The sequence below is a fragment of the Acomys minous genome (genome assembly GCF_964271855.1).
Source record: "Acomys minous genome assembly, chromosome: 19".
NCBI lineage: Eukaryota > Metazoa > Chordata > Mammalia > Rodentia > Muridae > Acomys > Acomys minous.
Genome location: NC_140499.1, coordinates 12282219 through 12426397, shown reverse-complemented (window position 1 = coordinate 12426397; position 144179 = coordinate 12282219). Strand labels below are relative to the sequence as shown.

At 45.1% G+C, this 144179-nt stretch overlaps 2 protein-coding genes and 1 long non-coding RNA gene across 7 annotated transcripts; 1 reads left to right on the top strand and 2 right to left on the bottom strand.

Moving 5' to 3' along the window:
* Positions 1-48691: 48691 nt before the first annotated feature.
* Positions 48692-86643, top strand: GNB4 (G protein subunit beta 4). 3 transcript variants are annotated; one of them, XM_084768498.1, is made up of 10 exons: positions 48692-48838; positions 63383-63478; positions 66272-66310; positions 69591-69697; positions 71526-71589; positions 73488-73650; positions 74778-74844; positions 75425-75626; positions 81625-81841; positions 84384-86643. In XM_084768498.1, the coding sequence occupies exons 2-10, from the start codon at positions 63422-63424 to the stop codon at positions 84488-84490; spliced, it is 1023 nt and encodes a 340-aa protein (XP_084624624.1). In that variant the 5' UTR covers positions 48692-48838; positions 63383-63421; the 3' UTR covers positions 84491-86643. The 3 variants fall into 3 exon arrangements, with proteins under 3 accessions (XP_084624624.1, XP_084624625.1, XP_084624626.1); XM_084768499.1 differs by having other exon boundaries at positions 48836-48970; XM_084768500.1 differs by lacking the exon at positions 48692-48838 and adding an exon at positions 48919-49043.
* On the bottom strand, positions 76479-81617 carry LOC311589831. Its single transcript, XR_014776656.1, has 2 exons — positions 81282-81617; positions 76479-77752 (listed from the first exon to the last, which is right to left on the bottom strand). It is a non-coding gene; the product is annotated as an uncharacterized lncRNA (long non-coding RNA).
* Positions 86644-92138: 5495 nt separating the features above from the next.
* MFN1 (mitofusin 1) lies at positions 92139-143454 on the bottom strand. 3 transcript variants are annotated; one of them, XM_084768487.1, is made up of 18 exons: positions 143334-143454; positions 140418-140535; positions 137740-137875; positions 133159-133321; positions 124696-124820; positions 123563-123671; positions 120499-120606; positions 116244-116397; positions 115031-115098; positions 106964-107085; positions 105258-105384; positions 104922-105026; positions 104494-104596; positions 104007-104236; positions 100693-100845; positions 99549-99745; positions 95036-95170; positions 92139-92555 (listed from the first exon to the last, which is right to left on the bottom strand). In XM_084768487.1, the coding sequence occupies exons 2-18, from the start codon at positions 140527-140529 to the stop codon at positions 92477-92479; spliced, it is 2226 nt and encodes a 741-aa protein (XP_084624613.1). In that variant the 5' UTR covers positions 140530-140535; positions 143334-143454; the 3' UTR covers positions 92139-92476. The 3 variants fall into 3 exon arrangements, with proteins under 3 accessions (XP_084624613.1, XP_084624612.1, XP_084624614.1); XM_084768486.1 differs by having other exon boundaries at positions 143220-143408; XM_084768488.1 differs by lacking the exon at positions 143334-143454 and adding an exon at positions 143079-143211.
* Between the last annotated feature and the right edge of the window lie 725 nt (positions 143455-144179).

Genomic DNA, 144179 nt, shown 5'->3' with positions numbered 1-144179 from the left:
ACTGGCTTTCACGTGGTATATGAATGAAGACTGACACTTCACGGTCTAGAAATAGCCCAAGGCAGCTCCAGGCACCCAAACAGCAGCATCTTCTGATAGTCAGTTGTCCGGCTAACTGACCTAAGTGAGCAACGGGGATTCATTAACACACATCTCTTACTGTCAAAATTCAATCAAAAAAGTTCAAAGGATTTGAAAAAGGAGCCCAACCCGATTCTTAGTTTGAAGTGTAATTCTCGCCTCCTCATTTTCCTGTGTCGGCAATTCCACATCCCAGGAAGATGTCATTACTCGATACGTGGCAACGCACTTATTTGCTTAAAGATGAAATTGAAACTCATTTGCACAGTGGATGTGATGCTGGGTTATTCTGCCTCACTCATTGTTCTATTGCTGTGAGGAAATGCCATGCCCAAGGCAACTTAGAAAGGAAACCATGCATTTGGGGGGCTGCTTGCAGTTTCAGAGGGTTAGTCAATTGTCATAGCGGCAGGAAGCATGGGAGCAGGCGGGCAGACATGGTGCCGGAGAAGGAGCTGAGAGCTCACATAGGATCCTCAAATTACAGGCAGAGAGAGCACGGCATTTGGCCTGGTATGGGTTTTTGAAACCTCAAAACAAAGACAATACCTCCTAACCCTTTCCCAAAAGTTCCCCTAACTAAGGATGAGAATTTGAATATATGATCATATTGGGGCTATCCTCGTTCAAACCAACACACTCTCTGAAAAGATGTGTTGAAGAAAAAGCTTTTAAAGTGGAAATCTGTGTTGTGTGCTTTGTGTGTGTGTGGTGTGATGTGTGTTTGTGTGTGTATGTGTGTGTGAGGTATATGTGTATGCATGTTTTGTGTGTTCATTCACACAAGCCCAGAAGGGTATGTCCAAATGTGTGCATTTGTGTCTGTGGAGGTCAGAGGTCAACATCTGTGTTTTCCTCAGTTGCTTTCCACCTTATCTCTTTGAGAGTCTCTCGCTGCGCCGCCACCACCACTCGCTGATTGGCTAGACTGTCTGGCCCGTGAGCTCTGAGGATCAAGACTATGTCCTTCCCCACCTCCACCTTGGTGCTTGGGTTACAAATAGTAGGCCTAAGCCTGGCTTCTGTGTGAGAACTGGTTCTCGTGCTTGTTTGTGCCACGGGCACTTTACGCATTGAGCTATCTCCCCAGGCCCTCAAAGCAGAGATTCTGTAATAATGGGAGGAAAGAAAACGCTCCTGGGCTATGTTGTTCATGATGTCATCTGAGCCACACCACCACCATCTTCTGGAGCTCAGCGGCGCCTGCTTGCAAAGGCTAATCATAGCTGCATGTGTTGACATTCCCTCACAGGAGGAGACGGCAGGAAGGTCACAGGACCCTTCCCAGAGTACCAGGCACCCCTCTAATCCACAGGGCAGGTGGCACACTTCCGTAATCCCAACACATGGGAGGTGGAGGCAGGAGGATCATCAGTATAAAGCCAGCTTCAGCTATGAAGTGAGCTCAAGGCCAGCTTGGGATATCTTCTTTCAAAACAAAAACCAAAAAGAGGTGAAGGCACCAATCCCATTCCTGAGGTTATGCATTCATGACCAAATCACCCCATCTCTTAACCTCCCTTGGCAATGGGGTACCCACTCGTGAACTTAGAAAGAACCCAGATTTTCACACATTGTCTAGCAGTTCCACCTGAGATCACCTGGTTATCTGGGAACAAATGTTGTCTCAGCTAGGTGTACGCCTTCAAAATTAATGTGAACATCTTTAGGACGTTTAAGGTGAAAATTATTATTTTTGTCTTACAGGAAAACAGGTAACATGTATACACACAGATAAGATGCTAAAGGTTTGGGGCAAATCGTTCTACAGAATATGAGTCGGTTTTCAATTCCTGCAACACACTGTGCAATGCCATCTAGCATTTCTTTCCCACTGGTCTCAACACAAGCCCACGCACACCCTTTGAATCAGTTGGCTCTGTCATAACGAAGGTAAACTAAATCTTAAGTAACTTACTGTACATTTTAAGAAATATCATTTGCACTTTGGCATGAGAAAACCACTTAGATTTGTACTTTGGACAAACTATTTAGCCAGCACAGCCCATGTCTCCATTTGTTAAAAAAAAAAAAAGAAAGAAAGAAAGAAAGAAAGAAAGAAAGAAAGAAAGAAAAAAGAGATAGTTTGTGGGAGCTGAGGCTGTCCTCACATCGCCCCTGAGAATTACATGAGATAACGGCTAGAACCTTTTCATGCACTCTTGGGTGAAAATGTTGAATAAATGTTAAGTATTTTTTTTATCACTATTATGTAAGACGGCTTTACCAAGTGTGTTTCTAGATGTCTGGGCACCTCCGTTCCCACTTGTGTGCTGCTCTATTCAAATGTTAGGGTTCGGACCGTGTTCTGGGCACAGAGCCTGTGTCTCTCACCTTTAGCTTCACTCCACGCTTGGCTCATTTGAAGCTTTTCTGGAGCAATGGGGTAAGTTTTCTGGCCAATATCTTGCTTCCTGTCATGAAAGAGAGCCTTCCAGGCAGAGAAAAACTCAGACTCTTCCCTCTGGCATCCTGCTTTTCCCCGCCCCTCCCCCCTTGGGCCCCTCTTCCTGCCAGCGCAAGTCACTGGCTTCCTGTCTCCCGGCATCAAGACTCCCTCAAGAAGAGGCTTGTCCTCGCAGAACTTTAACTATTTCACTCCTAAAGGCCCCTTTTCCAAAGCAGTGCGTTCACTTACACTTTTCTTTCTCTCACTTTGCAGAGCTGTTAGCTACAATCCCCATTGCACCCTATAAAATCCATCCCTACTGGTCAAACAGAAAATTACATTTTTACATTTTTAATTCTGAAAACAGCCCCCACCTGCCCCCCATGCAGCTCAGAACTCTTTATTGGGGGGGGTTCTTCTATATGTAGCACTGGAAGTATCCCCAAATAACTAACAGATGAGAAAGAAGGAGGGAAAGTCATCCTCTGCTCTTTGGAGTTTATAGAACTCAGTTTAGAGTGTCAAAACAGTCTTATCACGGCCACCTGGTTCTGACTTCTGCAATAAAGGTACCAAAGACCTGCTGAGTTAATGAAAGAAAGAAGAGATGTCCAAAAGAGAGGTGTGTGGCATCAGGACGCAGGTGGCCTTGCCTTTCTCTCACCCAGAAACTGTTGGCACCATCACTGTGTGAGGGACACTCAGCCATACAGGCAACTGGAGTCGGAAGGGAGGGAGCCGAGAACCCCTGGACTCTGCAGAGCTTGGAGGCCGAATGCTCACCACGTCACAGTAGCTGAGGTGTCATCGCAGAATTCATTTTCCACTGAAATTGTGAGTCACATCTAAAAATAAAGTCCTCTACAAGTGGCCAGAACGTTTTTCCTTCCTCTTAGAGGGGTGAGTAATGAGGTCAAAAGTCCAAGGACGATAAGTCGACTCCCAGCCTAGGTTTGTGTTTACTACAGCCTCTTCTGATCTGTATGACCTGGAGCCAGTTCTTCTGCCCAGTCTCTGCCTCTTCACAGTGGGTGATGACACCAGGAAATAACCTAGGACTGTGTGCGAATTCACTGAGTCAAGCCACAGACAAGTGCTTGGAGTCCCACATGATACATGGTGCACACCTGCTGTTCGGCTCATTGCTGTGATTTTTGCCTTGGCGCATTCCAGCGAGGCCACGCTAGTGCTAAGTGAGACTTTAGAACAATTTATGGAAGCAAACATTCTGAAACTTTAAGTAAGTGGTGACTTAAGGCTGTCAAATTAAATAACAGCCAAACAGAAGTCGGGCCACTCTTCCTTGCTCAGATGGAGAAGCCAAGAGCCCAGGAGGGGTAAGAACAATTTAATTGTTTTTTTTGTTTTTGTTTTTGTTTTCGAGACAGGGTTTCTCTGTGTAGCCTTGACTGTCCTGGACTCACTTTGTAGTCCAGGCTGGCCTCGAACTCACAGTGTCCAGCCTGCCTCTGCCTCCCAAGTGCTGGGATTAAAGGCGTGCGCCCGGCCAACTTAATTGTTTTAAGATGTGACTTTTTGGGGTTTTGTTGCTGTTGGTTTTTTGAGACAGGGTTTTATGTACTGGCTGTCCTAGAACTCACTTTGTGGACCACGTTGGCCTTGAACTCACAGAGAGCAATGTGCCTCTGCTTCCAGAGTGCTGGGATTATAGGTATGCGCCACCACTGCTTAGCAAAATGTGCCTCGAATAAAGCTTACTTTTAGTAAGAACAATGAAATGATCCAAACCAAATGATAAGTGCTGTGTGCCATGTGAGGGTCACAGTAACAGAACAGGTCAGGTACTGTAACCTACAGAATTTTTATTGTCAGCGTTGTAGAAGCTGAATGTCCCGGATGATAATGTCGGCCTGCTGACCACAGCGGCCTCCTCCTGTGGCCTCTCTCTCACTGTGACCTCAGTGAACTCCGGGAGGCCACCATTTCATTTAAGTTTTTTATAATTTTCTCAAAGTCTCCACCACCAAATGAGAGTTGCAGAAGCTGTCGTGATGGCTCTCAGTGGCTAAGGGCACTGGCTGCTCTTTGAGAGAGGCCTGGTTCAGTGCCCAGCTGAATACACATGGAGACTCACAGCTGTCTACAGTTCCAGTCCCAGGGGAACTGATGCCCTCTTCTAGCCTCCATAGACATGTATGTGGTGTGCATGCAAAAAAATAATAATAATAATACAAAATAAAATAATAATGCAATTTAAAAGATACAGTATTTTTTGGACCATAAGATGCACTTCCCCCACAAAATGGGGGAGGGGGAATTAGGGTGTGCTTTATGGTCCATTTGCTGTTTTTACTGTTTTTCTGTTTTACTGTTTTACTGTTTTCTTAGAAGTGCAAGGTAATCAGCATTGCTGTGTTCCTGGGACTCCTGCCGTGAGGTACATTTTAACTATTTTACTTGTTATACTAGATTACACTAGGCCATTTCCTTGCAAGTATGTAATGTACTTTAGGCATATTGGCCCTTTCCCACTCCTTATACTCACAGGTCCCCTTTACATCCCTAGACACTTCAATTCTGCTGTCCTATCTGCACGCTTACGGTTTCGTGTATCTATATAAACTCCAGGACCCATAATTAAGAGAAAACACGTAATATCTGTCTCTCTGAGACTGACTTCGTAGCTGCCCTCAGAGAAGGTGCCCCTCCGCAGCTGTCACGAAGGCTCCGTCCTTGCTAGCTTCCTCAGAGGCTCCTCTAATTCTTCAGCCCCGTTCTACACTTTGGCCTGAGCTTATTCCCCTTTGCCTTTGCACTACAGTAAGAGATTCTGGTGCCTGACTCTCCCCAGCTGAGCTCCCAAGCACAGCGTGCCTGCCCTTCCCCGCCCCGCGCCGCGCCCCCCCTGCCCCCCCCTCGTTGTCTCTGCTGTACATCAGCCCACTCCTTAGCTCCTCTCTTGACTCACCCTTGTCATCGCCATCTTCCTCCTTAGGACAGTCACTCCAGAAAAAATCGTGAAGAATGAGTAAACACCAGGTCCCCGAGAGGATGGCGAAACGGCTGGATGGTGAAGAGCTTGCCCCTTGCAGAAGAACGGAGTGTGATTCCCACACGCACCTCCGGCAGTAGCATCCAGTTCCTAGAGATCTGATGGTCTGCTCTAGTCTCCATGGGAAACGCGCACGCGCACATGAGCGTGCGCACACACGTGTGCACACAAACATGAATGAACTAAAATTAAGATGTTAAGTGCGGGCTGGAGAGATGGCTCAGAGGTTAAGAGCACTGTCTGTTCTTCCAAAGGTCCTGAGTTCAATTCCCAGCAACCATATGGTGGCTGACAACCATCTATAATGTGATCTGGTGCCCTCTTCTGGCTATATGTAATAAATAAATACATCTTTAAAAAAAAAAAAAGATGTTAAGTGCTGGCACACCAGGACGAAGCAGGTAGAGCTGGAGTCTGGAAGACCTGCAAGAAAGAGCTGCAGGGTTTGGAGGAGACTCAGCTCCAGAGGCTGAATTCTTGCTGAGCATGCATGAAATGTAAAAGGAACTTTTATTCTCGTGATGCACTTGCTGTCCCCGAGGCTTACTGCCCACATCGGCTAGCCTAGGCTTAGTCCTGGAAGCTTCTAGAGCCTCTGCCCCAATCTGATCTGGGCCTAGAATGTTCTCAGCCTCTGAGACTTACTGCTGAAGAAGCTCACCCTTTCTAGTTATTTCTGAGCTCTAGCTGGCTGGTTCAACTTAGCTGTTCTGGCTCAAACTCCTCTCCAAGCTGATTCAAACTGCTCGGCTTCTCACTGAATTGCTCTGCGTTCTAATCTTCTATCTCAATCTCATTCACCTGGGTCTAGTTTGCTTCTTCCTCAGCCTGTCTCTGTAAAACTCTCTAGGTAGAACTGCCTGCCTCCCCCCCCCCCCCTCTCTCTCTCTCATGCTCCCCAAGACGCCTTTCTTTCCTCTCTGTTCTTCTGAGTCCTGGACGTATGGACGTATCCTATTCTGTTCAATATGTCTTTGCTTTGTCACCTTGTCTGCCTCTCAATTAGACATCACTTTCAAACATGGGTGCTTCCTTCTACAAACTAACTTTACCTTCGCTGTTTGGGGTTGAAGGTGTGTGCTAAGGGCATTTGTCTGTATTCTAGCCAAAGTAGCCATGTTGCTGGATTAAGATCCCTCTACAGTGAAACCCTGGCTCCTATCCCCAGCACTGATTCAATGTGAGAGTTAGCCTGTATTCCCAGCACTTGGGAGGCGAAGACAAGAATCAGAAGTTCAAAAGTATCCTCAACTGCAAACCCAGTTTGAGGAAAGCCTGAGCTGTGTTGGTGTAGGAACCAGGCCCGACTGGGCTGCCTGCCTGTCTTGCTGTTTCATGTCCTGTTTCTAGCAGCTTCCATGTCTGTGTTTATCTTGGTTAGCTAGTCATGTTTACTGCTCTGAGAACGCGCCCCTCCCTTCCTCGAGACTTTTCCTCCTGTGTGCAATCACCTCTTGAGGGATTTCACCTGGGAGGAGGATTCCTGTTTTGCTGCCTATAAGAAGGCTCTTTGGAACTCTGGAAAGGGAATAACAAACCACTGCCGCGGCTGCTGCAGCAGCTGCTGCTCTCTTAGCAGGAAGGACCCACTGTGTTAGTGTGTGTGTGTGTGTATGTGTGTGTATGAGTTAAATCCGCAGTCCCTTGCCCTCGACTCGGTACCGCGGTGGCGCGGGCGCCACATATTGGATCCTGTCCCAAAATAATAACAATATCAAATAAGGCACCTCAGTTTTGAAAAGAGGGAGGCAGAAAGAAGGCAATTGGTAACAGAGAGCACAGCTAACCTTAAAATGCACTGACAAGAGGGTGAATGGAAAGAGCTGTGCAGACACTTGCAAAGGCTTAAGCTCAAGGGTTCAATCAACACAAAACAAAACAGCAAGGTTTGTAAACTTGTTTCATCATTAAAGGGGCCATGTGTGTGTGAAGGTCAGAAGTCAATCTCTCCCCCTCCCCTCCTTTTTCAAGTCCAGGATTCTCTGTAGCACAACCCTGACTGTACTAGACTGTCTTTGTAGGGCAAGGGGGCCTTGAACTCACCTGCCCCCCTACTGCTGGAATTAAAAGTGTGCGCCACCATGCCTGGTTTACCTCCTCCCCACACACACACACCAGGGAACCTCCTGTCTCTGCCTCCCTGCCCTGGGACTACAGATGTGCCCCGCCATGCCTGGTTTACCTCTCCCCCACCCCCACCCCCCCCCACACACACCAGGGATCCTCCTGTCTTTGCCTCCCTGCCCTGGTGTGCACTGCTGTGCTGTGTGTTTAGGTAGGTGAGTGGGTGCTAAATGGGTGGGGGGGAGGGGATCAAACCCAGGTCCTCATACTTAAGTAACAAGAATTTTCCTCAATAAGCCATCTCCTCGGCCTGTTCGTTGATCATTTAAAATGCTTGCTCATATAACATATGAAAATAAAAACTTAAAAACAAACAAACAGGGTTCCTCCATGTGTACCTGGCTATCCTGGAACTTGCTTTGTAGATCAGGCTAGCCTTGAACTCACAGAGATCCACCCGCCTTTGCCTTCTGAGTGCTGGGATTAATGCTGCGCTACCATGCCTAACCAGAAAATAAAAACTTTTTAAAAAATGTTGTACATGACAAATGCTTTATACTTTCTTTGCTATTGAAAAGGGCATATATGCAGTAGATTTTGAAACGTGAATCTCACTACACATCAAGCTTGTGACTTACCATCTCTTATTTTAATCATTTAGTCTTTACCACCAGATGCAAAGTCACCCCAGAATTCCAGAAGATGTATAGAAAGAGTAGAGATTGGTTTTGAAATAATAATAATTTTAAATTTTTACATTAAAAAATCTTTCAGTTATAACTAAGTGAAGATAAATATTAGTAGAGTACGTGGTAACATGGTTAAAAAAGAAAAAAGTAAAATCTATTACAGACCATTCCTCAGTCAAGAAAAAGAATTTGCCTGTCTCTTTACGCACATACACAGTTATGAGCATAAATGTGAATCTCACTCACAGACACATATATTACAACTAAAACATTTCACTGAGTATTTATATGCAGAACCTAAGCCACTGCCAGTTTACTTCACTGTGCTTTGAACACAGAAAACACTGGAATCCTGGGAAGGCATGAAGCCTGCTTACCAAGAGTCCACTCCTGCCCTGGAACACAGTGAGTGCTGTCCTCTGGGGGAGAAGGATGCCATTTAAATTCAGGGAACAGATTCTCAACTCTGGCAAGCTATTTTTAGCTAAAACTGTGGTTTAATTTGGAAACTGAGCAGTTAAGGTCTTCCTTTATCCTTTTTTTTTTTTAATTGACTTTTTAGATGGCAGTATGTTTAGATGGCATGTTGAAAAGTCAGTCTCCAAAAGGAGCGTATGAAACATTTTAGAAGAATATATAATTCAAAAGCCGGTCAAAGCAAAGCTCACACTTGGGCTTTGGAAGTTTTATCTGTCTTCAGACTGGTGTTTTTAAATTCGTAGAAGGCACTCTTAAGAGACTGACTCAAGCACAATTCTGGGGCAATGCCAGCCTGGGCAGCTAGCTACCTGAGAGACCGGCAAACTGACATCTTTATAGAACTCAATTGTAACAGCAAGACTCACTTAGCCCAGGCCCGAGACCTGAGTTCAGTCCCTCAGACCTACACGATAGAAGGCGAGAACTGACTCCAGCAAACTGTCCTCTGGATGCAAATATTGGCTAAATAAAAGAGAGGTACTGAGGAGGGCAAAAGCACACATGTGACATGAAAGTAGGAAAGGGGGGCAGTACAAGGGGAGCTTCGGGGACAGAGAAGTGGGGGAGGGGAGGTGGTGATGGGACAGGAAGGAGAATCTGCTAAACTGTTTGGACATTCACTAGTGAAGATGGGGACAACGTGGATGTAAAAACTCTTGGAACTGCAGCACCCAGATGTTGATTTTGAACAAGTCCCAAACATCCGATTTTACCAACACTCAGGAGCCAGTGAAAACCTACTAGCTCAGAGAGGCAGACAGAGCACCCAGCTGACCTTCCTACTCAGCTCACGGCACAGAAGGAAAAAACTCCTGCACACTGTCTTAAAAACCCTTCCTGCTGAGTGCCCCTCCTTTCTACTTCCTATGTGTCCTCTAAACTTCCTCTCATTCTCCAAGGAACTGGTCGCTTGCTCCACCTCTTGACCTATTTATTTAAACCTGTTTACAGAAAGATTAAAGGTGAGTGCTAGGGCTGAGCCACACCACAACTAGAAACAGGTTTCTCCAGTATACAATCTCAGGGTTCACAGTGTGATCAAATATCCCAGAACATCTGTCTTGTCTGTCTGTCCACGGAAGGACAGACAGCTGCAGCTGGTTGACAGAATTTAATCCTGACAGCTGCAGGGATGCAGGTTTTAGGCTGAGCAGTAGCTCCTTTAAGTGCATATTGAATTCCCACACTCTGGATTATCATTCTTAGCCGTTGGACTGAAATGTTAGGACAGTAAGTTAGCATGTGCAACTTAAAGCAAAATAATAAGCAAAAAGGCATAATGATAATCATTTAATACCTTGTAGGATAATTTTTTTAGAACCTAAAAAAACTTATGTTCCGAATTGCGTTTCCTAACATGCTATAAAATGAATTTAAGTTTGGGATTAGAGCGCAGAATTCACAACAATATTTTTAGGTAAATTTTTTGAGATTATAATATAGTTACATCACTTCCTCCTTCCTGTTGCTCCCTTCAACCCCTCTCATGTGCCCACCCATTGCTTTCTTTCAAATACATGGCCTCTTTTCCTTTGATTTTTCTGAGAGAGGTGATAGACAGACAGACAGACAGACAGGTTCCTAACTACATTAAGTACATCCTGCTCAGTCTGTGTAATATTCCTTGTATGTATGCTTTCAGGCCTGATCATTTGGAATCGGATTATTTGCAATTGGGTAACCAATTCTTCCTAGGGAGGCTATCTCCTGCACTCAGCATTTCGGGGTCGCCATAGTTCTTTGTCTAGGGCTGAGAGCCCATAAACCTCCCACCTCCATATTGCGTGTCTAGCGTGGTCTTCCTTGTCCAGCCTGTTTTAGGCAGCCATGTTAGTGAGACTTCCTGACACGATCTCTCAGCACACTTCCTGTTCCTTTGGCTCTTAAAATCTCTCCACCATCTCCTCTTCGATGCTCCCTGAGCCTTGGGTGCAGGAGTTGGGTTAGAGATGTATGGTCTGAGTCTGGGCTACAAAACTCCAAACCTTGATTGGTTGTGGTTTTCTGTAATGGTGTCTGTCTGTTGCAAAGACGGGTTTCCCTTATGAGGGTGAAAGCTACACTTTCCTGTGAGAATAAGGCAAATACTTAGAATGCATTGAGGGGTTAGGCTGGCTTAGTAAAGTGTCAGTTGTAAGACCTCCTTTAAGATCCATGACTTCACTAGATTTGAGTAGTTGGGTAGTTTCCATCACCAGGCATAAAACACTACGACAAAATGCAAGGCACAGAGGAACACGCTTACTTGGCTCACACTTCTGCATCGTAGTCTATCTCAGAAGGAAACCGAGGCAGGGCAGGAGCCATGGAAGGGTGCTACTGCTTACTGGATGCTCCTCGTGGTTTGCTCATCCTGCCTGGACTAACAGCCCAGTCATGGCACCCCCTACAATTGGCTGGGCCCTCCCACAACAATAACGAAACACTAATAAAATGTCCTACAAGCATGCCTGCAGCCCAATCTTTTTTTTTTTTGTTTTGTTTTGTTTTTTTGTTTTTTGGTTTTTTGACACAGGGTTTCTCTGTGTAGCCTTAGCTGTCCTGGACTCACGTTGTAGACCAGGGTGGCCTTGAACTCACAATGATCCACCTGCCTCTACCTCCCAAACGCTGGGATTAAAGGCGTGCACCAATACGCCCAGCTCTGCAGCCCAGTCTTATGAAGGTATTTTCTCAGTTGACTTTTCTTTCCTCTCAAATAACTCCATTTTTTGTCAAGTTAACATTAAAAACTAGTCAGCACATAAATCAAACAACTGCTGATATTAAGTGAAAATTAAAATGATTTAAAAATACATCATTTTTAAAAATAGAAGTGAATTTGCATATGAATCCCATGGATGTACTTGTGTAGTATGTTTCACCGTAGCGGTAGCAAACCTACCTAGGACAATTTGTACAACTATTTTATGTACGGTTATACCTGAAGTTGTGTAAATATTTCTCAGGTCAAAAGAGGTCATAGTGGAAAATGTTTATGCAGCCCTAGTCTAAGGTCCTATTTCTCAAAAAGTGTTCACTCCACTGTGCTTGTAAGTGATATAGTGATGTAGTCATTGCTTCTGGGACAAAATTTTTGACAGAAAAACTTAAACAGTTTTTTTTTTACAGTACTTTTATATTTGGGGGTGGGGAAATGCATGTACGTGGCATGTATGAAGGTCAGAGGACCACTTGAGGAAGTCCTTTCTCTTCTATCACACGGTTCCCAAGGTCCGAATGAGGTCACCCGCCTTGGCAGCAGGTGCCCTTACCCATTGAACTTTTGAGAATAGCTTTAGGACGAAAGTTGCGCTTTCTAAGGTGTCTGTTTATCTTGGAAGAACGGTGGTAGAGCAGAGCAACCTACGTCAGAGAGAAGATCAAGCTGGGACCTCAGTATGACCTTCAAAGGCGGGTCCCCAGTGTCCCACTTCCTGCCCCGCCTCCAAATAACACCAGCAACTGGGAACTAAGCATTTAAAACGGGAGCCAGTGGGGGACAAACCATGGTAAGAACCTGCTCTAGTGAGGGAAATATATTAGCTATTTCCTTATTGCTGTGACAACAGTCAGCAGAAGGGAGGGAGGGAGGGAAGGAGGGAGGGAGGGAGGGAGGGAGGGAGGGAGGGAAGGAGGGAGGGAGGGAGGGAGAAGGAAAGACGGAAAGGAATAAAGGATGGAAGGAAGTGGCTATTTTGGTTCCAGTGTGAGGCTACAATACATCCTATGGGGGCAAAGCATGATTCCAGGAGCCCGGTAGCAGAGAAAGCCACACCCCCAGAGACCCACTTTGTCCAACTGGGCTCGTCCACTTACTAAGGGCTCCAACCTTGCAGAGCAGCGCCTCCAGCTGGACACCGATTGCACAAACATTGGCACCTAGGGGGGAACATTCCTTCAGAAGCTGACATAGTCCCTACCCTTATATCCACAGATGCAGGCACTATCGGACACTAGACACCATGGGGAGTTGCGACAGAGAAGAGCGTGACCTGGGATAAGCTCTGGGCACCAATTCTTCTCAGTGAGACTTGGCTCAGCCAGAGCAGCCAAGAGGGACCTCCTCTGAGTGTGTGGAACCTAAGAAGCCAGGTCGCCATCCAGATCCTGCCGGTCCGGATGCTGCCGCCCAGCTAGGGTCACCCATTTGCCCTCCGTGGCAATAGATCTATCGTAGGTCTGAGTAACTTAGAAGCTGTGAATGAAAAGAACAGCAAAGAGACAAGATTTGCCACCCCTCGGGCTACCCTCTTCTAGTTGCCCAGATCCTTATCTCCTGGGCAACCAGTGCTGGGCTGACGTCAGAGTTAAAAATGGAACGCAGGCTAACATCTGTAGCAGAGATTAAAGAAAAAAAATAGTAATAATTCGGTTTCAGCCTGTGTAGAGCTCACATGAGGGGCACGTGGGCCACGCCTCTGTCAGTAGCGTCTGTGCATGGCAAGGAAAATGTGTGCAGGCTCAACCAGACAGCAGGTGCCGAAGATCGCAGTAGAGATCACTTCATGGTGTCGGGTTTATAAGGCCGTCTCTCCAGAAAAGCCGCTTCTCAATTCTGTAGAGAAGTGTGTTTTTACAAAAAGAGTCTGGGAGTTTGTGGCTCAGTGGTTGGAGTGTTGCCTAACACACACGAAGTCCTAGGTTTGGTCTCCAGCGTCACATGAAAAGGGCATGGTAGTACAGGGCAGGAGTTCAAGGTCCACCTTGGCTCAATAGCAAATTCAAGGCCAGCTTGGGCCACAGCAGACCTCGTCTCAAAAAAGAAGGAAGGAAGGAAAGAAGGAAGGAAGGAAAGAAGGAAGGAAGGAAGGAAGGAAGGAAGGAAGGAAAGAAGGAAAAATGGAGTAACCAGGCTGGGAATGGGAGGCAGGGGCAGGCAGACCTTGGTGAGTCGAGGCCAACCTGGTATACACAGTGAGTTCCAGCAAAGCCAGGGCTATGCAGAGAAACCCTGTCTCAATCAAACAAAAAAGAAACAACACAAAACCTGGAGTGTATTTTCACGTGAAGTGTGAGTAACAAACAGTGTTGTAAGCCAACCCTTCTGAGAGGACAGATTTGATCTCTTGCTAGCTGAGATGTGCTGGTCTTAGAGCTAAGGAAGGGCCCTATGCTGTGAAGGCGGGTGACCGGCAGAAATGCACAGTGAAGGGATTTGCAAGCCACTGAGTGGAAGCGGCGGGGGACAGTGCAAGCATCCTCTGCCCATAGCCATCAGCCCTGAGCCTTGGTGTAGAGTCCCTGTGTGGTGAGAGACGGGAGTCATCTTACAGCTCAGCCATTCTGCCTTTCATTCAGCCCCGCCCCTCCCACCTCCACCCCACCCCCACCCCCTCCCCACCTCCACCCCCATCCCCCCTCTAACCCCCCTCCCCTCCCCCGCTGCTCTTTCCACTATCACTGAAGCAAACTTAAATGTCAGAATTGGTTGATATTTTTACTTAATTATTTACATAATTTACTTTCTCTTTTGGGTAGTTTTACTTCTCTTTCTAAACTAACCAATGGGTATTCTGATCATACAAATTAATTGCTTTTCAAAGTAAACTTTGTTGCAAAAAAAAAAAAAACCAACTTGCAAATAAATAAAACTCCAGACACCAAAATGTACAACACATCTGCACATGGATGGCTTTTGCCTCACTCTTGTCTTCATCAGCTAAGCTGGGATGATGGTGTGGTTTCAGTGTAGTGGTGACCTCAGCGGGGAAGCACAGCGCTGTTGTTTACATTTATACACTGCAGTCGCTCCTGTCTCCAAGCAGCCTTGTGCTCTAGTGGGAAACGGTATTTAAAGGGCACAAACTGGGCTGCCCTTATGCCTAGGCCTTTTCAGTGGGCAAATCTAGAAAATACTGGAAGGTTTTTACATCACATACTCACACTGATACTTCTGATTCAAATTTAACATTAAAGGATCCGTGTGTGCCTGCGCATATGTATGCAGAGAGGGAAACCTTTAGTACCGCAGTTAGCTGCTTTCTCCTGAAGTTATAAAAAGAATCTCAAAATCAAAGTGATGTTACTCTCATTGTTAACAGGGGCCCAGCAGTTAAGAACACTTGCTGCTATTCTACAAGACCTGGGTTTGGTCCCTAGATCCCACATGAGGTAGCTCACAACTGCCTGTAACTCCAGCTCGGTGGGATCCAATGTTGTTTTCTGGTCTGCTCGGGAACTTGTACACGCATGATATGGCCTTTCATGTGTGCACACACTAATAAAAATAAATCTTAAAAAATAATATCTCACACATAAGTCTTAGTATTCCTTTACTACTCTGTGTGCTTAGAATATACTCTGCCCAGAAAGACACCCAGATGGTGCAGTAATAACTTTAAATTATACTTTTTTTCTGTATACTTGCATCACAGTTCCCTATGACCTTGGCAACAATGAAACACTAGCTGTGGTTTAAATGGTTTTCTTCTTTTTTATTAATTCATTCATATTACATCTCAGTTGTTATCCCGTTCCTCGTATCCTCCCATTTTCCCCTTACACCCCTCCCCTATGACTGTGACTAAGGGGGACTTCCTCCCCCTGTATATACTCATAGGGCATCAAGTCCCTTTTTGGTAGCCTGCTATCCTTCCTCTGAGTGCCACCAGACCTCTCCATGCAGGGGATATGGTCAACTATGGGGCACCAGAGTTCATGTGAAAGTCATACCCCACTCTCCACTCAACTGTAGAGAATGTCCTATTCATTGGCTAGGTCTGGGTAGGGATTCAAAGTTTACTGCACGTATTGTCCTTGGTTGGTGCTATAGTTTGAGCAGGACCCCTGGGCCTCAATCTGCCCTCATAATGTTCTTCTTGTAGGTTTCTAGGACGCTCTGGATCCTTCTATTTCCCCATTCTCCTGTACTTCTCTCACCTAGAGTCCCAATAGGATGTCCTCACATCTATCCCACTTTGCTAGTAAGTGGGCTAGTGTCTAGTTATAAGTGAGTATATACCATTTGAGTCTTTCTGCTTCTGGGTGAACTCACTTATTATGATCATTTCTAGCTCAATCCATTTGTCTACAAATTTCGGGAATTCCTTGTTTTTAATAGCTGAGTAGTATTCCATAGTGTAAATGTACCACAGTTTCTTTATCCATTCTTCTACTTAGGGACACTTAGGCTGTTTTCATGTTCTGACTGTTATGAATGAGGTCCTTGTGGTGTGCTGGTGTATCTTCTGGGTATATTCCAAGGAGTGGAATAGCTGGGTCTTGAGGAAGCCCTATTCCCAGTTTTCTGAGAAAGCGCCAGATAGATTTCCAAAGTGGTTGTACTAGTTTGCATTCACTGTGGTTTAAATGTTGAGGGTATTAAACATTTCCTTTTCAAGGTGGCACAACTGGGAAATGAGAAAATGTGTGTGTGTGTGTGTGTGTGTGTGTGTGTGTGTGTGTGCGCGCGCACGCGCATACCTGTTCATATGTGTTCAGCCAGAGGACAATCTTCAGTGTGGTTCCTTAGCAGCCACCATCTTTATTTTGAGGCAAGGTCTCTCTCTCACTTGGGATGCACTAAGTAGTCTACACTGACTATGTAAGAAGCCCCAAATGTTCACTTTCCTCCTCAGAGCTGGGATTCTAAATGTGCAATGATGCCCAGCTTTTTTTTTTTCAACTGATGTGGCTTCAGGGTATTGAATTTAGGTCCTACATGCTATCAAAGCAAGCACTTTACTGACTGAGTCATGTGCTGAGCTCAGAGAATTTTTAAGAGGTAGGGCCCACCAGAAGGTATTCCAGTCTCTGAGGGGCCTGACCTAGAGGAGCCTGACCTAAAGGGGACCCTGTGACTTTGGCCTCTTCCTCTTCTGTGTTTCGCCTCCTGTGAGCCACTTTATTGTGGCATTCACCACCACCAAGCCTTTCCATAGGGCCCTTTAGATTAACTGAATATAATTTTATTTATTTAAAAAATTATTTTACGGGGCTGGAGAGATGGCTCAGAGGTTAAGAGCACTGTCTGCTCTTCCAAAGGTCCTGAGTTCAATTCCCAGCAACCACATGGTAGCTCACAACCATCTATCATGTAATCTGGTGCCCTCTTCTAGCATGCAGGTGTACACGCAGGCAGAACACTGTATATACAATAAATAAATAAATCATTAAAAAATTATTTTATACGTGTATGCATGTGTCTGTGTGACCGCATGTGTGTGCAGGTGTGTTTGCCTGTGTGTCCACACAAGCCCAGAAGAAGGTGTCAGGTGTCCTCTTCCACAGTCCTCCACCCATTCCCCTGAGGCAGGGTCTCCTCCTCAACCTGGGACCCCATCTCATCAGGACCGAAAACCAAGGCTTCTATCTCTACCCCTCAGAGCTACTGAAATAGGTGTTTGAAGGGACCCCCATCTCATTATGAGGGATCTGGGATCCAAATGCCTGTGCTTGTCACTTCGTAGCAATGACTGAGTCGCGTCTCCAGGTCCCTTCTTTTGCTTGGTGGATGCTGGAGGGCAGAAGAGGACATCAGATCCTCTGAAACTGGAGTTCCGGGTGATTTGTGAGCCACTGTGTGGGTGCTGGGAACTGAACCAAGGTCCCCTGCAAAAGCAGGAAGTACTCTTAACCTCTGAACTGTCTCCCTGTTTAAATGTTTAAACAATATGCTGTCATCCCTCCACGTGCCTCGAAACTGTCTATACTATTGTTTTAATGATCTCGTGGTAGTCTACTGTTTTTTTTTTTTTTTTTTTAATAATTTGCTTCCAGGTTTTGGTGTTAAAAACAATGTAGATCATGCCCCCCTCTCCCCAGATTCTTAGCACTGTTGTCAGTGCTGGAAACTTTACCTCTCATCACAAACACTTGGTGTTTTTGTATCGGTATTTAACTTTCTACACACTCGCACCTTAGCTTTGCCTTATATTGTCAGCTATGCTATGATAACAAGTAAAACACAATCTCAGAAGCATCCAGTGTGGGGAACAAAGATTCTCACACCACATAAGAGCCCTGGAGACTCAGAGTAGCAAACTCGAGGCAGTTTGTTTCATGGCTTTACAAAATTGGATGCTAGCCCAGAGCAGCAAGCATGCTGGCGGAGCACAGTGATGTGTGTCTGTCTCTTAACCAACACGGCTGCATGGGTTCATTGCTTCGTTTTACATCTTCTTTATTTTAGAGTTCCCCAAGCCCTTGCTACATCTTCAGGTGTTAGGAAAACTGGACTGGGGTTTGGAGGTTGTAACTATGTGAGCAGACTCTACCAGGGTCCTGCACTTTCTGTTCACCTGTAGCTGATCATACGCCGACTCAGGCACTTCCGGAAATGGACCATGGCTTTTCTTTCTTAGAATAGCAGCAATAAACGGTCTGTTTCTCAGTTATGTTTCATCTTGGTTGTGGGATAGCAATGGTTCTCCACTTTAGGGTCTGGGTGAAGATCAACCTTGTTCAGTAGACGACATCTTTATAAGTTCCAGGCCAGTCTGGGCTACAGAGTGAATTCCAGGACAGCCAGGGTTATACAGAGCAACCCTGTCTCCAAAACCCAAAAAGCACAAAGAAAACAAAAACAAAAACAAAAACAAAGAAACAAACAAAAAAAACAACCTAAGCTGCTGGGCCCTCGAGGTACCCTTGCCAGTAAATTCACTTGCCCCTAACCTGATAGTGGCCAGAATTTAGTTCTGGGGCCACTGGGTGGAAGGAGAGAATTCTTAAGTTGTCACTGCAAAGTATTCTCTAACTGCCATACACATGCTGGGGTGCCCGCATGCACACACATAAATAAACTAAGAGCCAAGCATGATGGTACATACCTTTAATCCCAGAATTCAAGAGGCAGAGGCAGGGGATCTCAGACGAAGAGGCTAGCCTGGTCTACAGAGTGAGTTCCATGACAGCCAGGCCTACACAGAGGGACCCTGGCTAAAAAATTAATTAATTAATTACTATGGACATTTTTGGGGGTTGAAAATCTATGCTTAGTTATGTCAATTCTGACCAAAAAGCAAACATTATAAATTATATTCTTTGGAGATAAGAAGGTAATTGAACCTATTTACCTTTAAAAAAATCTAATTTTTAATTTTTTTTTTACTGCTACTTTATGTTTACTTTTTAAGATCTGTTTTGAGAATTTCAGACATGTGTTTTGATTGTGTTCATCCCCATGTCTCCTAGATCGACCCTCGCCTCCCCTTGCCCTCCAACTTCGTGCTTTGTTTTTTTAGGACATTTTTAAGTATGTGTATTTGAGTGGTAATGTGGCACATGCCACCTCATCAGAAGACGTCACTGGAGCTTAGCGTTTTTTCCAAAAGGAGAGTTTCAAAGACCTCCCGATGGGTGCACTAAAGCCTACCATCACCTGCTCCGTTATCACTCCATTCATTTAATAAATGTGAGGGAGGGAGGAAAGGAGGGAGGGAGGGAGGGAGAGAAGGAGGGAGGGAGGAAGGGAGGGAGGAAGGGAGGGAGGGAAGAAGGGAGGGAGGGAGAGAAGGAGGGAGGGAGGAAGGGAGGGAGGAAAGGCAGGATGAGGGAGGCAGGTGAGCAACTCACCAGCTACAGAATGTCAGAAATACAGTTTAAGGATGATGTGGCCCAGGATAGGACCTTGTATTCTGCTACCGTGTTTTCTTTTCCCCACAGAGGGCTGGGTTAGCTGAGGTGATCCGCTCCGGATGCAGATCTGCCATACAAGCACACAGGAAGCCATAGCAGTGTAGAGTCTGGCTACAGACAGTGGCCTAAGGGGTGAGACTCAGAACCCAGAAGCAGGGGAGGCTGACTTGAAGGTTGGGGGTGGGGCACAGTCGGGATTGGTGTCAGTGCCTCTGCCTTAGATACTGTGCCTACTGCACACAAGGTGGGCTTAGGCTGGAGGGACACCATTGCTCCTTGGGTTTTGACATGTGGGGTACAGAAGCAGCTCAGGGCTCAAGGGGTGGTATAGACAGCATTAGCTGACACTGGAGGTGTGTCAGGGACAAGCACAGGCTTGGTACAGCCCCCTTCTGCGGGACGAGCAGGGTACCATTTCCTCAGGCATAAATAGGTGTTTTCTATACCTTTCTTTTGACTAGCCTCCATTTTTGCAGGTCTGTGGCCTTTCGTTGTTCATTCAGTCACTATTTGGTTCTTTCTATGGGGGAATAAGTGTGGAGACTCCCTGGTCGTCAGTCTTCCTGCTGTTTCTCTGGAACTCCCAGGTTTCTGATGGACACCTGGCTACCCACAAGGACCATGCAGTTTGCAATTTGCCTTGAGACCAAGTATGCAGCAATAACTATGTTCTGGCTGAGATTATGCCAGTAGTTTCTTCAGGGAAAGTCTTCATTTTAAAAAACAGACAAACAAATAAACAACCAGGCAACCAGGCAGCCAGGCGAGGTAGTGCACACCTGTAATCCTAGCACTCGGGGAGGCAGAAGTAGGCATATCTCTGTGAGTTGAGGCCAGACTGGTCTATAAAGGAAGTCCAGGACAGCCAAGGCTATACAGAGAGACCCTGCCACAAAAAAAATCAAACAAACAAACAAAGCCCAACTCTGTTCCCTCCCCCACCCTGCAAAAACAAAAAACAAAAAACAGCCAAAGGGCTGGAGAAATGTCTTGCCCATTGAGGTATTCGCTGCCTTTGCTGAGGGCCAGAGTTCAGTTCAGTTCCCAGCAGGAAAGTCCAGTGGCTCACACGCGCTTGTGACTCCAGTTTCAGGGGGATCCTCAGTCACCTGCAAACACACCCACATACCCACGCACACATACACATGTAAATAAGATAAAATAACTCTCCCTCCGCTGCTTAGTACACGCTTGTACAGAAAGCTTCTCTCTACCTGGAGCCCTGCTCTTCAGAGCGTCCACACGGACTTCTTGCAAGAAAGAAACAGAGCTGTCTTGTTTTGGGGTGGCGGCCATTTGGGGGCCAGCCTGGTGCTGTCCTATAGGCATTGTGATCCTCTACCCCCTGGGTTGCCACCCCCACCTTGCCTCCTTACACCTCCCTCACGGGGCTTCCCTGGTGTATGGCTATGATTTCTGTGTCGTGGGTGCTCCAAATTGGGTGACATCTGTGACAATTCCAGTCTGTTGAGGTAGGCCTTTGTTCTCTTATGAACCATGACAAGTTTTCATTTCTTCTCCTTTGACTAGACTGAAAGTTCTCTGAGCACAGGGGCCTTTTTGTATTTGTCTATAGGTTTTTGTTCGATTCTTTTTTTTTACCTCATCCATTTCACTCTATAAAAAAATTTTTTTTTTTTCTTTTTGAGACAGGGTTTCTCTGTATAGCCTTGGCTGTCCTGGACTCGCTTTGTAGACCAGGCTGGCCTCAAACTCACAGCGATCCGCCTGCCTCTGCCTCCTGAGTGCTGGGATTAAAGGCGGGCGCCACCACCGCCCGGCCCACTCTATAAAATCTTATTGTGCTTTTTTGCTTTGGTTTTGTTTGTGTTTTGGTTCCTCATGTGGCCTAGGTTAGTTGCAAACTCAATATGTAGCCAAGGCTGACCTTGAACTTCTGATCCTCCCAAGGACTGGGATGACAGGTGTGCACCACCACACCTGGTTCACGTCGTCCTGGAGATCAGACTCAGGTCTTCATGGAGACCAGACAAGCACCTCACTACCCAAGCCACATCCCCACACTGCATTTCTTTCCTTACACAGCACTTCTTTCTGTTTTTTAAAAAAATTTTGTTTCAAGAGTGTTTATCCTTACTTCTTAGAGCATTTTTGTAACCACTGTTGTAAAGACTTTACAAGTTAATGCTAATGTATGTGCCATTTTGGTAGTGGCATTTGCTAAATGCCTTTTTCTACAAGAGTTGAGATTTTACTTGTTATTCCAATCCTGTTATTTTGGATTATGCTTTGACATTTTGTTATAAGGCTCTGGGCTATTTTGAAGGGTGTTGAGTATATTTCTTTGAGTAGTGTGTTAGAGTTCCCTAAAGAAATAAAATTGATAAAATGAATATGCATGGTTTCTTAGTCCATTCTTCTACTGAGGGACACTTAGGCTGTTTCCATGTTCTGGCTATTGTGTATAAAGCAGCTATGAACATGGTTGAACATATGTCCCTGTTGTGTTAGGGCATTTTCTGGGTATATTCCAAGGAGTGGGATAGCTGGGTCTTGAGGAAGCCCTATTCCCATTTTTCTGAGAAAACGCCAGATAGCTTTCCAAAGTGGCTGTACTAGTTTGCATTCCCACCAGCAGTGAAGGAATGTTCCTCTCTCTCCACATCCTCGCCAACATGTGGTGTCATTTGAGTTTTTGATCTTAGCCATTCTGATGGGTGTAAGGTGGAATCTCAGTGTCATTTTGATTTGCATTTCTCTGATGCCTAACGAGGATGAGCATTTCTTTAAGTGTTTCTCAGCCATTTGATATTCCTCTGTTGAGAATTCTCTGTTTAGTTCTGAGCCCCATTTCTCAATTGGGTTGTTTGGTTTTGTGGTGTTTAATTTCTTGAGTTCTTTATATATTTTGGATATTAGACCTTTGTCAGATGAAGGGTTGGTGAAGATCTTTTCCCAGTCTGTAGGCTGTCGCTTTGTTCTCTTGACAGTGTCTCCTGCCTTACAGAAGCTTCTCAGCCTCATAAGGTCCCATTTATTAATTGTTGACATTAAGGCCTGGGCTGTTGGTGTACTGTTCAGGAAGTTGTTTCCTGTGCCTATGTGTCCCAGGCTCTTCCCCACTTTTTCCTCTAACTGAGTTAATGTCTCTGGTTTTAAGTTGAGGTCTTTAATCCACTTGGACTTGAGTTTTGTGCATGGTGACAAATAAGGGTCTAATTGCATTTTACTACATGTAGACATCCAGTTAGACCAGCACCATTTGTTGAAGATGCTATCATTTTTCCATTGAATAGATTTGGCTTCTTTGTCAAAAATCAAGTGAGCAAATGTGTGTGGATTCATCTCTGGGTCTTCAATTCGATTCCATTGATCCACCAGCCTATTACTTTGCCAGTACCATGCTGTTTTAATTACTGTTGCTCTGTAGTACAGCTTGAGATCAGGTATGGAGATTCCTCCAGAGAATCTTTTATTGTATAGGATTGTTTTTGCTATTCTGGGTTTTTTATTTCTCCATATGAATTTGAGAATTGATCTTTCAATATCTTCAAAATATTTTGTAGGTATTTTGATAGGGATTGCATTGAATTTGTAAATTGCTTTTGGTAAGATGGCCATTTTTACTATGTTGATTCTCCCGATCCATGAACAAGGTAAATCCCTCTATCTTCTGATGTCATTTTGGTACATTTACACTATGGAGTATTACTCAGCTATTAAAAACAAGGAATTCCCGAAATTTGTGGACAAATGGATTGACCTAGAAATTATCATAATGAGTGAGTTCACCCAGAAGAAAAAAAAGAGACAAACGGTATATACTCACTTATATCAAAACACTAGTCCAAGAGATACATCCCATGAAAAACTTTACTTACCAAGAAAGTGGGTCAGAGGAGAAGACATGTTATTGAGACTTTAGGCGAGAGTAGCATGGAAGAATGGGGAAATAATAGGACCCACAGGGTCCTGGAAACCTACAAGAAGAACTTTATGACAGGCAGATCTGGGTCCTGGGGTCCTCCTCAAACTAAGGCACCAGCCAAGGAGAAATAGGCAGTAAACTTGGAACCCCTACCAAGACCTAGCCGACGAACATGATATTCTCCACTGTTGAGTGGAGAGTGAGATCTGATTCTCACGTGAACTCTGGTGCCCCTTTTCTGACCATGTCCCCTGGATGGGGAGGCCTGGTGGCACTCAGAGGAAGGATAGCAAGTTACCAAGAAGAGACTCGATAATCTTAGAGCATACGTAGGGGGTGGAAGTCTCCCTCAATCACAGACATAGGGGAGGGGAGAAGGGGGGAAGTGGGAGGGAGGGAAGAATGGGAGGAAACAGGGGAAGGGCTAACAATCAAGATGTAATATGAATAAATTAATAAAAAATGGTAAAAAAATGAATATGCATGTAATATATATGTGCATATATTACCATGACCAAGGCAACCTATAGAATAAGAAGTTTATTGGGGCTTACAGTCCCAGAGAGTGAGTCCATGACCATCACGGTGAGATGCATGACAGAAAACAGGCAGCTATGGTGCTGGAGCAGTAGCCAAGAGCTTGCATCCCAATTCACAACAGAAAGCAGAGAGAGACAGAGACAGAGAGAAAGATGAAGAGTGGGAATGATGTGGGTTTTGAACCCTCTCCTAATCCTTCCCAAACAGTTCCACCAAATAAAGGCCAACAATTCAAACATATGAGCCTAGGGAGGCCATTCTCACTTAAATGAGCACTGTGTGTGTGTGGAGGGGGGGGTAGGCGGGGCATTTATTAGAATGGTTTACAGACTACGGTCAGGAGAGTCCAACAACGAATGGAAATGCCAACGATCCAGTAGCTGTTCAGTTCACAAGCCTGGATGTTTTAGCAGGCCCATTCCGACCCTTCAGTGCCAGGGAACTCCTAGAGAGTTGCTAGTCTTTAGTCCACATTGGACTCTGAAGACAGGTGTTCTAATGCTAGCAAAGGGTTGCCTCTTCAACAAGGTAGATGAACTTGCCAGTGAGAGTGAAGGCAAACAGGCAAAAAGCAGAAGCTTTCTTCTTCTAAGCCCTTCTCTGACAACTCCATCAGAAGGTGAGAGCCAGATTTCAGGTAGGTCTGAAATGAGGAAAATCCTTCATAGGCATTCATTCTCAGCTGCTTGCTTTTAGTTGGTTCCAGATATAGTCTAACTGACAACCAGGACTAGCTCGGTGTCACAAAAGCACAATAACCCTGCCTAGCTTCAGGACGCACAATTTTTGATCATGGTGTTACAATAGTCACTATCAGACATGTGGCTGCTCCCTCAGGCTTGAAACCTTCCTACTAGAGGGAACAGGTCATCTCTCAAGACTCACAAAAGTCACAAGAAACTTAGAAGGCCCAGGCAGCTCAAGAAACTTACAAGGCCTTTGACCTTTGTCCTTGAGGTCATGAGTGGCAAATGTCTGCTTGGGGAAAGGAGATGCTTTGGCAGAGCCACTTGCAAGTTGTGCAGAGAATCCAACAATTCTGTGAAGTGTTGTCCACTTGGGGTAGGCTTTCCACTGAGCCTTCTCTGTCCCTGCAAGTCCTCACCTATATTCCAGTAAGGAATCCCAGCTGACTTGGTTCACAAAGCTGCTCTGGGGTGCAGCTGTTTCTCTGTTTCTGCCTTTCTTCCTAGGCTGGATAGAAAGATTCCTTGGGAAAAGGCACACAACAAATGATTGTTCAAATCTGGGTCTTTTCCAGTCTCTTGGCATTCAGAGTCCTAAAGGAGCTATTTGATGAATGAATTTTGCCTAGAGTTATCTTGAGTGGGTGAAACATACTGAATTGTGCTTTCCTCGGTGTGCTCAGTATGGAAATTTAATAACTCATGTTTTCCTTGTATGAGGAACAACATTCCTTTCATAAGAAACAACAACACCTAAAACAGTTGAGTGTCTAGTAAGGTCTCTGGAAGGTATCCTGATGCATAGAAGGTGTAAAGTGCCCAGGCAAAGCAATTAACAAATATGGAAGTGGTACAGTTCTGGGAATCAGGCAAGTCCTAAGTTGGGACCTACATTTCACTAAGTGGAAGACGGGTTGACATTATGGTTACGGATAGAACAATATATGCAAATTTACATGTAAAGTCATATGTAAATTCCTCAGCATATTTAAGTTAGAAAATGAATGTTCATTCTACCTCCTTTTAGAAACCACTATTAGGAGATGGCCAGCTGCAGACATTGCATGCGTCTCTTAGTCTCCTGATGAGAATGGTCCAGCTTGCTTCCTCCTTACACTTTGGCTACCAGGAAGCTCTTACCTAGGTATAGGAAAAATCAATATGCTTATCTGTTGAATTGATAGTTCACAATTTTCTCTATATAATGGTTTTCTAACCTAGGCTGACACTGCACTCACCAAGCTGGCCTTTAAACTTCAATTCTCGTGTTTTCACCTCCCAAGTGCTTGAAGTTTAGGCATATACCACCACACTTAGCTTTACTTTTCACAAAACCTTTTACATGCCCTTGTTTTGTTTTGGGTGAGGCTGTGTATATGATAGTGACTATGGAGGTCAGAGGACAGCTTTCGGAAGTTGTCCTCAGATCCTGCCTCTGGGTTACTGCCTGAGTTCCTGCTCTGAATTCTTTTAGTGATGGACTGTAAAGTGAGAGGTGAAACAAATCCTTATCTCTCCAATTTGCTTTTGGTCTTAGTCTTCATCACTGCAGTAGAAAAGCAAACTAGGACAACAAATAAAGCACCTATTAATACAATCACAATTAAAAGACACAGTAAAAGCCAGGCATAGTGGTACATGCCTTTAATCCCAGCACTCGGGGATTCCACGTGCCATTCCACCACAGAGGTCTCAGGAATCGAACTTGAGTCATCAGGCTTGGCAGCAAGCACCTTACCTTCTGAACCATCTTGTTGGCCCTCCATTTAATCTGTATGATGTTCATGGAAAAATATTTTAAATTTTCTGGACATAGAACATAGCCACTAAAAGTTGATTTGGTATTGTGCCATTAACTTATTTATTTTTGAGGCAGGGTATCTCTGTGTAGCCCTGATCCTCCTGGAACTTCCTGTATAGAGCAGGATGGCCTTGTCTCTGCATCCCAAATGTTGGGATTAACTGCATGTACCTCCATGCTCTGCTTGTACTATGCCTTTTAACTTTTAACGTGTAAAATTGACACAAAGTAAAAAAAGAAAGGAAAGAAACACACACACACACACACACACACACACACACACACACACAAAGCATATTTGTTTCCATTAAAGTTTGTCCACTATTTTCTCAGTTTTTTTTTTTCAAATTAAAGTGAAAACATATCCTTCAGAATCATACCGTCTTATCCACGTTGCTCCTATATGGCCCACTGAAATGCAATATTGGGTGTTTGTGTTTATGTTCCTTAAAGATTTCTCTGATAAAGCAGGTAAAATATTAAAACTGTGCTTGTGTCATCTTCCTTCAGGCTCTTAGCATCATCATCACATTCAACAGTTTCCTCTCTTTGTTAAACCCTGTAGAAACTGGCCTATTAAATATTCTGTATTTGCTTTCCAAGTCTAAAGACATTCATAGTGGGTGCATGTTGCATTAAATGACTCTTATTTAGAATAGTTTTGGTTAGAGTTTGAAATAATGAGGTTTCTCATGCTTGGATGAAAGCTTTTTCTGTCTTTCAAATTTTCCTTAGAAAGAGACGTTTTTTCAATAGATGTGTTTTCTAACCACTGGTCCATTTCTCCAGCTTGATTTGTGCCCAAAATGTTTTAAAATGAGCTTCATGTTTATGTTGTGAGGCCAGACATTATATCTGTTTTCTCCTTGTCCTCCCCCAACCTTTTTCATTTAAAGGCACAAGGTTACCTTTCACAGGATAAGACAACTTACTATTTATGGACAGAAAGACATGGTAAACCTTTGTTTTTCCTACTGATCCAGCCTGGAGCACAGCAGCTTTTGCTCCAGCCTGTGGGCTTCCAAATGGGACTGTTGGAGTTACCGTCTCAGGTCTCCCAATCTGGGGCTTCTGTGTCATTGCATTTTGTCACACCAAGTGAAATAGGATCAAAATCTGTCCTGTGTCACTAGGAACTCAATGGAAATTCCACTAGAATCTCTGACTGCAGAAGATGCCAGGCATGGTGTGGGTTTCGGTGTTGTAGACAGGGGTGTAAATCAGTTAGCATGCATGAAACCCTGGGTTCTGTCCCCACTGTATCAGAAATTGGCTGTGGTATCACATGACTGTATTCTCAGCACTGCAGAGGTGCAGCGGGATTGGAAGTTCAAGATTATCTGCTGGGCGTGGTGGCAGATGCAGGCACCTCTCTGTGAGTTCAAGGCCAGCCTGGTCTACAAAGTGAGTCTAGGACAGCCAAGGCTACACAGAGAACCCCTGTCTTTTTTTTTCTTTCTTTTTTTCTTTTTTAAAGTGTTGATGAGGATTTTTTTCCTTTTTTATTAATTTATTCAGATTACGTCTAAATTTTCATCCCCTTGCTTGTCTCCTCCCATTCCTCCCTCCCTCCCTCTTTCACCCTATTCCCATCCCCTAGGTCTGGGACAGAAGGGGACTTCCTCCTCCACCATATGGTCACACCCTATCAAGTCTCATCTTGGTAGCCTTCCTGTTCTTTCTCTGAGTGCCACCAGGCCTCCCCACCAAGGTGAAGTGGTCAAATATGGGGCACCAGAGTTCATGTCAGAGTTAGTCCCCATTCTCCATATGACTGGATAATATCCTGTCCCTTGGGCAGATCTGTGTAGGGTTCAATATCTAGTGCATATGTTGTCTTTAGTTGGTGCAGTAGTTTGAGCAGACCCTCCTGGGTCCAGATCTGCCCATCATGATGTTCTTCTTGTAGGTTTCTAGGACCCTCTGGATCCTTCTATTTTCCTATTCTCCCATGCTTCTCTCACCTAGAGTCCCAATAGGAGGTCCTCGCACCTATCCCAATCTCTTAGTAAGTGAAGACTTTCAGGAGACATCTCTGTTGGGCTAGTGTCCAGTTATAAGTGAGTATATATATCATGTGATTCTTTCTGAGTCTGGGTTGACCCACTCAATATGATCATTTCTAGTTCCATCCATTTGCCACAAGAGAAACCCTGTCTTGAAAAATAACAAACAAACAAACAAACAAAAGGAAGAAAGAAAGAAAGAAAAAACGTTCAATATTATCCTCAGCTATAGAGTGTTTGAGGTGAGCCACGGTGACAGGAGGCCCTGTGTCCAAAACATATAAGTAAAATTTAAAAAATTATTGTAAGGTTTAATAACAACTGGGAATTGGAAAGGCTGGATCAAGAACCCCTAATGTTACAGTCTTAAAATGGAAAATCAATATCATTATTTTTTGATAGTCATAAGGAGAGGAGAAAATGATTACATGTTCAGAGAGAGGTGTGCATACAGTGCATATGGTGTAATGCAGATGGGAGTTCTAGGTTGCTTACAGGTTGCTAGGAATTTTGTTTGGAAAGATGTGTGCATAAACCAAGCAGATATAGGTTTGTGTTGGTTACTTTCCTATTGCTGTAAAGAGACCATGGCCAGTGCAGCATATAAAAGGAAGCATTTAACGGAAGACTGGCTTACCATCTTAGAGTGTGAGTCCCTGACCATCGTAGTGAAAGTGTCAGGCAGCAGGACACTGGAGCGGTGGTTGAGAGTTTGCAAGTTGAGAGAACATACAAGGCACAGAGAGAGTGTGAGAGCTAACTGGGAATTGTGTGGGGTTTGGAAACCTCAAAGCCCAGGCACTTTCTGTGACACACCTCCTCCAAGAAGGCCACAACTCCCTGTCCTTCGCAAGCAGTTCTGCCAACTGCAGACCAAGCAGTCACACCTATGAGCGTATGGGAGCCTTTTCCTTTCAAACCACCACAAGGTTTCAGGCCACTACATGTTTTATTAGGCAATTGGCTTGTCGGCTGTCCAAGGGTTATTGTCCAAGGACAGGAGTGTGCACATAACCCAAGCCAAATGGTATCCCTGGCAGCCAAACTCTCTCCTATGCTTTTCTGCCTCAAGAGGACCTGAAAATGGCAGAGAAACAGCAAGAAAAAGATAAATGCTGAATGTGTGGTATTTGAGAAATTGTTCCATTGGTAAATGTTTTCTTGTAACAATTTTTATTTCTTTAAAAATCAGTGTTTGAGTCATGGTGTTCTATAACTCAGGTCAGCCTTGAACTTGGTATATAGCCAAGGATGACTTTGACCTCCTGATAGTTTTAACCTCCTCAGTGCTAGGATTACAGGTAAATGCCACCTCGTTCAGCTGTCTTGCTTCTTGACGAAGCATCTTGTCACTGTGGACTCGCAGGTGAAAGCAGATGTCTCTTTGTAGCTGATAATAGAATCTAACAGAAGGCGGGAACCTGCGTGCTGTGATGTACAGGCATGTAAAAGACCATTTGTTTCCCATAGACTTCCTAGGAAAAGACTGAATTCTAGAAATGACATACACTGGTCTAGAAAGACTAGAGAAAGTATGCACAGAGAGTATGGAAAAGAGACAGGCATAAAATGTGTTCACAGCTGTCAGCCTACACATCACTGTTGCTGTCCGCACAAGGGACTCGGCTTCCAGATGTATCAACACCTTTATGCAAACCTTTCCACCAGAGAGGCAACCCTCCATTAAAAGAAGTGTTGACCTGCATAGTTCTTAGGATGCCTTGTGGTTTTGCAAATTGTGTGAGCCTGTGATTTGAGATGATACAACTGAGGGCTGTGGAGCACCTAGGAGTGTCTGAAAATTCTAGCAGTCCTGAGGCCTGCTCTGTAAAATGTGCCTTCGTGATCAGCCTCCCTGCATCCTCACAGGTTCTGCACTTACTATGTCTTTAAGTTTCCTTGGACTAGTTAGTTGCCTGAGAGAACACCTTTTTACACATTAGAAAAATGCTGTGCCCTTAGCTTGGAGAAATGATGTAGATTTTGTTTTCAGTTGTTTATTTCTTCCCAGCCAAGCTCCTTCCACATCAGAGAAACAGGTTGGCTTGTGGTTCTTGGCTTGGTAAGCCAGGACTTCCAGTTCAATAATCGCATTCGGTATTCTCCCAAAGGGTAGAATTATAGTGCAAAACAGACTTGGGTTTCTTTTCAAACATCTGTGACTTGGGGTGAACCTCAGGAAGTTTGAAAAAAAAGAGGATTTCCGTGTTTTCAAAACAGAGAAACAGAAGGGGCAGTGGAATTGTCTTAGAGCTACTGCCTCCCACTCTTACTCATTAGGAGAGTGGAACCCTCGAGATTTCACATGTAAAAGTCCTTTCAAGAGGAGATGGCTGTTGGGTACATAGGACATTTCTATATAATCTTTGGAACTTCCTGTGTCTCAATAATTATTCCAAAATTAAAAGTGTGTTTGGTTTGGTTTGGTTTGGTTCCTTCAGTAGGAGAAGTGGACTTCTGACTTTGGAAAGAGTTACTGCTGTAGTCTAGACTGTACAGAGGGAAGGGAAGTGACGTCTGCAGTCCGATGTCAGCATTCCTCACAACAGATTGTGTGTGCAGAGGTTCCCTTCTTCCAAATCAGCAGCAGTGGGCAGAAGGAGCGATAGCTGTTCCAGCGAATGTTTGTTCTCTTCTGGGCAAAGTAGCACACCTTTAATCCCAGCACTTTGGAGGCAGAGAGAAACGAATTTCTGAGAGATCCAGGCCAGCCAGGTCTACAAGATGAGTTTGAGGCCAGCCAGGGCTACATAGAGAGAGCCTATCTGAAAAAGCCAAAAGAAAGGAGGAGAATACAGTGGAGGTAGAGTAGAGGAGGAGATGGAGGTCAAGGAGGAAGGGAGGAAGAAAAGAAGAAGAAGAAGAAGAAGAAGAAGAAGAAGAAGAAGAAGAAGAAGAAGAAGAAGAAGAAGTGAGCTTCTGTAACTTTCAGGGAATCCAATGTCCTCTTCTGACCTCCACAAGCATTAGTGTGGTATATATATATACATACATGTTAGAAAAAAACACTCATTCTCATAAAAATATTAAAATTTATTTTAAGTATGTTCCTAGTAACAACATGTGACTTAGTGGTAGAGTGCCTCCTGTTATTATTGAGGATCTGAGTTTGAACTCCAGCACTTCAAAAAAAAAAGAGAAGGGCGTCAGGGGTCCAGTGAGGAGAAGGAAGGAAGGAGTGAGTAAGGGACAGAGAGAGGAACAGAGAGAGGGAGGGGGAAAGGAGAGGGAGGGAGGGACGAAGGATGGGAGAGGAATGAAGGGAAGGAGGGAGGGAAGGAGGAAAGGAGGAAGGAAGAAGAGAAGGAAGAAAGGAGGGAGGGAGGGAGGAAGGGAGGGAGGAAGTTCCATCCACTGAGCTGAGCACAGTAACAAGAGTCTCTAATTCCAGCTACTTGAAAGCTGGAGTTGGAAAGATCTTAAGTAAAACTCTAGCCTGAGCTAGAGGGTGAATTCACGTCTAGCCTGCCCTATACAAGGGTCCTCTTTGTGACTTGCTTTTTGTTGTTGTTGTTGTTGTTGTTGTTGTTGTTGTTGTTGTTGTTTTCCTTTCTTTATTAATTTATTCATATTACATCTCAATGGTTATACCTTCCCTTGTATCCTCCCATTCCTCCCTCCCTCCCATTTTCCCCTTACTCCCCTCCCCTATGACTGTGACTGAGGGGGACTTCCTCCCCCTGTATATGCTCATAGGGTATCAAGTCTCTTCTTGGTAGCCTGCTATCCTTCCTCTGAGTGCCACCAGGTCTCCCCATCCAGGGGACATGGTCAAATATGGGGCAGCAGAGTTCGTGTGAAAGTCATACCCCACTCTCCACTCAACTGTGAAGAATGTCCTGTCCATTGGCTAGATCTGGGTAGGGGTTTGAAGTTTACAGCCTGTATTGTCCTTGGCTGGTGCCATAGTTTGAGAGGGACCCCTGGGCCCAAATCTGCCTATCATAATGTTCTTCTTATAGGTTTCTAGGACCCTCTGGATCCTTCTGCTTTGCCATTCTCCCATCTAGAGTCCCAATAGTATGTCCTCCCCTCTGTCCCAGTTTCCGGGTAAGTGAAGGCTTTCATGGGACATGCCCCTTGGGCTAGTATGCTGATATAAATCATAATAGCCAGATCATGGAAACAGCCTAAGTGTCCCTCAGTAGAAGAATGGATAAAGAAACTGTGGTACATTTACACTATGGAATACTACTCAGCTATTAAAAACAAGGATTCCCGAAATTTGTGGACAAATGGATTGAACTAGAAATGATCATAATGAGTGAGTTAACCCAGAAGCAGAAAAAGTCAAATTGTTTTTTGTTTTTTAAGTGTGTGCTCCTGCTCCAGCTCAATACTTGGTCAGTCAGATGCAGTGATCAAAATTTTAAAATACCTACTTGATTTTTTTCTTTTCAATGATAGAAACAACAAATGTTCATTATCAAAACTTGGTAAATATTGAAAGTTATGCATAAACTCCCCACAACTTACAATTCGATAATAGCTATTTTGGACATTTTACTAAATCCTTTCAGTTGCCTCCTGGGAACAAATGGTTCTGTGTATACTTGGATCACGCTTCACTGTTATTTGGTAACTGCACCTTTATACTTAGCATATTGTGCGCTCTTCCAAAATCAAAACACAAGGTTTGTGTGGCTACATATGATTCAATTATGTGGCCACACCACAATCTAGTTAACCATTTCATTACTGTGCTTATAATTTTTTTCAGTCATCAGCCTTTGAGTGGCTCTTCCGTCATTTCTTAAGAATAGGCCCTTAGAATAGGGAGTGATGGCTCCAAAGAACCCAAGTGTGTCTTCCAAGCACCCATGTCACACAGCTATCAATACCTGTAACTCCAGGGGCCTCCAAAGGCACCCACACATATGCAGCATGTATTTACACAGACATATACGCATATACATAAATAAAAATATTTAAGAAAAGTTCTTAGAATGGTGTTACTATGCCATACGGGGTGGAGTGGAGTGGGGAGTGTGTATGCCAATATGGTTGCATGTACAGACTTGTGTATGTGAGCTTACATGTGTAGGCATGTGTGTGCGGACATGAATGTTTACATGTGTGCACACATGTCAGTGTGCATGCATGTGTATGTGTGTGCCCGAATCTCATGCTGAGTATCTTCTTGGCTGCTCCATTTTCATTTATTGAGGCAGAATCTTTTGTTGAAACCCAATTCTTTTGAGTTGGTCAGTTCTTGATAGTTTAGCTAGCCAGCCTGCCCTTGGAGCCCCTGCTCCTTGCTCCACTGGGATTGTACCTGTCTGGATTGTACATGGTTCTGGACACCCAAATTTCAGTCTTCACACCTGCCTAGCAAACATTTCATCACTTTACTGTCTTTCTACCTCCTAAAATACCCATGGCCAAGCTGTTCTGCAGAAAGGCTATAGTAATTAAACAACCACATAAACTTGCGAGTTCAGCCATCAATGGTCTCTCTGTTTGGCCCCTCCAAGTCTGTTTTCACTTGTCCAGTCCTGCTCCTATTTATATCCTGAGCATCTCCCATAAGTCCATGTTTAAAGCCTGGTCTTAGCTCAGAGTTCTTGGGACGCGGACGAGAGGGTGTTGGTGGGAAGTCTTCAGGTCTTGTAAGGGATTGTGGGATTCCAATCTTGCCTCTTTCTCTCGCATTAAGTTTTACTCCGTCGTGTGTTTCTGCAACCGTATGCTGCCCTGCTGCTGGCCCGAAAGCAACCAGGGCAGCTGACCACTAACGAGAGCCTCGGAAACTGTGACGAAGACCAACCTTTTCTCTTGATAAGTTGATAGTTCCAGGCTTTTGTTACAATAACGGGAAGCTGGCTAACACATTGCCACAGCAGGGCCTTTTATGAAACCAAGACCAAGGCTAGAGGAGGCTTGGCACGAGCTATTCATTATAAGCTCCTTGCTCAGAAGACACCATCCCTTTCAGAACTACCTTATATTGGTATATTTTTACATTATCCAAAACCTTATTAAACCATGTTATTACTAGACACTGAAAACACCAACTATCTAAGACTAGGGAAGAAAGCAGGGCATGGGAGGCAAGAGCAACTTCCAGATCTTGGCATCTTCAGGGGAAGAATCTACTCTCTTTTCTCACTTGAAGCTGTGCCTCATACGTCTCACCGTCTTTCAGTGCCAGTACAAAGTAGTCTGAGATGCTGCTTCCATAAGTGGTAGTCCAGGCCTTTCTGGTTTCTGTTCAATTAAATATTTCTTTTGGGTCTTGTGGGACGGCTCGGGAGATGAAGATACTGCTTGTCAAGTCTGAAGGCCTAAGTTTGACCTCTGGAACCCACATGATGGAAAGAGAGAACAGATTCCCAGAAACTGTCCTCTGATCTCCATATGTGTGTTGGGGCATATCATGCTCCAACACATACATACACACACATATGAAAATGAATGTAATAATAAATATTTTATTTTCCCTTTTTCCTATTTGTATTCCTTCATATTTGATCTGTTTTTTTCCACGTTTATTGATGTGTAACTGATGGATAAAATTGCATGTATTTAAGGTACACCAAGTTATGCTTTGATATATGTATATATTGTGTAATAATGAAACAAGCTAGTTAACACATCTTCCGAGTGTGTGTGTGTGTGTGTTAATAAAGTGTGCTGGAAAAAAATAAAAATAAAGTGTGCTGAGAATAGATCTGGAATATTCTTTCTCTTTTATGAGCACACACAGGTGCGCGCGCGCGCGCACACACACACACACACACACACACACACACACACACACACACGAGGTAGGGTCTGTCTTGAGCTCAGAGTTCCCTGATTCAGCTAGTCCTGAGAGGCAGCTTGCTCTGTGGACCTCTGTCTCCTCATCCTGAGTGCCGGGCTTACAAATCGCTGCCAGTCCCATCTGGCGGGTCCAGCTGAGGGTCTGAACTCTGAGCCTCAGCAAACGCTTTGCTCAGTGAGCCGTCTTCCCAGCCCCAGGAACCCACAAATCCCCACAGGAGAAATAAGAAAGTCCAGAAAGGCAGGTTTCTGCTGCAAACCTACACAGTTCCTAAATAGCAGAGGTGGGGTTCAAACAGAGGTGGGGTGCAAGCGTCTGCTGTAGCTTCGTTGTCCTCGTTTTTTCCAAGCTTACTGTTTTTCTTATCTGCAGATCTAGGACATAGAACAAGCACACAGATTGTTATGATTCCCGCTGAAGCAGACAGTAGTGACGTCTCCACTCTGTCCGGAGAAGAGATATTCTAAAGAGACACTTGCACCCCGCCCCCTTCAGTTCTTAGAATTTTAAAACAATGAACTCCAGAGAATTAAAATCTCCTCAGGAACCCCAGGCTAGAGGAAGGAAAAGGCTGAAGCAAGGTGCCAGTCGTAGGAGGGGCTTTCCTCCAAGAAAAAGACTCCACAGTTCTGGAACACTTGCTGGAGCTGAGGCTGTGATGGGTCCCTGCAGGGTGAGAGCACACCTTTCCTGGGACTGTTTATCTGTAAATACCTCTTGGCCTCATTTCAAACCTCCAGCAAAGCCACGTTTTTTAAAAATCCAAATCTTCAAGTACTTTTCTACTTGATGGCATTTGGCATTTTCTACATTTTGATGACATGAAATTCTTCCACCTGTTGAAGTTATTTGCACGAGTGTCTATTTAAAAAAAAAAAAAAACTCAGCCGGGCGTGGTGGTGCACGCCTTTAATCCCAGCACTCGGGAGGCAGAGGCAGGCGGATCGCTGTGAGTTCAAGGCCAGCCTGGTCTACAAAGTGAGTCCAGGACAGTCAAGGCTACACAGAAAAACCCTGTCTCGAAAAACCAAAAAAAAAAAAAAACAAAACAAAAAAAAAAACCTCATCGTGTGATATGGGAGAAGACGTAGCTTTCCCGGCCCATCTTTGCATCTCTGACAACAGGGGAACTCTCAGACTTTCCCTGCCCAATCTGTAGGACACACTACTCTTATAGTTATTTTTCTACAATTCAGTTTTGAAAAGTCACTCCTGGCTACGAACCTATACTATTTTGAGTTGTTTCTGCATCGCCTGGCACACAGAGCCTCTGTGATCTGGTTTTTGGCTTTGGTACGATAGTGTACTCCACTGAAGTCATCTCTGCTACCTCTGGGAAGCTGTCCTGGGTTTCCCACTTGTTTTTGTTCACACAATCCATCATGTCTCAAATCTAGTCCAGAAAGATGCTGAGCACATCCTGCTTCTGATGGTGGCAGCACTTGTCTATGTCTCTTCTCCAAAGACATCTCTGGGGCACTGACAGTAGGTTGAGGTTTGAAATGAGGCCAAGAGGTATTTACAGATAAACAGTCCCAGGAAAGGTGTGCTCTCACCCTGCAGGGACCCATCACAGCCTCAGCTCCAGCAAGTGTTCCAGAACTGTGGAGTCTTTTCTTGGAGGCAAGCCCCTCCCACGACTGGCACCTAGCTTCAGCCTTTTCCTTCCTCTAGCCTGGGGTTCCTGAGGAGATTTTAATTCTCTGGAGTTCAGTTGTTGTTGTTGCTTGGTGTTTGTTGTTGTAGTTGTTGTTGTTTTTTCAAGTCAACATTTCTCTGTGTAGCTTGGCTGCCCTATCCTTGCTTTGTAGACCAGGCTTCAAATATCTGTGTTTTATTTGGCATAAAATAGATTTATTAGGCAACCATTGTCAATATGGGAAATTTTAAAGCTAAGTCTGACTTTATGGGAAAGGATTAAATCTGGGACATTAGAGTTTCCTTGAAATTTGTATTTCAACACATTTGTGAGCCCAAAGAATGAGTTCCCTGTTCTTCCCCAAACCTGTTCCTTACAAATAGTAACAGCTAAAGCCATTTATGAAATAATACATCGTGTAACCAGGTGTCGAGTGCATGCCATTGATCCCAGCACTGAGGGCGCAGAGGCAGGCAGCCCTCTGTGAGCTCCAGGCTAGCCAGGGCTATATACTAAGAACCTCTCTTAACTAATAAGGATAATCATTACGCGGAAATGCTAAAAGGCAAGAGTTTGGTTTTTTAAATGCAAGAAAGAACAGTCTACAGTAAGTTTTATTTTTAGAGTTACTGTCTTTTCAGCCAAACAGAGATGAGGCAGTTAGTTACTCATTAGATAACAAGGGCTTTTTGTTTCCTCCTTCAATTCTCTTCTGAGCTAATACATCTCCGACTCACTGTCACTCAAACAGGAACCTGCTTGCAGGGACTTATGCAGCTGCCCCTGGCTCAGTCTCTGTGAAAAAGATATTTATCCCGGTGTCCTCGAAGGGTAAAAATGTAAATACTAGATAATTGAATTCTGGTCTTGATTACAAATAAGTCAAATTTTATTAAGATTGCTAAGAGGACCAGAATTGTCTTGGGGTGGTGGAATGCAATTTAGAGAACTGAAGTGATCGGCTCTTGTTTTGTTTTGTTTTGTTTTTTGTTTTTTGTTTTTTGAAAACCTACAAATTTCAGAAACATGGATTCATTTGCAATGGAGTGCGTAGAGTTCTCAGAGAGGAGGGACCAGGGCAGGACCACGAAGGAGCACCACGGTGCGGATGCAGGATGAAGCACTGGTGGCGCAAAGCTTCCAACCTAGGATGTTGGTGCACAGAAGGGACAAGGGCTCAAGGCTTTTCCAGTGAAAGATCAACAAGGGAATTGAGTGATAGCTAGAGTGGGGTGAATGAGATGGGGAGAGACTGAGTGACCCATAGTAAAAATAACTGTGTTACTAGTGGGGTGTAGGCTCCTAAGAGCTGGAATGCATGGTCCAGAAACTTCTGGGTCCATATATCAGCCCCACCACGCACCCCTTAGATGACTGACACGTGTAGGATGCTCTGCTGTGCTAGTCACGTGCTGAAAAGCTTTAGCATATCAAGCACACGCCTTTTAGGTTGTGTAGTCAACTTGGAAGGACTAAATGAATATGTAGGGTCAAGAAGGGATATGGGGGTGAAGACACCCTTAGTCCCGTCTCAGGACCTTCAGCAGGATGCTCAGTTCTGTGAGCCTGTCTCTCTTCCTCTGGATACCAGGGATAACTAAACCCCTGATGAATCTGCTGAAGACCATAACTGAGGTAATAATGGCAGGCCCTTGCTCTTATATACTCACATATAAACAGATTTTTATATATAAACATTTTATATAATATAGAAACATTTTAAATGTTGAACAGATTGAAGGAGGGATTCCAAAAAAATCTTAGTCCTTATCAGAGTCTCTGTTTGTAGTAGACAGTGGTTGACAAAAACAAAACAAAACAAAACAAAACAAAAAAACCACACACACACACACACACACACACACACACACACACACAACTGATCAAGTGCAGAAAATAAGACTGTAGAACACTGTTGTGTGACAAAACTTTTCCTGGGAAACACTACACACAGGTCTACTCACCCCATACAGGAACCCCAAGACAGATCAAATATGGATGCCACCAAAATCCAACTTGATGAAGCAATTAGTTTTATTGGGGTTAATTACGTGAATATAGGTATGGTTACTTATGGCAACAGAAATGACTCAAAGACAGCTGCATCACCAGAGTCCACATCGGCATGGGCGACAGCTCACAAAGCTGGGAACCTGGAGCAGACTACATAGGCTGAAGACGGATCAACTTGTTGGAGAGTGTGTTTTCCTGGTACCTGTTAGTCTAACCCTCGCTCACACAGGTCAGCTGGTCTGTTCTTCTTCCAGGCAGCTTGTCTGATCCTAGAGTTTGTTTTCTTTGCAGCTTTGCTTGTCCGAGAGTGACAGCAGCCTTTATTGCTTTCTCTGGAAGAGAGAGGGCTAGTGAATCTGGCCAGTTTCAGGGACTTCCTGAAGCTATTTTGGGTCCTTTACCTTCTGTCTTAAGATGCTTTCCTGGGAGATGGGATGTTTCAATCTTGGAGGAAACCACTATCCAAGTGCTCAGCCTCAAATTGGAAACCTGTATCATACCCTCTCCCCCAAGGCGAAAGGAATGTCATGAAAGAGAGGCAAGAATAAGAGGTTGAGGAAGACATAACAGGTCTACTGTCTTCACAAACTCTCAGAAACTGTTGCCACTTTCATAAGACCTGCAGGAGATCACGTCAGTCAAAGTACTAGCATTAAGGGGAACAGGCTCAGTGAGTTGACATGCCCGAGGAGCTACTGACACTTGATGTTTGGGGGGGGCATGGGGGGGCAGTCAGTCTTCTTTAAGAGTATGGCCTCTAGTAGGTCGGTTATGCTCCAGGAGATGGTCCCATACCCATGTATATCTGGACAGGGTTGACTGGACTCAATGGGCTATTTTTTTTAAAGGACATGAAGTTATGGTGGAGGGGAGATGAATCTGGGAAGAGATAAGGGGAGGAGAGGTAGTGAATATGGTCAAATACATTGTATGCATGCATTACATTCTCAAAAAAATTAATAAAATATTATATTGAAAAATAAGCTTTAAAGGAGTTCTGCTTAAAAGAAAATTGTTTCTTGATTTTTTTTTCCTGTTCTAGAGTATTTCAGATACTTGTTTTCTGATATTTGGCTTTCATAATTGATTCTGTGCCCCTCCCCCCCCTTTAAAGAAAAGAGAAACCAGTTCCCATTTAACCCATTATCACCTGCTAGTACAGATCAGCTTCCCAAAGAGCACTTAGAAACAGGAGACACCACGCCCATGAAAGCATTCCGGAAGCCTGAGATCAGGGACCACTGGTCCCTGGGGAGAGCGCATTTCCCCAAAGCTACTGTTATTTGAATGGACTTGCCTTCCACTCCTCACACCACATAATGGACTCAAAAATTTGAAGACAGACCAGTTCTCTGTGTTCACTCAGAGTGATGTAATGCATGAAAACCATGCCAAGACTTTGAACATGTGCCGTGCTTTTACCCCTGCTTGACTACCTCACCCAGGATACGATTCTGTTCCTAGAGCATTCAGACAAAACCAAGTGTGTTTGTTTGTTTGTTTCATCTGAACTTCCTTGTTCCTAAATGGCTGTGAGGTTATGCTTCTGTCTAAGAACACTTTAAACACCTATACATGAATGAATGGATGGATGCATTATATACCCTTAGTCTACGCTCACTCACTGACTCACTTATGAAGAAAACCTTGAAGGCTGGAGGTGCTGGGGTAAGACTGATAAATGTTTAAGAACGGAGCAAAGCCCCAACACTGCGATTTTGATATCAAAGAATCATACAATTATAAACCTAAGCCATATGAGAATGTTATACCCAGGTACTAAAAGGGGGCATAAAATGGCGAAAAGATTTTCAGAGTGTGCTTCCCGTACATCATGCACTTGTCCCACGTGGAGTCCACGATTATCACTATAATGTCACTTTAAATGAGCTTTTGGAAACGTAATTTGAATGCTATGTTATTCTTGTGTTGCTCTGATTAAATAGACCGGCAGAAATAAACTTAGGAGTGAAAAGGCTTATTTTGGCTTACAGTTCTAAAGGGGTACGGTCCGTCCTAGACGGAAGATGTGGCAGCAGAAACAGAGAGCTGGCTGGTCACGTTGCGGTCACCACACGGGGAGGAGAGAGAGGAAGAACTGGGCTGTAGAGCCTGACGGACTTCCTCTGCCAAGGCTCCCTCTCCTGAGGGCTCCACAGTCTCCCAAACTGCGTCACCAGCTGGGGCCAGGCACCGCAAACAGTGAGCTTGTGGGAACTTTTCATATTCAAAACACAACAGGTCTCCTGGTCCATCTAGAGAAAATGGACAAGGAAGTCTGAGCTTCCGGCCTTTTTCTGTTAGATACTTTCTAGGAGCAAAATGGCCATTCAAAAATCATTCTTCTGGTTTTTAAAGTCCGACTGTCTTATCACTTATTTTCATGTGTATGTGTGTGCCTGAGTGCTTTTGTGTATCCGACCAGTATGCAGCCTTCGGTGGCCAGAAGAAAGCCTCCAAGGAACTAAAATTGAGGTGATTGTGAAACACCTTGTGGGTGCTGGGAATTAAACCCAGGTCTTTTGCAAGAGCAGCCAGCGCAGTTAACTGCTCAAGCCGTCTTTCTGGTCATCAAAACGTATTTTAATTTTAGGCTTGTGTTCTAAAGGTCATGTTTGGTCGTTTTTGCTGTCTGAGATGGAGGATGATGTTTTTAACGAAGAAATAAAACCAGCTGTTCCACGGGCCTCCTCTCCATCCTGCCATGCCCCTAACCTGCAATGCAAAGCTCAGCTTCCATCAGGAAACTACTGTTATTCTATCATCATTCCTTCTCAGCTTTCGTCGCTGGAGGGAAGTGACACATTGATGACAGCTATCAGAGCTCTTTCTGCTTTATTGGAAAATGACTTGAAAAATTACCATATCATTAAGCTCTTAAAAGGTTTCAAAACCCTCTCACTAAACTGCTCAGACAGGTGTGAAAGAACTTGTCCTGCAGCTTGGCTCTGGGTTCAGGAACTGAGTAGAGAAGGTGGGGGGAGGGGGAAGGTGGGGGGGGGGTCAGGGCGCGCGGGGTGGGGGTGGGGGGCGGGGCGTCCCTCCAGCTGGACGCGGTGGAGTGGAAGTCCCCGCCTTGGGTCTTATACTTTGTGCCAGCAAAACAGACTCTGTTTCCCAGCGGCTACTACCTGCCTATCAGGGAGCATTCACAGCCTGGGGACGCGTGTCTAAGATAAAGGGTGGTGGTTCACAGCGGCCTCTCGGTACACAGGGGGCAGGATAGTGTTGAGTTTGTTGTTCTTGAGAGTGCTAGAAGGAAGGACGGCGGGAGGAGCCAGTTTGAGGAGCAGTCTCATCAGGGCCAGGATGAGAACCATCAGGAAGCAGTCAGGAAGTACATCTGGGAGCTGAGCGAGCTGGAGAGTGATGCTACAGGGCCTTACTGAGCGCACGCTGAGATCAGTCGATGTTTGGAAAACATCTATTGTGGTTTTGCTTGACCTGCTCTCTGAGACAACCCAGTGCTGCCTGCCTGTAAGTGGCACCGACTCCAGGGAGCTAGGCCTTCCGGCATCAGTCATCCATCAACAAAATGTCTTCAGGCTTGCCTGTGGCCAATCTGATGGAAGTACCGTATCAACTGAGGTTCCTCTTCCAAGGTAACTCAAGCTTGTGCCGAGTTGACTAAATAAATAAATAGAACTAGGACACTGACCCTGCCCCCAAACCAACTTATGGAAGAAAAAGTTTATTTTATCTTACAGCTTCTAGGGGACAATTGAGGGAAATCGGGGCAGGAACTAGAGGCAGGAACCAAAGCAGAGGTCATGGAGAAAGCTACGTATTGCTTAACTTCCTGTGGCTTGCTCTGCTTGTTTTCCTCCACACCCCAGGACCACCTGGCCCAGACATGGCACCGCCCACAGTGGGCGGGACCCTTCACACCAATCATTAATCAAGAAAATGCCTCCCAGACATCTCCACGCCCTAGGTGATGAACTTCACAACTGAGGCAACCCCCTTCCCGGGTGACTCGAGTCATGCTCATAAAACCGAACCTGCAAAGTCTCAACAACAACAACAACAACAAAACCAAATAAGAAAAACATGACATTTTCTACTGTTAGAAATAATTGAATTGACCGAACAAGTTATCAAAAATACAACCTGGCTTTGAGGAAGAAAGGAAAAAGTAAGCTAAAGTCTTCGTTATGAAATTGAGAGTTGGTGGACAGGCTTATGAAGCCTGTACTGTTATTGTTGGTGGTTTGGGTTCCTGTTGTTGCCATTGCTGTTGTTTTTAAAAGACATTTTCACTGTGCAACTACACTGACCTCCGGCTTTCAACCATTCTGTCTTGGTCTCTAGTGTGCTGGTACTGCAGGAGTGTATGACCATGCCTAGGCAAGAAGGATGCATTTAGGGAGATGTCTGTAAGAGGATATGCTAGCCTTCCTGGTCTCCTGGGAGGGGTTATTTATTATTATGTATACAGTGCTCTACCTGCATGTACACCTGCAGACCAGAAGAGGGCATCATATCATATTATAGATGGCTGTGAGCCACCATGTGGTAGCTGGGAATTGAACTTAGGACCGCTGGAAGAGCAGTCAGTGCTCTTAACCTCTGAGCCATCTCTCCAGCTCCTACAGGTCCCTATTTCATGAGGACATCTGTGCTCCCATCCCTCAAATCTGACCTGGCTAGACCAAGAGCACATGGGAAACACAGCTGTGCTGTGTGGCTGTCGCTGTGCTACAGTGCACTTCCTCCTTGGTCTCCAGAACACCTGCTCGCAGAACTTAGCCTGCGCAGAAGGCACAATTCATGAAAAGACTTGTGAGAAGACAAAAATGAGCCTTTTGCCCATACACATGGCTGATCTTCAAGTCGACTGGTAGCCCCAATTTGCAATCACCATGACAGAGTCATGGCTACTAACAGTGTAGCTGACAATGCAAAAAGTAAAGGATGCTCCTACGAAGCCACCAAGCCCAGCACAAAGACAGTTAGGAGCAAAATAGGTGACGACTGCTGTGCCTAGCATGTTGTGTGACACCCCCACCACAGGCACAGGAGCAGGCACACACACACACACACACACACACACACACACACACACACACACACACTCATACACACACTGCTTGTTTGACTCCATTGTTTCAGGGTGGCTTTTATGGAGCAAAAAAGAACTAATCAGATGATTTTTACATGCCAGCACAAATGGGTCAGAGTGGCTTCCTAAAACATGCTATTCAGAAGTCTTCTTAGTTTGAGCAGGACCCCTGGGCCCAAACTAAGAGGACTTTTCAATAGCATGTTTTAGGAAGCCACTCTGACCCGTTTGTGCTGCTGAGTAAAAATCATCTGATTAGTTCTTTTTATGGCACCAGCCAAGGACAATACATGCAGTAAACTTTGAACCCCTACCCAGGTCTACCCAATGGACAGGACATTCTCCACAGTTGAGTGGAGAGTGGGGTATGACTTTCACATGAACTCTGGAGCCCCACATTTGACCACATCCCCTGGATGGGGAGGCCTGGTGGCACTCAGAGGAAGGATAGCAGGCTACCAAGAAGAGACTTGATACCCTATGAGCATATACAGGGGGAGGAAGTCCCCCTCAGTCACAGTCATAGGGGAGGGGAGTAAGGGGAAAATGGGAGGGAGGGAGGAATATGAGGATACAAGGGATGGGATAACAATTGAGATGTAATATAAATAAGTTAATAAAATATATTTTAAAAAAGAAAAGAAAAGTCTTCTTAGGATAGGGCAATGTAATCAGTGAGTATCCAACTGATCAGCAGTGCCAGAGGTATTTCCCAACTATGTTAGCATTCAGTACCTAATTTTCTATGATAAGGTAGACCCAATGCAGACTATGTGATCCCAGGGAGGATATATCTATCTATCTATTTATTTATAGCCATCTATCTGTCTATCTATCTATCATCTGTCTATCTATCTATAACTCACTACAACATGTCTTACACTAAGCCTTTGATATACTGTGTTATTGAATACCTATTAAACTCTAGAGGGCTACTCCATTCACATGGCTAGCCCCCTCCCCAAATAATTATAACAGAGACCTGTAGATTTATTTAAGCAGTTTTAACTCAGTAACTGGGCAGGTAGGATTTAAACTAATTTTCTAAGCTAGTCTGGCTACTTACAGCTGCATTTCCAAGTTACTTGCCAATAAGTCATCCTGTCAGGGCTGGATCTGCTCCGTGAGGCCTTATCCTCTTTCTCCATCTTCTTCCTTCTCCCCTCTCCCCTGCTGCTTCCTCCTCCTTGTGGTCCATACCCCCCCATACATGTGCCCCCCCCACGCATGCATACACACACACACACACACACACACACACACACACACACACACACGGTCTAGGAAGCAAAGCTCCGCCTACCTCCATTCTGCCCAGCTACAGGCTCCAGCATTTATCAGCCAATCAGTGATAATAAGGGAGCAGAGTTACACAGCATCACTCTCTGTGTGACAGAATGTGCCCCTCTGGACAGCAACTAGATCTTGGGGGCCAGTATCTAGCATTTGAATACACAGCAGCCCCAGACCAGCCCCCAACAGTATGCAGTTTGTGTTCTTTGCACTGTGTCAAGTCCCTTTCCAGCAGGAAGTACTCCAAGATAAAGGACAAGTAATGAGCAACACACTTCTACTCCCCCTCCCATGCCTGAGGCAGACATTGTCAGCACTGTGCAGCAGCGCTCTCCTAAGCTCTCTGAGCTGAGGAAGCCGAGTTTCAGATTGTTCTTCCTGAGGGAAGTGGGCTAGGAGCTGTAACGGACTCGCATCAGGAGTGGTGTGCTAACCTGGAACTGGAGGATGGGTTGATGTTCGTACAGCATTTGGCCTGACGATCAGAAACCATTCAGGTCTGAAGGAGCAGTACTGAAAATTGTTCACTTTGCTGGCTCTGTCTTTCATAGCACACTTAGCAAATTAACAACAAAAAAACCCGAAGCATTTCTAGAGTATGGTTTGAAAGCTGAGAGTACAAGCCTGTGGCTCTGTAGACGTGAGAGCCACTCACTGTGAAGAGAACTCAAATATACACAATCAGGATCAAGGGTACAAAGTCTCCGAACTTGGCCAGAGGGACACAAATGTCTGTGCCAGTCGCCATAACCAAACCCCCAGAAGACCGATTCCTTCCCCTGAGCATGAATCTGAGAGGCTCTGAGCAGGTTAGGAAGGAGAAACATAGCAAGCAGCATGTCTGCATTTGTTTCCTTGTCTAGAGAGTCCTTAGCAGACACAAGCCCTCCTGCTGGACATCGTCCGGGATTCTGTCCCCAGGCTGTCCTTGTGTTGGGTTAATAAAGGAGGATTTGAGAATATGGACCTAGTGAGTTAGTGAGTCAGTAATCTAAAGGCCTGCTGTGCATCATCAGGGTCAGTCCTGAGTGGCAATCGTCACATGGCCAGTAGCACCAAGCACGAGCTGCGTGCTCCTGTGTGTGTGTGTGTGTGTGCGTGTGTGTGTGTGTGTGTGTGTGTGTGTATGTCCTTAGCTGTCTCTTTGTTTCTCTCTTGCTCTCAGTATCTGACTCTGTCTCTGTGTCTCTGAGTTTCTCTCTCCCAGTTCCCAGTTTCTCTCCTCCTCCTTCTTCTTCTTTTTTCCTCTTCTCTCCATTCTTTACCCCTCACCACACACCCACGCATGCACATGCACAGGTTTCCTTATCCTTGGAAACACCAGGAGCTGTGAGGATGCATCCATTCACTGCCTTGTTCTTGCTCTTGGGAAGTTGCTTCTGGGAATGAAAATCTCACCTATTCTAGGACACACAGTACAGGCTTGCTCTTGAAAGTATTCTTTTCAGAAAACTAAACGACAGGTGACACACAGATTTATCACATTATAAGAAGTGGGCTTGTTTGGATGATTAATATTTCTTTTTAGGACTTGGACTCCAGCTAATATTTCTGTCCACATCAAATTTTCACAAAGCATCAGCGATTGTCTACTTTTTTCAGGCTCTATGGTTTGTGTTTTGGAGCTGTTGACAGATGTTTTCCCTTGATCGTCTCTAGAACAGTGTTAGTACCCCAGTGCTCCCCACTGTTGTGGGATCCACTTAGATCCAACATAACTCAAACACCAGGCCAATGCAGATGACAAGTTACAGTAATCAAGCTGCTATTGAGCGACATATTTAAAGGATGAAACCATAAAGCGAGGGGGAGTGGGGTGGGCTGTAGCATTGTCTAAACACGTTTTGACATAAGGCGTTTCCATCACTCAGGATGGGAGTAGGTTCCCGGGCCTGGGAACATGAGCCTAGTTTGACCCTGCCAGGAAGATGGAGAAGTTGTTCTGGAAATGGCTGCACTCAGACAACTGTCTCCTTCCAACTGAAGCTGTTCAGCTACCAGGACGTCCCCAGCGGTCCTCAGGCCTGGGACCTTAAACTTGGTGTCTCCCTAGGATTAAATGGAGTCTGAGAACGAGATGGTAGGACTTGGAATAATTTTTTCTGCTCGCTCCCAACACCACTGCTTCCCCAAGAAGTTTGTCTCTCAAAAGAGAGCTGAAAGCAGGGCATTTCTCAGACTGCTGCAATCTGGTAAGAGCTGGTGCACAGGAGGAAAAGGGAGGGCGTCCTGAGGAGGAAACAGGCACTGAAGTCGTCTAGTCAGGTGCCATGTCACAGGACTCCACAGGACAAACCGAATCTTAGCTGGCCTCAGTCTGCTTACCTGTGAAATGGGATAAACGACAAAGAGGCAGGCTGAGGTGGGCGGCTGTGGACATAAGAGCACTCCCCAAGCTTCCTCTCTTTGTTCCCAACAAAACAGCTCAGGACTTATTAGGAAACCTGGCCATCAACAATTAGGCTGCTCTGGCTTCAGCCAACCTCCCTGACACTCTGATGTGTAGGTCCAGCACTCCTTCATTTTCTTCTTCACAGAGAAAAAGCACCCAGCATTAGGAAAAGCAAAACTTGGGAGGGGGACCGTTTCATCACCCTGCTACCTCCCGCTTGCACATCTGTGGTGATGTGGCTTTTACACAGAGCAGCCACATTTTCTCCCCAGTCACACGCAGGGCGCTGTGTTCGGCCTCCTTGCCTGTAATGTATGTATATAGCAGGTATGACTGGTTTTTACTCCAGGTGATGCTGGGGAGCAACTGATGAGGAACAGGATGGAAGGCCGCCGCTGCGGGGTGCCAAGCTCTCCTGATAAACCTTTAAAGCCTTCTCCGGGCTCTGCAATCCTGTTACCCAGCGCTGTTTCTTTAAATTGTTTGACGTCAGAGAGGGAATGCTATAGCAACAGTCTGTCAAAGTGGTATTAACTCCAAAGAAAGATGGGGGTGGGGAGAGGAGCAAGGCCCCTGCAGAAGAAGCAAATTGGAGGGAGACATTTATTTTGTGACAGTTTCGATATAAAAAAAACACCAGAGAAATGCGAACAATGTCGCTTGAGGTGCCCTGGTGTTTAGGGAACAGAGACTTGGCAGGGGGCTGGGAAGGCCTTCCTGTCATCAGTGACTGCAGAGAGCAACTTCCAAGGCAGGCTCTGTGCAAGCCCTGGTTTGCTCGTGATTGTTTTCAGCAAACTTGGGGTGGGGGTGGGGTATCACTAGCTTTATGTTCCCAGTGAACCTCGAGCCTCAACCGACGGGTGCTTGGCTGGACTCACATCAGATTTCAGAGCTCCATAATTGGAGGCGGCATCCGCGGCTCTCCTGGCTCAACCTTGCAGCCCGCTGGGGCACAGCAGCCCTGGCCAGACCTATCCTGGGAGAAGTCGGGCACATAGCTTAGACGGAGCGTCCAGAGGCACACAGATAAATCGAAACTGCCTGGGCTGCTCTTTCGGTTTCCCAAACCCAGCATAAGCAGCACACTGTGCCAGCGCCCACGGTGCACCCCGACCCTGGCCACGCGCGCCCCCGCCAGTCATCCGCGCCCCTGGCCCTGCGCGCGCCCACCAGCCACCATCCAGGCTCAGAGAGCTCTGGGTTCTAGGAGCCCCTCGAGCGCCCCCCGCCCCGACCGGGCTCGCTCCTGCCAGCCCCCACCCAAACCCAGTGCGCTGCTGCCTCGGCGCGTTCCCAGACCCTCTCCCCGGCCTCGCGCGCCCCCGCCCCGCGCGCGGCGCCCGGGTCCCCGCCCCGTCCGGCGTGCAAGGCTCTGGGTGTGGTCGCGGTCTCCTGCAGCGGAGCCTGCTCGCGGTTCGCGCCCCGCAGCCGATCGCCCCAGCAGCAGCGTGGTGGTGGCGGTCGGGCTCCAGGTAGGTGGCAACTCCGGGGGACCGGAAGAGGGGGCTCCGAGCGGACGCGGTCAACCTGGCGCCGGAGTTGGTGGAGACGCGGACTCCTGTGCGCTCGGCGAGGCCCGGGACGGCCCGAGGGCGCGGCTCCCGGTGAGCCCAGATGGTTGTAGATGCAAGGCAGCGCGGAGCCCACCAAGTTCTCCATGGGCTGCCGGAATCTCAGGTTTTTGTTTGTTTGTTTAGGATTGATACTAAGCTTGGTTATTTTTAAGGGGGGGCGGGGTGATAACGGATTTTTGTAGGTCTGCAAGTTTAGAACACGAGAAAGCGTTTTCTGGTCTTCTCCCCGCCTCTCTTTCTGCTTCAGAACACAAGTGATCACCCTGTACTCTAGGTGACATGTATTGCTGTCTATTAAGGGAAGACTGCATTTTTTCAAAGTTGTTCCCAGCTGTGCTGGGTGATTTTGTTTTCTCTGCTCCTCTCCTACCCTTTCCTGCTCTCTTTGGTTAAAGGGATAAAAAGATGTAGCCTGGTGTGGCCCCGCACCCTTCCTGGGAGTTAAGACTGAAATCGAACTGTAAGCCCCTTTCAGTACCGCGAACTGAGACGGTGACCTTTCCTATTTTTCAGTTCATGTGAACGTGAGGCTGACACATGGTCATATGAGAGGGAGGGAGAGCTTCTACAGGGGTCGGACCGGACTGTGTGATATTTGCTGTCTGCCAGCGTTCATTGCCGGCTCTGAAAGTTTACTGCATGTTTTAATATTTTTGATTAGGAACATTGAAAGAGTTTTCACTTTTGCATTTGGCTTTGCTGGTGAATTTAAAACCGAAATAGAAACTTTAAAAATATCACCTAGTGAAGATTGCCAGACCCCTTGTGTCTACAGGTCATTACACCATGGCGGGGATTCTGTGTGCTCTGGTTTGCCTAACTGCATGCCTTAAGCCCGTGATCATTAGACAGGAAGCAATTTTGACTTGTTGCTCTTTTATGAATAAACATGTCAGCGTGTGTTTTTATACTTTAAAAATAGATCCGGGGACACTTTCAAAACTCAGAGTGGGAGCTAAGTGTTGGGCATTTTTCTGCCATTACCAAATACTGCAGGAGGTTGGGTGGGTTCCTGGTCTCCTTCAGGCCTGTTATTTAAGTTGGGTGGCCCGGTCATTAGTCTCTTTGCCTCGCTGACTAGTTTAATCTGCCTTGTTAAGAGGTTGTTTACTGCAGCTGTGTCCTGCACCAGGGGGCAGTGAGCTGGACTATTGTGTCATCTCTCAGTCACTCCTCAAAGGACACATTATACCTTCCTCAGGCGAGGATGCTAAATGACTCACTGTGGTCTTGTAGCTGTTAACTCAAGTTGAGTTCAGGACAAGATCGCTCTGTCGATGGAGTGCAAGCTTTTCCCTCTTGGGCACATTCAGTTAGTCCTGGGCTCAGGGAGTGATCCTAGACTGTCGCTCGCTGATGTATAGGTGAAATTTCCTAACATGTCAGAAGCCTGTGCTGGTTTCTCCGGTGTGACTGGTACCAATTGCTGATGTTGCTTTGTGCAGCCAAGCACTAGACATCTTCTCTCCCCTATCCCCGGAGCAGTGCCCCCTTTCCTGGGGGCACAGTTACTCCATCAGCCTGAAGTAAGTAGTGAGGACTTAACTGCCCCAACCAACAAGTACCTACCTCTATGTTATCATGAGCTCCAGAGAAGCAACTGTGGCCACTTTGTAAGGGGGAAACCAGGACAGCAAGCAGCTCCAGGCTTTGTGGGGCTCTCCTGTGATCCCAGCTCCAACAGATGAGGCAGGAGGGTGGGGGGAAGCAATCTAACCTGGGCTACATAGCAAGCCCCTGTCTCCCAACAATAACCAGCTTTGTAACACGGTTAGAATTCTTTGATGTCCCTTGAGTGTCAAGCAGGAGGCCTTCTCAGAGCTGCCACTATCCCCTTTCCCTGAAGCTGCTATACATGTTTCTTTGGTCCCTTATGTTGTCGTGTAGATATTTCATTGTACGCACTGTAAAACAGATTTTTCTCAATACATTTTTCTTCCTCTGTTATTGCCCTTTCCACCTCCCCCAGCTCACTCTCACTGCTCTCTTTCTTTTCCCCAAGACAGGGTTTCTCTGTGTACAATGTTGGCTGCCCTGGCACTCCCTCTGTAGACCAAGTTGGCCTGGAAATCACACAGATCCACCTGCCTCTGCCTCCTGAGTGCTGGGGTTAAAGGCATGCGCCATCACTGCCTGGCTCTTTTTAAAAGTCACACTTTAAATGACGCGTTTCTGGGCACATGCTGCCAGTGCTTAGGGAGGTCCGAGACTTCAGATCCCCCTGAAGGTAGAGTTATGACAAGCCTTTGTGAGCCTCCGTGAAAGCAGTATGCTCTCTTAACAGCTAAGCTGGTTCCTCCATGCAGTACAACCTTATTTGCATCATCCCTGAGAAAGACTTAATCTTGCTTGTCAAGTGGGCACACCTGGGTAGAGGAGCCTGAAGAATTGTTTTTATCAGACTGGCTTTTGGGCTTGTCTGTGCGATGTTTTCTTGATTGGTAATCTCGCTGTAGGAGGGCCCAGCCCATTGACCATAGGCACTTATGCCAGGCTGTGTAAGACGTAGCTGAAAGGGAGCCCGGGGGGCAAGCCGCTGTCCTCTTTGCTTTTGCTTTCACTTCCAGCTTGAGTCCTTCCGAGTTCCCACGGTGACATACTGTGACCTGGATGAGTAAGCCAAATAAACCGTTTCTTCCCCCAGGTTGCTTTGGGTCAGTGTTTTAGCAGAGCAACAGACAAGCAAACTAGGATAGCCTATAAAAAACAAAAAAGCAAAAACCGGTGTGTGTGTGTGTGTGTGTGTGTGTGTGTGTGTATGTGTGTACGTACATGCTCGTATGCAAGTGTGAACGTGCAAGCATGTATGTGCATGCATGTGTGAGTGATTATGAGCCTGTGCCTACCTGGCACAGGACAGCTTGCAGGAGTCATTCTTTTCCTTTGGTCCTGGGCTTTGAACTTGGGTCTCGGGACTTGTTGATGAGCGTCCTTCTCTAAGGAGTCATCCCACTGGCCCTAAAAAGTCTAGTTTTTTGAGGAAGCAAAAATAAATGCAAGACAGATAACCACCAGCTGTTGTCACCTCAGAAGTGGGTAGGAACAGTGACCTGGATGGGTGGGAGATGGCGCCACCTTGAGTCCTGTCTTAAGAGTCTCTGGTTTCAGAAACTTGTCGATCTGGTTCTTGTTATGAGCTTAAGGTGGGGAGGCGAGGGGGTGAAAAGATGCTCAGCAGGTAAAACCACTGGCTGCTGCTCTTGTAGAGGACCTCGATTTGGTTCCCAGCACCCAGGTGATAAGTCATAACCATCTGTAACAACAGTCCCAGGGGGTCCAACACCTTCTGACCTCCTCCGGCACCAGGTACACATGTTTGCATACCCACACACAGACATGAACACACACACACACAAGCAAGCAAGCTAGGGGTTGGGGGTGGGGCTTTAGGATAGCTTTCTTTTTTAAACTCCACACTAAAGTACAAACAGCAAATAACCGAACATCAGAAGAGGGGAAAAAAATGAATCTAGGTAGGGTTTGAACACAGGACTGACCGTTGTTAGTCTCAATATAAAATGAACGAGGGGAAGAAAGGTTTGAACTCTGCCGGTAGCTCTTACTTACTGTGTAGCAGTACAGCAGCCCGGGCCATCTTATGTGCGTTGTCACATTGAAAAGCTGGTGTGGGGGGTCTGAATCAGAATGGCCCCCATAGGCTCATATACTTGAATGCTTGGTCCCCTGTTGGTGAAACTATTTTGGAAGGATTAAGAGATGTTGCCTTGTTGGAGGACATGTGTCACCTGGGGGGTGGGGGTGGGGGACTTTCAGGTTTCACCAGCCCATGTCAGGCCCAGTCTCTCCCCCCCCCTCTCTCCCCCTCCCTCTCTCTCCCCCCCTCCTGCCTGCTGATAGGATTTAAACATCTCATCGTTGTTCCAGCCCTGTGCTTGCCAGTTTCCCACCATGATGGTCATGGGCCAGCCTTCTAAAACTGAAAGCCATCCCCCAGTGAATGCTTTCTTTTACAAGAGTTGCCTTGGTCATGGTGTCTCTTTACAGCAACAGCGTGGTGACAAAGACAATGAGTAAATTTATTCATATTTTAGGATTTAGATAGAGTTTTTAATTCTGAGAGACAAAAATAAAATAAAATAAGAGCTGGGCGTGGAGGTCAGTTAGTAGAGTTCTTTCCTAGCATGCCAAAACCCTGGCTTCCACCCCCTGCACCTTAGACCCAGGTGCAGTGGTACATGCTCACAACCCCAGACCCTTGAAGGTGGTTCAGAGGATCAGGAATTCAAGATCACCCCTGGCTGCATTGCAAGTTTTAGGCCGTGCTGGGTTACTTGAGAACCTACCAGAAAGGAAGGGAGGAAAGAAACAAGAGAGGCCAGTGAAAAGTGTCCGGCATTAGTTTGGGACTAGTGGCATCCATGCAAGCCTGTGATGAAAAGACATAAACACACTGCACACATAAATACACACATACTTGGGCATGGACATGTTGCGTACACGCAGCAGATGTGCATCCATTTCCTAGCCCTGGCTGGTGAGGGGGACACTGAGGTAGCTCTGAGAGCTGGCCCAGGGAAGCCATGGGTGAGCCTTCCCTTTGTCCTGCAAAGGAAGAGAACATTGGAAACAGTGGTGGGAAGTTTCAGGACACAGCCTGACCCCCTCTGAACTGCCCCGTCGAGAAGAACCCAAGCACCAAACTGAGCAATGGCAGCCCATAAAAGAGAAAGAAAGAAAGAAAAGGAAAAAGAAACCTCCAAGTGCATGAGGGGTCTACACCACCCGATAGCAGGGCCCCCCCTGCACCCCTCTCACGTTCTGGTCCTCTCTTCCCTGCTCACACTTCCCTCACATCACAGTTTCTTCCTGTCGATCCAGCAAACAAGCTTGGTTTGCCTTTCGATCTTTTCCTCTTCCTTCTGCCTGATGCATGTGGCCAGCGGTTCTCCCATCCCCAACTGCACCCCAGCCCCATTGTTTCTCTGGAGACAGAGTCTCACTGTGTGGTGCAGGCTGGCTTCTTACTGTGGCGGTCCTGACTCAGTGCTGGAATTAGAGGTGTGTGCATCGTGCCTGGCTTGCTTTTTTCCTTTTTAAGACATGCGACATGCCTCTTTTTTTTTTTTTTTTTAAATTTCATTCAACTTAGAGTAATTTATTTTAAAATAGCTGCCCTAATCAGCTGTGGTCTGACTTGAGTGCTTTTCTACATAGCTCTTGTCTGCGGTTAACACGGCACTTCGCTTTAGGTTTGTTTTCTTTTCTTTTCTTTTTTTTCTTGGTTTTTTTGAGACAGGGTTTCTCTGTGTAGCCTTGGCTGTCCTAGACTCCGTTTGTAGTCCAGGCTGGCCTTGAACTCCCAGAGAGCCGCCTGCCTCTGCCTCCCTAGTGCTGGGATTAAAGGCGTGCGCCACCATGCCCGGCTTTTTTTTTTTTTTTTTTTTTTTTTTTTTTTTTTTTAGTTTTTTAGGTTTGTTTTCTAAACAGATGAGGAGACTCTGGCTTAGTTGCATCTCCTGTTGCCATGACAAAATAGTGTAACAAAAGGAGTGTAAGAGGTAAGAGCGCTATTTCCACTCACAGTTCAAGGAACTGTCCATTGTAGGAGCCGCAGTAGCAGGAGCCTGAGGCAGCTGGCCGCACTGCAGGAAGCAATGGCTGCACGCATGCTTGTCACCGCTAGCCTTGCTTCCTCCGCGCTATAGGCCGGGGTCCCAGTGAGGAAAAATGGTGCCACCCACGGTGCGTGGATTCTCCCACCTCAGTTGACGCCATCAGGATAATCCCCACAGACATGCCCAGTGCCATCTCCGTGGTTCTGGAATCTGTCAGGTTAACTGCACTGCCGTAGCATCATGACAACGAGAATCTTGGGGTTTCACTATTGCACCTCCAGAGCCTGGAATAGTCCTGGTCGTGGTTGGTGCGCAGGTGCCGGGATGGATGTGTCTGTCCGCATGAGTGTAGGCACTGCTGTTTTCCTGCGCTTGCCTCTGAGGAATGCTATCTGAGATGGACCAGGCACAGCACAGGCTCCTCCAGCACTGCTCGGTAAAGCTGCATAGCTTCTGTGGAGGCCAGGCTTAGCCTTCCACAGCCACCTTTCTCTTGACTGCCCTCTGGTGGACGTAACACTAACAGGCAGCGGTGAGTTGATAGTTGATCAGTCAGAAAGAAAACTCAGCCAGGTGTGGTGGTGCAGGCTTTTAATCCCAGCCCTCGGGAGGCAGAGGCAGGTGGATCACTGTGAGTTCAAGGCCAGCCTAATCTACAAAGTGAGTCCAGGACAGCCAGGGCTACACAGAGAAACCCTGTCTCAAAAAAACAAAAACAAAACAAAAAAAAACACCCCACAAACAAAAAAAGCAGAGGGGAACTCAGGTCACAAATTGGGTGAGTCCCTTAAAAATACAAAAACAAAACAAAACAAAACAAAACCCCCCACTAAACCTGGTAGAGTGCCTGTCTACTGTGTACAGATCCCTGGGTTGCTCCTCACTGTTGCATTGCCCTGTGATCCTGGCACAAGGTAGAGGGGGTCAGAAGTTCAAAATCACACTTGGCTATCCAATAAGCTTGCAGCCAGTGAGCAAGACAACACAAGACCCTGGTTCAAGAAAAGTCAATTTGGAAATTTCGATTTTATAGACCAGGTGTGGTACTTAGGAGGCAGAGGTGGGTAGAACTCTGTGAATGCGAGGCGATTCTGGGTTAGTTACAGGGTGAGCCCCTGTCTCAAGAAGGAAAGAAAAAGAAATAAAATATAAATGAAGAAAAATTAATTTTAGCCAAGCCTCCACATTAAGTCCTGATGAGAAAGATGGAAAGAAAATGAACAGTGGTTAGATTGTAGACATAAGTAGCTTCGCACGGAGGAGATGGCAGTGGGGGTGGCGGTGTCCAGACACGACTGAGGCCATGCTCTTCATCGAGACATGCCTACATTTTCATGCTGGTGTTCAGGGTCAGGGGTTAAGGGTCAGGGGTCACGGGTGCAGGGCTGTTTCCGTTGGTACACCACTTATGAACAAACATGCTTGGTGGGTTCCCAGGAAGTGTTCCCCCCTGCACCATTTCCCAGCATGCATTCCGGAGCGCTTTCCTGCCAGATGCTCACAGGACACGCCCTTTGTCCTGCTTTGAAGCAATACTCACATCGAATGAATCCCCCTCCATTACTGGGGATCAAACCCAGGGCCTAGAACAAGGACCACACGTTCAGCTCGAGAGAAATCAACAGATCCTATCAGAAATTGGTCCCTGTATCAGACAGCAAGTCATGACTGAGTCCTTAGGATATTTTATATATTTGTATTTTTATTACATTTGTTTTTGTGTGCCTGTATGTTTGCATGAAGGCAGGCACATACCACAGTACGGACAGGGGTCCTTAAACAGCCTATAGGTTTGTTTAGGTTCCTTCTGCCGTGTGAGTCCCAGAGGTCAAACTCAGGCTTGGTAGTAAATGTCCTTACTCTCCAAGCCGTCTTTCCAGGCTGTGAATTATGCATGTGTATGCAAACATGCACACACACACACTCACACACACACCAGGCTGGTCTTGAACTCACAGAACCCTCTCTGGGTCTGTCTCTTGAGTGCTGCAATTAAAGGCGTACACCACCATGCCTGGCAATTTTTAACACTTTTAAGTGCCAATTTATTAATGAATGGCTTGACTTAGGACTTGTCCCCTCCCAACTTTTTAAAAATTATTTATTTAATTTCATTTATGTGCACAGGTGTGAGGGTGTTGGATCCCCTGGAACTGGAGTTACAGACAGTTGTGAGCTGCCATGTGGTTTTTGGGAATCGGACTCAGGTCCTCTGGAAGACCAGCCAATGCTCTTAACCACTAAGCCATCTCTCCAGCCCCCCTCCCAACTTTTAAAAAAATTTTTATTTTATTAATTTATTCTGATTACAACTCAATTGTTGTCCCATCACTTGTATCCTCCCATTCCTCCCTCCCTCCTGCTTTCACCCTCTTCCCCTCCCCTAGGTCTAAGACCAAGGAGGACCTCCTCCCCCACTATATGGTCATAGGCTATCAAGTCTCATCTTGGTAGCCTGCTTATTCTTTCTTGGCGTGTCACCAGGCCTCCCCACCAAGGGGGCGGGGGAGGTGGTCAAATATGGGGCACCAGAGTTCATGTCAGAGTCAGTCCCTGCTCTCCACATAACTGTGGAGAATGTCCTGTCCATTGGGTAGATCAGAGTAGGGGTTCGATGTTTACTACTTGTATTGTCCTTGGTTAGTGCAATAGTTTGAGCAGAACCCCTTGGGCCCCGATCCACCTGTCACAATGTTCTTCTTGTAGGTTTCTAGGACCCTCTGGGTCCTTCTATTTCTCCATCTCCTATATTTCTCTTACCTAGAGTCTCAGTAGGATGTCCTCACATCTATCCCAATCTCCTGGTAAGTGAAGACATTCATGGAACATGCCTTTTGGGCTTGTGCCCTATTATAAGTGAGTATATACCATGTGAGTCTTTCTGCTTTTGGGTTAACTCACTCAGTATGACCATTTCTGGTTCCATCCATTTGTCCACAAATTTCAGGATTTCCTTGTTTTTAATAGCTGAGTAATATTCCGTAGTGTAAATGTACCACAGTTTCTTTATCCATTCTTCAACTGAGGGACATTTAGGCTGTTTCCAGGTTCTAGCTATTATGAATAAGGCTGCTATGAACATGGTTGATCATACGTTGTGTGGAGGAGCATCTTTAGGGTATATTCCAAGGAGTGGAGTAGCTGGGTCTTGAGGAAGCCCTATTCCCAGTTTTCTGAGGTAGTGCCGGATAGATTTCCAAAGTGATTGTACAAGTTTGCATTCCCACCAGCAATGAAGGAGTGTTCCTCTTTCTCCACATCCTTGCCAGCATGTGATGTCACTTGAGTTTTTTATCTTAGCCATTCTGATGGGTATAAGATGGAATCTCAGAGTCATTTTGATTTGCATCTCCCTGGTGACTAAAGATGTTGAGCATTTCTTTAAGTGTTTCTCAGCCATTCGATATTCTTCTGTTGAGAATTCTCTGTTTAGTTCTGAGCCCCATTTCTCAACTGGGTTATTTGGTGGTGTTTAATTTCTTGAGTTCTTTATATATTTTGGATATTAGACCTTTGTCAGATGTAGGGTTGGTGAAGATCTTTTCCCAGTCTGTAGGCTGTCGCTTTGTTCTCTTGACAGTGTCTCCTGCCTTACAGAAGCTTTTCAGCCTCATGAGATCCCATTTATTAATTTTTGACCTTAAGGCCTGGGCTGTTGGTGTTCTGTTCAGGAAGTTGTCTCCTGTGCCAATGTGTTCCAGGCTCTTCCCCACTTTTTCTTCTAACTGATTTAGTGTGCCTGGTTTTATGTTGAGGTCTTTAATCCACTTGGACTTGAGTTTTGTGCATGGTGCCAAATATGGGTCTACTTGCATTTTACTACATGTAGACATCCAGTTAGACCAGCACCGTTTGTTGAAGATGCTATCCTTTTTCCATTGAATAGATTTGGCTTCTTTGTCAAAAATCAGGTGACCATATGTGTGTGGGTTCATTTCTGGGTCTTCGATTCAATTCCATTGATCAACCACCCTATTGCAGTGCCAGCACCATGCAGTTTTAATTACTGTTGCTCTATAGTATAGCTTGAGATTGGGTATGGAGATTCCTCTGAAGGATCTTTTATTGTATAGGATTGTTTTCCCTCCAAACTTTTATGAAGATGATTCCTTTGTATGGTGCGGTGCATGCACTTTGATTGCCTAAGCCATCTCCCCGGGCCCTTCCCCTAAGTTGTATGAGCTCCTTGTTAAAACATTTTGCCTAGGATTGGGTGTGAATTTTGGACTTCCACCGTTTGGTAACATGAAATTAGAACCCAGGCCGGCAGCTGGAGCTGGGTGAAGCTCTGTTTTCTAATTGGCATGTACCACAATTAATCAGGGTAACTAAGGTTTAGAGTGGCCAGTTTTTATTCTAGAATTTTATTTTATTTATTTATTTATTTTTGGTTTTTCAAGACAGGGTCTCTCTGTGTTAGCCTTGGCTGTCCTGTATTCGCTTTGTAGACCAGGCTGGCCTCGAACTCACAGTGATCCGCCTGCCTCTGCCTCCTGAGTGCTGGGATTAAAGGCGAGCGCCACCACGCTCAGCTATTCTAGAATTTTATAAATTGAATAATACATGGTAAAGCCATGCATAGTAGGACATACCTGGGAACTTAGCAGTCAGGAGGCTTAAGGCTAGCCTGGGCTACATAGCAAGTCCTACCTTTAAATAAGTAAGCAGAACCTGCTAGACAGTTATTTCAGGAAACTGAGGCTTGTCAACAGAGGTCCCTAGTGTGCACTGCCCTGCCTGGTGTTGCTCTGAGGACTGTCCACTGTGGTTCGCTTCTATTTCTACTGCAGCAAAAGAGAGTTTGTTTCTGACTGTGTGGGCTGCTGGCCCAGGTCCCCCTGGGTATTTGGAGGCAGTGTAGGCACTTGTCATCCTGGTGCTAGGGAGGAGCCAGGAGGCTCCCTGGGGCTCACCAGCCTGGTAGCCTAACTGAGTAGGCAAGGTCCAGGTTCCGTGAAAGACCCTGTCTCAAAAGAGAAGGTGGGGCGTGCCTGAGGAAGACACCAGAGGCCAACCCCAGGCACGTGCACACCTGCGCACACAGGAGAACACTGACACACTCATACCACACACACAATAGCTAATTAGTATCATTCAGGCCTTGTGGAAGCGTTTGCATCTGTGTGGAATCTCCGTAGCTGAGGCCTTGCAGACAGACAGACAGGCTCTTCACTCACACAGCAGCAGTCCCGTGCAGGCTGCAGAATGCCTCACTGTGGTGAGAGTTCTGGGGGTGTCTTAAGACACGTTGTGAGGCGGCCATCTGAATTACCCAGCAGCGGCGGTTTTGCCTGTTAACCAATGTATGTGGTTCAGCGGCTCATCGGCATCCTCTGATCCTTGTTCCTGGCACAGCCCATCGTTTGAAAGATGCCCGGTAGGAGCCTTCGCAGTGCTCTCAGTGGTGAGGGTTGTTTAAAAGGCATCAGGCGAATCGGATACTCCTGCTGAAGCACTTAGTCAAGTTGAAGCAATCGAAAGAGCCCTACGCTTACCAATACTTCCTAACAAGATAGGGATCTCTAATTGCGTTATTGACGTCAGGACCATGTCTACGATCAGTTGTGATGCACGGCTTCGGTTTGAGCTGCAGCAGAACCGCAGTTCTGGTGCTTTTAAAGAGGGATGTTGGGGGCTGGAGAGAGCGCTCAGAGTTTAAAATGCTTGCCACATAAGCCAGTGGTCAAATCCACAGATCCCACAAACACACAGCGGGGGACGAGGCAGCCTCAGAGGCATAGCCAGGGCATCCTCGGAATAGCCTGGCTGCCAAGACCACCATATCAGCCAGCTCTGGGCTTGATTGAGAGACCCTGCCTCAGTGAAACATGTTGAACAGCAGATAGGGATACTTCCCACACACATGAAAACACGCACATATATATCCTACACATGAAAAGAAAGAAACAGGAATGTATGGGTGTCTCTAATACATTGTGAGTGTGTGTGTGTGTGTGTGGAGGACAGCTGCAGAGGGCGTTCTGCAGCCTTACTGGTGGCAGCCCATGTGGACCACATATCAGGCTGCCATCACTCTCCATAAGTATTGCACATTCCCCAAATCTTTGCCTTCCTGTGTCTCTATTATAGCATCAACCTCACTCCCTCATGTCCATCACATGTCCCATTTTCTTGAAAAGTGACTGGTGGGGGCGGGTCCAGCCCATTGTGGGGGGTGCCATCCCTGGGCTGCTAGCCCAGGGTCTAGAAGAAAGAAACTGAGCAAGCCATGAGGAGCAAGGCAGAAACAGCACCCCCGCCATAGCCTCTGTACCAACTCCTGCCTGTTTGAGTTCCTGTCCTGACTCCCTTCAGTAAAGAACAGTGATGTGGACATGTAAGACAAATTAAGTTGCCCCTAAGTTGCTTTGGTCATGATGTTTTATCATAGCAATAATAACGCTAAGGCAGCCAGGTTGTCCTCTGGCGTGTGTGTGTTGGGGGGGGGGGGATGGGGGAGATGGGGGGGAGGTGAGAATTCAGCTTCATTTTCAGAGTGGAAATCACTGCAGGACTTAATACAGAAGATGAAGTTATGTTCTAAATGTGTGTGCTGTAGACACGACTGTGGAAAGGTCAAGGGCAGAAGAAAGAGGTCAGGTGAGAGAGGATGGTGACTTGACCAAATCAATCGCGGTAGAGGCAGGCAGATGCCATCAGCTCCGGGGTTAACTGACAGGATTGCTGGTGGGAGAGATGGGAAGGTCTGAGAGAAATGGAAATGATTGATTCCCAGGGCTTTGTTGTTTTGTTGTCGTTGTTTTGAACTCAGACAGTTGCAGCAATAGAATTACCATTACTGAAGCACAGGAGAGTCAGGGTGTGTTGGAGGTCAGCTTTGGAATATTACATTTGAGTTGCATGTAAATCATCCAAGCTGGGTGTGGTGGCCCACACCTCTTGTCTTGGCTACTTTTCCATTGCTGTGAAAAGACATCATGACCAAGGCAATTTATAAAAGAAAACATTTAACCAGGGGCTTGCCTACAGTTTCAGAGGGCGATTCTAGGGCCATCATGGTAGGAAGCCTGGTAGCAGGCAAGTGGGCAGGCACTGGAGCACCAGCTGAGAGCTCACATCCTGAACCTCAAATTGTAGGCAGAGAACAGAGACTGAGCCTTTGAAACGTCAAAGCCGGTGACACTCATCATCCAGCAAGGCCACGCCTCCTAATCCTTCCCAAACAGTTCCACTAACTGGGGACCAAACATTCAAATATCTGAGCCCATGTGGGCCAGTCTCATCCTCATCCTCATCCCTGATAGCCTGGCACTTGGAAGCTGGAAGCAGAAGGATCCATTCAAACCAGCTTCAGGTTGAGCATAGAATATGCCTTAATCTCAGCACTTGTGGGTGGGTGAAGTTGGGTGGATCTCTGAGTTCAAGGCCAGCCTGGTCTATATAGCAAGGCCCTGTCTCAAAAAAAAAAAAAAAAAACCAAAAAAACATTACAAGCCAACTTCTCCCTGGACCTGTCTATTATTAGTTCCCTATGGTTTGGTCTTAAGCACCCCATCTGTCTCAAGAGCTCTCCCTTGTCTTCTGATCATTGTTGATCTAAAATGAGTGACAAAACCTTCTGGATATAGTGAGGTTTACAGCACCAGATGTATAAAATGGTGGTTTGGGCACCCGAGGTATAAAGTAAGATCATGGCTACTCCAAGGGATGGTTGAGGAGAAAGTTTGTATTGTTTATATGAGGGAGACTCTAACCAGAGGCTTCTGTAAGGGTTCAAAGCAGGGAAAGAAATCAGCAGACTAAATGGCCAGTGGACTGAACTGGGCCATGAGAGGAGAGAGAAGGGCAGGGGATGAGAGAAGGAAAAGACGAGAAAGCAAAGAGGAGAGGACCAAGAGAGATGGGCCAAAAGGACCAGGATAGCTCGTGGCCAAAATGGCAAGGTTGTGTAGGAATGAGCAGCCAGGGGAAGGGAGGCCCATGGGCTGGAGACATTTAGGGTAGGGGTGAGGTGAGAAGAGCAGAGCAGATGCACAGGTCCTGGGTGAGCCTGGAGGCCAGCGTGTGCTCTGGTAAGCTATTGGGCACCACAGATTGCCATTATCCCGACTTTCTTCTGGGCGGAGACTCCATAACACAGGGCTTTTCTAGAATATCAAGTTGTAGGTATCTAGGATACCATGTGCGCATCTGAGGGTGTTGAGATAAGAGCAGCGGGAAAGGGCGATGGCGCACACCTTCATCCCAGCACTCAGGAGAGGGAGGCAGGTGAATCCAGACCAGCCTGGTCTATCTGTAGAGTGAGCTCCAGGATAGCCTGGTCTATATATGAGTGAGTTCCAGGACAGCCAGGGCTACACAGAGACCTTGTCTCAAAAGGAAAAGAAAAGGGAGAAAAAAGAAGAGGAAAAAGGAGGTAGGAAACAGAAGAGGGATGTCTACCTGAGCTGTTGCACACCCGGCAGTGTCAGGAGCGCGCGCTGACTGTGAGTGGGGAACTGACTGCATGTGCATAGCTTACTTGGGATGCTGCAGAAAATCCTGACTACTCCCTCATGGGCATATGTGTGTGCAGGCTCCCCTTCCTAGAGAGTTCGTTTCTGAATGTTCCTTCATAGGTATGCATGGGTGTGAACAGGCGCCTCCTTCCCGGAAGGTTTGGCAGAAATGACTCCATGTTGGTATTGACATAAAATTCCCCTGTAAATGATCTAGATGCTTGCTTGTTTAAGCAGTTCTGAGTTCCAGTAATCTTAGTTGTTCCCTGTTTTCCTCTGAAGACAACAGTCAGACCCATGGTACACAGACACATTCAGGCAGAACACTTTAGTTGAAAAGCCGTGGACCAGGGTATTCCATGGAGATTAAAGTACAAATGAAAATTGACCCTCTTCCCCTCCTTTAGTTCTTCACTTGGGACTCCTGAGGGAACAGGCCACAAAGGATGAGCGAACTGGAACAGCTGAGGCAGGAGGCCGAACAGCTGCGGAATCAGATCCAGGTAGGACACGCATTAAAGCTTCCATGAGTCCGAAGTGGTTGGCCTGAGCTAGGTGGAGTGGCACACACCTTGTCACCTCAGCGCTCGGGAGGTCGAGACGGGAGGCTCTGGAGCCCAGGGACATCCTTTGTTACGTAGCAGGCTCAAACACCAGCCTGTCTCAGGGCAACAGTAGGCAAACGGTCACCTTGTTTTTATTATGCTTCTAGAGACTTTGCCAAAAATCATTCCCACGCTGTAAATGGCACCTGACACTGAAACATGCATACTATGCATAGGGCTGGCTGGCTCAGGGGTGACGTGCCTGTCACCAAGCCTGCTGACCTGAGTTCTAGCAGCCGGACCCACACGGTGGAAGGAGAGACCGGACTCCTGAAACCATCCACCTACCTCCACATCTGTGCTGGGGTGAATGTGCCCCCTACCCGCCCCCCCCCCCCCCGCACACACAACATAAAACTTTAAATGTAATAAGACTGTTCAATCTAGCTGGGAGACAAGTGTAATGAATTCTCACCTAGGAAGAGACTGGTGAGAGACAAGGGATTTGGGGGGACAGTACAATCAAAGCCTTTATCTGCACCGACGAAAACTGCAGCGAAGCCCATTGTTAGCATATGCCAGTGGAAAATATTTTTAAATTCTCTTCCTCACACACTGAGAGTCGTAGATTTTTGGTGGGATACGTGGAGCAGATATTATAACATGAGGAAATAACAGTATTAGGTTGTAAAACAATAACAGTGAAAGACGATTCCTGGCATCCATATAGATGAGAGCTCACAGCCAGCTGTAGCTCCATTTACAGGGGGGTCGGGTGCCCTGTTTCCCTCTGAAGACAACAGTCAGACCCATGGTACACAGACACATTCAGGCAGAACGCTTACATAAAACAAATAAAATTTACAGCACATCTACGATGTAGAATTCTTGGATGTATCAACCTGCTGGAACTTCATGTTCTCAGATCAGGAAATAGCTACCATGACCCACACCGCCTGGGCATTGACTTAACTGGGTGACAGACACACTCACAGAAAATGCTGGGATCAGACGGGCTATGTGCTGCCCTGGAGGCACACCAGCAGCAGTCTGGAAACTTAGCTACTTCTTTAATAGCACCAGTGAGGAAAGAGGTGGTCGCTACCTCAGTAGGAGGTTCTCTGTAGGGGAGACAGCTCAGGCTTAGTCACCAGGAGAGGAAGCTGGAGTTGGTAGTTTTTACACACACCGGTTTTAGGTAAAGGTCAGCCATTTGTCAGTACCCACATTCAGACCAGGGGAAAGGCTGTAGCAGTGCTCTGAGCTTGACCCAGGAAAGGCCTTGTCACTCTCATGTGCCTGAGGCACTGCTGTCCTTGACCTGGTCATGTTCATGCCAACGATACACGTTCACTCGGGACGCCATCCATCCCCGTGGCTAAATATGTCATCATAGGTCAACAACAAAGGGGAAAAACCCATCAAGGGGCTTGAAAAATGGCTCAGTGGTTAAGAGCACTTGCTGTTCTTGCAGAGAGCCCAAGTTCAATTCTCAGCGCTCACATCAGGAGACTCACAGCTCACATATAACTACAGCTCTATGGATTTAACACCCTGTCCTGGCCTCTGCAGACAACTCACACACGCGCACACACACACACCAAATTTAAAAAATAAAAATATTTTTAAATATTTTTAAAACTGTATCAAGAAAAGAAACACAGCTGTGATGTAATCAAAGAAAGTGTTTGAAGATCGTACATCTTGTAAGGGTCAAGTATCCAATATGTGAAGAACTACTATGTCTGTACAGTAAAAGACAACATGAGCTAAAAGTTGACAAGAGCTTTGAATAGGAACACACACACATATGGGCACACTAACAAACACAAACACACACAAACCAAACAAACAAACAAAAAAACCAGACACAAACACAGATGTACATCAACCAGGTAAATGCACAGATTTATACTCACATATAGACTTACACACAAAAAGACACACATGTATACCACATACACATGGATAGAAACACACACACACACATCTATCCTGTACAGGAAGTGCGTGGAAAGATTCTTAATATAAATCCAAGCCCCCGTGAGATACTTCACAGGTAACTAAGATGGCCGTAACTACAAGCACAGGCCATGGTAAGAGTTGGCAGTGACACAAAGATGCTGAGAACTGGGGCCCTGGACATTGCTGGTAGGAATGTAAAACAGTGCAGAGTGCAGCGGCTCTGAACAGCATCAGGTAGAATTCCCAAAGGATTGGAAGACCCAGGGCATAGCAGCATGCTTTGTAATAATGGAAATTGGAAACAATCTATGCTGAAGAGTGGTTCAGCAGCACTGCCAACCCCAAAATGGAGACACTCTGCTTGATGCAGTAACGTGGCTGAACCTCGAAAGCGTGCAAAGCGGAAGAAGCCGTGTGCTATGTGGCTTGGTTTACACAGGCTTCTGATGGGCAAGTCCACCCAGAAGAGAGAGCGTCGGGGAAGGGGAAGCTGAGGCGTGCAGAGAGAGAGGGAGGATCAGGAAGATGGAGTTTCTTTGGGCACAGATAGACAAGGAAGACTTGTCCTAGACTGCATCCCGGTGTGATGACGTATTATTCTGAAAGAACTGATGCATCAACAAGTTCTGTGCCTTGAAATGGCTCCTTTTATGTTAGCTAAAGTTTATTTCAGAACATTTTAAGAATAAAATAATGTGGTGCAGTAAAGGTTGACTTCAAAAAAAAAATGCCTGTTTCATTTGAGGTTCCCCCATCTTAACATGTCACCACCTTTCTTTGCTCTAGGATGCTCGGAAGGCCTGCAATGATGCGACGCTGGTGCAGGTAAAGTGTCCCCCAGGATGTCAGCAGTTCACGTTAGGTATCACAGTACGGGTGACAGCCAGATGCAGTTACTAAAAGTGCTGCCCATAAATACACCGCTGAACTCTTAAGTCTGCAGGACCGCAGGACCATAGGCGCCGTGGAGACATGCAGAACCATCTAACTCACACTTAAAAGCTCTTTTTAAATCTTTTTGGTGTACACTGATTAAGCTTTTTTTTTTAATGGCAAATTTTAGAAAGGTTTTGTGTAGGCATAGGTTATTGTGTAGTTTAAATTCTGATTTCTGTCTCAATGTTGTGTAAACAGTGCTCCCCAATTGTCCCCTGGTATGCCACTAGAGCAGCTTACAGCCAATTGCTGAGCAGGAGAGAGAATAGGCCTGGACTTCCTGCCGGGCAGGGGAGGAGGGAGCAAGATATTCAGCCATGGGAGAGGTGTGAGAGACATCTAGAGCTGAGAAAAGCTCCAAAGTGCAAGTGTTGCTGGGATATTTGCTGGGAGTAAGACAAATAATGTAGAGGGTTAAAAAATGACTAAAACTGCTCAAGATGGTCTTGTAAGCTTTATGAACAAATAAAGAGTCAATAACTGTGTGATAGCTGAGTTAAGAAATAAGCTAAGAGAAACAAACATGTTTATAAAAATAACTTCAACAGTTTTGTTAGGTAAGTACTGTTCAGTTTATTAAGGAAATATGTTTTGTGCTATAAATGTATAAAACTAGCTTTCTTTACTTCTTATTTATTTTTTAATTATTTTTTTCTTGCATAGCTAGGTCTGACCTTTATTTTTTTATTTTTTTCCCGCCTTTTTTTATGTTTTAGAAAAGTCATAATTTTATTTATGACTCCAAAAGGTACCTACTCACTGGCCCCTTGAACTCAGTGTCAAGCATTTCTGCTCTAATCTGAATGCCCTGCATCATCTTTCCCTACACACATTGAACAGTGTTGGAAGCCACAGTTGGTGTCCCTTGATCAGACATCTGTGCCTTGGTTTTCGTGACTCAGTGCCCTGAGCTCCCTTTCCATTCAGACTGGCAGCAGGGACACAGACAGCGTCCAGATAGACTGTTGCTATAAAGAAAAAAAAAATCCCAGTCGTTCAATTTTACCAATAAAGATTCAAGAGGCAAATGCTGGGGTGAAAACTTGCCAGCTCAGAGAGGCAGAGAAAGCACCCAGCTGATTTTCCTACTCTGCTGATGTCCCAGAAGAAAAAGGCAAAATCTAAAACCCAAAGAAGGCCAAAATCCTAAGGCCAAAAAATGTGCTAGCTCACAGGCAGCCTAAAGCTCCCTCTTCTTCAAAATCCCTGTCTTCAAAATCTCTCCTTTCTACTTAATCCCCGGCAGCTGGTTTCTTGCTCCACCTCTTGACCTAGGGTTAACTTTATTAAATCCTGTGTACAGAAAGCTCTTTGATTAAAAGTGTGAGCTACGACTGAGCCACACCATAATGACCTTTTACAATAAACAGAACGTTCTTGTGTTGGATGACTAATATTTAGTATTAATTTATTATTTAAATAAATCTATGGTTACTCCTTAACCAGATTTACACTCAAATAACCACACAGAGAGACTAGGATCTACTTAATTAGCCTCTAGAACAACGTTGTGCAATAATTCCTCTATCCTAAGCCTCCAAGCTAATATAGCTTCCTTCCATTCTGATTTCCCACATTATACTTGCTCTTTTCTCATCTCCTAGGTCCAGCCCGTTCTTCCTGGTGCTTCCTGGTCCTCTCCTCATGGCTCTATCCTCTCCTTCCTGCTTTTTCTCCTCCCCGCACTGGACCAGGATGTCCCACCCTAGTCTCTGTTATTGCCCAGCGTTGGCTAGTTGGCTTTTATTGGCAACACAGGGAACAAATGGTGGCATATTTACACAAAATTGAGACAGGAGATACTTAGAATAAACATCACAAGGCAGTGTCCAGATTGAAGCTGGATAGTGAGGGTAGAGAAATAAGCATTTGAATGAACAAGCATAAACTGTACAAAGACCACAAAGAACATTATGCCAACATTCTTGGATTAAAGGTGTATGTTAGGGGGCTGGAGAGATGGCTCAGCGCTTAAGAGCACTGGCCACTCTTCCAGAGGTCCTGAGTTCAATTCCCAGCAACCACATGGTGCCTCATAACCATCTATAATGTGATCTGATGCCCTCTTCTGGCCTGCAGGTGTACATGCAGATAGAGTACTCATTACATTAAATAAATAAATCTTTAAAAAAAAAAAAGGTGTATGTTAGGGCTGAACCACACCAAACAAGAAACAGGTTTCTATAGTTCACACTCTCAGGGTTCACAGTGGGATCAAATATCCTGAAACAGTGGACAGACTGCTGAGTCACAGCAGACCATCGCTGGCTGCCTCAAAGCCGGACTTCTCCACGAGCTCAAGCTGCCTTTCTCCCCCCTCCCCCCTCTTAACAGTTTGTAAATTTTTGTTGAATTTGTATGTATGGGTATTTAGCCTACAGGTACATATGTGCACTGTGTGCCTGTCTGGTGCCCTCAGAGGCCAGAGGAAAGAGTCAGATGCCCTGGAACTGGATAGCTGGGAGCTGCCATGTGGGTGCTGGGAACTGAACCTGGGTCCACTGGGAGACCAGTCAGAGCTCCTCTTTTTTAAATAATTTTATTTACTTACACTTTTTGTTTGTCTGTTTTAATGTATGAGTGCTCTGTCTGCATGTACACGTGTATGCCAGAAGAGAAGATCAGATCCCTTTATAGATGGTTGTGAGCCACTGTGTGGTTGCTGGGAATTGAACTCAGGACTTCAGGAAGAGCAGCCAGTGCTCTTAACTGCTGAGCAGCCATCTCTCCAGTTCCATGACTTTCTTAGAGATAATTATAAATGTTTTCTTGCCGGGCATGGTGGCGCATGCCTTTAATCCCAGCACTCGGGAGGCAGAGGCAGGTGGATCACTGTGAGTTTGAGGCCATCCTGGTCTACAAAAGCAAGTCTAGGACAGCCAGGACTGTTACACAGAGAAACCCTGTCTTGAAAAACAAAACCAGGAGCTGTCCTTGTTGGTCTTGTCCAAGCAGCTCCCCAGTCACCTTCTTTCCTTCCTTCCCTGTTCTCTTTCTTACAGCAGCACACAGGGTGACTGTGTTGATCACAGTTGCCATGACCTGAACTCACAGCATTTCTGTCGCACTCTTTGTACTAAGTCAGCTTCAATTACTGTGACTTCATTTCTGCTTTTTTATCTACTAACATGTCTAAGGCAAAGACTAATGTCATTGTCACTTTCTAAAGATTACATCTAATATGGACTCCGTGGGCAGAATACAAATGCGAACAAGGCGCACGCTGCGCGGCCACCTAGCGAAGATCTACGCCATGCACTGGGGGTATGATTCCAGGTAAGTGGCGTCATTTCTAAACCCCCACAGAAATTTGGTTTTTGGTTTGTCTTGGTTTTTAATCCCATAAAGAGCCCTTGTTTGCATTTCCTTTGCTCAAATGCAAACCTCATTTGTGAAGTTTTGTAAAAAAACACATCAATTATGAAGTGCGCCTTGCACATTCATTGGCACTCCAGACATTTAGAGGGTTGTCTCAGCCTTGGACCAAAGCCAGAGGCTCCTACTTGCCGAGTAAATGATGCTCAGTCACCACATGTTCAGCCTTGAAGTTTACAAAAAGAGTTTGAGGGCCCAAAAGATGGCTTCTTGGATAAAGGTGTTTGCCGGGCACACCTGTGCCCCCCAAATAAACATACACAGTAATAGAATGCCAATAAACACTTTAAAAGTTTCTAATATAAAAAATAAATGCCCTTCTCAAAAAGATCTTTGTCTAGTGACCTGTGGACACTATGTAGAGGATTTCTTGCTTTGTTCTAGAATTAATATGCCTCCCAATGACAAAATCATTCCACACACTTAGAGCTTAATAAAGGAAGAAAGCTCTCTGATATAACACACGTCCTGTGGAGTGTCCAAAGTGGAGCTGGCCTTGGACAGAAGATTCTACTAAGTTATATGTACCTTAGGCTTGTGTATACCACATATGACACCATCCTTAAATCTCTCTCAGACCACAAGTTTGGCCATTTAGGCAGGTGAGAGATTTACACAACAAAGAGTTTGCATATTGCCAGAATTATTTTAAGTATGCCAGCATATGCTTTTTTCAAATAGTTGTTACCAGGGTCATCTTGCCCACTTGGCAGAATTATGATTTTTTTTTTCCTCAAGGGAACTGCAGCTTTCTGGTTTATGCCAGGACTTGACTGTGGTTGTGACCCTGCACCGTCCCATGCTGCCTGTTAGAGGACTGTTGTTTGATGTGCAGTGGCCTCGTGGCTGGTTGTAAAACAGGGTTGTGTCCTTTGTTTCAGGAATGGAGCCTAGGAGTTGGCCATCCTGGAGAAAAACCCTTACTAGGGTGTTCACTCATCTCTCACTGGGCTGGGCCGCACACCAGTTACTGTTGGGGTGTTTTTGGAGGAGCATTCCTTGGACTAAATTATCCTCTCTATGAATTTAATGTCTTCAAGGCAGATTAGTAAACCGTTTATAACAGCAGTTTGTTTTGTTTTGTTGTTTTTTTGAGACCTTTGCCTGCAGGGAAGAAAACAGAGTGGTTTGGGTAATTGTATTTCCTGTGTATCTTTTACATTTTGTCTGTGGTAAAAAGGCAAAGTTTCAGAGTAAAAAGCCAGCGAGAAGATAAATAAGTCGATAAATGAGACAGGGTTTCTCTATGTAGCACTAGCTGTCCTGGAACTCACTCTGTAGACCAGGCTGGCCTGGAACTCACAGAGATGCACCTGCCTCTACCTCTGAAGTGCTGGGATTAAAGGCGTGCGCCACCAAAGTGTTCGGTATGAAACATATTGTCTTTAAACGTTGGAAGAACAGTTTTAATATACAAGTTTTATTAGAAAACGTGGCCAGGTGTGGTGGCGCACGCCTTTAATCCCAGCACTCGGGAGGCAGAGGCAGTTGGATCGCTGTGAGTTCGAGGCCAGCCTGGTCTACAAAGTGAGTCCAAGACAGCCAAGGTTACACAGAGAAACCCTGTTTCGAAAAACCAAAAAGAAAAAAAAAAAAAAAAGAAAACCTGTTTTCTCTTCTGAAGTGTCCTTCAAAGATAAAATGCACAACTAAGTACTAAGTACTAAGTGACTGTCTTTCCCCTCAGGGTCACGTCAAGTGTCAGATTGTTCTTGTGTTTCCCCTCTAGGCTCCTGGTCAGCGCTTCCCAAGATGGAAAGCTAATTATTTGGGACAGCTACACGACAAACAAGGTAGACTTTCCTCATCTTTCTCTTAAAGGCTCTTGTATTTGTTTACCTCCCAGCAGTTCTCCCTTACTCAGGGCCCTTTCTGAGAGGCGTTTATTCCAGCTTCACACCAGTTCCTGTGACGCGTTTGCTTTTCATGTCAAGCTCTTCTTGTTCCTGGGGACAAGCTACAAGAACAGTTTCAGTGTGTGTTTGAGAGTCAGTCAGCCTCCCTCTCTCCTTCCCTCCTCCTCCCTTTCCTTTCTTCCTCAGGCTCATATTTAGCCCAGGCTAGCCGTGAGCTTACTAGGTAGCTGAGGCTGGCCCTCAGCTCCTGCCTCTGCCTCCACTCTGCTGAGTTTACAGACACCTAAAACCACACCTGTCTTTTGAGGATTGTCGGGTTTTTTGTTTTTGTTTTTGTAAGATTTATTTTTATTTATTATGTATACATTGTTCTGCCTGCAGGTCAGAAGAGGGCACCAGATCCCATTACAGATGGTTGTGAGCCACCATGTAGCTGCTGGGAATTGAACTTTAGGACCCCTGGAAGAGCAGTCAGTGCTCCTAATCTCTGAGCCATCTCCCCAGCCTGAGGCCTGTCACTTGTATATAAATATGAGCTTTCAATTTTTTCCAACTCCTGGAATGAAATAGTACTGACGTTTTTGTTTCTATGATAGATGGCTACTGGAAAGGTTTTCCTTGGCTCAGCCTGGAGACTGCTCTGGTTTTCTGGATGACTTAGAAGTTAGACAGGTTACATTTGTTTAGATCTCCTAGTGAAAATCTTTGAGGGGGCATATTTTACAAATCAAATGCTCTTGCGCCATGTGTACACTAGCAGTAATTGACTAAGCAATCGAAGCAGGGTTTTGGGGAGATGAACAATAACTTAGCCTTTCTCCTGAGGTGCCAGGGCTTAGACTTAGGATCTGACCTGAGAGAGTAGGTGCTATGGCCCTGGGTTGCACACTCAGCCTGGTTCAGACTTTAAAGGTAACTATATATGCGATCTAACAGTGTTTGGGTCCCAGTCTCATTCAGAGCCATTTTCCTAAAACAAAAAACCAAATATGCTGTTATGACATTAGTTTAGGTCAAGAGGAAGCCTAGTAGTCCACAGCATGCGTGCACACTGTATGGGCTTGGCCTCGGTAAATCAAGCATCTTCAGCTTTTCCACATGGCCTGCTTAGAGGTTTAGCTAGACCATTGCATCCCCCCTTTGAGATCCTGGACCGTGTGCCTGTTAATCCAGGGGCACTCCTGCAGGCGCCAGTCAAGTTGTCTCTTCTACTTCTCAGTCCCCTGGCTTTCAGGGTTCAGGGGTCAGGTGTAGGAGATTCCTCTTGGGGGTGTTACTGAGCCAGTGATTTTGCTAAAAGCTTCCTTCGTATTTTACATCTAGTTCAGGAGGCAGAGGCAGGCAGATCTCTTACACAAGTGAATTCCGGATAGTGTCTCAAAAAAAAAATCAAAACTGGTAAATCTTTTATTAAATATATATTTTTTTAATTTTTTATTTAAAAAAATTGAGAGTGGGGTGTCACTGGAGAGAGCCCTCACATGCTTAAGAGCTCCTGCTGCTCTTGCAGAGACCCAAGTTTGCTTCCTAAAACCTCTCTCATGGGGCTCACAACTCCCTCTAGCTCCAGCTCCAGGGAGGGGCCTGAGGCTCTGGGGGCACCTGCACTAAGTGCACATTGTCACACACACAGAGACACAGAAAGGGACATCCTGTGTGCCTGTGGTGTTTCCAGGTCCCAGGTGCCCTTTCCCGGGCTCAGATGTGTTTTCTCAGCCGCGCCTAATTTCTACCAATGCTTGCCTCATCAGAAGCAGGTTTAGGCATGAATTGACCGCCCTCGAAGGCCTTCCCCATAACTGTCCCCGTGCCTCTGTGCACTGCTTGTGTGGTAGATGCACGCCATTCCGCTGAGGTCCTCCTGGGTGATGACCTGCGCCTATGCCCCGTCCGGGAACTACGTGGCCTGTGGAGGCTTGGACAACATCTGCTCCATATATAACCTGAAGACCCGAGAGGGCAATGTGCGCGTGAGCAGAGAGCTGCCGGGGCACACAGGTGAGCGATTTAACCTCGCAGCGTCCTCAGCCTTCCCCCTTCCTGACAGCTGACCAGGGAGGGATTCCTGGCTGATCATGTTCAGGTGGCCCAAGGAAGAGACAAGCAGAAATCACTGTGACTTAAAAACCAGTAACTCATAGCGTCCGTGATGATGGTCAGTTTGTTGCTTTAGTTTGGTGCTAGGGATTGCAATTGGGGCCTTGAACTCACTGAATATGCATTCCCCCATGGATTTTTTTCTCTCTCTCAAATATAGCTTTATTGCTTATAAACATACACATTTGCTTCCGCCCCACCCCCACCCCAAAATCTAAAGAATCATATTTTAGAAAGCAAATGCAGCGTTCTGTACTTTGTACCACCCTGGAACAGGGTTTGGGATTGGATAGTCTGTGCTAGTGCAGTCATTTACGTCAGCAGATGTGCTGTCACTGTGCAGCAGTACTTACCCCCCAGGCCCGGTGAGTTACTTAGCAAGTCTCTGTCACTCACTCCCTTCCTGTGTGTGATCTGGGCACTGCCAGTTGAGCACAGTTTTCAGCCTTAGAATGGGTTTCCCTGCCATTTGCGGACTCTGGGATGCTGGTGTTGAATCATGGAGATGCAGCATTTCCCATAAAGCCTTCAGTCTCTTTAGGGTCTTCTCCATGGCCTGCTCTGCCATGCCTTAGAGGAACTGGTTAAGGTGGCCTCTCTCAGGTGGGTCCAACCTGCAGCCTCCAGAATGCATGGAGCCCTGGAGAACTAGGAACAAAGCCCAGCGCATCATAAATGTGCTGAGAAGAAAAACCTCATTTTGTCACAGTTTTTAAAAATCCAGTTGTATGGTTGGTTCTTAAGTATGAATTTTATAGACCACCATGATGTGTCACCGTGTTGCAGTTAAACACACGGGGCTGCTGATAGGCTGCCGTGCTTGACACAAGTCACTGGAGTGCCCAGTGTGATACAGTAACCTCAGGGGAGGCTGGGAAATTTTAGTGGCAGACAGCAAGGAGTTGGGATTATTAAAGCAGAGCTTTGTGCCCCACTAGTGAGGCACTGTTGCCTGGAGTTAGGGTTCTTGTCCCATTTCTGTGTCACTGGATCAGAGATGACCTGACACTTGCTGCTCTCTGCTGCAGGCTACCTGTCCTGCTGCCGGTTCTTAGATGACGGACAAATCATTACAAGTTCAGGAGACACGACATGGTATGTTTATTCAAAAGAAGCCTGGCTTAGTGGGTACAGACACTGGGGAGGGGTAAGCTCATTAGTGTCCGCTTGTGTTTCCTCACAGACACTGGGGGGCGTGGCCTTTTGTGTCTGCTTGTGCTTCCTCACAGACCCTGGGGGGCGTGGCCTTTTGTGTCTGCTTGTTTCCTCACAGGCCCTGGGGGCGTGGCCTTTGTGTCTGCTTGTTTCCTCACAGACCCTGGGGGCGTGGCCTTTGTGTCTGCTTGTGTTTCCTCACAGACCCTGGGGGGCGTGGCCTTTGTGTCTGCTTGTGTTTCCTCACAGACCCTGGGGGGCATGGCCTTTTGTGTCTGCTTGTGTTTCCTCACAGACCCTGGGGGGCGTGGCCTTTTGTGTCTGCTTGTGCTTCCTCACAGACCCTGGGGGGCGTGGCCTTTTGTGTCTGCTTGTTTCCTCACAGACACTGGGGGCGTGGCCTTTTGTGTCTGCTTGTGCTTCCTCACAGACCCTGGGGGGCGTGGCCTTTTGTGTCTGCTTGTGTTTCCTCACAGACACTGGGGGCGTGGCCTTTTGTATCTCTTGTGTTTATTCACAGTGCTTTGTGGGACATCGAGACCGGGCAGCAGACTACAACCTTCACAGGACACTCGGGCGACGTGATGAGCCTGTCCCTGAGTCCTGACTTGAAGACCTTTGTTTCTGGTGCTTGTGATGCGTCTTCAAAACTGTGGGATGTCCGAGACGGGATGTGTAGACAGTCTTTCACGGGACACATCTCAGACATCAATGCTGTCAGTGTAAGTGAAGAATGCTTGCTTGTTTGTTTCGGGAACAGGACCTTATGTAGCCCAGGCTGCCCTATGTAGCTGAGGGTAACTTGGACCTCCTGATCTTGCTACGTCCACTTCTCAAAAACTTACTGTGTTTAAAGTGCTGGATTACTTTCATTGATTTTTACAACCAGTGTGCTCTTACAACAGCAAATAACAGACCTTGCTTTTTAAATTCAAATCCTTACACTTGAGCGCTTATCCTTGGACAGGATGCAAGCTTCATGCCCACAGTGAGGAGGGACAGGGTGTCATTAGTGGGCAGGTAGCCTGCTAGGTGCTCACTGTGTGCTTAGATGAGAAAGCATCCTGTATCTCAGGGAACCCCACAGGCATGCAGTAAAAAAGAGGGTGCTGCTTTCCGCAGAGAGTTGAACCCCTGCCCCCCGTGAATGCTAGACAGGTGTTTATGGCTTGTTTGTGGATTTGCTTACTGTTAGTATGTTAAGTTTGCGTGTGAGTGACGTGGGGTGCATGTGCAGGGGTATGGGGTAGGTGGTACGTGCAGAGGCACTGCTCCACTATAGTTCCTAAGCCAGGCCGCGCCGAACTGAAGCTTGGCTTCTTGGCTGAGCTGCTTCATCAGCAACTTCTCAGATCATCTGCCCGCCTCTGCCCACCATGCTGGGGTTGTAAGGCCCACTCAGCCATGCTCAGCTTCTCACACTGGAACTGGGGGTTCAAACGCAATGTCCTCATCTCGTCATGTATACAAAGAAAGCACTCTCTCGCCGTGTTGTATGATGGGGTGGCGGGGTACCATGGCAGGGTCTGGGCCAGGGTCTACTCCCTGAGGTATTACATGCCGTGCACATGATCTGGTATAAAGGAGGTTTATTGTGGGAGATGGGAGGGGCCGTGAGGAAGGGATAGAGTGAGTGGGCCATGAGGGCAGGTAGAGAAAGGGAGCAGCCATGACAGGGGGAGTTGGGTAGGAGAGAGGGGGGAGGGAGAAGGCGAGAACAGAGAGATTGAGAGAGCCGGGCTGGTGGGCGGGTCCTTTTCTCCCTGCACATACCTGGCATGCCTGGCACATCGCTAGGACCCTGAAGGCAGGCCAGCTGAATCGCATGCACACTAACACCCAGCCCCACAATCGGGACTCTATAAGGACTGGTGCTGTTTTCATACTCAGCTTTGTCTGTCTGTGGAGACAAGACATTAAGTACCGTCTCTGTGAAGCTGTTACTACACACTAAGGCTCCCTTTTGAAGTGAAATCATTGAAAGAAAAGTATTGTATAAGAAGGCTAGGCCGGGGCTGGAGAGATGGCTCAGTGGTTAAGAGCACTGCCTGCTCTTCCAAAGGACCCAGGTTCAATTCCCAGCACCCACATGGCAGCTCACAACTGTCTGTAACTCCAAGATCTGACACTTTCACACCAGTGCACATAGATTAAAACTAAATAAAATGTTAAAAAAAAAAAAAAGGCTAGGCCATGGTGCCAAAGCCTTGGTCCCAACACTTTAGAGACAGAGGCAGGGGAATTGTTGCAAATTTGATGCCTTCTGTCTTCAAAAAACCAAGAGTGGGGCCAGTACTCCGGAGGTAGAGGAGGGCAGATCTCTTGAGTTCAAGGCCAGCCTGGTCTACAGAGCAAATTCTAGGCCAGCCAGAGCTGCAGAGAAACCGTGTCTTGAAATACAAAGGAAAGAAAGAAAGAAAGAAAGAAAGAAAAGAAAAGAAAAACAAAAACAAGAGTGAGTCCTGAAAGATTTGATAACAGAAGGCAGTGTCCAGACACAGGAGCAGAGGGAAGTAGTCAGTGAGAGTTTGGAGAAGCCTTTGAAGTTCACAGTAAGCCCACATAGTAGGAAGGAAGAACTTAGTCAGTGGTCCTGGGTCCTGGAGGCTTCCGGGACTCTATGGGGAAAGTTCTTCCTGTTTGGAGTGGAGAAGCCATGACCACTGAGAGTAGCTTCAGCCATTTCCAGGAACCTGTGAGCCCAGTGGAGCTGCTGTCCTGCAGCCCCCACCCCCTGCCTGTGGGGCTGCTAAACAGTGGGAGACTGTCTCCTGTGCTTACTAGCAGGATGGAAACAACACTGCCCCACCATGGAAATCCTCTTCACACTTCCCGTGGCTAGTCAGAGCTGAAACAGAAAAAAGGTGTGTTAGGAAGCTGAAAAAAATATTGCCACTACATTTAGTAGTTAGAAATACATTTAATTGAACCAGTTATATCCGTCAGCTTATGACAGTATTGAATTATTAGTTAATTTTTTTGACTTTTTGAATAATTAAGTAGTAATTAATCTTTACACCTAGCAGTGCAGCTGAGTGGTCCAGCAGTTGCGTAGCATGCATGAAGACCATGCCTAATCCCCTACACAGAAAAAGAACACACAGTTGCTGCCAGGAATTTAGTGAATGGCATAGCAGAACATCACTAGAAAAAGTAACAACTGGGCAACTGCTTGAGTACTAAGAAAATCAAGTTGAAGCCCTACTTTGAAGGCTGTTTATCAAATAATTACAGATTATTCACTAAAAGTAATGACTTGGGAGGCAAGGCAGGGGGATCGCTGTGAGTTCGAGGCCAGGCTGATCTACAAAGCGAGTCCAGGACGGCCAAGATAACATAGAGAAACCCTGTCTCAAAAAGCCACAAAACAAAACAAAAAAAGTAATGAAGGAAGCTGGGAGGATGACTCAGTTGGTATTCACTGTGCAAGTGTGAGGACGTGACTTTGATCCACAGAACTCAAAAGTAAAAGATTCCTGGTGGCACTCAGAGGAAGGACAGCAGGTTACCAGGAAGAGACTTGATACCCTATGAGCATATACAGGGGGAGGTAATCCCCCTCAGGAACAGTCATAGGGGAGGGGAATAAGGGGAAAATGGGAGGGAGGGAAGAATGGGAGGACACAAGGGATGGGATAACCATTGAGATGTAACAAGAATAAATTAATAAAGGAAAAAAAAATTCCCAGCGCTGCAGGGCAAGAGACGGTACTGGGGCTTGCTCTGCAGAGCCAGGTTCAGTGAGAGACCTTGTCTATAAGCAACAGCAAACACGCAATAGAGAGCGATTGGAGAAGATACGTGATGCTGCCCTCTGGCCTCATGGAGTGCACTCACAGGTACAGGCATGTAAGTAATGAAAGAGAGCTGGGTGTGGTGGCTGGAATCTCAGTGCTCAGGAGGTAGAGGCAGGAGGATCACAGGTTCAAGGCCAGGCTCAGCTACTCAGTGAGTTCAGGGCTAGCCTGGAATACAGGAGCTCCTGTCTCAAAAATGAGCAAAAAAGGTAATGAAGGAAATCTAGCGGCGAAGGCTAAGCACACATGACTCCGTAGAACCTTAAAACTTCTGCATACTTTTCTGAAGTAAGCAGGGTTAATGATAAAACTGTCAAGTCACATTTGTAGCAAATAAAACCAATTTACAGCCATTTTGTTCCTAACACCCATGATTCAGTTGCAGAAAACATAAACATCACGACAGAGCAGTTCCCAGAAGGTGGAAATGTGCTTTTCCTCTGTGGAAAGGCATGTTGACTAAAGCTAAACCAACAAAACCACTACTCATGCACCTGTCATGCCTGCGTCTCTACCGATCACTTCATCTCCAGTATAAGTGGACGTTGTCTATTTTCCCTTTTGGGGGCCTATGTAGATATGTACAATGTGTGTGTGCATGTCTGTGCATGTTTAAACACCTGTGTGTGTAAGCCAGAGGCTGATGTTGGGTGTCCTCTTCACCTTAGGCCCTGGGGCAGGGTCTCTCAGTTGAGCCAAGAGGTCCTCTGTACTTGTCTAGCTAGCTTGCTTCGGAAACCCCATCCCTGCTACCCAAATGCTGAAGTATAGGCAGGCCTCCACACATGGTGGCATTTACATGGGTGCTGGGGCAGGCCTCCACACATGGTGGCATTTGCATGGGTGCTGGGGCAGGCCTCCACACATGGTGGCATTTGCATGGGTGCTGGGGCAGGCCTCCACACATGGTGGCATTTGCATGGGTGCTGGGGCAGGCCTCCACACATGGTGGCATTTACATGGGTGCAGGGGCAGGCCTCCACACATGGTGGCATTTGCATGGGTGCTGGGGCAGGCCTCCACACATGGTGGCATTTACATGGGTGTTGGGGCAGGCCTCCACACATGGGGGCATTTACATGGGTGCTGGGGCAGGCCTCCACACATGGTGGCATTTACATGGGTGCTGGGGCAGGCCTCCACACATGGTGGCATTTGCATGGGTGCTGGGGCAGGCCTCCACACATGGTGCATTTACATGGGTGCTGGGGCAGGCCTCCACACATGGTGGCATTTGCATGGGTGCTGGGGCAGGCCTCCACACATGGGGGCATTTACATGGGTGCTGGGGCAGGCCTCCACACATGGTGCATTTACATGGGTGCTGGGGCAGGCCTCCACACATGACTGGCATTTAAATGGGTGCTGGGGCAGGCCTCCACACATGGTGGCATTTGCATGGGTGCTGGGGCAGACCTCCACACATGGTGCATTTACATGGGTGCTGGGGCAGGCCTCCACACATGACTGGCATTTACATGGGTGCTGGGGCAGGCCTCCACACATGACTGGCATTTACATGGGTGCTGGGGCAGGCCTCCACACATGGTGGCATTTACATGGGTGCAGGAGCAGGCCTCCACACATGGTGGCATTTACATGGGTGCTGGGGCAGGCCTCCACACATGGGGGCATTTACATGGGTGCTGGGGCAGGCCTCCACACATGGTGCATTTACATGGGTGCTGGGGCAGGCCTCCACACATGGTACATTTACATGGGTGCTAGGGCAGGCCTCCACACATGACTGGCATTTACATGGGTGCTGGGGCAGGCCTCCACACATGACTGGCATTTACATGGGTGCAGGGGCAGGCCTCCACACATGACTGGCATTTACATGGGTGCAGGGGCAGGCCTCCACACATGACTGGCATTTACATGGGTGCAGGGGCAGGCCTCCACACATGACTGGCATTTACATGGGTGCTGGGACAGGCCTCCACACATGGTGCATTTACATGGGTGCTGGGGCAGGCCTCCACACATGGTGGCATTTACTGGGGTGCTGAGCTCCATACTCATAGGTACACAATGAGTACCCTTTCTGCTGAGTCATCTCCGCAGCCCCAATGTGCTGTATTTTCTAAAAATCTTTTCAATTTATTTTTCATAATAGGATTCACAAACATCTATAAATAGTAATACTTGACTTACTTACGATCAACATGGGGCTTTCTGGCCTGCTCTGTTTCTGACTTGTATGTAGGAGCCTCTTCTTTAGCATGCTGGTGGCTCCTGATCTTGGCAGGCCACTGCGCTGATACTAATCTTAGTGTGGACATGCACCCCATGCCTGCTGCCACAGCGCAGTGCAGCCCACCGCTCCTGACTCCTAAGTGACTGGCACATAGTAACACTAGGCTGGAATGTTTTCATCAGACAGGTTGCGGACCATGGGCAGTGTTAAGAACACTGTGTGCTGAACAATGGGCCATGCATTTTGCATTGCATATGCTCTTCATGCCTAATTCGTAAACTAAAATTAATTAAAGCTCAGAAGATAGATAGATAGATAGATAGATAGATAGATAGATAGATAGATGTATGTCAGTCTTAGGCAAGGTGTGTGGCTCATACCTGTAATCCCAGCACTTAGAAGGCTGAAGCAGGAACATTGTGAGTTCTGGGCTAGCCTGGGCTACATGATGAGACCCGGTCTTTTGTAAAAAGAAACAAACTCAGCAGTCACTGACGTGGAAAGAAGCAAAGTTCAACTTTAAGCGTGCCTCATCTCACCTCCCACTCCAGGTGCTCCATAGTCTCAGTATGAGTCTATTCTGGTGTGGATGTGCCTCACGATACCTGCAGTGCCAGGTGCTCTGTCTCCATGGTCTAGCCTGGTGTAGATGTGCCTTGCCACACCTTCAGCGCCAGATGCTCTGCCTCCATGTTTTTTGTGTTCTCTTGTTTTTCTTTCTAGTTCTTCCCGAGTGGCTATGCCTTCGCCACGGGCTCTGATGATGCCACTTGCCGACTCTTTGATCTCCGTGCAGACCAGGAGCTACTGCTGTATTCTCACGACAATATCATCTGTGGCATCACTTCGGTGGCCTTCTCAAAGAGCGGGCGCCTCCTGCTGGCTGGCTATGATGACTTCAACTGCAGTGTGTGGGACGCCCTGAAAGGAGGTCGGGCAGGTTAGTGCTGCAGCCAAGGCAGGCTCTGTCCTCAGGAAGCATGAAGAGACTCCCGCCAGATACTGAGGCCTCCTGGGCATCTTGGAGCTTTCAAGATGGCAGCTGGGTGGCTCTCCTTCATATTCTTCATTACCTTTGATGGTAATTGGAGCACATGTCCTATTAGGGCAGGGTGTGGTGGCACACGCTTTTAATCCCAGCACTCAGGAGGCAGAGGTAGGTGGATCACTGTGAGTTTGAGACTAGCTTGGTCTACAAAGTGAGTTCAGGACAGCCAGGGCTACACAGAGAAACCCTGTCTCAAAAACAACAAAAACAAAGAACAGGAAAAAAGAAAAAGAATGACATTAGGGCCCATAATGATAAATTTAGGCCTCAAGAACTGTTAATATAAATCGGTGCTGCCTTTCACAAATCGATTTTCTTCTTCTCACGTCCCAGTTTGTTTTGTTATTTATTATTCTGAGACAAGCCCTTACGCTATTCAGTGCCTGGAGCTCACTGTTAAACCCAAGCTGGCCTTGTGCCATATCACCCCACCTCAACCTTCCAAACGTTGGGATTGCGCGTGAATGGCACTGTCATGCCAGGCTAAGCCATTGTTCTGTAGCCAATAGGAAGCAAGGTTTCTGCTGTGGCTCCTCCTCTTGAGGCTGCCCCTGAGGACAGGACAGGCTGTCTTCCAGACCTCCCCTGGGGCCTTCCACTGCAGGTCCCAGTTAAAAGGCAACACAGCAACCACACTGGGGCTGGAATTAAATGGGGTGGTTTTTAAATTTTAACTAAAAACAAGTTAAAATTATACTCTAGGAATCAAATGGCTCGAGGTGGGTTTTTATTGTAACACAGCAAACCTAGTTTCTGCACCCCAGGGTAAACTGGTAGGGTGCAGCGGTGTACACCTGTAACCCTAACACGTGGGAGAGAGGCAGGAGGCCAGCCTGGGGCAATCCCATCTCAAAATACCACTTTAAATAGTATGCCTGTGTTACTGCCATTTTTTTGTAACATACATACCTCTGCCCTGAAACTTCTGCCCTGCGTTCCACACTACTTCCAAGACGGATTCAAGAGGAAAGCCAGGATCACAACTTAGCACATCAGCTCTAGTCTCCGTTCTCACCAATCTCAACTGACTTCCTCCCAGCCGTGAGATGTGTTAGCAGCCCTAGTGAGTAAATCTCTAGCTGGCATAGGATGGCTGGTCACGTGACTGGTATCATGGAAGAAGAGCAGACTAGGGCGGGGGCTGTCACCTCTCCTGGCCACTTGCTGACACAGTCCTATGTTGACATCCTGGTCCCTGTTTAGTGCTAGATCCCTGTTTCTACTGCTTACACCCCTGTTGCTGTCTTGTGTCTCTTTTGCTCAGTCCCCACCTTTAGAACCCCTCAGAGTTGTTAGGCTCTGCACACGCAGGCTCTTAGCACCGCCAGGGAATAATGTTCTGCAACCTGTTATCAAACTGCAGAGTTCAGAGTTTGAAAATAACCTGTTGCCCAGTGCCAGTGGCTCCGTAAGGTACTTTGTATTTGGCTGTTAACTCAAGTTGCTTAAGTTACGCTTAAGTTTCAGGCTTGCTTTGCTGATCGCTGTCTTCAAAGCTGGTTCCGCAGAATGACTTGCTTTTAAGGCAAATCCAGAGTTGGATGCAGCTCCCTCAGTCTTCTCCCGGGGAATGGGAAGGCGACCCACTGTGCTTTCTTGTTACTTTTTAGTTCAACCCATGATGGTAAATTTGTTAAACATTGCCAGACTGGAGACAGTATAGAGAGTGGAAATGTTTAAAGAGAGATGTTAAATTAATGTATTCTCATTTCCGTTTTAATATTGCATTTTTCACTCCCTCAAATCTTAGAGCTGTTCATTATGTTCTGTGTAGTGAACAGGGTGGGTGAGTCTCAAGTCACTGCAAAACAAACAACTCATGAGCTGGATGGCTGCACACTGTTATAACCAATGTTTGTGTTTGGTGGTGAACAAAAAGAACCGTATGATTTTGGTAATAAGAGGAAGGCAACTGTCTTGTTCTTGTGGGTAAAAGTATACTGCATTGAACTTTTATTCAAAAACTTGTTTTTAACAAAAGTATCACAGCTCAATAGCAAAACTAGAATATCACAAAATTACAAAAGATGTGGAATTTGCCTTAGAAAGAAAAATTACAAAGCACCAGGTACAATGGCACACACTCACCATCTCTACACTGGCGAGGTAGAAGCAGTATAGGGATTTGAAGATTGTTTTTGGCTGGTACCAAGGTCAATATCTGCCAGGGCTTTGTGAGACCCTGTTCAGTTTTCTTTTCTTTCTTTCTTTTTCTTTTTTTTAAGATTATGACTTTTCAATTTTTAAAAACACAAATTGATGTTCATGTCAAAAATCAAGTAACCCATGGTGTATTTTGTTGATATGCCTTACATAGCCTAGCAGCAGTCTCCCCAAAATGCTGTGCGTTTTTCAATTACCAACTGCATTGTAATGTACAACTTTTGCAGTTCTAAAACTCCAGTTTTAACTCTGTATTGACCTTTCTTTGTAGGTGTCCTTGCTGGTCATGACAACCGTGTTAGCTGCTTAGGTGTGACTGACGACGGCATGGCTGTGGCCACTGGCTCCTGGGACAGTTTTCTTAGAGTCTGGAATTAATCGTGTCATCTTCTCTGGTCGCCAATGGTATATGGAGAAATCCATGCTACAGCCTATAGCTGTGAGAAAAAACTCTGCCTTCTATTTGCAGATGAAGATTTTTCTATTGATGAGTATATACAAAAAGCAGCGTTCAATAAACTGTAGTTTATTGAAACTGTTGTAACAAAAATGGTAGTAAAAGAAACAATCAAGACTAAGAGGTCCCTTGCCGAGGTCAAAGGTCAGGGTATTAACTGAGCAGTGTGGTGACTTTAACCCTGACCGATTCTTGCTTGTGCTAATTAATTTTCTGTAGATAAGAGTGCACACTCTATAGCAGACGACCATTGTGTTTGCATTTTGTTAGAGACTACCCTTGAACTTTGTATATACAGGAAATGTCACGTTTTTCCAAGTGTTGTCATGGAAGAGGCAGGGCCTGTGATGAGGAGGTGGTGCTGCAGATACATGTGCTGTCTGAAGAAGTCCCTTTGGAGTCTGACATCACATTTGAACCTGAGAGCCCCTACCGGCTTCGTGATTAGGAGAGCTGATAGGTGAGGGGGCGCTGAGGGAGCTGGTTTTGGCCATGCTAGGAATTTAGTAAGTGGTCATTTTCAGTCCTTTGCGGGGACAGGTGGCGTGAAGGCCCAGGGTAAACACTTCACTTTTGACAGAGGGGACAGGCTGAAGAAATGTCATTACAGCTTCTTGTATTAGTAAGCAGCAGACATGGGTATTGGATTTTTGGTATTCTAAAAGGCTGAGCCCTTTGAACCGTTGCACCTCACTGTTGATTTCATTCTGAAACCAAGTATAGAATGTACTAGTATTTCAAAGTTCGATAAACCCTGACTTGTCCGTGCATCTGAAGACTCTTGTCCAGTGTTCTCTGTAATAGGTAGGACACTGTCCTACCTTTAACATTTCTGAGAAATGTGAACTCATCCACTGAGCTGGCACTACTTATATTAGATGGCTTTATGAATTCTAGGTATGTAATTAATGTAAGCAGGTACAAATGCGTTTCCCTGTGGGGGTGCTGCAGAAGGAACTCAGGCCTTGAGCTACCAGGCAAGTGCTCTGCTGACTTACACCCTAGCTCCTCAGATGGAAGCGCTCTGCTGCCATGCAGTGCTGCCCTCGGTAGCATGGCAGACTTGTTTCTAAGTAGCTTACTGCAAAGCATGTCTAGAGCTGAGCAACCCTCGAGCCTACACCATTGTCTCAAAGGGTTCAGCTGGCAGCAAGCTACGCCAACTGCTCAGTAAAGTGTCTATCACTGAGCTGCCCTGCTTCCAAACTGAGTAGGCACCTCTCCTCTTCAGTTTTCTCTTGCAAATTTAAATGACTGACAATAGCAGACTTAAGTCTTGCTGGGTGCTGCCTCCTTGGGTTGTTTGGATGTATACAGTGATATGTACACTGCTGTTTAGCAGTTTCGGTGTCAAAGTTGATCGCCTGTGACTGTAACCCAAACTGTAGAGTTTTCATCTTTGTGCCGTGAACGTGCCCATGCATGTGACAGCTGTGACAAATCAGCATCAGTTTTGTTTAGATCAGTTGATCTTAAGACAATACAGTGGACAGAGCCACAACCCATACCGCTCCAGGTTTGGACCTGGCTGGGCCAGAAAGGGGATGAAAAACAGACACACAGACACAGGGAAGTGGAGGCCGGGTAGACTGGGCCCCCTGATGGAGAAACTGCAGCACCCAGGAAGCGCAGGGAGTTTGTGCCAGAGCAGCACAGAGAAGTGGTGGTATTGCAAACAGATAAACCAGGAGGCAGGGTTTATGGTACACAGCTGGATGGAGGTTAGCTAATGCCTGCAAGAGCAGTCCCTGTAGGGAAAGCAGGGCAGGCGTCAAGGCTGTAAATATTAGGGGTAGGGGAGCTAAGGAGGACATTTTCTACACATACTGGCAACACTCATACTGAAACCAGGCACGGGACCTCAGCACACGTTCACTCAGGGCTTCCTCAGTTCTCTACAGGATAGAGGTGAACTGAGACAGTATTGAGGAGGAACAGGCCATCAGTAATGGCAAATGTGAGGGCATACTTTAATCCTTAATTTCTGGGATCCCTTTGCTCTTGTCTGTGAAATAGGTTACTTCATAAAGCATGGCACTCTCAAATAGGGTACAATTTATTTAAAAAAAGAAAACCTGACAGTTCTGGGATGCAATCTAGCCTCCCTTAGGTGCTAGATTCCCTGGGATGCAATCTACCCAGGGCTACGTCTGCAGCCTGCCCCACGCTAGCCAGAGCTGAGGCACATTAGAGGATAAGCATCACTCCCCCCAAAAGGGTATGTGTATAAGTTTGCGGTGTAGCTTAGAATCCATCTCAAAACCCCATTCAAAACAGTAGTTGTATCATATATAAGAAATAGATAATGGGGCTGGGGGCTAACCTGGGGTAAAGTGCTTGACACACAAGGCCCTGGTTTCAGTCCTCAGCTATTGGGGGGTTACTTGTGGCCAGTCAAAAGTCATCCTAAGAGAATTCTATGGTCCTGATGATTCTGAGTGTTATTTAGGGCTGGAGAGTTGGCTCGGCTTAGCTGTTAAAGAGAACTTATTACTCTTGCAGAGAACCTGGGTTGGATGGAGTCCCAGCACCCGCATGGCAGCTCAAACATCTGTTGACTCCAGTCCCAGGGGATATGACTTCATCAGACACCAGGCACATACATACATGCACGCAAAACATTCATACACATAAAATGTATTTAAAGGAATGTTCGTTCATGTTAAAGCTTGTGTAGAATAGAACTTAAAAGGTCTCCCTTAGTATGTAGCCGGAGAGGAACCATGGTGAGCATGTGGTTAGCTGTACACAGCACCAACCGCTGACACGGTGTTGACCTTACTCAGGTTGCTCTCTATTGGCTGGTGCCTTTAGGTTTCCCTACAGTTTCTGTTGTAGCTAAATACAGTAGCTTGCCTGAGACTTCCTGAAATTAGCCCACATGATGTGCCTTAGCAGGTTGATAAACAGCATGCATAACATCAAACAAAAGTCATCTGAGATGGGTAAGATTCTTAGCATTTTGCTGTGGCTCCCGCCTTGGCCTCTAGCTGGGTCCACAGGCATGTGCCACTGTGCCACTCACCCCAGGTGTACTGTGAAGGCACATGTTCTTTCCTAAAACACTGTGGCCACCATGTGGTTGAGTAAACACCTCAAAGTGCTGTTCTGCCAGGACATCTCTGTCTACCTGGAGATGGACAAGCTCCAGTTTTGGCAGCTGTGCTTTCAGACTAAATATTCCAGGTCCCCTTCCGTGGTGACACACATGTACTGTACTGAATTCCAGATTTGCCAGCAAGGTGTTGGGACCTGGCACTTGAGGACTAAGTAGTAAGTACCAAGCTGATAGGGTCCTGCCATGTTAAGCTATTAAAAGAGGAATGAAGTTGTGTGGTGGCGCGTGCTGGTAACCCTCACTCGGGAGGCAGCCGGCCAGGGCTGTCGCATGGAGACCTCATCCTGGGGGCTGGAGGGGTGACTCAGTACTTAAACCTGCTTGCTGTTCTCGCAGAGGCCTTGGGTTTAGTTCTCAGTTCTGGTTGCTAGCTGCCTGTAACTTCAATAGATCCAGAGTCTTCCTCTGGCCTCCTCAGGCACCTGCACACACATACATAGTTTCTAAATATTGCCCCCCCCCTTTTTTTAAGGAAAAGAAACTATCTTAAAAATAAAACCATAAAAAGTATCATCTTATTGCTGAGAGTACTCTCCAGTCCTTTGGATCTTAGATTTAGTAGTAAAAGAAGATTTTCTTTAGAAGAGAAACCATTCAGGGAAGGTATGTGGCTATGAATGGCTCGTATTTTGAGCTGTAACACACACTTGTGCTTTGTTACTGACTAGCTTAGAAAAAAACTGAATAAGCAATCCCCCAGATGGAGCTGTCATTTCAATAAGGAACATCTTTCAGGATACACAGATGATGGCAGGCTTGTACAGATACTTAGGTCCTGTGTTCAGATGCCTCTTCTCTGGCCAGTATTAGCTCCTGTTAGAAATTTAAAAGCCACCCACAGGTGAGTCTTTTATAGAGAGAGGCTGTCTTAAATTGTACCTTGCGGAATGTGAAACACACAGCGGGCTCGCTTCTGCTGTTCCTTGGTCACAACAGGTGCTCCCAGGATGTCTAAGGCAGCATTGGTAGCCATAGACAGATGGAACACCTTGTATTTTGGAAATGTTTTCCACATTGACAAAATTTTCTAAAAGTTTCTTTCCTTTCGTAAACCCAGTGGCTGATTTTGTAAAACAGGCATAACAATGTAGCATTATGAGAAAAAAACAAAAAACAAACCTTGTTTCAACTAGTATGGACTGTATCCAGCAAAATTCTCCAGGCCCAGCCCTTTAGCTAGGGCTTCTCTGTCCTTACACAACGGTGCTCCCGCCTATCCCTTTCTTACGGAAGCGGCTTCTCTTTGCACATGTGCATTGTCTCGCCGAAGGCATGAAGTAGCCCATACCTCAAGTGTGTCTTGAAGCTGGTTTGAGTAGTTTCATCTAAGGCATCAAGGAAGTGCTTTTCTTCTCCTAAAATAATTATCAACACATGAAGCCAACTGACTGTGAATGCCAGCCATGTTTAAAGCTTAACCACACAAGCAGAGGACTTGTGCCACGATTCATCAGTGTTCTGAAATATGACAGCGATTGACTCCTTTTGTTTGTACAGTTGCTTGTGAAATGCTGTTGCAGTGAGCTGATACTGTAATCAATAAAGTGCTTTTCACCATCATTCACTGTAACTTTCCTTTCGAGGGGGACCCAAGGTTTCTCTGTATAGCCCTTGCTGTCCTACACTTGCTTTGTAGACCAGGCTGGCCTCAAACTCACAGTGCTCTGCCTGCCTCTGCCTCTGCTGAGATTAAAGGCCTGCACCACCACACCCAGGTGTACCTTTTTTTTTTTTTTTAAAGATTTATTACATATAAACTAATCTGCATGTGTGCCTACACACCAGAAGAGGGCACCAGATCTCATTATAGATGGTTATGAGCCACCATGTGGTTGCTGGGAATTGAACTCAAAAAACTTCTGGAAGAGTAGTCAGTGCTTTTAACCACTGAGTCATCTCTCCAGCCCCATTGTACCTTGTTTTAAGTCAAATTTTAGTAAGACTTTTAAAATTATGCCCTAGAACTAAACTCAAGTCCAGTACTTTCACGATCAGCTCTACTTCCTTGTTTAAATACTGGTCTTTTTCCCACACATAAAAAAGGCAGTAAGGGAGAGACAAAATGTTAGTTTATTGTTAAAGGGCACAAGCAGGTCATGCCCTCCCTTAGTGGGGCACAGGAACCAAGTCTGTAATCCTAGTACTTGGGAGTTAGGGGCAGGAAGATTCCAAGTTTAAGGCCAGTTTGGACTACATGTTAAGACCCTGTCTCAAAAGAAACAAAATCCAAGCTTCACCTGTAGCTCCCTTAGGATAATTTGTTTGTATTTTTTAAATAGTCAAGTCTGCTTATGGTAGAGTTTAAATACTTGTATTGTCCCATTACAATTTTAAGATTAACAAGGAGAGGTATTCTAGGACCTAGGAGGCAAAGACAGGAGGATCTCTTGAGTTTGACGCCACCTTGGTCTACAGAACAAGTTCCAGGACAGCCAGGGCTACACAGAGGAACCCTGTCTTGAAAAAAAACAAGGGTGAATAAAATGTATGTGTTAGTTCTATCTGTTCAGGGAACCTGCTGGCTTAGTACTTTTAAGCTGCACACCTATGCATGGAAAACGTCTTAAACTGTGCCTGACAGTGGTGAGCCAGGTATCTTACGCTTTCTGTGACTGGCCAGTGGAACTCAATGACAGTAAAGCAGTAATCAGAGCCTCAAATGGGAGAGCTTACATGACTACCATGAAAATGATTAGGGCGGGGGGAGAGTTGAAACCACAAAGTCTAACTATGAGATAAATGGTACATTTATCAACTAACAGGTTAATAGGTTTATTTTCATCTTGCAAGCTTGCATACTTATAAAAATGTTTTGTAAAAAGTTTAAGAGCATACAAAGTTTATAAATAAAACTGTAAACAGCCACAGTAAGTCATCAAGTATGTGTGTAGTAACTGAGCAGGAACAGTCATGATTACCATCTGTGTGATGCACAAGCTTAGCCACAGCTGCACTTCAACATTACAGTCCCAGCACCGTGTCTTTATAACTTCATCAGCTGGAACTACACTCTTAACTAATGGTGGAAAGCATTCTGTCCTATGAACACTGGGTCCCAGCCTTAAGAGTACACTGGGACAGCCTGCAGGGCTTCTTGAAACTTGCTGCAGACCCCAAACTACCTTTAGGTTGAGGCTTGAGAATCTGCACTCCTTACAAATTTAAAAGTAATGTTGATAAGCTACTACACTGTAGCTTGCTAATTATGTGACCAGAAGTTCAAGTGCTCTGTGTAACTCTGTAACCTAGGTTAGCAGACCTCAATTGTAGATAGTGGTTTTTCATGTTATTTTCACCTAATCACACTCAGTTGCCTGTACCATTTGGGGGGTTAAAAATCAGCAATAAAAAGGTGGTCACATGGATTTAAATGTTAATACTGTAGCCCACACCCAATCTGCATAAAAACTTAAGTAATTCTGTAACATTTCTATGCCCTAAATAATGATATATAGTATTGTAATAGTATTTAAATATCTTAAAAATAACAGGTGCACACCTTTAATCCCAGCACTTGGGAGTCAGAGGCAGGTGGATCTCTGTGAGTTCCAGGGTGGCCAAGACTACACAGACCCTGTCTTTAAAAAACATAACAAAAAGAGGTACATATACTATGAAAGTAGTGCTGAGGGTTCAAGGAGGAAAAGGCCCCAATCAGAGAGGCATTGAGAATTTGCTGGGTCTCTTTCCCCCATCTCCCCAGTGTGGCTGTATTGAATAGTCAATACTCTTCTGTTTTCAGCCTGAAATGCTAGCTTCAACAGCCCAGTGAAACGCAGTGATGTGGGATGGCACTGCTGAGTCCAGGAAACGATGGCAGGTTAGCACTTTCCTTTTCATAGTCAGGTCAGAAAAGCATGCCTTGCATGTCAAGTATTTCTGTACACACTGTCAAGCAGCTTTTAATACAGAGACAGATATAATACCTGAACAATAAACATTTCTCTAACCTAGAGTTATAATTTTTAATGGAGCCCAAGGAAATTCATGTAATTAAAGTCAAAACTTCCAGGGGGACAAGCCCAGTGTGTCAGAGACTGCAGCTGAGGATGCATTTGTCACAGTCACGTCTCCATGGTTACTTCACCGCACTCCACATGCAGCCCTGGACCCTCCTCTGGCCATTCTTACCCTTCAGACCTTCCACTTCACACTTAGGCAGAACCGCTCTCCTTGCTGGACTCAAGCCTGAAAATGTGCCTAAAGAGACAGAGCGGGAACCCAGACCCAGATTCTCCATGCATGACTATAATGACAAGCCTTTCTACTATTTCACATCAGTTTTAATGGGAAGAAAAGAAAGAGTAAAAACTGCTTAGTTGTGGTTACATCCTTGCTGTGAGGGCGAAGTGATTGTAGGACCCCTGGAGCAGCCCACACTCCCTGGTTTGAACAAAGCTTATAAACAAGCCCACTATATTCCCGTTAGAGAAGGCATCAAGAGCCAGTGCTGAGAAAGGATGAAAAGATCTCTATTTCCTGGATGCCAGGAAGCAGCTGCTCAGAATCACGACAGAAAGCCCTGGGTAAGAGCTGAAGGATCCACCTTCAGGGGCTGCACAGTCCGGCCCACTGTTTCCAAAGGAACTCATCATTCATCCCTAACTAAGGCGAGTGACACGTCACAGCACTTCCGAAGGGCAACCCCCAGACAGCTCGTTACCACAATCTCTGCAAGGCATGGACACTCAGAGTTAGTAATTCGTACTGAGGTGATTTCATAAAAATAACTCTCCCCATGTTCCATGTCCGCTTCCTCCCACAGTGCCGTCATCACAGCAGCCTGTTGTTAGGATTCTTCATTGCTCGAATGTAGAAACTGCTTCGAAAAATTCTCCAGCTCACTTTCAAGTTGAACGGCTTTATTTCTAATTAAAAGACAATGAATAAAAACCAACCTAATTATGCTAACGGTTGATGAGAAAAATACATTCTATCCAGACTTAGAAACAGCCCTCTACGCAGCTGTGGCTGCCCTTTCTGAGATTCACACATGGTGTTACCGTCTGTGCTCCTGTCATGCCCGCACTATCTAAACAGCCTAACATAGCGCTTAAACAGAGTCACACCTTAAGTCACGGTGATGACTGTCTTTGAAACTGACTTTAAGAGAAGTGTAAAGCACTGAATAATGCAACACTACATGCAAGGAAGCTGGTAAGGACCACATTAGAATTATGCTTGATGGAATTGAACTGCCTACGAGAGCAAGGCCTGACTGAACTGCCAGCCGCAGATGTACGTAGTGTACTTTCATACCATGCTAGGGATGTACTCAGAGAAGAGACTCTTATTTGGAGAGAAAAGGGGGTTGTTTTGGTGTCCCTGAACATGTGACTGAGGTCACAGAAGTGAAATGAACATAAGCCACACATGCCCTTGACTATGAGGCAACACGCCTGAAACCCTGGGCAGGAGGGCTGAGCCTAAGTGCTAATTATGATTCCAAACAGCCCTGCCTTGGAAGGCTAGAGTAGCTTCTAAGATGAGCATCAGACAACACTGCTTGATTGCACTGAGTCTTACAGCATACACTTACACACATGGGGGCTGCAGGATCTGTGCCACAGCCTACGGTTTCTAGGTTGGAACCCTGCTTGGCATGGGATTGCTATCCGCAGTTTTCACAGAGTGGAAGTCATGAACACAAACAGGTGCTATGCCACACGGCACTCTTGTGAACGCTCTATCACTAACAGGTCATGAGGACAGCCCTGAATCAGCAGTGCAGCCCCAAGGCATGCGGGCCAGCTCCTAGCGGTGACACTTCTTCCAGAGGATCTGTAACACTCTGCAGCAGAGTGGAAGTCCTTTCTGTCAGGACACCTGAGCTGTCACTGCTTCAAAGCAAGTGTCCTTAGGCCTCAGAAAGATTACCAGCTAGTTTGGGGGCTTTCTGTTTGCTTAAGTCAGGCCTCATGTAGTCTAGGCTGGCCCTGAACTTGCTATGTATCTGAGGATGACTTTGAACCTGCCTCTGCCTCCTAACTGCTGGGCACCCACGTGTGTGCCACAATGCCCAAGTGTCATTCTTTTTTGTTTGTTTGTTTGTTTTTGTTTTTCAAGACAGGTTTCTCTGTGTAGCCTTGGCTGTCCTGGACTCAGTTGTAGACCAGGCTGGCCTTGAACTCACAGCAATTCACCTGCCCCTGCATCGTGAGTGCTGGGATTAAAGGCGTACGCCACCACGCCCGGCTGCAAGGGTCATTCCTAATGATTGCACTTCTGTTCTAAAAGAGAGCTATCCTAGCCTATACAATCTCTTTTAATTCAGATGAGCTCTCCTGCTGCAACTGGCTTTCACTGAAGTTCCAAAGCATAAGGAATTAAATATGGATGGTCATTTTCTTTCTTAAATGATTTATTTTTACTGTGAATGCTATGTCTACACCTATGTGTATATACACCATTTGCATGCCTGGTGATAACAGAAGCCAGAGGAGGGCACAGAATCTCTTGGAACTGGAGTTACAGGTAGCTGCTGGGTGTCCTTTGCTGTATAGATGCTTTTCGGGTTTTTGTTTTTATTTGTAATAACTTATCTTTATTTTTCATTTTATGTGCACTGGTGGTTCCTGCATGTATGTTTGTGTGAGAGGGTCCAAACCCCTGGAATTGGAGTGACAGACAATTTTGAACTGCCATGGAAGTGCTGGATTGAACCTGGGTCCTCTGGGAGAGCAGCCAGTGCCCATAACCACTGAGCCAGCTCTCTAGCCCGAGGCTTTTCAGTTTTTTGAGGTCCATATGGGTATTGGGAACCAAACCCAAGTAGGGTCCTCTGCAAAAGAAGCAAATGCTCTTAAATGCGGAGCCATCTCTCCAGCCCCAGACACTGAATTTCTTAACGCAACACATAAAGTTAACTTAAAAGTTCTACTACAAAGCCATTAGAGACTTTATATATTTGCTTTTTGTATGTGAGATAAAATCAGATATTCAAATCGGGTGTGGTGGTGCACGCCTTTAATCCTAGCCCTCGAGAGGCAGAGGCAAGTGGATGGCTGTGAGTTCAAGGCCAGCCTGGTCTACAAAAGCGAGTCCAAGACAGCCAAGGCTACACAGAAAACCCCTGTCTCACCAAAAAAAAAAAAAAAGATATTTGTGTTATTGAGGGTGAGAAACTTTACCTTAAGCCGGGAGGTGGTGGCATACACTTTAATCACAGCACTTGAGAGGCAGTGGCAGGTGGATCTCTGTAAGTTCGAGGGTCTAGCATGGTTTACAAAGTGAAATCTAGGACAATCAGGACTACACAGAGAAACCCTATCACAAGAAACAAAACAAACAAACAAACAAACAACAACAACAACAACAAAACAACAAGAGAACCAACAGAAAGGTTTACCTTAAAAGCTTTGAGTTGTTTTGTATTTTCTCCAGTTGATCTATTTCTTTGGACAATCTAGCAATTTCCTCTTCCAGGTGTTTCTGAGTCACATCGACTTGTTGGCACAGTCGAGCAAAAGTGGTAGCCATTTCTCTAAAAGAAAAAATTTATGAATGTCTTCTAAAACAAACATATATTAAGGAGAAAAACTGTTTTTGTTTGTTTTTCAAGACAGGATTTCTCTGTGCAGCCCTGGCTGTCCTGGAACTCAGAATAGGCTGGCCTTAATTAAGCTCAGAGATCTGCCTGCCTCTGCCTCCTGAGTTCTGGGATTAACAGTGTGCACCACTACACCCAGCTAAAGAGAAAAAACATTAATAGTAGCTAAGTCGTGAGAGCAGCCCAGGCAGGCGCTTGCAAACCACCTGGCCTTAAGACGACATGCTCACAAGACTGAGCTACTGCTGCCACAGGGCTGTGAATACAAATGAGCTGTGAGCACACGGGAGAAAGAATACTACAACTGCTAGAAGAAAATAAGGCAGCACCCTAGAAGACGGGTGCAGGAGAGGACTTTGTGAGCAGAACTCCATTAGCTCAGGACAAATGGAACCTCATAAAACTGAAGAGCCTCCATACTGCAAAGGACACGTCAACTGAGTGAAGAGACTCTGGAGTGTGACAGGATCTTTTCCACCTATGAATTTCACAGAGGATTCATATCCAGAATTTAGACTCAAAAGACAATGAATCAAGGAAACAAACCACCCAATTAAAAAATAGGCTTTAGATTTGAACATAGCCCTCAAAAGAAGAAAAATGGCTTTTAAAAAATCTCAAAAAATAATCTATATCCTTAGCAATCAGAGAAATGCAAATCAGAACTCCTTTGAGGTTTCATCTCATCTAAGTCAGATTAGCTGAAACCAAGAAAACGACGGAAATCAAATGCTGGTGACAATATGGTAAAAGAAAGACTTCGTCCATTGTAGGGAGGACTGCAAACTGGTGCAGCCACCATAGAAATTACTGTGGAAAATTCTCAAAAGCTAAAAGTCGATGTACCATATGACCCAACTCTACCACTCCTCAGCAAATGCCCAAAGGGCTCAACCTGCTCCACAGCCACTTGCTCAGCCTCCATGTTCACTGGCACTCTATTCACAACCGCGGGAAACGGTCCTTCAACCAATGAACAGACAGAGAGTGAAAATGTGGCACATACACACTATGGAATACTGCTCTGCTGTAAAGAAAAACGGAATCATGAACTTTTCAGGTAAATGGAACTAGAAAAGATGACATTGAAGAAGGTAACCTACACCCAGAAAGACAAACACTACATGCTCTCTTTCTCCTTCTCTCTTCTTTTGATTTTTTGGCTTTTTTGTTTTGTTTTTGAGACAAGGTTTCTCTGTGTAGCCCAGGCTGGCCTGGAACTCAGGGACCCGCCTGCCTCTGCCACACGAGTGCTGGGATTAAAGGCGTGCGCCACCCGCTCCTAGCTACATGTTCTCTCTTGTTTAGGGATCCTTATCACACACATGCACATGCTTGTTTAAATGAACACACACAGTTTAAATGAGGTTGTGCTGTTAGCTTAATGATATGGCTTAAATTATGTTTATTATTAGGCTTACAATTATTACAGTGGTATATTATTTACCTGCTTTCACAATCAATAAAGACACAGACACCTGTTGTATCTTGTAGACTAAGCCTTATTTTACCCAGGCAGATATTAACCCCCTAGGCTACTTTCCAATATCTCTCATTCTTCATCCCCAGCCATCTGTTCTAGTAATTTCTATCTGGGCCATCCATAATCCCAAAATACTTGCTAAGGTTGTTCATCTGGGCCACTTCTTTCATGTGGAACTTTAGAGTTCCTCCTCTGGGCCCACATGGCTCTTTCCCGTCCCATGGGGTTCTCCTCCACCTCCCTCCTCAGTATCTGTCTGCTCTTCTTTCCCAAGATTCTTCTCTCCTCAGAGCCCTGGAACCTTCGCTCCTCCCCTTCCTTCTGCCTTGCCCAGGTGTAGGCCGGTTATTCAGCCAATCAGGGAAGGAAGGTTCAGGGCAGCAACTAGATTGGGAGCCAGTAATTAGCATCAAAATACTAAGTACCAGACCAACATCCAACAGAAGTTTTACCATTTGGGGTGGTAATACTCCCCACATCAGACATAAGAGCAGCTAACAAAACTCCCAGTGCCAGGAATGGAAAACCTTCCCTTGAGTTGCTAGGTAGTGGAGTCCAAGAGTTTTCCCAAAACAGCATAAGCTGTGGCTGTTGCCCTTGGTTGCTTCCCAGAACATGAAGGTAAGTCAGTAACTACTGCTGAGGACACCACACGTGGGACATAAGACTTGGTGGAACTGACCAGAACTGACATGCAAGAAGCACAAGCTCTAAGGGCATCCAAAGGAGCCACACACGCACAGGGAGAAAGGCAATCAACAACTGTGTAGGGCTTTAAAGCCTTAAGGGCCACAACAATGACCCACCCATTGAGATACCCCCAATGCGGTTAAGAGTGGCACTTACATTCTTGTTTTGGCTTTGTGTCTCAAACAGTTTTATGTGTTAATACCTGCCTCCTGTCTAAACCATTCTATATACTACACCACTACAACGTGATTGGTTTGAGAGCTAAATGACTGATGACATCACTCCTGAAACTGCCAACTATTCAGACTCTAATCCCTGTACATTTACAGCCCTGTCCTAGAAATCAAATATCCCTCTAAGACTCACTGTCCCACTAGAGTTTCTTTCTTCATGTTCTCAAACACACTGCTTTTCTCCCCGCTCCTTTTGTTTTAGTTTTAGTTTTGTTTTTGAGACAGGGTTTCTCTGTGTAGTCTTGGCTGTCCTGGACTCACTTTGTAGACCAGGCTGGCCTCGAACTCGCAGCGATCCCCAACCTGCCTCTGCCTCCTGAGTGCTGGGATTAAAGGTGTGCGCCACCACACCCAGCCCTCTCCTCAGTCTTATTGTGCATGTTTAAACCTCATATGGCACCTGCTCCCACAAAGCCTTTATTAAAGGCTATTCTCTGTGAGCTTTACCTGCTGGAGCCCACGTGTCACCACTTGACCCTTCCCTTCCATTCACTTTGCTTTGTCCTTCTGTGCGTGAACTTCTTTAGGGTGAGATCCTCTGGGGCTGTTTAACTCTGCTTCAAATGCATTTAAATACAGAAAACTGTAGCATGGCTTAAGGGGAATTCAATACATTTTAACAAATATGTAACTGTTATAAAAGCAGAAACTGGAGGTTTGGAGACATGGCTCTGGGGTTAAGACACTTGTAGCTCTTGGAGAAGCCCTGGGTTTGGTTGCTGGCACCCACATGGCAGCTCACAACCATCTGTAACTCCAGCTCCAGGGGATCTGGTGCTGTCTGCTGACCTCCACAGACACTAGGCACACACGTGGCACACAGACATGCCACAGCACAGTCCGCGGATGGAGATGCGGGAGCAGAACTCTGAGTGCTTGGGAGAAACCTCCAAGAAACAAGACAAGAGTCTTGTGACCTCAGTTTCTTCAAAACCATGAAATTGTTCTTAGAATGTGTTTTTATGCTTCTCCTAGGGGTAGCAGATAGGAAATAGCTTACTTCTGGTTAGTCATTACAACTGGCTATTGTTATTTGTTTAGGTGCCTCTATAGGAAAACATGTTTCTGCTTTGTGTGGCTTTCCTGCCACATGCAGCTTGTCCTTGTGACTGTGCACTTTACTGCTGTGACTCCTCTTAACCCTCAGAGTACAAACTGTCTGATGCTCTGAATAAAGTTGGCTATTGCATGAGACAATAGTTCACCTCATTATTGGCTCCATTCTCCCAGGTCCCACAGCCTCTAGAGCAATAAACAGATATATAGGCAGGCAAAAAATTCAAACCCATAAAATAAATCTAAGGAATAAAATGTTTTTATGACAGGTATGGTAGTGTTCAACTGTAATCTCAGTGCTCAGGAAGCAGAGACAGGAAGATCTCTGTGAGTTCAAGGCCAACTTAAACCTGTAAGAAAATTCTCTTGAAATCTGAAAGCCAGTACTGTTGCACATCTCAAGTTTACTATAATAGGAAAAAGCACACTCTACTCATCATAAAGTCATCAGGGCAAAGCGGACCCAGGAGGCTTAAGCAGGAGGACTGTCATGAGTTAGAGGCCAGCCTGGGCTACAGTGAGACCCTGTCTTAACAAAACAAAACCATCAGAAATCTGTCCACAATTGAGCCCACTTAATAAATTCTAAAAATTCTAAAACTCCTTCATGCTGAAGGAACCACCTGATCCTAATAGGGCCATAATTTAGGTAACTATTAGTTAAAAGCCCTCCTGCCTTCTAACGGGTTCCTATACACCAACCTCCAAATCTTCAAACCTAATCTACCAGAGACGTAGGAGAGGAGTGGCGAGGGGAGGAGGCAGAGGGGAGCGCCTCTGTCGTGGTGGTGAGTGAACGTGTGTCCATGAACTTCAGTGGACTCTATGCGAGATGCATGCTCCCACTTACTGCTGTACTTGGTGACTGCAGTTTGCACTTGTGAAGCTCACAATCATCTGCAGCTTTTCAGTTGCATAGTTTACAAACTGCTGCTTGAATGCTCTCTCCTTTGCACGGGTGGTCCAGGTCAGCCTTTCGTAGAGGTACAAAGCTCCGTACATACTTAAGGAAACAGAGATGAGTTTCCAGCCCACCGTTTTCCAAATCTGCAAGATAAAGTCACAGCTCACTGTGAGGAAGAAACATGCAGGGCGGGTACACAGTGACAGGTATTATGACTCCCATGATTCATGTTCTAAAAATTTATATACCTTCTTCATAAAGAAATCTGGTGGAAGCTGGCTGTGGGGACACATGTCTTTAATCCCAGCACTCAGGAGGCAGAGGCAGGCGGATCTCAGTGAGTTTGAGACCAGCCTGGACTACAAAGCAAACACAGGACATCCAAGGCTACACAAAGAAGCTCTGTCTCAAAAAACCAGAGAGAGAGAGAGAGAGAGAGAGAGAGAGAGAGAGAGAGAGAGACAGGGAGGGAGGGAGGGAGGGAGGGAGGGAGGGAGGGAGGGAGAATGAATTAGAAAGGGTTAAGTTGCCAAGTAGGTGCTGGGAACTGAATAGGGTCCTCTGGAAAATCAGTCAGTGCTCTTAACTGTCTCTCTAGCCCCAACTTGGTATTATTTCAAAAAGAATAGCGTACTTGAACTTGAATGTTTCAAACTTCAGCTCCCACTGGTATTCAAAGACCGCCACACAGGGCATCTTGTCTGGTGTCAAGGGTCAAACCCAAGCCTCACAGAAGAAAGGCAAGCTCCCTAACAACTAGGATTGAGATTGTATCCCCATTGGCTCTTCTTGTTTTGTCAATATATAACTATCACTTATCTGTGTGTGATGAGAAAATGGGTCATTTTATTAAAAGCCTGATAAGGCTAGGAATGTCAGTGGTGCAGTGCCTACTTGGCACGTGAACAACTCAGGAAAACAAACAAGCAGCAAACAGAAACCAAGTGGATAGCTGATAGGACCTCCATCCTAAAATTGTGTGCGTGGGCGTGTGTTGTTAAAGATAAGTTAAAGCTGTAAAACCTCACGTCAGATGCTTGGTGGTTCCTGAGAACATGATCATAACTTTATTGAAAGTAGTGTTTCTTACCACTCCCCCAACAACTATGATGCCCATGGAGGTCCTGGAGGTGAGCGACGCCAGTCCTGTGATCAGGGTGATCATGAGCTCTTCCTGGGCTGCATTATCTGGTGTTGCTGGGTTAGGAGGAGCAGTAGGAGTTGAAGCTAAAGATCTAGGAAGCTGATGAATGTAGGAGAAAAAGACAAAAAACAAAACAGTTACATTTACAAAGCTGTTTGTTTATAAAAATTAAAGCAAATTATGGGGCAAAAGATTCCAAATAATGACCACAACACAAATGCATGAAGAAAATAAAAACAGACTAAAAGCTCCTTTTTTCCAGCCTCAGCTATCAGACTGCTGAGGTTACAAATGTGCATCTTCATAAGAATTCTATGATATGTACTAACAATACATTTAATAGTAAATCAATAGAAATTGAAACTTTTTTTAGATTAGCTTTTGTGTGTGTGTATACATGCATGCAAGTAGCACTGATCCCCCAGAACTGGAGTAACAGGCAACTGTGAGCTGCCATGTGAATGCTCAAAACTCTGGAAAAGTAGTAGCACTCTTAACGAATGAGCCGTCTCTCCAGGTAATTCCACCTCCCAAGAAATAAAACTATGTTTAAGAGTTGAAGATGCAACACAGTAGTAGACTGTGTGCTTAGCATATGTAATACCTTGGCTTGAATTTCTATTGTTAAACAAACATTAAATCAAAAGCATAATCATTAGGACAAGCAAAAAGCCTGAGTAAGTTAAACTTGAAAATTAAAACCTGGGGCCAGTGAGATGGTTCTGTAGGTAAAGTGCTTTTAGCCAAGTCTGGCCATCTGAATTTGAGCCTCAGAACCCACATAGTAGAAGGAGAGAACCAATATTCCAAGTTACCCCCTGCTCTCCACACTCATATGGCATGTCTGATACTCTCCAAGACAAACAAAATGTGATGAAACATTTAAGAAATAAAAAACCGGGTTGGAGAGATGGCTCAGAGGTTAAGAGCACTGTCTGCTCTTCTAGAGGTCCTGAGTTCAATTCCCAGCAACCACATGGTGGCTCACAACCATCTATAATGAGATATGGTGCCCTCTTCTGGCCTGCAGGTGTACATGCAGGCACAATACTGTATGCATAATAAATAAATCTTAGAAGAAGAAGAAGAAGAAGGAGGAGGAGGAGGAGGAGGAGGAGGAGGAGGAAGAGGAGGAGGAAGAGAAATAAAAAAACTTAAGCCAGGTGGTGGCACATGCCTTTAATCCCAGAACTAGGGGGCTGGAGGTGGGGAGTAGGACCAGAGACCAGAGACAGGCAGATCTCAATGAGTTCGGGCTAGCCTGGTCTACAGAGTGATTCCAGGACAGCAAAGGCTACACAGCTGTCTCAAACAAAACAAAACAAAACAAAAGCAACAACAACAACAAAACAAAACAAAAAAACAGTAATAAAAAATAAAAACCTTGGGGCTGGAGAGATGGCTCAGAGGATAAGAACACTGGCTGCTCTTCCAAAGGTCCTGAGTTCAATTCCCAACAACCACATGGTAGCTCACAACCATCTATAATGAAATCTGGTGCCATGCCATCTGCTGGCATGCAGACATACACCCTGGAAGAATACTGTATCATAATAAATAAATGAATAAATAAATAAATAATAAAAAATTTTCATCTGGGTGTGGTGACTCATAGCTGCAGTTCTAGCATTTGAAAAGTTAAGGCAGGAAGACTGTGATAACAAGGCCACTCTGGCCTACACAGGCAAGCCTAGATTATTCTGAGACCTTGTCAAAAAAAAAAAAAATCTATCACCACAACAAGTCAACCTTTTACATTTCGGCCACCACCTGTCTGTAAATTTGCATGCAGAAAAAAGAAAGAATCCCTAAAACTTAATAGTAGCCAACTTGTACAACAAAAAATGAATAAACATATTTTTCAAAATAAGAACACAAGCCAGGTGTGGTGGCGCACGCCTGTAATCACAGTGCTCAAGGAGGCAGAGGGAGGAGGATCTCTGTGAGTTCGAGGCCAGCCTGGTCTACAATGGGAATCTAGGACAGCCAAAGCTATACAGAGAAATCCTGTCTCGAAAACTCAAAACAAAACAAAAACCATCCTTTGAACCCATAATGTACATATGAAATTTTAAAAGATAATACTTCTGCTTTGAACTCATAATGAACATATAGATAAAACCACTGCTTTAAACTTATAATGAGCAAAAGTAACTAGTTATAGTTCTAATGAAAGACATCAATAGTCTTACTGTAACTCCCTTTTTGTGTAATGACTGTACCTTTTTTGAAATGAAGTAATTTTTTCATATGTAGAGAATCATTGTCTTATATGGTATGAAAGCCCAAGATAGAAATACACTTGTTGAAGTCCCCTGCTTCATGCAAAAATGTGTCCATCTGTCTGTCTGTCATATATGTCTTCATGAAAGCTCTGTGGGAGCTCCCTATGGGCGTGTGAATGTATGGTTTCTCTTTCTTCTTGCCGCGACCATCATGGTTTTTATTTATATGTAAGTGGGTGCGTCAGTGTGAGTATGTGACAGGTGTGTGCAGGTGCCTGTGAAGGCCAGAAGGCCAAACCCTCTGAAGCTGCAGTTACAGGTGGTTGTGAAACACCCGAGGCGGATGCTGACAAGTTACTCGGGTCCTCTGCCAGTGTAAGATGTGATTTTAACTGCTCAGCCACCTCTCTAGCATCTAGGATTGTTTTATAGTCCACAAATTTCCTCAAAAATTATAAAGTAACAAAATTTAAAGCCCATCTAATTTATTTTTTAAAAAAAATACAAATTTGAGCTGGCCGTGGTGGCACAAGCGTTTAATCCCAGCACTCAAGGAAGCAGAAGCAGGGAGATAGATCTCTGTGAGTTCAAGGCCAGCCTAGTCTAGAACTTGAGACCAAGACAGCCAAGGCTACAGAGAAACCCTGTCTTGACAAAACTGAAAGAAAAGAAAATACAAGTATGAGCCATAAAGACAGTACAGAGGGTAAAGGCACTTCCTGCAAAGCCTGATGACCTGAGTTCAAGCCCCAGAAGCCACGTGGTAGAAGCAGAAAACTGATTCCTAGGACACTCTGATCTTCACATGTGGCACATACATGCAGAGGAACACACACGAACAGAAAATAGTCTCAAAACTGAACATAGAACCATCTAGAGCATTTACAGTATTAACGGGCAAACAAAACCACCTCAGGAGAGGCTTTATGAGCCAGACATGAGGACATAAATGGGCAGGTTCAAGGAAGCCAGCTACGTTAGAGAACTCTGCACAATCAACCTGAGATGTCCCCCTGGCACAATCAAGACACGCACCTGAAAGACAGGCTCTGACAGCCCGAGCAGCACCCTCTGCGCATTCGTGGAGCCCAGGAATCGATGCACAAGGGAAGCCCAGCCCAGGGAAAATCGAAACACAATGTCCTCTTGAAAGTCTGAGCACAGCTTGTGGCAGTTGAGATCATAGCTGAGATCAAACTTTTTGCAAGGGATTAGTGTATGAAGGTTATTCTGTATGCCAGCTGGAAGTAACGGCTTCAAGTTTTCTGGAAAAAAAGATTAATTGTTTTTAACAAATAGTAGCTGCGTGCAAGGGTGCGTGCCTTTAATTCCAGGACTCAAGAGGCAGAAGCAGGCGGATGGGGAGTGGGAGGGAAGCAGTATAATGTTTTGCCTTCCAAGCAGTTTATTCAAATGCCAACAGCCCTTTATTAAAGAAGCGGGGAGAGAGGCAAAGGAGGAGGGAGGGAGGGAGGGAGGGAGGGAGGCAGGCTCCATGTGACCCTGCAGACTTGAACATTACCGATAATTTCCTGCTGAGATTGAAGCATGGAGGCATTGACTTCATTGGTGCACCGATCAGCCAAATTTCTTCCCATACCATCTTCTATGTGCTTATTTAATTCCTGTCAATGAGTGTAAACGTGCCTGTTATTTTTCCCATAGAAAGTATGTAGATTTTACAGACTGCTGAAATGGTCTCTTTTGGGTGGGTGCTGGCAACTGAACCTTGAGCGCCACACTTGCTAAGCACATGCCTGACCACTGAGCTCCAGCCCCAGTCACTCTGCAACTTTACATGCGACACAGTTTGCATCTGCTACCAGAGCACGGGATCGGTCCTCATCCATACTGACTGCCAAGGATGCACTGAATGGCCAGTAAATACTCCCACAGAGAACAGAGCAAGAAAGCTGCCTCGGAATGAACGGGTCAACAACTTTAACTTACACTCTTATATACTTTCAGTACACTGGGGGTAGGATGGAACTCAGAACAAAACTCATCAACCAAAACAGACAGTCGACAAATTTCATCTGTCATTGCACAAGAAACCTGAAAACATTAAAAAACTCAGAGTTAAACATTAAAGAAATTCATAGCCAGCCAGGGATGCAAAGCAAAACACCCCCTCAAATGCACAAACAAGGTAAAAATTAAAAACGATTACCAACTACTCAGAATATAAAACCAAGGGACATATATTCATTAAGGTGAGAGACAGACGGCACGTTAGCACTAACACACACTGCTACTTCCAGATCCAGTGAGCAGGCCTCCTCCTACCTTGTTTGCTACCTCCTCGGTGACCTCCTTGATTTTCTTCTTAACATCCAGTGTTAAAAGGTTCATCTGGTTTCGGATAAAGTCCAGTCTATCGATTTGGTCTTCCCTCTCTTCCATTGAATAAACCCTATTTTATTATGAACAGTGATCAATATCTGGGGCATGTTAAAGTCCTAACGAAATTAATTAAGCTTCATCCATTTCTATTTGGAACTATTACTCAGCATGCCATAAGAAAAAAGAAATCTTGTATTCAAAGTCTGAAAGGACTACAATTGCATTTCACTTGGCAAGTCCTTCATGTAGACAGTTTAATATGGATGACCTTGACTCTCCCACATTACCTGCACTCTTCAAAAAGCCAGTAAGAATCCTAAGTCTCCACACAGAACAATTAAAGCAGAAACTCAACGGCAGCTCAGTTAATAAACAAGTGGAACAAACAGTACAGTGGGTGCCAGAGGCTCCTTCTGTATCTATGCACTCTGTAAAGAGTAGGCACAAAAGAGATGGTGCGGCCCACAAAGCCTAGAGTGTCCACTATCTCACTCCCTCTGGAAGGCCTGTGGACCCCTAGATGACAGGGAAACTAGAACCTGAAAAAGCAGCAGCATTAGTCTCTAGGTCATTGATTTCAAATCACAGAGCTGTGCCATGTTTGATTCAATGTCCTAAGTTCTAAAAGATGAAGTTGGTTGATGACACTCTGCAGGGTGGGAGGTGTTCTCAGAAAAATACATACTTTCAAAACTTCAATTCTGAGGGCTAGGGCAGTAGCCCAGTGGCTTGCAAACCAACCAATCACCCTTCAGCTTTAGCCAGGATTAGTGGGTAAAGCTTGTAATCCCTGTGTTTGGGAGGCCAGGGCATGAGAAGTGCCATGAGTTTTAGCCTAGACTCTATTTCAAAAACATTCCTCAATTTTACCCCATCTTGACTGAATCTTTGATGTTTTCTACACTTCCTTGAACTCAACTAAGCTTACTAAGATTCCACGAGGCCTGATATCATTATATTTGTCACATCTAACAACATTTTGTTCCTGAGTGTACCAAGTTTTTTTTTAAGATTTATTTATTTATTATGTATACAGTGTTCTGCCTGCGTATGTGCCTGCTCACCAGAAGAGGGCACCAGATCTCATTATATATGAGCCACCATGTGGTTGCTGGGAAGTGAACTCAGGACCCTTGGAAGAATAGCCAGTGCTCTTAACCTCTGAGCCATCTCTCAAGCCCCAAGTGTGTCAAGTTTTATACCTTTTTTTTTTTTTTTGAACACATTAATCCTATTATGGCTGGGATGAGAGGTGTGTGCTGTCTAGGAAAGCTATACAGTTTCAGTACCTTTACATACTATTCCAAGTCTACAGAAGAAGGGCTGTGAGTTCTGAGTGTAAATAGAGCATCACCTGGTCTGGAATCCTTCTTGTGACTCTGCTTGAAGCCGGGTCTTCCTCTGCCATAAAGACACTCTAAAGCTACTCACACTTTAAAGTCATAATTCATACACAGCCGTCCAGGGAAGGTCACAGAAGTAATAAATAATCATCTTCCAACAGTCATTTAAAAATACACAAGCAGACACTAGTAAAATCACACAACTGGTCTTAGTGCCAAAGCATTCCTCACACCGTTTCAAACCTCAGCCTTAAAGGTCGGGCAAAATGAAAGTAACATTTTGGTCATAACAAAGGAGATGCCTACCTCTTCTCTGCTGCTGCCACGTTTACTGAGTCCAGTATGTTTTTCACAGTGTCTAGTATCTGTTTAGCTCTGATAGTGTGCTGTTCAAACTTTGTTTTCACTGCTGACTGCGAGATACACTCCTGCGAGGGGCCCAAGCCATAACACATTACTGTAATTCCATCCCAACATTTTCAGGAATTCAAACACAAAAACTTGCTGGCTTAACTTAAACCAAAACCAAAAGAAACACAAAAGAAAAAAATTGAGTAATGAAACACAACTTAAAATTACAGAGATTAAGCAAACTCAAAAGTAAGAAGAGTGAAACAGCAAGTTTATATTTTGTGCATCCTCACACAGTAATGTGCAGCGGGCTGACTCCATAACGAACGGAAAAAGAACAGTTGGCACTCTTCTGAGGGTCGTGGCACACCCATGGGAACTGCCTGTCTGCCATTTGTCTTGTTTTAACTATTTTTGTTTGTAATATAATCAAGTAAAGTGTGAGTTTTAGAATTCTTTGCAGTGCTTTAGAACTCTTACTTTAAAATAACTTAGAATCTAAGAATTAATATATGAGCAGTTAAAATTGTCATTAACCACTTAAGTATTTTAAATTACATATTGAGAACCACACACAGCTATTTCAAAGAGCAGAAAGCCCAGCACAGAGCACAGGCCTGAAGGACACTCAGCTGGACTGTCTCGCCCCCAAGGGAGCTGCAGCTTAAGCTAATCAGTGTCTCCTGAAAAGTGGACTTTCCTAGCCCTTTCTCCCTCTTTTTCTTTTTAGTTTGTTTTGTTCTAGTATGTGTTTTTGGTTTTTTTGAAGTAGATTTCACTCTGTAACCCACACTGACCTCTGACCTCCAACTCACAGCAAACCTCCAGCCTCAGCTTCCTAAGTGCTGTGATTATAGGTATGAACCACTATTTCTGGTTTCCCGTGCTTGTTTTTAGATACAGATTTTATATATAACCCAGGCTCCTAGAACTTTAAGTAGCTCAGGCTGGCCCAAATGTTAGGTATGTGTCATTACACCCAGGAGTGTGTTTTTTTTTTCTTCTTTGTTTTTGTCGAGACAGGGTTTCTCTGTGTGGCCTTGGCTGTCCTAGACTCACTTTGTAGAATAAGCTGGCCTCAAACTCACAGCGATCTGCCTGCCTCAGCCTCCTGAGTGCTGGGATTAAAGGCATGTGCCACCATGCCCAGCGCGTTTTTTTTTTTTTAACTAGAATGTCAGAAACTTATCATATACACTGATGGACTTGTCTGATTAATAAATTTTGTTTCAATTTTTCACATTTAATATGTCATACAATTTTTATGATTCATCATCAAAAGTTCATAAAATTGTTGAACTGATCTCATTTCATTTTTATCTCCAAAAAAGTAAAATTCTACATTGATATAACCTTTGAAAACTCAAACTACGGGCCTGGAGAGATAATTCAGAGGTTAAGCACACTGACTGCTCTTCCGGAGGTCCCGAGTTCAATTCCCAGCATCCACATGGTGGCTCACAGCCATTTATAATGTGATCTGGCATGATATACATGCAGACAGAGCACTGTATACAAAATAAATAAATAAGAAAACTCAAACTACTTAGAAAAAAAAAGAACATATGGTCTTGGAACAAGCTAGGCCATGTGGCATCAGCAAATACAATTAGGAAATCTTTTGGTTTTCTATTTCTTTTCTTTTTTTTTCCTGTTTTGTTTTTCTAGACAAGGTTTCTCAGTGTGGCCTTGGCTGTCCTTGACTCACTTTGTAGACCAGGCTGGCCTCAAATTCACAGTGATCTGCCTGCCTCTGCCTCCGAGTGCTGGGATTACAGGCGTGCACCATCACGCCCAGTGGTTTTCTATTTCTATGGTCATTTTTTTTATTTGGGTCATACAATCCTCCCATGCTGCTATTAATCCATCATTTTGAATATACACACACACACACACACACACACACACACACACACACACACACACACACAAACACACACACACGTTACTACAATCTGTGGTAATCACTTCCTGAAGCTCACTACTGTTCTTGTGATGAATGAGCAGTTTTCAAGCTTCTTTAAACACTGTTTATTCAATACTCTAGTTCTGTGTTCACTACACTGAAATCACCTGAATCCTACATGTTCATTGAATGTACTATTCACAACCTGTGTTAAGTCTCTCAAAATTACCTCTGTGCCTCACTCAGAAAAAAACCAAGATCTTTCGCTCTGTAGCTCTTTCCTCAATACTTTGTTTGAGATAGGGAAAACAGAGTAATTCCTTCCTTTAGGCAATTCATTTAGTCAACAGCTTGTAATGACAGCCCACTCTTCCCCAATTCGGTTGGTTGTATTTTGTCATGGATCTCGCTTAAGCGTCACTCATTCTTACTAAGCGTCCAGTGACAGCCGGGTGCCCTATTTCTACTCTGTGAGTCTACAGCAAAGACTCTCCTGGACCCTCTACCCAGCTCTAAGCTACTGATCCTTTTGTTGTTGTTGTTTTGTTTTTTGTTTGTTTGTTTTTTGAGACAGGTTCTCTCTGTGTAGCCTTAGCTGTTCTGGACTCACTTGTAGACCAGGCTGGCCTCGAACTCACAGAGATCCGCCTGCCTCCGCCTCCCGAGTGCTGGGATTAAAGGCGTGTGCTACCACCACCCGGCTTAAGCTACTGATCCTTAAATGATCAGGCTCAGCTTTGATTTTGTTTTAAATCACTGCCATGTAAATGTGCCAAATCAATTCCCACAAAAGCAAAACAAAAGCATGAGAGTAATCTTAAGAGACGCTCCTCGATGAAGCAGATCTAGATGTCAGCAATGAAGACCCAGCGCACACAAGACAGCACAGTGTTAGAGCTGGACTAGACGGAGTGAAGAGGACTCCACGCTGCCAGGCAAGGGCGCCTGACTCAAGTCACCCAAGGTGAGCAAACACAAGGGGAAAGGCAGCCTCTTCCTCGGCTTCTAAAGGAGCACACCGGGAACTCCTTACACACTCCTGAATGAACAAACATTGTGGTAGGAGTGCACAGGTGCACACTGCAAGTTACTTCATCAGGAACTCTGCAACTTTGCAAGAAGTTAAAAAAAAATACTGACCAAAAGCATCACACAATGTGAGCCAGGCAAGAAGGAAAGCCACAAATTGCTTAGACTGATGGATAAAGTGAGCTATATCAGAAAATGAGTTAAGACAAAAGAGGAATGAACTTATTGGCATTATAAAAGTATTTTTGAAATCTTAAAAAAAAAATACTGACCAACTGCTCGGCTCCATCTTGTCAGAATATCCTATAGACTTTCAAATTTAAAAACTGAGAACCAAATTATAAGCACAGATCAATTAGTTTTCTGATTCTTATTAATACCTAAAGAAATCAGCTTATTAATAATATATAATTACAAACACCCAAGAATGCCATTTCAGTATGTTTTAAATTGAAAGTGAAAAGAAAGAATGAACTTACCTCTTACCTAGATGTGCCATACATGTAGATACGCACATATTTTTATATATACATGCACACACATTGTTTATTTTTTAAAAAGCAGTTTCACTAAATTGTCCAGGATAGACCTGAAGTCATGGGTTCAAGGATCCTCCTGACTCAGCCTCCAGCCATGCACTTAGCTTTCTTCTTGTATATTAAAAGTCAAACCTCTATGATCTCACTACCAAACACCAGGCTTGGCGTCACACCGGTAGTCTCCAGTACTTAGAGGCTATGGTGGGAAGATCAGTCAGACCCAGGAGTTCAAGGCTGGCTTACCATAGATAGTGCGACTCAAAATAAAAAACAAAACACATCAACACTTGTCTTTTGAAAAAGGAGACATTCAAGGCCAGCCTGGTCTACATAACAAGTTCCAGGCCAGTCATTACAAACCAATTTTATTTGCAATCCTTACCACTGGGGCAACACTACTGCCTAACACATCCTACATCCTAAGTTACCCAGCCTCACAGGAATGTCCTTTAAAGCCATGCACTGACACTTACACATCTTCCCTCACGCACCAAACCTATGAAGAATAGGTACTGGTGAAGAGCCTGTGCAACGAAATATGTCCTCGTAGTAAGACCACCCCAATGCAGGATTAAAAAGTAAAGCTTTTGTTCCAGTTGGCTCCCAAGCCTTGATTAACTCAAGCTTCAGCTAGGTGCGGTGGCGCACGCCTTTAATCCCAGCACTCGGGAGGCAGGCAGATCATGGTGCGTTCCAGGCCAGCCTGGCCTACAAAGCGAGTCCGGTATAGCCAGGGCTACACAGAGAAACCCTGTCTTGAAAAACCGAAATTAAAAAATAAAATATATTTAGCTCATGAATAAAATGAAACATATGGCAAAGATCAAATTGCTTATGATGGTGATTTAGCAGGTAAGAGCACATACTGCTCTTACAGAGGATCCAGGTTTGAATCCCATGATTCATGTGAGATGGCTCACAGGCACCTGTACCTTCAGCTTCAGGGAGCTCTCACACTTCTGTCCTCTTTGTGCACCTGGAGTAACATACCCACTCATCACCAATTAAAAATAATCTTTAGGGGGAAAAAATCTATAAAAGATGGTAAATTTGCCAGGCAGTGGTGGCGCACGCCTTTAATCCCAGCACTCGGGAGGCAGAGGCAGGCGGATTGCTGTGAGTTCGAGGCCAGTCTGGTTTACAAAGCGAATCCAGGACAGTCAAGGCTAACACAGAGAAACTCTGTCTTGAAAAAACAAAATAAATAAAAAAATAAAAATTTTTAAAAAGATGGTAAATTTAGCCGGGCATGGTGGCGCACGCCTTTAATCCCAGCACTCAGGAGGCAGAGGCAGGCAGATCGCTGTGCGTTTGAGACCAGCCTGGTCTACAAAGCAAGTCCAGAAAAGCCAGGCTACACAGAGAAACCCTGTGTCAAAAAAACAAAAAAAACCTACAACTTACAGTTTCACACTTTTTTTTTTTTTTTATTTAATGAGACGGGGTTTCTCTGTACAGCCCTGGCTGTCCTGGACTATCTTTGTAGACCAGGCTGGTCTCAAACTCAGAGATTCACCTGCCTCTGCCTCCCGAATACTGAGATTAAAGGTATATGCCATCACTGCCTAGCTCTTTAAAAGTTAATTAGTTTTTAAAAACTAAAACTTAATCTCACCGCTCAGGAGGCAAAGGCCGGCAGGTTTCGGTGATTTTGAGGCTAGCCTGGTCTACAGTGAGTTTCAAGCCAACTAGGGCTACATAATGAGATCCTGTCTCAAAAGAAAAAAAAATTAAAGTGAAGAATAAAAACAGTAAAACTAAACTAGGTACTGAACCCACGGAATATACCCAAAGATAAATCCACAATCATAAGCCTTTTCTTAAAAAGCAGAGGGAAGATCAGCTCAACTAACAAAGACCTTACAGAATAGACTTCATAGTGATAGTTATCAACTGATAATTAACCAAAACACAGGGCTCAGGTTTTGAAAAAAAATCAAAGCAATTATAGTCATTGGCAAACCAACAAATGTAACTTTATGCTACTGAATTTTAGGCTCTCTGAAATTAATCAATTTCTAAGAAATCTTAAGTTACCAAAACTGATTTAAAAAGAAAGCTTGGGCTGGAGAGCATCCGTGCTTAAGTACAATGCTCTTGCAGGTGACTCATGCTTGGTTCTCAGTGCCCAGGTGAGGCAGCAGACAGCCAACTGTAACACAGCTCCAGGCTGTGACACCACCTCTGGCCTCCAATGACAACCCCCAAACATACTCATATATATCCGCCCCCCACCTTACCTCCCCTCTCTCAAATAAAGTCTTTTTCCCCAAAGTTCTGAGAAAAAACTGACAATTCAATCCAAACCACTAAGAAATGATCTTGTCTTTCTCCATAAGGTATGCAGAGATAAAAAAAATTTAATAAACTGATCATGTCACATAATTATGAGTCTCCTTTAATAACAACAGGTTTTAGTTTATTTTCTTTGTGGTTTTGTGAAACAAGATCTTGTATTTAGTCTAGGCTCACGTCCAATTTGCAAGCTCCTTGCCTTGCCTCCTACATGCTGGGATTACAGGCATGCACCACCATGCCCAGCTGTAACCAGAGCTTTAACCTATAAACCCTGACATATCACACAATCTTACCTAACACAACAGCTCATGAACAAATTTTCCATACATAGCATATAGACTCCCAAATGAAAGTCATAAATCTTAAACAGGGAAGGAGTTATGATTTAAAGAGAAACCAGAGTACCCTATCACAACTTCTAAAAATGAACTGCCCAAGTTTCTTCTAAAATTACTTTAGGTCTAGGCATGGTGGCACACACCTATAATGCCAGCACTTGGGGGTCAGGGAGAACTGTGAGTTGGAGGCCAGGCTAGCCTACTTAGGAAGAGTTCCAGAACAAACTGAGCTATATAGCAAAACCCAGTCTCAAGAAAACAGCAGCAATGACAAAAACAAGCCTAGCAAGACAGCTTAGCAGGTAATGTGCTTGACATGAAAGCCGGACAACTGAATCCAATCATGTGAGCCCAAGTTGTCCTCTGATTGACACATATACCTACACTCACAGGAATATATCTCTGTTTGTCTGTCCGTCCATCCGTCCCTCCCTCCCTTCCACTCTCTCTCTCCCCACGCGCGCGCGCGCACACACACACACACACACACACACACACACACACACACAGGGAAGGAGGGAAGGAGGAAGAGAGATACTAATAAAATAACTTCTAAAACAGGCACACGGATGGAGCTCAATGGTAGAACCACTGCCTAGCACAGCACTACAAACTGTGTGTGGATATACACAGATATATGGTTATTCCTAAGTCAGATTGCGGATTACAGTTTGGGGGCTTTGGATACACACACACACACACACACACACACACACACACACACACACACACTCCTAAGCCAAGCTTAGATCAACAGGAACAATATCTCTGGAAACCTGTGTTTTCCAAGGCACCCCATCCCGTGTTCTGTTGATCAGCCAGGTCTGATATCCAGTGCTCTACAGCACAAGATCTATGTTTTTCAGTCCAATCTAATCTAGAAGCTATTTTAGGAAATCAAAATGTGTACCATGAGCTAATAATGAAGAGACACAGGTGTATAGCAGAACAGTGTTTGACTTGGTGGGAAGGGGGCTAGTGTAACTCTACATATTCCACACGGATGAAGTAACTGATAAGATCAGATTCACAGATTTTTCAGCAAAAGAGGAAGAGACAATGGTCTTTGAGATGCTAAGATTGATGCATCCCATGGCTTGGCCTGAAAAGAGACCTGTTGCTATGCAGGGGTCCTTAACAAAAGCAGGTGACTCTGATTCCTTTTAAACACTTCATCTTCATAAGCCACCAAATTAAACATTAGGGAAAAATAAGCAAATTATTAATTTAAAAGGTTCAGCCTGAGCTGGGCATGGTGGCACACACCTTTAATCCCAGCAGAGGGAGAGGCAGGCAGATCTCTGTGAGTTTGAGGCCACCCTGGTCTACAAAGCGAGTCCAAGACAGTCAAAGCTACACAGAGAAACTCTGTCTCAAAAAAACAAAAACCAAAAAACAAAACAAAAACAAAATGCCAACATCCAAAGAATATTTCATTTGAACATAGGTTGAGTTTTAAATTTAGGGGGGATGAAATGCCTATAACCCAAGATCAATTTCCCTCTGTGCTGGCTAGTACTGTTTGTCGTCTTGACACAATTCAAGGTCATCTCGGAGGAAGGAAATTCAATTCAGTTTTGAATTGCCACCAGGCAACCATCATCTACTCCAACAGCAATGACTGTTTGTTCCTGCTCCACATGTATGAAGACAAGGAATGCCATTCATTGCACAACACAAGCAAAACTAGACCGCTTTTTCATTTATAAACATATAAGCAAAACACAGCTTCTCAATTCTTACAGGTCATTCTTTCTGCGGGGGCTTCTTCTCTTCATATTTTTCTTGTTTCACTTGCTGTTGTCAGGACTACATTTAATAACAGCAGAGGTTATTGACAAAGGTAGACAGTGGCGACGATGGTACTCTCTGACCAGTGCTATGAATAAGCCAGTAGTAATTAAATTCCTACCTCAAACGTTTGTTCAAAATTCTGAAACTCCTGTAATCTTGCCTGAAATCCTTCTGCAAGTGCCCCACCTGTAACACGGGCAAAAGGTTTGATTTTATTTTTGTTTTGCTTTTGTGAGACAAGGTCTTACATGCAGCCCATGCTACTTTACCTTGCATCATCACACCTGCCTCAGGCAAAGAGTTTTTAATCTGGTATAATAAACTCCCTCTACCCATGGCACAGATGTTCCAAGACTTTTCATGGCTGCTGGAAAATGCAGAATATAAAAGCCTAGATTATGCTATGTGTATTAGTTTACTTTCTATTGCTGTGATAAAATACCATAACCAAACACAACAACTTGGAGAGCAAACTTGGCTTACTTGTTGCCATCATAGTCCATCTTAAAGTTAAGTCAAGGCAGGAACCAAAACAGCTGCCACAGAAGAATATTGTTGACTGGCTTGCTCTCCAGGGCTTGTTCAACTTGCTTTCCTATACCACGCAGGTTACCTGGCCACGGTGGCAGTACCCACAGTGGGCTGGCCCTCTGACATTAATCACTAATCAAGAAAGTGTACCGCAGACTTGCCCACAGGCCAATCTGATAGAGGCATTCCTTCAACTCAAATATCCTCTTCCCAAAGGATCCTAGCTTGTGTCAAATTGACAGAAATCGAACCAGGACACTATGTTTTACCTTCTATATACATACATAAAGTCAATGCCCTCTTTATAAGGGCCTTTATGTACGTACTGAGTGTATCTTTGAAGTTAGAGGTATATTGACATATTAGCACAAATTTATTTTGCATCTTCAGTTTGACAGATTTGTTCTTTCTGTAGAATCTAACGATCTTTATTTTATCAAGCATTTCACCTTTGTGACCTCCACTGGGTGACTAAATTGCCTGCACCAGTAGGCACTCTCCACGTGAGCTGTTCTTCAATACAATAAGGGTCCTACAGCACAGCCGTGCAGTTACACGCCAGCTAATAAGACAGTTGTTCTGAAATTACTGAACAAAAGGAAGACTCTTGGGATGGTGCATTCATATCACACTACTCCTAACAGTGTGATTAACAGGTGCCATATAATCGTACTGTAACCCAGTTGAGCACACATCACTGAAGCTACAGGTAAGCAGGGGACAAGATTAGAGTTTCACCTGCTACTATTCTGTTATAATCTAAATCTACACTCAAGAAGGAAACAGCGATTACTACATACCGCCTTCTGGCATCCCCTGGGCTTTATGCTTCCTGGAGTTGAGAACTTCCTTGGCTGAAACAAAAAAGATCCGATTCCGAGCTTCCAAAGGACTCACAACTTTGAGCTCTTCTACCAAAAAGTGAAGGCATCTTTCCATGTGCTGTCTGCGCACCTGCAAGTAGGACAGGCATTTTAACAATTTAAACAAAACAGAAATAATAATCAACCACCACGGGCCTATATTACACCATACTAAATAGTGACTATGGTGCTTTGCATGAGAAATGTCTGCTACAGGCTTGGGATTTTAAATACTTGATACGCAGTTAGTGACACTGTTCAGGGAGGCTTAGGAGTTTTGGCTTTGCCAGAGCAAGTGTCATAGTGGGTGGGCTTTGAGAACTGAAGGCCTCTCCCACTCCCTATTTGCTCTCTGCTTCATCCTGCAGTTCAAAACCAAAGCCCTCAGCTTTGGCTCCAGCTGCCATGCCTGTAACTTGCCTCCCTACCATGACAGACTTTCATCCCTCTGGAACCAGAAGCCCAAATAAACTTTCTTCTATAAGCTGCTGTGGTCATATTCATACAGTGATATGTATTAGCCATTCCTATATCCTTAATAAATGCAGGAAATTTCAGCAAATGGAGCCTGATCCTTGGTGGCAGGAAATCTCTACTTAATAATCTCCCTTTTGAACATCAAATACTACCCAACCATTACAAAACATCATAAACAAGTACTAATGCCTATCTAAGTGCATGGGAAAACTTAATAAATGTTATTTATATATATATATTTTTTTTTTTTTTTTTGGTTTTTTTTTTTTTTTTTTTTTTTTTTTTTTTGGTTTTTCGAGACAGAGTCTCTCTGTGTAGCCTTGACTGTCCTGGACTCACTTTGTAGACCAGGCTGGCCTCAAACTCATAGCGATCCACCTGCCTCTGCCTCCCAAGTGCTGGGATTAAAGGCGTGCGCCACCACGCCCGGCCCAATAAATGTTATATTAAGAGTATAAGAATGCTGGACAGTGGTGGTGCATGCCTTTAATACAAGCACTCGGGAGGCAGAGGCAGAGGCAGGCAAATCACTGTAAGATCGAGGCCAGCCTGGTCTACGAAGTGAGTCCAGGACAGCCACTACACAGAGAAACTCTGTCTCAAAAAAACAAAAACAAAAAACAAACAAAATGTCAAAAGAACACGGAAACTGGAGCTGGAATGTAGCTCAGTTAGTAGAATGTTTGCCTGGCACACATGCAGCCACTACTGAAGAGGATCTGGTGGGCCATGCAAATGATGGATCACAGCACTCAGAAGGCTGACAGCTCAGAGTCCAAGGCCAGCTTAGACACCAGGGGCACACCGTCTCACAACAGAAACAAAAGAAAAAGAAAATTAAGCTAAAGAGAAATGCCAAGCTAATCAACTATTCTGTGAGGCTCTCCTAATTCTGCAATTCCTTTAAGAGTAATGCCACAGGGGCTGGAAACATAGCACAGCAGTTAAGAGCACAGGCTGCTCTTCCAGAGGACCTGGATTCAATTCCTATCACCCACATAGCAGCATATACCTGTCTGAAACTCCAGTTCCAGGAACAATGTTTCATCTTATATACCACACAACTAAAATCAGAAACACATAGAAAAAAAATTAAATAACACTACTTATATGCCGTGACAGTTAATACTGACTAGACGGAGAAGGACCTAGAAAACTAGGAGCATTTCTCTGGTGTGCCTGTGAGGTCCTTTCTTTGGAGTGGAAAGTCAGGAAGGGCAGGCCTGCACATCGCCCCACCCCCTGCTCTGGGCTACTTTGCAATGAGCTGCTCTTTCTGTGAGTCACACTCGCACCATGAATTGGAGGCTTGGACAGTCTCAACTTCATTGTAATAATAAAAAATTGACCAACACATACATCAACTGCTTTTGGGTGTTTATTTTATGTTCATTTTTTGAGACAGAATCTCACTGTACAGCCTTGGCTAGCCTAGAACTCACTATTCTGACCAGGCTGCCTCTGTCTAGAGCAGTGGATCTCAACCTGTACTGATACTCTTTTGGGATCACATATCAGATATCCTGCATATCGTATATTTATATTACAATTCATAACAATAGCAAAATTACAGTTATGAAGTAGTATCAAAATAATTTTATGGTGGGGAATGTCTCAGCTTAGGTTTTATTGCCGTGAAGAGACACCATGCCCAAGGTAACTCTTAAGACACTTAACGGGGGCTGGCTTAGTTTCAGGGGTTCAGGCCACTGTCATCATGGCGGGAAGCATGGCGGTGTGCAGCAGACATGGTGCTGCAGAAGAAGCTGAGAGTAAGGCAGCCAGGAGGAGACTGACTTACACTGGGCAGAGCTGGAGCATATATATGAGACCTCAAAGCCCGCACCCACAGTGACACAGTTCCTCCAACAAGGCCACACCTACAATAACAAAGCCACACCTCCTATGGGACAAGCATTCAAACACATGAGTGTATGGATCAAGCTATTCAAACCATCAAAGGGGGCACCACAACACGAAGAACTGTATTAAAGGGCTGCACCATTAGGAAAATGGAGAACCACTGCTCTCGGGTGTTGGGTTCAAAAGATATGCACTAGCACACATGGCTCTTCAAACACCAGGTTCTTTCTAAAAGTGCATGGAGAATACAGCTCAGTCTGCAGAATGCCTACCTAGCAGGCAAGGCTCAGTCCCATGCACCATATACACACACCTGTGATCCCAGCACTAAGGAGGGTTAGCTAGGAGGATCAAGAGTTAAAAGCAGGTGGCGCACGCCTTTAATTCCAGCACTCAGGAGGCAGATGCAGACAGATCGCCGTGAGTTCAAGGCCAGCCTGGTCTACAGAGTGTGTCCAGGACAGCCAAGATAACACAGAGAAACCCTGTCTTTAAAAAACTTGAGAGAGAGAGAGAGAGAGAGAGAGAGAGTGAGAGAGAGTGTTGAAGGCAAATCTCAGTTAGTTTGAGGCCAGTTTGTGCTACAAGAGACTCCATATCAAAAGCAAAGCAAAAAGACAAAACAAAAAGTAGTCAAAGGGCCCACGAAGCTCTGGGTGTGAGGTATGCTTAGTTGTTTTATTCACATTCTAGGCAGGTATGTGAAATCTGTGAAAAGCCATTAAGCCAACCACTAAAGATTCAGGCAGGCACTTTTTCTGTTAGACATTTTATATGTTAATAAAAGTTAAACACGGGGCTGACTGAGAATATAGCTGCTCTCCCAGAGGACGTAAGTCCAATGTCCAACAGCCACATGAGAGCTCACAACCATCTATAACTCCAGTTTATAGGGCGTCCACTACCCTATTCTAGTCTCCTTGGCATCAGGCATGTGAGCGGTGCATACATGCAGGCAAAACATGTACATATGAAAAGAGCACAGCATGAGGCTAGAGAGATGGCTCAGAGGTTAAGAGTAGCGGTTGCTCTTTCACTGGTCCTGGGTTCAATTCCCAGCAACCACATGGTGGCTCATAATTATCTGCAATGAGATTTAGAGCCTTCTTCTGGCCCACAGGCATACATATGCAGGTATAAATAATAAATAAATAAGTCTTCTCTTTAAAAAAGAGAGCCGGGCATGGTGGCGCATGCCTGTAATCCTAGCACTCGAGAGGCAGAGACAGGCAGATCGCTGTGAGTTCAACGTCCACTTGGTCTACAAAGTGAGTCCAGAACAGCCAAGGCTACACAGAGAAACTCTGTCTTGGAAAAGAGGGGGGTGAGGGGAAAGAGAGAGAGAAGCTGGGCGTGGTGGTGCACACCTGTGATCTCAGCACTCAGGAGGCAGATACAGATGGATTGCTGTGAGTTCAAAGCTAGCCTGGTCTAATAAGTAGTCCAGGACAGCCAAGGCTACACAGAAAAACCCTGTCTCAAAAAAAGAGGGGGAGAAAAGTAAAACAAAAAGACGTTTCAAGTTCTGAAATGAACAGTAGCTTAATATTTCAGATACCTATCACAAACCCTTATACATTTTCTAAAATCATACTCTTATTTTTTTTCTTTTAGTGTTTTTCAGACAGAGACTAACATAGCTCAGGCTGGTCTCAAACTACTGCTTATTACATAGCTCGTGCTGGTTTTGAACTCCTCATCCTTTTGCCTACACCTTGAGTCTGGGACTAGGCCCAGCTATAGTCCTACTATTCTCACAATCAGAGAAGAACTTCTCACAACTTCCTCTTAGGTGTATTGTTCTCTCAGATAACTGTACATGACTGCAGTTCAAACAAAGGGGAAAACTTACATCCTCCATGTACTCTGGCTCTGAGGCAGAAGCATCCCAGCGATTGTTCAGAATGAAAATGTTTGGCTTTGACAGTCGTTCATTTACCTTATGGAAAAAATGTTTCTCCTGAAAAATAACAAGAACAACACTTTAAGAAATATTTTCTATTTACATTATAGTCGAAACCTTTTACTTAAAAGTCTGAACCATTTCACGTACAGTGATTAGCATCTGAGATAAAGGATCCTAAGACCCCTGTGAGCACTCACCTTTCCCTCAGAAACGGAAACATTAGGCCAGTGGGAAGGGTTTCCTGCTCTTGCCAGGTCTCTCTTGAAATTCAACTAATAACTGGGCGTGGTGGCGCATGCCTTTAATCCCAGCACTCGGGAGGCAGAGGCAGGTGGATCGCTGAGAGTTCGAGGCCAGCCTGGTCTACAAAGCAAGTCCAGGACAGCCAAGGCTACACAGAGAGACCCTGTCTCAAAAAAAAAAAAAAAGAAAAGAAAAGAAAAGAAATTCAACTAATACTTATCAATCTGTAAGTGTGGACGTGTAAGAATGACTATTTGACAACAAATGCAGCTGTTAAACGTCACTTCAAATCATTTTTAAGAGTTAACTAAGTTGCTGGTTGTAGTAGTGGAACACCTTTAATCCAAGGTAGAGATAAACAGCTCTCTGTGAGTTTGAGGCCAGCCTGATTCTACACAGTTAGCTTCAGATAAGCCAGAGCTACATAATGAGACCCTGTCCCAAAAAAAAGGTAGCAAGTACACAAGAGGCAGAGGCAGGTGGGTGGCTGTGAGTTCAAGGCCAGCCTAGTCTACAACTCGAGTCCAGGATAGCCAAAGCTACAAAAAGAAACCCTGTCTCAAAAAACCAAAAGCCAAAAGATAAAAAATAAAGAAGGAACTACATAGTTTAGCAATGTAAGACACCTGTACGAACTCTAGTAACAGAGCGAATATTCTATAAACTACCTCTTGGCCTTTTGGCAACGTTCAAGTGAAGAACACTATATAAATACTGTAAAATAAGTGTTGGGTCTATTCAGAGCAAGGAGATATCCTAACTAGTTGAAAATAGAAAAAGCTCCACAAAGGAAGTAATTGGTGAAAGTGATGGGTTTGGACATATTGTTAACAGGGCCTCACACAGTCCAAACTGGCCCTGAACTCACTACGCAACAAAGATGGCCTAAAGTATCTGATTCTCCTGCCTCAATACCCAAATGTGGAGATTCAGATATATGTGACTACACCCAGTTCAGAAGTGGATTAACTGCAAGTAAAAAAAAAAAACAACAGCATCAAGGGCTGGAGAGATGGCTCAGTGGTTAAGAACACCGTCTGTTCTTCCAAAGGTCCCAAGCTCAATTCCCAGCAACCACATGGTGGCTCACAGCCATCTATAACGTGATCTAATGCCCTCTTCTGTCATGTAGGCATACATGCAGGCAGAGTGCTGTATACATAATAAATAAATAAAATAAACCTAAAAAAAAAATAGCATCAATAGGACTGATGCTGTAGCTCAGAGACAGTGTTTGTCTAACATGTGCACAGTCTTAAGTTTGGTTCCTACCATCAAAGAGAGAAAACAAATGAGAATAAAATAGCATAAACAAAGGCACCAAAGTCAGAATAAAGCCGAGAAGTCTGGTCATCTGTGAGGACTGGAGGAAGCCCTGAGGGAGTGAATTCCCTGGTGAGTGTGTGAGGTTTGGCATGGACCTCAGACACAGAGGAAAATAGAAAAGAATCCTCCAGGATAGGCTCAGGAAAATGGCAAAGCCTTTCTATGTTTACGTGGGGATGTCAACGGTGTGTGCGGAAATGTCCACCAAGGCTGTCTCCCTGCGCCCCCAAGATATTTACAACATGAAAACTGCTCCCCTATAGAGACTGCTGCTCCTGACCCTGTTTCCTTGTTCAGCTGTGTAGGATACCTCTGCCCTTATCTGTCTGCAATAGCCCCACCTCTTTACTCAGCTGTATGCAATAGCCCTGCCTCTCTGTTGCACATATTAATTAACACACTGAGCACTCATGGGGCTGTGGTTTCTCCATCAGAGAAGCCAGTTCCCCAATCCCAGCCTTCCTGTGCTCACATGTCTGCCCTTTCTTTCTTTCACTTTGTCACTCCTAGTCATGTCCATCCCTAAAAGCAGTGCAAAGACTTGTCACTCAGCCATCTCCCAATGGATGGTAGTCCTCTACAATGTCTCAAACACTCAGGCAGTTTCTCACAAAACAAGCTTACAAGCCATTACCAACATTAGAACACAAGCCTGGTGTTTGTGATACTAAGACCCTAAAAACAAAGCAGGTGCTGGGCGGTGGTGGCACACTCCTTTAATCGCAGCACTTGGGAGGCAGAGGCAGGTGGATCACTGTGAGTTTGAGGCCAGCCTGTTCTACAAAGTGAGTCCAGGACAGCCAAGGCTATACAGAGAAACCCTGTCTCGAAAAACCAAAGCAAACAAACAAACAAACAAAAAACCCCAAAGTAGGCCTTATTGGTAACACCTTGGTTACAATGGTGCTCAGCTACTCACTCGTTTTTGGTGAATAATGATTTAATCCCATGTTACTGTTTTGCATAGGAGACATCTACACTCTCAAAGTTCACTTGGCCTGAACCTGGTCACTCTGGATAAAGAACCTTCCACTCATGCCATACACAGAGAAGCTTTGAGCCTATAGTGCATCAAGCTGGAAAGGGATGAGAACTTGAAGAGAAAAGGCTCTGCCTGATGCATGCTGGAGGGGGGTGGTTTAGATTCTATTAAAGGCTCATAGGTAAACACCTTAACAACCTTAGCATCTGTGCTCTTCCAGCAAACAGAGAGTGGGTGCCAGTATCACGCTTGTATCACCTTAAACCCATAAACTTCGTAGACACTAAATCCATAGAGCCCTAGATTGCTACTGCAAGCAGCTAGCACTATAGCAGGTCAGCACCAGCTCTGGTCCCAGGAAGTACAGGCCTTCAGTTTCTAGTTTACCACGGGAACTTCCCTCCCTTTACAGAACTCAGCTGGATGCCACCCAAGCACAGCAGTAAGAATAAATCATACCGTGTTCATCAGTGTTGATTCTGAGTTTGCAACCAAAACAAAGACATCAGCATCAAGGCAAAACTTATCAATCCAGGTGTCCAGCTCTGTAGTGACATCTGTTCCTGGGCTAATGGGAAGGAAGCAAACACTGCATCATAAAATGCTCATTAAAGCAAAATGTAGTTATAGATTCAAAACCAAGACAAACAAATAAAAATCCCTTTCTATCCTCTGAGGTCCAAAAGGAAGAAATTTTCTCAGTTATCATTCTGATGTCTAGAAATCTTTAATGTTTTTGACAAGATGAGCAACATACATCAATACTTCAATCTTTTATGCTAAAAAAGGAAAAGAAATATCAATGATAAAACAGATTAGGTAAATAGCATTAAATTGTTCCAATCAGGTAGAGATGAAAATGCCTAGAAGCACACCTTTAAAAAAACAAGCCAAGCCAAGCCAGGCGTAGTGGCACACACCTTTAATCCTAGCACTCGAGAGGCAGAGGCAGGCGGATCGATGTGAGTTTGGTCTACAAAGTGAGTCCAGGACAGCCAAGACTAACACAGAGAGACCCTGTCTTGAAAAAACAAACAAACAAAAACCGAAAAAATAAAACAAACAAACAAAAAACAAACAAGCCAGGTGGTGGTGGTGCACACTTTTAATCCCAGCACTTGGGAGGCAGAGGCAGGTGGATCACTTTGAGTTCGAGGCCAGCCTGGTCTACAAAGAGAGTCCAGGACAGCCGAGGCTACACAGAGATACCCTGTCTCAAAAAAAAAATAATTAATAATAATAATAATAACAACAACAACAATAAAAGCAATGGAAAAATTCTAAAAGCATTCTTCAGAAACCTCCTAGACTTTCCAGCTAAATGAAAAGGGAGAAAGCCAGAGCAGAGGACAAGGACCCACCCTCACTTCCTAACTGCAGGTCCAATGTGAAAACAGCCTCCTGCCCCTGCTGAGGCTGCTCTTGCACACCTTTCCTGCAAGGATGAGGACAGCCTCCGACTGCAAGGCAAATAAACCCTTCCTTCCCCACTCAAATCGCTTTTTGTCGTCAGGTATTTGATCACAACAGTGTGATAAAGAGCTTTATTTTATTTAGTAAGCACAGAGAAGGCAATTCGTATGTAAATTTACCTGTCTACTAAAACCAGGTCATCTCTCAAGAGGGCACATTTAGCTTTGGGCCAAAACACATGCACGAGACAGCCAGCTTTCAAGTCTTTGTCCATATGGAGGGCATGTGCCAGCTGATTAACTGTCTAAAGTGGGAAGGAAAGAAAAAAGGTTCAATAAAATTAACAATGCTACCATTTGCCACAACATCTAGTTTAACCCACGCTAGTGCTAGCTGTAGCTCAGGCTGGCCTTGCTCTCACTGTGCTGTTTCTGCCTCTTCGTTCCTGGACTCACAGGTACACCAGATGAGTAGTAACTATTTTTGCAAAATGGAAAGTTGAACTTCAAACGGCTTGAAATAAAACCACCTGAACAATCTTGAGAAATATGAGTGTGTGTGTGTGCGTGTGCGAGTGTGTGCGTGCGTGTGTAATTTTTTAATGTGTATGGGTATTTTGCTTGCATGTGTCTCGGTGTATCCTGGTGCCCAGAGGCCAGAAGAGGGCATCAGACTCCTGGAACTGGAGTTACAGATGGTTATGAGCTGTTTTATGTGGGTGCTGGGGAGTAAACACAGGTCCTCTGAAAGAGCAGCCAGCACTTTCCCCCCACCCCCTTAGAGACAGGGTTTCTCTGTGTAGCCTTGGCTTTCCTGGACTCGTTTTGTACACCAGGCTGGCCTAGAACTCAGAGAGATCTGCCTGCCTCTGCCTCCTGAGTGCTGGAATTAAAGGCGTGCACTACCACACTCAGCTTTTGTTGTTGCTTTTGGTTTTAGGGGGGTTGTTTCTGTTTGTTTTTGTTTTTAGCCAGCACTCTTTATTATTGAGCCATCTCTCCAGACCCAAAAAACCTGGGTTTTAAAATAACCAAATACAAATACTCTTCAAAAGTTTACTCTTACCAACTAAAAAACAATCAGGATTTGGAAACATAAATGTTGGGGATTGGTCTAATGTGCTCTGTATTCAGAGCTGATTTCTGGGCCCCGAGATTTGATTACAATCTGGACACGGACACTGTCATTTCTATGAAGACTCTCCTATATTAAAGTTGTATAATTATCACCAATTATTTCTGATTGATTAATAAAGAAGCCTAGCAGCCTATAGCTGGGCAACAGAGAGGAGGGGAGGCTGGGCTTCTGTTGCCAGTCAAGGGACCTCAGGTAGGGACCATGAGGTAAAGAGGAGGAAGAAGGAGGAGAGAGGATGTCACCATGAGGACCGATCTGATGGAGCAGAACCAGCCAGGCGCAACCAATATGGCAAGTAACTCCGGGCGTGTGACTGGAAGTCAGCAGGTTAGCACAGAGGGTTAGAACAGATGAATATCTGCCCAGCTCTAGTGCTTTAAAGCTTGTTGAATAAATCTATTGTCTCCATCTCATTATTTGGGAGCTAGAGGGGTACTAGAAAAGGCCCCCCAAATTATACTTTAATTTTACACACAAACACCTAACAAATAGGACACTAGTAACAGCCCAGTGAAACTCCTGATGGAGTTTATAGTAAAGAATTAGTTATGGAGCCTGGTGTTGTGGCGCACGCCTTTAGTCACAGCTCTTGGGAGGCAGAGACAGGAGGAGCTCCATAAGTTCAAGGCCAGCCTGGTCTACAGAATGATTCCAGGACAGCCAAGGATACACAGAGAAATCCTGGGGGTGGGGGTGGGGTGGGAGTCTGTTGCTTTACAAATATGTATTTTCTGGTTCCTCTGGTATTGCTTAGTATAATGGGTATACTGGGGAAATCGTTTAGAAAACATGTTACTAAAATCAGTTTAAACACCCTGAGAGGCCAATTCAAATCTCTTTGCTCTTTGGAGGCAAGGTGTCACTCTAGCCCATAGTGGCCCAAACTCATGCCTACCCTCATGCCTCAGCCTCATGAGCACTAGATTACAGCTGTGAGTGCCACACTGTGTAGAGACCAAACCAACACCATTTTGTGTTCAGGGTCTGAGCACCTGACCCTCCCACCCCCAGGAGTTTCCAGGGAGAGCCACAAACAAACAGCTAGCAACCATTCCTAGGAGCTTGCACCCGGGGCCAACTAATCAGAGCTACAGGTCACAGTGACCAGAACAAACAGAAAATTGGTCTGGCCCTGGCCCCCCAGCCAGTCAGGTTAAGGGCAAGGTTCCTGTATCCCTCTATTCTATCATGTAACAGCAGGGCGGGGACACACCCTGGAACTGGCCCCGCCCTGCAGTTTTTTCCTTTAAAACCCTGTTCCCCTAGCACTAGGGGCCGCCATCTTCCCTCCTCATGAGGGGGCTGGCAGTCCAAGCTCTGAGCTTCACAAATAAGGAGACCCAGTGTGATTTGCATCCGGCTGGTTGCTGGTGGTCTTTGGGGGTTTCACAACTTGGGCATGACAATTTGTGAGGCAGAGCCAAATCTGTCTTGAAGAAAGAATTTTCTTTTCTCTCAACAGGCAGCTATGCACAAAAACCTTCTTGAGACCCTTGTCATTTAAATCCCAAACTGTACCTATTTCTCATGATGATTTCTCAGGATCTATTAGCTTATGAAACCAATGTACATACTTAATGTAACTCATGTGTTAAGAAAACAGCACAAGGGGCATAAAGGTAAACTAGAGAATCAATTAAGGAAAGGATACAGCACACATATACTATAGTTTTACTAAAAGCATATAGGGCTGGGAATGAGGCTCAATTAGTACCGTGGTACCTGGCCTTATGCTCTCTCCCCAGAACCACATAAACATAATGTGGTGGCACATGACACTTCAGTAACTACGGCATCTGGGTGGTAAAAAGATCAGATTTGGCTACATAGCAAGTTCAAGGCCAGCTTGGACTACATGTGACCCTTTCTCTAAAAAAAGAAATTAACATGGTGGTGCACACCTTTAATCTCAGCACTCTGAGGCAAGCAGGTGGAACACTGTGAGTTCAAGGACAGCCTGGTCTACAAATCAAGTCCAGGAGATAAATCCCGTCTCAAAAAAACAAAAAAAGAAAGAAAGAAAGAAAGAAAGAAAGAAAGAAATTAAAAGGCAGAGGTGGGAAAGATGGCTCAGTGGTTAAGCGTACTGACTGTTCCACCAGAGGACTTGGGTGTCCTTCCTAGCACCCACTCACCCACTCCAACCCCAGGGGGCATCACTTTCTTCTGACTTCAAGAAGCACTTCACCCGTGTGATACATAGACATACAAGCAGACAAAAATACCCACACACCCCCTCAAAAAGAATGAGGATAGAGAAACATCTATTTATCAAATGTACTCAAAAGTCTTGAATGAGGCTGAAGTAAATGTCCACAGTGACAATGTTCTGTACTTTTGTTAAGTTGGGGTATTTTTGTTTTTGTTTAGTTTTGTTTATTTTTGGTTTTTCGAGACAGGGTTTCTCTGTGTAGCCCTGGCTGTCCTGGACTCCTTTGTAAACCAGGCTGGCCTTGAACTCACAGCAAACCACTTGCCTCTGCCTCCCAAGTGCTGTGATTAAGGGCGTGTGCCACCACACCCGGCTTTTTTTTTTTAATGTGCATGGGTGTTTTGTACTTTTTTAAATTTGTTTTTAATTTATTTTTTATGTGCATGGGTGTTCTGTCAGCATGTTTTCCTTGTACCACCTGCATGCTTGGTGCTCAGTAAGGTTAAGAAAAGGTGCTGGGTCTCCTGAAACTGGAGTTACAAACATAATGATCTACCATGTAGGTGCTGGAATGCTCCCTGGGACCTTTGGAAGGACAGCCAGTGATCTTAACCAGGAAACCATCTCCCCAAGCTCCGGTTCATTGTTATTAATGTATCTTGCTTTAATAAATGCTTTTATAGATTTATAAGCTTATACAACAATCTTAGTAAAAGATTTTAAGACCACCTGCCTGACACAAGGGCCTGAGGTTAACCTCCTAGCACAACAAACAAAAGATTGGAAAGATGGTTCAGCAGGTGAGAGTGGGCACTGCTCTGGCATTTGGTTCCCAGCACCCACACTGCTGTGTTTCCAGCTCTCTTCTGACCTCCTCCACCACTGACTCATGGGCACATAGGCCCCGATGTTCACCGTGACTGATACTTCTGAGTTAGTATACATGTAGACACACACACACACTTAAAACAAAACTGATGGCTCAGCAGTTTAGAGTGCTTGTTACACTTGCAGAGGGTCTGGGCTTGATTCCCGTCTCCTACACGGTGGCTCACAACCATCTATCTCTAGTTCCAGGGCATCTGAAGCCCTCTTCTGGCCTCCACAGGCCCCAGGGACACACATGGTACACATACATTTATACAAGCAAAACACTCGCTCATATTAAATAAAATAAAACTTTTTAAAAATTTTAAAAATGAGAAAACAAAACATCCAGGGCTCAGAGGTTAAGAGCACTGCCTTCTCTTCCAAAGGCCCTGAGTTCAATTCCCAGCAACCACATGGTGACTATAGTGAGATCTGGTGCCCTCTTCTGGTCTGCAGGTATACGTGCAGGGACAACACTGTATACATAATAATAAATAAATAAATCTTTTTTTAAAAATCCAACAGAACACGCCGGGCGTGGTGGCGCACACCTTTAATCCTAGCACACGGGAGGCAGAGGCAGGCGGATCACTGTGAATTCGAGGCCAGCCTGGTCTACAAAGCAAGTCCTGGACAGCCAAGGATACACAGAGAAACCCAGTCTCAAAAAAAAAAAAAAAAAAAAAAAAAAAACCAACAGAACTATGATGAGGTTTGAGAAGTTTTGTTTTGTTTTATGACAAGGTCTCGCTATGAAGGCTGGAACTCACAGAGATCTGCCTGTCTATATTAGTACACCACTATGTCCAGAGTTTTCTGTAAGGCATAAGTTATTTTAAGTGTTCAAAATACAGAACAGTAAGTGTGAGAACACAAGTACTCAATGAGCTATTATGGTTGTGCCAATAAAATATTATTGTGCAGGACTGAAAGTGTATTACCTTGAAGGGAGCCATTCCTTCATTTCAGCTTGGGGCAGGGGTTGGGAAGGGGACGTTTAAGAGAGAGAACTTGAAGCAGAGAGCAGAGAGCAGGAAAAATGAGACATCGTGTCCATAAATATCACACAGCAAATTTTCCCAAGACTCAAATAATTCACCAACCACAAATAATTCAAATTCCAATTTGGTAGATTTTCAAACTAAAAATAGCGATGCGTGTGGTTGTTTGAATGAGAACAGTCCTCACAGGCTGGTGTATGTGGATGCTGGAACTGTTTAGAGAGAGGCAGAAGGTGTGAGCATGGGGAGGAGGTGTGCTGCCATTCCCTGTTAGCTCTTGCTTGTGGATGACACGCGAGCTCAGTTCCTGCCTCAGCACCAAGCCTGCCCACTGCTCTGCTCCTTGCCATGATGGTCAATGGACCTGTGAGCCACAATAAACTCTTTCTTCTATCAACTGTCTTCGTCGCAGTAGCACAGTAATAGATAAGTAATTAAGGCAATGCCTTTAGGCGTCTGTCAGAAGGCTGAAGAGTGTCGCCTAATCCCAGCACCTGAGAGGCAGAGGCAAGGCATTTCTGTGAGTCAGAAGCTAGCCTGGTCTACACAGAAAATTTCAGGCCAGTCAAAGATAAATAATGAGACTCTATTCCAAAAAGAAAAAAAAAGTTTTTTTAATTGGAGAGTATTTTCATAACCATCTCATTTTTCTTCATTCATACCAAATTTGAAGGGTGTGCACTGTCCAAGAAGCTGAATAACAGAATGAGCTACTTAACCCAGGGCACATGGCAAGCTCGCAGAATTAAACGACTGACCGCACTTATAGTTAGCTGGGAATGTAGGTCCCTGACACAGCATTTGACTAGCATGTACAGAGCCTTAAGTTCAATTTCCAGCACACACCAACATACACATACATAGACACATGTATCTTCAATACTGAACTTCTGTGTTTGTGTGGGAGACGTCTTTCTATTTAAGGTAGCTACGATTAGGTATGGTAGCACACTTGAATCCTAGACTAACCAGGACATTCTAAAATTTAAGGCCAGTCCTGAATACAAAATAAAGTCCTAGTTGGGCGTGGTGGCTCACGTCTTTAATCCTAGCACTGGGGAGACAAGGCAGACAGATCACTGTGAGTTCGAGGCCAGCCTGGTCTACAAAGTGAGTCCAGGACAGTCAAGGCTACACAGAGAAACCCTGTCTTGAAAAACCAAAAAAAAAAAAAAAAAAAAAAAAAAAGTCATATTGGGAAAAGAGGTTGGGAGGCTGGGGAGATGGCTCAATAAAATGCTTTCTCTCTGTGCAAGCAAGAAGGTCTGAGTTCCAACCCCCAGCACCCAAGTTAACGACCGGCGTGCACTGCATGATGGCAATTCCAGTGCAAGTAAGATGGAGGCAGGTGGATGTCTGGCATTTGCAGCCAGCCATCAATTAGTGAGCTCCCATTCACCGAGAGACCACATCGCAAAAACAACATGGAGATTATTGAGGAAGACATCTAACATCAACTCCTGAGTTCCACACGCATGTGCACACTTGTATACACACACACATGCACTCATATGTACATAAAATGTTCATGGAAGAATGGACACAGGGACACACACACACACGCACGCGCGCGCGCACACACACACAAACACACAAATACTTGGGTGGGGTGGGGCTCAGCTGTAAAGCACTTGCTTAGCCTGAATCCAAAAGGTTCTAAAAACAAACAGTGCCTCCCTAATTCCTATCAGGCCAAAGTTAACATCAAACATTCTAACTTCTTAGTATTTTATTCATTTATTGGCTGAAACAATATAACAACACTGAATTAAGAAGTTTATAAGCCAGGCAAGGTGGCACTCGCCTTTAATTCCAGCACTTGGGAGGCAGAGGCAGAGGCAGGTGGATTGATGTGAGTTCAAGGCCAGCCTGGTCTACAAAGTGAGTCCAGAACAGCCAAGGCTACACAGAAAAACCCTGTCTTGAAAAACCAAAAAAAAAAAAAAAAAAAGAATAAGTTTATAAAACAGAGTCAGTAGGTTGGCTCAGAGGGTAAAAGTCACTTGGTAGGCCCAACACTGTGAAAGGGGAGAGCTGACCTCCATAAGCCATCCTCTGGCCACCATATGCACATCATGACATTTGGATACACGTATACACATGCATGAATATATGCACATGTGCATATCATATGCATGCATGTACGCACAAAATAGACAAACGCAATAAAACCCCATAATTTTAAAAGGAAATTTGTGAAATACTGAACTAGGGACATAGCCCAGGCACCGAACTCTTGTTATCATGTGCAAGGACCTAAATTGACACTGGCCCTTGTCGCAGAAACCGTACTTACTCATGAATGGCTTAGTAACTTTTCCTAAGTAAAAGAACTTAAGTAAAGTTTAAAAAGGACAAAGGTCAGGGATGGTGGTGCATGTCTTTACATCTCAGCACCAAGGAGGCAGAGGTAGGTAAATCTCTGTGAGTTCAAGACCAGTGTGGTCTACATGGAAAGTTCTAGGCCAGAAATGGCAACGCAGTGAGACCCCGTCTCAAAAAATGGAAAAAGAAGGGAAAAAAAAAAAAAAAGACAAATGAGAAAGTTAAGATTAAACAAGCCAGGCGCAGTGGCGCACACCTTTAATCCCAGCACTTGCGAGGCCGAGGCAGGTGAATTGTTATGAGTTCTAGGCCAGCCTGGCCTACAAAGCGAGTCCAGGACAGTCAAGGCTACACAGAGAAACCTTGTCTTGAAAAACCAAAAATAAATAAATAAATAAAATAAAATAATTAAACAGCAACTTTCCAACAATAATCTATTTTTCCTGAATCTCAGTTTTAAAAGAACACTGCTAATGTGGGGCTACAGAGATGGCCTGGGGGGAAGAACATGCTTCCTTCTAGACCTCTCTGCATTCAGCTCCCAGCACCCACACAGCCGCTCAGGGCTGTCTCAGTCCCAGTTCCAGGGCGTCCAGCGCCCTCTTCTGCCCTTCAACAGCATTGCATGCATGTGGTCGACATATATGCAGGCAACACACTCATATACATAAAATAAAATAAAATTTTAGAAAAGCTCTTAATTTTACTTTTACTTAAAAGTTAAGGACAAGGCTAGTGGCAGAATTTACCTAGCATGCATGAAGCTCTGATTTCTATCCCCCTATACTCCAGTAAAAACAAGTTAACAACTTTATATTTCCAGTAACTTGCCCTCAGAAAAATTTTGCTGTTGTTGTTTGAGACAGGATTTTTCTGTGTTATCTTGGCTGTCTGGGACTCACTTTGTAGACCAGGCTGGCCTTGAACTCACAGCGATCTGCCTGCCTTTGCCTCTGCCTCCCAAGTACTGGGGTTTAAAGGCATGCACCACCACACCTGGACAGAAAAACAGTTTTAGAAGTCAAAATATTAGCAATAGCTTTGTGAGCTGTCAAAGTTAATATCACCAGTTCTTCCATGTCTAGCCATGTGGACAACATATAAAAATCTTTCAACTGCTATGTGTCTGCAGGCACAGTACAGGCTGGGTGGTGTACCTTCACACTTTTCTTTTCATCTGAGCCTTCGGTCATAAGGTAGGCTTTATCTCCATCCGTTCCCTCGACACTCAGGAAGCAGTTGGTTGTGTGGCCAATCCCGCTCGGGAGAACTTTATCCCACAGCATTGCATTGATGACAGAGCTCTTGCCACTGCTCGTCCTGAGGAAAATGCAAAACAAGAAGTAAAAGTGTTCTTCGTTGGGCTCAAACCCACATTTTCACAGTTCAGCTTCACAGACCACACTCTCATCAAAAGACAGCCTCAACCTGTGCACCACGAAGCACACCTGTAATCTAGCACTTGGGAGGTGGAGACAGGAGCATTGGGAATTCAGCTACACAAGAAAAAGTGAAATAAAACAACACAAACAGTCAAAAAAGAAGGATGAGCACTGTTAAATATCAGCAATGCACATTTAGAAAGTACCTGAAAAAAACAAAACACAAAACCAGGCATGGTGGTGCACACCTTTAATCCCAGCACTCAGGAGGCAGAGGCAGGTGGATCACTGTGAGTTCGAGGCCAGCTTGGTCTACAAAGCAAGTCCAGGACAGCCAAGGCTACACAGAGACCCTGTCTTGGGGGGTGGGGGTGGGGGTGGGGAGGAAGCTTTCCCGTAGCTTTTGTTGCTTGCTTCTTGTGGCAATTTGAAAACAAACATCAAAATTCTGTGGTATTTTTCCTATCACAAGGCTAAGTCTAATGTCCCATTTTCATCTGGGCTAGACTGTGACTGCTTCACAAGTGACACTGGGTGGCTTCCAAGGCTGGACATAAAAGGCAACACAGCTCCTTCCTGTTTACTGGGTCACAAGCACTAGGAATCTTGCCACAGAAGAGGTCAACTACTCTGAATGCTGTGCGACAGTTAAGTCAAGCTGATGGAAGGTCTGGTAAGACGTTCCAGCTCAGTCTCCAAGTCACTCCAGCCCAGGGAGCAGACACATGAGTGAAGATACCAAATAATTCTACCCCTCCATTGTTGAGTGGCCCCAATCTTCAGGAACAAAGACAAGTTGTCCTCACCGTGTCCTGTCTGAACTGACTAAGAATCTGTATACAACGAAATTATTTTTTTTAGTCATCTAGATTTGAGCAATTTCTTACGTAAGCACAGCAATCAATACATTTCTGAAACCCAAGGAGCACCTCTTAGCCCCCTCAGAGATCTGTCTTTCAGTCAATCCACTCAATCCTTAGAAGCTAACCAGAGCCTTGCGCTTTACTGGAAAACTGCATCTTCTCTCAAAGGTGCACACTTTCACATCACTGAAATTGTTTCTAACTTGCCCAAGGAGTAACCAGCACTGATTACTTCCTTACTCACTGCAGCGGTGGCTTTAATGGTAGGATTCCATAACTTAGAAGGATGCTATGACCTTGCTGGAAAGATGGCTCAGCAGTAAAGAGCACTGGTTACTCTTGCAGGGAACCTGGGTTCAGTTTCCAGTACCCACATAGTGGGTCATAACTGTATATTTCAGTTCCAGGGATCAGACAGTGTCTTCCGACCTCCAGAGATACTGCATGAGTGTGATACAACTCATTATAAATAATAAAAGCTACTCCTATCACTCAGGAACTTCCAAGGGTTTTAGCAAGTCTGTGAGAGAAAGGGACATGATTGCCAAATCTATTTCTCTTCCAGTATCCCAGTTACTCCTGGTTTTCCTGAGCTGCCCTCCCCAGCTTATTAGTCTTCCTTTTCCCTGTAAATTATCTCACCAATCCCCCACATCTCAATCATAAGCCATTACTTTCTATACTTCCTAGAACTTGCCTAAGCTGCAAACTCAAATATCCAATTTGGCAGTTTGGGAAACTTTATTAGAATGGCTAATAAGCATCAACAATACTCATCTATATCACATGAACACAAACATCTGCTCACAAACTTACACTTAACAAACAAGTAATTTGTGATTCTCATCTTTTTTGTTGTTGCTGTTTGGTTGTTTGGTTTGGTTTTGGTTTTGGTTTTTCAAGACATGATTTCTCTGTGTAGCCTTGGCTGTTCTGAACTCACTTTGTAGGCCAGGCTGGCCTTGAACTCAGAGCTCCGCCTGCCTCTGCCTCCCGAGTGCTGGGATTAGAGGTGTGCACCACCATGCCCAGCTGATTCTCACCTTTCTAATTAATCTCTAAGTCTAAAACACCCTAATTACTTTGATCTATGTGGATGTGTGTGCACCTGCTTGTCTGTATGTGTGCCACGTGCATGTAGTGCTCATGGAAGTTAGAACAAGACAGTGGATCTGGAACTGGAGTTACAGGGAACTGTGGGCCACCATGTGTTTGCTGGGAACTGAGCCCTGGTCCTTGGAGAACAGCAAGTGCTCTTAATCACTGAGCCATCCCTCTCCTGCCCAGTAGTTACTCTTTTATGTCTCTTATCAACCTCTCCTATCTCACCTTGCAACCCAGGCTCTTCGAATTTCTCTGCCTCCTCCCTCCAATCCCATCCAGTCTATCCTCTATTTTACATCCAAAGTTGTAATGGTTAACTCTAAAAACTCTCATTTTTCTTTTCAAAACCTAAAGTACACCTACCTTACCACCATGTCGGTGAGGCCTTCGGCAAACAGGACCACTTCTGTCCCCTGGTCTGGCTAATGTTCCCGAGTACCTCAAACTCAGCTTACAGCTGTCCAAGCACACCCAGGCTCCCCTCTCGCTGCCCACTCCCACTCTCTGCAAGGGGCTGGCTTTGAGGCCAGCTCATGTCCAAAGCTAATACTCCTCAGCCTGTGCTGGGTTTGCAGGCTAACAAACCCACAGCAAGTTGAAAGTATACTGGGGAAAACACAGATGCATCTGACCTTCCCAACAATTACAGCTGAGCCATGAGACCGCGGCTCCCAGGCACACCCTGAGCGGGACTTCTACTATGCCGGGGTGAACACTGCTTCTCTAACATCACACATGGGCAGGAAGTCAAGTCTGCCACTGTAAGCCGGGGACTATCTGTTTCTATCTCTAAGCCTCGAGGAAGACATCAGTCCCCGCCATCACAGGTCTCTTCCTACTACCTACCCTAATCTTGGCTGGAGCCTACTTCATGAAGCTACCTCTTTCTAAACTCTTGTGTAAGACCCCAAGAATATTGTGCCAAATAGAAGCAGCAGATAGTAAAACAAAATAATACAGCATTATGAAAGGCTTAGAGGGACTTAACCAGAAAACTTTAATAATAGAACTGGTTGGGATGAAGCCACGTGACAGAACACCTATCAAACATGCAATACGGCCTGGCTCAACCCCTAGCACACCACAATATTACTACTACTAAAAACAAAAATGAAGGCAACACAGGAGAACCAGTTCATGGCCACCCTTGGCTACTCTGACTCAAAAACGCAAACTAAGAATAGCATCTGAGACGGAGCCCTTCCGGTGCAGGAGCCAGGAAAGCCTTCTGAGGTAGTGACACTTGAGGTGAGACATGAGGATGACGTAGGCATCAACAACTACAACTGCAAAAGTCATCAAGATGAGAAACAGCCTGGTCTGTGACATGAGTTTAGTAAATACATGCCCATTACTGGCTAAAAATAATTGTGGAGACATGAAGCATGTGGCTAGTCACTTGTCTCTGTGCCCCTAGGACTGAACAGAGCACACATAGTGTGCGGGGACTTCACAATCATTTTTCTTCTGCAGTGATAGAGCTCACCCTAGGGCTCATGCACACCAGGCAGGCTTTTTATCACAGGCCACATCTCCAGGCCACAAAGACCATTCCATCACCTAGACACACTGACATAAGTGCTCTCTGCTCTTCCTCTGAAAATCACAAGTTAAGTCTTCTAAAAGACACATTTAATAACCAATGTGTGGTGGTACATGTCTTTAATTCAAACACTCCATTCAGGAGGTAGAGGCAGGTAGATCTCTGTGAATTCAAGACCAGCCTGGTCTATGCCAAAGTTCCAGGACAACCAAGGACACATAGTAAGATCCTGTCTCAAGAAAATGAAAATAAAATAATTAATATGAACCTAGAGTAATAACTCACAACCTAGATATGATAGCACAAGCTTGTAGGGGCAGAGGCAGGCTGATCTCTGTGAGTTCGAGACCAGCCTGGTCTACAAAGCCAGTTCACAATAGCCGGAGCCACATAGAGAAATCAGCCTCGAAATAAATAAAAATGAGAGCCTGCCCTTAAAAAGTAAAAGTATACTAGGCTGGAGGCATGCTCAGAAGTTAAGAGACTGGCTACTCTGCCAGAAATCCTGAGTTCAATTCCCAGCAACCACATGGTGGCTCATGACCATCTATAACGAGATCTGGTGCCTTCTTCTGGCAGGGAGGCACACATGCAGGCAGGATGTTGAATACATAATAAATAAATATATCTTTAAAAAAAAGGTAAAAAGTAAAAGTATACTCAACTCTCATGAAGCTCCCTTTCAATCAGGAGATAGACAAGTGAACAGCTGCAACACTTAACCTAAGTCAAAGCTGTTGAGGGGAGCAAGAGGAACACAAGTCACCGAATCATCAGGCAAGCTGAGCCACGGGGCACGAAATGGTGACCTGTGCACTAACCTTAGATGAAATGATAAAGAGTTACCTGCCAAAAAATGCCACTTTCATATGTCTCCGGGACAGAACCTCCCCAATGACAGCAAGCTTGTTTCTGTAGCCCTGTATTTCCACCAGATCATCCTCAGTTGCTATTCGATCAAGTTCTGGATTCCTGTATGTTGCTGCAAAGTTGAATGGTATTAGAAAAGGAAATATAAGTAAATTCTGCTGATTATACAACTATATACATTTTGGGTTGTTCAACATTAACACATCACTTGAAAAAATAAAAATGTTCATAGTATCTGAATATTTGGTCTTTGTCGTCTCTCTCTTCCCCTTCCTCCTCCTCCTAATTTCTGTGTCAGGTATTGAATCTAGGCCCGCACACAGGCAAGGCGGGTGGTCTACCACTAAGCTACAACCCTGGCCTTGAGTATCTGATAAAAGGCAAATGCCCTCTGCGATGACTGTCCTGCCTCAAAGAATTTCAAAACTATAAAAAATGTCAAGGCTTTAGTCAAAGGGGTTACTTAATATTTATCTAGTGCTTGAAACACAAACCATATGTGAAACAAAAACCCAATTTTGAAGAAGAAATAAGCTAACAGGCATTTATTTTTGTTCAATCCAATCTTGAGCTGCAGGGAGCTCCACATGCTGAGCTCCACAGATATGAAGGTGGGATTCAGGCTGGGAGCTAGGCAAGCCCTTGTTGATCCTCACAGGGAAGGGACACCACAGTCCAAGCAGTAAGAAAAGGCAGAGAGAAAGGTGTTTAAAGACTGAAGGAGGGCAGCCGTCTACAGAAGCCTAACCAGGGCTGGAGGGAGATCCAACATCACAGGCTTGAAAGGCGAGGATCACAGCCACTGCCTTCCCGCTCCAGCCATGGGGAAAGGGCTAACCTTTCTTTCTTTTCACCTCTATTTGAAGATGAGCCATGGAAATTCATTTGCTTACCATAACCAGTGACACTAAAAACTAACTCAGCGCTCAGGTGACTAAGCTTAAGCTTTTCACACATCATTTTACACTTCAAGTCCATTAATAAAACACGTGCAACTGGTGAATGACGGGAGGACTGGCCCTGCCCTTGCTCTGTAGCCCAGGACCTTCAACTCCTGCTCCTAAAGGCTCACACCAGCAAGCCACGGTTGTAATACTGAAGGCCCTTCCCTCACATACTGTACTCCTTATTGTTTGTTACGTTGCTATTTGCGAGCCTTTTTCCCCTTATTCTTTTTTTTTGGGGGGGGGGGAGGGTTTCAAGACAAGGTTTCTCTGTGTAGCCTTGCTGACCTAGACCTACTTTGTAGACCAGGCTGGCATGGACCCACCTGCCTCTGCCTCCCACGTACTGGGATTGAAAGGTGTGTGCCAGCACAGCTGGCCAATATTACTAAATTTAACTTCAGTTTTACTCCCTATCAACATTTAAGCATTAACTTCAGTTTTACTCCCTATCAACTTTAGGAAATAGTATTTTTCACAAGTTACTGTGTTAACTCAAATTATTCCCAAATTGGAAACAATATTTTTAATTTTCTCATTCAATGAAACTTGAGTTATGTTACATTTCAAATAGAGATAAGAAAAGGTCCAAGTTCAAAATCGAGCCGAGCATGGTGACGCACGCCTTTAATCCTAGCGCTGGGGAGGCAGAGGCAGGAGGATTGATGTGAGTTCAAGGCCAGCCTGGTCTACAAAGTGAGTCCAGGACAGCCAGGGCTACACAGAGAAACCCTATCTCGAAAAATGGGGGGGGGGGGAGGGGGGAATCCTAAACCTGGTGATAGAGGGTGAGAGAAGCAAGAGGGAAATGTTTGATTCAAACATTAAATGCTTCCCCATTGTCACTGGAGATATTCTAAGAATTTCTCACTTTTCCTAATAGACAAGATATCCTGAAAACCTGAAGGAATTGCAACAGTTGTCTCCAAATTAGTATGTCTTGGTAAGAAAACTGAGGCTACCTTTGAGCAGTTATACAAACAAAAACATTTATCCTCTCCCAAAGCAATTACATCTGAGAAAAGATTCTAAAATTGCTCACTGACAAATCAGGGAACCGTGTAAAGGCTGCATACCAACTGCCTGATTGTTGGCCACTTCCTAGCTTTGTGACCTTGGGCAAGTTGCTTATCTTCACAGTACCTTTAAAATGAGCATGGTTTTCACTTACCTACTAGTCTAGGAGGATTAAAGAAATCTTTACTATCATAAAACACTGACTAGTACTTTATTCATTCCTTTTTTTGTTTGTTTGTTTGGTTTTTGCTTTGTTTTGTTTTGTTTTGTTTGTTGAGACAAAGTTTCTCTGTGTAGCCTTGGCTGTCCTGGACTCGCTTTGAAGACCAGGCTGGCCTCAAATTCACAGAGATCCACCTGCCTCTGCCTCCCGAGTGCTAGAATTAAAGGCATGCCACCATGCCCCACCTTTTATTCATTTCTTAACTGCAATTGTTTTACTCCCTAAGGTATTGGTTCCAAAATACAGAACATTGTGCCTTGAACAACTAGACCCAAACAGGGCACAGCCCTATAATCCCAGCCCTTAAGAGGTAGACACAGGGAGATCAGGAGTTTAAAGGTATTTCTGACTATACAGCCAGTTCGAGGCAAGCTTGATCTCAAAACCATAAAATAAAGAACTAAAGTTGAAATAATAAAACACTTGCATACATTTTCAACAGTAATCTTAAAGTTTTAAGAGATACCAACCTTCAACAAAATGTGACCCCTCGGTGACAAACTCCAGTAACTGACCAAAGATGGCAGTGATGGCCTTCTTAGCCAGCACGAAGTGCTTCAGTGGAGATACAGTCTCGGCCATTATGTCCTACAGTGAACCAAAGTTAGGACAGCAACAATCAGCCAGCGCGTGGTGCTTGCCTAGAGTCCCAGCCGCTGGGCAGGCTGAGGCAGGAGGTGTACTCGAGCCCCAGAGATCTAGTTCTCTTTGGACACCATCTCCAATGCTATAATTAAACTGAATAGTAAGGGGCCTGAAGAGGTGGTTGAGCAGTTAAAAGAACTGGCTGCTTTTCCAGAGGACCCAGGTTCTATTCCCGGCTCCCAACTGGTGGCTTACAACTGTCTAGGATTCTCCTTCCAGGGATTCTGATGCCCTTCTCCGGCCTCCACAGGCACCAGGCACAGAAACGGCCCACAGACGTACATGCAGCCAAAATACATAAAAACATTAAAAGAAAAGCCGTTTTAAAAAATAATTTTTAAAATAGGCTGAGTGATAAAGAAGCTGTGGTGTCACACATCCTGTAATCCCAGCAGTGAGGAGGCTAAAGCAGGCCAGCCAGCCTTGGTAAGACCTTGTTTAAAAACAAACAAACAAGGCCCGACGTGGTGGCGCACGCCTTTAATCCCAGCACTTGGGAAGCAGAGGCTGGTGGATCGCTGTGAGTTCGAGGCCAGCCTGGTCTACAAAGTGAGTCCAGGACAGCCAAGGCAACACAGAGAAACCCTGTCTCGAAAAACCAAAAAAACAAACAAACAAACAAAAAACTCAAAATGGCCCAATGAGTGTAGGTGTTTACAGCCAACTTGAGGACCTGAGTTCAAACCCCAGAAACCAACTGGTGGAAGGAGAGACCCAACTCCACCAAGTTGTGCTCTGCCTCCAAACACAAACTGTGAAACCTTAACACCCACACACATAAATCTAATGTACCGTATTTTCTGTTGTATAAGACAATCCCCAACTTTAACTTTGCCAGTTAAAATATAGAGTTTGGAATATACTTGCCATGTAAAAACCACCCCTCTTCCAACGCACACCCTGTGTAGTAGGCTCAGACTCCAAACTCTAATTTTTAAACTGGCAAAGTTAAAGTTGGGGATCATCTTATAGGCTGGAAAATACATCAACTTTTACAGCAATATGATAAACGGGCCAGTAGTGGTGTACCCCTTTAGTCCTAGAACTCAGAGACAGGACCCCTTTAGTCCCGGATCTCAGAAACAGGCAGATCTCTGTGAGTTCAAGGCCAGCCTGGTCTACAGAGCAAATTCCAGGGCAGCCAAGGCTATACAGAGAAACCCTGTCTCAAAAAAGAAAAAAAAAAGATTTTGAAAATGTGCATGTTTCTGGGGCTGGGCAGATGTATCAGTAGTTAAGGTCACTTGTTACTCTCCAGGAGGACTTAAATTAGGTTCCCGGAACTCACATGGAGCTCACAACCACCTGTACCTCCTGCTCCAGAGGATTTTATGCCCTCTGCTCCCTCCAAGGACACTGGGCAGGAACTGTGGTTAAACATACATACTTACATAAATGCAAGAAAAACATACACATAAAATAAAATCTAAAAACAAAACAAAGCATATTCTGATACCTGCCAGTTCATGCCTCAATTCCCTAATGGAAAAAATTAACCTGATCAAATAGATCAAGTAATTCTTAGGTAACATTTATCTTATAGAAGCCATTTTCATCAAAAAAATTAAAAAGTTTTATATATTATCTATTTATAGAAACCATTTTAGCCAGAAACCAAAGACTACTGTTTGTTTGTTTGTTTTTCGTTTTGGAGACAGGGTTTCTCTGTGTAGCCTTGGCTGTCCTGCACTCGCTTTGTAAACCAGGCTGGCCTCAAACTTACAGCAATCTGTCTGCCTCTGCCTCCTGAGTGCTGGGATTAAAGGCTGCACTACCACTCCCGGCCCCAAAGACTACTCTAAAAACAAGTAAATTTTGCCTCTCCTAGTGTTCCCTGTAATCCAGCTACTCAGGAGACCGAGGCAAGAAAATGTGCAAAATTCAAGTCTACAGAAGCAACAGAGTGAGCTCAAGGCTTGCCTGGGTCTGTTAGTGAGACTCTATTTCAAAATGAAAAGTTTAGAAAAGGGTTTGGAGACATAGTGGCTCAAAGGTAGAGCACCTGCCTAGCATGTGAGACCTGTGAGGGGTTCAACTTTCAGTTCTGGTTTTTAAAAATTAATTAATTAATTAATTAATACGTATAATTAATTAATACGTAAATAATAATGTAAACCCGGTAAAGCTAATGCCAAGAAATGTGGTTGTATTTCCTACTTTAGTTTCCTTGAGTGAAGATGAAACTATTGTAGCTAAGCTGTGGTTGCATGTAACTCTTAAGCACTTCAAGGAACTGGGTTGGTGAGAGGAAGCCGAGATCTCAAACACTCACTAACTTAACCTTCCCAATTTGCGGTGTACAGAAGAAAATAAAATGCCCAGGTCACAATGCAGTACAGGCATCGAGAAAGCAGCGGCTCTCATCACAACTAGGGAGGCACGAAGGCTTCAAGCCAAAGTCCCTAAACTTCAAGGAGTGTTAAATGTAAGATAAAAGACGCCCTATACCTGGAGGCTGCTAATGGAAACACACCTAAGACACCTACACACTAATGCCGGTGGGCGTGAAGTGAAGCGCCGTGGCCACCAGGACGGACCCCCAGAATCCAGAACTGACGCGCGGAGGAGGTGCGTAAGGGAGAGAAGCCGCGAGGGCCGTGAGCTCGCCCGGCCAGCTGGATTCCTACCTGGACAGGCCTTCCCGCCCGGCCCGCCGCCCCGGCCCGTCAGGGCGCTCGCGCTCCGCCTGGCCGGAGCTCGAAGGTCACCCCGGGCGTCGCCACCCGCCAGCGGACACTCACTCCGTCCCGGCTCCGACGGGTCACCCAGCAACCACTGCTCCACCACTGCCCCTGGGCTGTCTCATCCTCCCAAGAGAGGGGAGGTGTCCAGAGGAGGGGCTATGGGCGGTTACTTCCGGTGTATAGGCTCTCCTATTGGCTATTGCTCCACGACCGGAACTTCATTTATTCCGGGCGCCATTTTTCTTCAGGGCAGACGGCAAGACTCGTTATGGGAAGGGACTTTTTTTTTTTTAAAGACATGTAGCCTTGACTATCCTGGACTTGCTTTGTAGACCAGGCTGGCCTCGAACTCACAGCGACCCGCCTGCCTCGGCCACTCAAGTGCTGGGATTAAAGGCGTCCTCCACTACCGCCCAGCTTTTCTTTTCTTTTTTTTAACCCTTGGGCTGTTTTCTGTTCCATCTTACAACTGGTCTCCCTCGTTTTTTTCCCTTCAGAGTTTTCAAAGCTCAGAGGAACCTACGCATAAAAAGATGCCCATGGTTGTCTTGGGGTGTGGGAGAAGTGAGACATGTGTATGTCGCGGGAGGAGGGAGGGGTGCTGGGTTGGGGGGGGGGGGGCAGGGACAGTTGTCCCAAAACCACATAGATGCTTGTTTTTCAAGCCAACGGGAAAAGGCCAAACTTTGGACTTAACTGCTCTCCTCTTGATTGTTTTCCTGGGGCTATTGATGTGATGTTTTGCCTCTATTTACTGTAAGAGGGGTTACTTAGGAAAATTAACTTGTCTGTGGCCTTTTGTTAGGAGTCACCTAGGAATTTTGTTAAACTATTGATTTTGATTCATTGGACAAGGAGTCTACATGTTCCACACCCGAAAGAGCTTCCACAACAGCTGTCTTG

Bases quoted from the DNA above. Each gene is read 5' to 3' on its own strand.
- GNB4 (XM_084768498.1), top strand. From the start codon at position 63,422: ATGAGCGAACTGGAACAGCTGAGGCAGGAGGCCGAACAGCTGCGGAAT. The intron at 73,651-74,777 runs GTGAGCGATTTA...TCTCTGCTGCAG, and splicing joins AGAGCTGCCGGGGCACACAG to GCTACCTGTCCTGCTGCCGG. The intron at 75,627-81,624 runs GTAAGTGAAGAA...TTTTCTTTCTAG, and splicing joins CAGACATCAATGCTGTCAGT to TTCTTCCCGAGTGGCTATGC.
- MFN1 (XM_084768487.1), bottom strand. From the start codon at position 140,529: ATGGCCGAGACTGTATCTCCACTGAAGCACTTCGTGCTGGCTAAGAAG. The intron at 137,876-140,417 runs GTTGGTATCTCT...TCAACTTTGCAG, and splicing joins GGGGTCACATTTTGTTGAAG to CAACATACAGGAATCCAGAA. The intron at 104,237-104,493 runs GTAATGTTCAAG...CTTTTTTTCCAG, and splicing joins ATCTCAGCAGGAAATTATCG to AAAACTTGAAGCCGTTACTT.